General features: G+C 39.6%; 2 protein-coding genes across 7 annotated transcripts; one reads left to right on the top strand and one right to left on the bottom strand.

Moving 5' to 3' along the window:
- Positions 1-56,714: 56,714 nt before the first annotated feature.
- Positions 56,715-69,719, bottom strand: Peg10 (paternally expressed 10). Its single transcript, XM_055612849.1, is given in 3 exon segments — positions 56,715-61,917; positions 61,920-63,115; positions 69,661-69,719. Coding segments are annotated over 3 exon segments (3,084 nt in total). The 5' UTR covers positions 69,666-69,719; the 3' UTR covers positions 56,715-60,034.
- A 371-nt stretch (positions 69,720-70,090) lies between these two features.
- Sgce (sarcoglycan epsilon) lies at positions 70,091-140,453 on the top strand. 6 transcript variants are annotated; one of them, XM_055612987.1, is made up of 12 exons: positions 70,093-70,277; positions 96,392-96,514; positions 97,796-97,953; positions 103,041-103,113; positions 108,519-108,717; positions 121,774-121,936; positions 124,475-124,686; positions 125,619-125,645; positions 126,352-126,540; positions 137,161-137,204; positions 138,071-138,105; positions 140,183-140,453. In XM_055612987.1, the coding sequence occupies exons 1-12, from the start codon at positions 70,169-70,171 to the stop codon at positions 140,231-140,233; spliced, it is 1,383 nt and encodes a 460-aa protein (XP_055468962.1). In that variant the 5' UTR covers positions 70,093-70,168; the 3' UTR covers positions 140,234-140,453. The 6 variants fall into 6 exon arrangements, with proteins under 6 accessions (XP_055468967.1, XP_055468966.1, XP_055468968.1 ...); XM_055612988.1 differs by lacking the exon at positions 125,619-125,645; XM_055612990.1 differs by lacking the exon at positions 138,071-138,105.
- The last annotated feature ends 3,726 nt before the right edge of the window (positions 140,454-144,179 follow it).

Raw genomic sequence — 144,179 nt, 5'->3', positions numbered from 1 at the left:
GGGTTAAAAAAAAATATATGCCATTTGAGAGACTGGTACAATAACTTGAACCTGAGAAATGAGGAAATCTTCCTTTGGGAGCAGATTTAGAGCTAGAGCTAGCTGGTAACAGTCTGTGGATATGAGATCCTTGTGCAAACCATATATCACCTACCTCAAACCTGATCATCTGTACCCTCACCCCAGCCCTGCAGGCGGAAAACCACGCAATGCTCTTTTTGGATCAAGCCAAGCTCTCTCGAGAAATGCCAAGGCACCAGGACCTCCTTGAAGAGGCCCCTACCTGAAGGCTGGCACATATCACCAGGCAGTACAGATGTACTAGGGGTGATAAAATGGGATGTAGAAGACCCCTGAAATAAGAATATTAAAAGGTGACGTCAGGCTAAAAAGATTGCTCGGTGGTTAAGAGCTTTTGATGTTCTTGAAGAAGATCTGTGTTAAACCTCACAACCCACACTTCTGACCTCTGTGGGCACCGTTCACAGACATATAGGTGTGAAAAACAGGCAAATAAATAAATAAGTCTAAAAAAAAAAAAAAGAAAGAAAAAGCCAATGTCTTTGGACGTAGCTCTTCTGAGTGGCCACCATCCCTTACCCAGGCCTGAAATGCCAAGGGTCTCCAGGGAGGGGAAAAGGAGGCAGCGGTGGTTTCATCTGTAAATTGTTGCGTTTGCGTCTGCTTTGATTGCGGGCTGTTGGCAAAGAGAAGCTGAAGCTGAAGTTTGTGGCCATAATTGGCTCTCGCTGGCTGATCCTAAGTTCGAAGTTGGGGTTAAAAACTAAGAGAAACTGTCATTCAGCGGCCAAGTCTTGATTGCTTCGGGTGCAGATTGCTGCCAGTCGCCCACACGATGTATTTTCAGTCTTGCAAAGAGGGCGGCGATGTGTTTCTATTAATCTGAAAATTCTTCGCTGGATTGACAGCTGGATCAAAGCCGGTGGTTACTAAAGAGATATAATTTTGTATAGGTTTCTCTAGTCCCTAGCTTGAAAGGCTCCATTTGACCGTTGGTCACAGGATCGCTTTGGAGGCAATTTCATTTTTATAGCCCGCTTCTCATTTCCTTCCTTCTCCCGCAGCAGAGTGACCTGGTGCCCCGAAGCTGATACAGAGATGACTGCCGAGGTGGGCCTTGGGCGGCGCAGAAGCAGTCCGTATTCCAGCTAGGCAGCTGGAAACTCTCTGAAGTCTAAGCCCCAGCCCTCTGTCCTCCATTCAGACTGTCAATAGTATTAACCCAGCAATCAACGCGCGGAGGCTGATCAATACGTGATTTCTGACTCACTTAGAAATGTGCCTCACGCGCACGAAAGCTCAGAGCACACCCAGAAACGCCGGCTCGTTAAAACGGCATCATACCAGGTCATCCTGATTACCCTCTCCCCAAATTATGAAATGCACGTAGCGCCAAGCAGGGTGCTTTGCAAATGACTTAAAAACGGAAGGAAAAAAAATCTATCTTTGATTGTGGGGGAAAATCTTTAAGAGCCAGAGCCAGAGTCTGTCTCACACTGCTTTTGCACCTGAGCAAAATTATAAGTTACTCTACTTGAGAGAAGAGAGAGAATGAAGCCACTGTGAAACAGGCGCTCCGCAGCCTCAGACACACCCCAAAGCCTAGGGATAAAACTTCCTGAGACGAACATGCCGTGTTTAGGCCCAAGTCCCGTGCAGCACACTGATTTTAGTCCCATTTCTAGTCTGTGACGAGGGGACCTGATTTGCTCACACCATATCAGTGCCTTTGTGAGAGATGGACGCGGCTAGACACTGCTCAAAACGGCAAGGACGGTTTTGATCATTGCAGGGGGCGGGAGAATTCAGCCTCTGTCGCGGAGGCCAGGGGCCCTTTAAAAGCGCAGATGCGGGGAGGCAAGAGAATGTTTCAGGAGTGAGATGGGAGTGGAGGACCTCTGAGTGTAATAACTGGAGGATTCTGGCTCCCATCTCGTACAGGTGCTGGGACAAGGGTGTCCTGGGACAGTTCCTTACGTCTTCAGTAAATTCCTCTGGCAGCCCCGAGTTTTCTTAGGCAAGCACTTTAAGTAAGGCTGGAGTCATCCTAAGGACACAGCCCTGAGCTTTTGGAGACAGCCTGTCTAAGTGGGCCAAGGCCCGGGCCTGGGTGACAGAGAGGCTCACAGGAGCCTGCGTAGGGTTTGGTGAGGGATATTATCCAGCGTTGCACCTTTTACAGTTCGTTCCGCAGCGATGATTGGACCCAGGATGTCCTACGTGCTAGCTGAGAGCACTGGCCCTGAGCAGGCCCTCCGGGCTGCAGACAGCCTGTCACGGTCCTACCTTAAGCTCTCCAGCAGTTGGCGTTGAGGACAAGCGCAGACAGGCCCTCCGCAGTTCCAGCGAAAAGCTCGGTTTCCTTATCTTCCTTTATAGACACAGGAAGATCACTGAGAGGGCCAGCTATGTTTTCTTTCATACTCTTCCCTTGTTCTGTGGCTTTCTTCAGTTTTAAGTCATAATACACTCTGAATTATTTTAAAAGTATACAAAAGTTTCACCATTTTAAAGGATGATTTTAGAACCTTATGATTTCTCCCAAATGACTGGATTCATTAAAATTCCCTGTATGTTTAGCATCTTAAGGTAAAATATTCATTTATCTTCCTAGCAATAAAACCGTCTCACTTAAACACAGTCCTCCAGGCTACTTAACTCTTATTTATCTCATCAATTAAACTTGTAAATACCTCATTATATCAGATTTTTATTTAAAAAAAAAAAAAGAATGTCTACAAATTTAGGAAGAATTCAATTTAACATCGCCAGCTCAAATCAATTCTACAAATACACTTTTGAAAATGGAATTACAAGGCTCATGAGCCAAACAACGATTTTAAGAAAACATAACAGTAGGATTTCTGAGTAAAAAATATCAATATTAAATTTTACTTTCTTTTTTTGTGCATACTGCTAATTCTTTCTAGGTATAATAAAGATTCATAGCACTAAAGACACCAAGGTTCTCAAATGGCATCCCGAACTTTTATTGCGGTTAAAAAAAATTTGTGATATAAAATACCATCTTTTCAATTTCGAAGGGACACAGCTTGGTAGTATTAAGATATTCAATTTTTTTACCCAGATAATTGCCAGAGATTATTTAATGTTTTAAACCGAAACTCCCTATCTGTAAACAACAGCTTCTCTTATTTGTGGCCCCCGGCCTGGCAATCGCTATTGTAATCTTTGCTTCCATCAGTTTAGCTATTACTGATGTATTTATTTGTGTGCACGTGTGTGTGTGTGTGTGTGTGTGTGTGTGTGTGTGTGTGTGTGTGTTTTATAGATGTCCAGCGAGGGGAGGAGTGTTGGTTTCTCCTGAATCTGGATATTTTTTAAGTAACTATGAGCTGCCTAAAGTGGATACCGAGGAGTGAATTCAAGTCCTCTGCAAAGGCTCTCTTAGTCACTGGGCCTTCTCTCCAGTCACAAGTTTTTGCTTTTTTTGTACCTGGGCGTTAATAATCAACTTATTAAAACGATTCTTACTTCTTTAACCAATGTCTAATGTTTATCTTTTCACTTCACATGTAGTCTTCAAGTTCTATCCATGTTTTAGCATATATCAGATTTTCCTTTTTTTTTATTCTGAAGTATATCCATATATTTTTTTAGAATTGCATCGTTTTATTTTTGTTTTTTTTATTTTTTATTAGTTACACTTTATTCATTTTGTATCCCCCATAAGCCCCTTCCTCCTCCCATCCCATTCCCACCCTCCCTCCCGTTTCTGCATGCATGCCCCTCCCCAAGTCCACTGATAGGGGAGGTTCTCCTCTCCTTTCTGATCTTAGTCTAAGGACTATTCATGGAGATAACCTAGAACCCCTGCACAGATGTAGCCCATGGCAGGTCAGTGTCCAAGTGGGTTACCTAGTAATGGGAAGAGGGACTGCCTCTGACATAAGCTGATTGGCCTGCTTTTTGATCACCTCCCCCTGAGGGGGGAGCAGCCCTACCAGGCCACAGAAGAGGACATGCAGCCTTCTTTTTTTTTTTTTTTTTAAGGCTGAATTTTAGGATGAGTGTTAATAGCAACTGTCAGAAGCTAGGGATGAGTTCTATTTAATACTCTGCTGTATCTTTAAGAGGAAGATGGGCAGCATTTGTTATAGTTCAAGCCCATGCATTTAAATCACACATTTCCTAATAAACCACAGAGGGATATATAAAGTGAAAGCTGATGGCTTTCTTTCTCTCATCTGCTAAGATCTTCCCTGAGGGATTCCTCTTGGTTTTTTAATATACCTAACATCACAAAACACATTTGTTTCGCAATACATTGTTTTAGGTGATGTGTAGATGGGAAAAAATGCATATTAATGCCCCCAAATCTCAACGCAATATTTCTTATGAAAATGACGAGTGGGGAAAACTCTGAATTGTAATCCAAATAAAATTGACAGAGTGACAAAGTCAGTGTAGAGGAATATCATGGCGTTAATAAAAGGGATGCGGTGCTTATGAGGCCGGTGGCATAAAGAAGCTACTTACTGCCTCCTGGGGATTGTATACTTATAATAACTTGACATCCTGACGTTAGGGTCTGAGATTCATATGCAAGCGGTTCTTGTATTACACAAAACTGCTTGAGGCTTTGTGCCGATGTTCAGCACCTTATGCATTTTTCTATTAAAAATAGAAAGCTGAGAAAATGGTTCAGTAGTGGAGTGCGTGCTCAGATTGGGCGCGGCTCTGGGTTCCATCCCCAACCCCAGGAGAACGACCGTGAAACAGCCAGAGGTGCCTAAGCACACGGTCACAATTTTGTGCGTGAGTGCATGGCATCAGAGGTGTCCCCTTGTCTCCTACGAACCGGCTGCCGGCACGGAGGGGGTCAGGGGCACGCTTTGTCTTCCCTTTTACTTCTTTGTACCCTGAAATGTTTACGTATCTTCCCATTTAGTATTAAAACCCTCAGGGCTTAACAAAAATCTCAAATTCTCTTCATATCTCTTCTCTATTCTGTGGTCAAAGAGACAACTTTATAACATATAATTTCTAAAACTACCAGAAGATATCTAGCTAGCTGTATTCGAGGCACTATCATAGACTTGTTGGGGGTTTTTAACGTGGGAATGGAAGGTATTTCTACTGACACTTCTGTGCACTCTAGAGTCATGTTCTTTATATAGCTGTATTGTTGTTATGTGTCTGGCTCTTAGTCTGTCTCGTCAAGTTTCTTTGGGATGACTGAGGGAAATAAAAGAAATGCTTTTAATATTTAATGAGTCAAACTTAATATTTAAATTTTCTGTTTTAATTCTTGCCTGCACAATAAAAGATACATTTCAGGTTTCCACTCGAACTCCTTCACTGAATTCTCCTTATCACAAATACTTTGTTAGAGTCTGAAACAATGAACCAGCAAATGCTACAACACAGTCAAAGTAGTTCTGTCATCTGCAGAGTTCTCTTTTCATTACTAACATTTTCCCAGTTACATTTGAAGGAAAAAATCATCAACTTGTTTGCTTTTCCAAGAGATCTTAAGACATAGAATTTCTCTCAGCCTATTTTCTTGAGGAAGTACATGAAAAAAAAAGTCAAAGTCAGAAGAAATTGTTTTGGACCCCAGAGTTTGAGGAATTTTTGCTGGATGTGAAGGCAAACAGATTAAGGAAGTGCTGGCCAGAAAGCTATTTCCTTTGGAAGTCATATGTATCCAGAGATCTAAACCTGGACAAAAATCTTTTAACTCTAATCTAAAGACCAGTACTGCTTTTGCAAAGAAATGGAAAAAGAAAGCATTATCAGATCAGCAAGAGGATAACATCATTCTTAAGAAAGAGTGGTTCTGCAGCAGAAGAAAATTATGTATCTGAAGAGCATTACCTGATTTCGATGTGGTAAATAATGTTAAGGCAATAATACATTCGAGGTATTATGTTGGGTACACTATAGCATAGACCACACACACAAGGTTTTGAGTACTTAGATAGTTTCAAACACTTGTAGAGATCTAACTTAGGACAGCAGGACCAGCAAGCTGTAAACTGTACTGTTCACTTGAATTTCTGCAAACTGGTTTTGTACAGGAAAAACACTTATTTGAATAAATAGTCCTATTAAGGACGATAGATGGCTCCCTTGGACAGATGGCGTCTTTGTCTGACAATAGTTTGCTCATTAAAGTAATTTGCTGTGTCCACCAGTCCTAAATTATGCCAGGACTGTACTGGTCAGAGTCAGTTACCTGCCTCAGGGAAAGACATGTGTAAGTCATCAGAATCAAAATGGACTCGCCTCAGTCAGTCCTCTCCAAAACAAAGTAAATAAAGCCAGAAGACAAAGATGAAGTTCTTATGCATGAATGCCTAATAATAGCCTTGACTAGAAACAGTTCACACCCACAAGCTAATACAGAGGTCCCGCAACCATATATAAAAAGGACGTCGGGAAGCAATGGTTGTGGTTGAGCAAAATGGTTATACCTTGGGCTGGCATGACTCTTGTGAAAATAGGCAGTTCTCATTTAGGCTTATGAGCCTTCTTGCTTAAACTTCCTTGAATGTTCCCATTGAGTGTTTTCCTACAAATATTTCCTCTTTTGTGTTCTGCTGTTCCCAATAAATATTATTGTTTGGAGAAGGTCTCTCTCTCTCTCTCTCTCTCTCTCTTTTATTTAGGTTGAAAGCATGAAATGTTTAAAAAAAATTCATTCTTGTAACTGTTATCCCTTCAAGTGTCCCCGCTAGAAAGATGTTATTCTTGCAGCAGCACAATAGTGTAGACATCAGGGGACTGATCGTTGAAAATCTAGGCGGCTCCGAGAGCTAACTGAGAGTTCCTGGCTGCTGTCGCCCAAAGCCCACTCACCCTTCAGAGACAATATACTACCTTAAAGCTTTTCAATGTCAGGTTTGGGGATCTTTCCCTATATTGGACATGAAGTCCACTATGCCTTTTGAAACCCTTTAATATTGGTTTTGTTTTGTGTCCTTGGATGTGATAATCTGATTGTTACAGTTTGATTGGAAATGCACCCTACAGACTGGTTCCTAAGACGGGTTGACTGTTTTAAAAGGCTGGGAAGCGCACGGGATGTGGAACTTTGTCACTCGGGCAAGACTTCAAAGGTTATAGCCTGGTTCCTGGTTATGACTCCTCTCTCTTTCCAGGCTCATCGAGAAGTAAGGAGTGTCCAAAACACTCTCTGGCCACTGAATCCCCTCCACAATGGATCCAGAGTTCTTAACTCATGAGCCAAAAGAACCCTCCTCTCCTGTAAGTTGTTGGTGCTCATTAAGATGCAACTTCGACATTTTTTTTAAATCAGTTTTGATAAGCATTTGGGGAGACTGCTTTTCTGACTAGCACACATTTTAGGATTCTGTTTTCTGTTATTGTCAAGCTTTGTTGGATGCTCTAAAGAAAAAAATTCCCATGACAGAAGTTCGGTGAATGTGGCTCTCACAAGCCCCACAGAGCTTCTAATACTCACACCTCATCAGTCTGGTTATCCTTATGGGACAAATTTTGTCCTAGGCCACCTTGCAAATCTGATATAAATATTCTTCAGGTTAGCTCCTATTTCTTTCACCCTGGCTGAAAGAATTACTGAAGATCAGGTTCTCACCAAATGATGAGCTGTTCTTCAGTCCTCTTTGGCACTCCTGCGCAAGCACGGTGTCACTCATTTGTATTCTCTAATTTACCTAAGTTCACCAATGAACATTTGAATAGCTGTCATCATTGTGAGGGATTCACGACACAAACAAGATAACCATTTCAGGAAACAAAAATATTTAGTTACCAGAAAAAGAAACACAGGAGGAGAATGTCTGCTTCATCTGTCCAAACTGGAAATCACTTATTCAGAATAAGAGATTTTCTACCATCTCCCCCAACTCCACTTCCTGCTTTGAAGATTATCAAACACTAGCGGGCGTGCTTGTGCGTATATGCATATGTGTGTATATGCATACGTGTGTGTAACAGATGTGTTGTGTGTGTGTGCGTGTGTGTGTGTGTGTGTGTGTGTGTGTGTGTGTGCATGTGGTGGTCAGAGGTCAATGGCCCTGTCTTTGTTGATCACTTCTCTTCAGTAATGAACTTTGGTGGAATGGTGATTGTTTGCATCTGTGTTCATGCCTTTTCTCTTTGTGTATGTGCAAAGGTAGGTCCCCCCCCCCCCCGTAGACCTCTGCTTTTCTGGCTCATTTTTTACACTGCTGATTTCATATGTAGCTTCCACCGGCTTTCTCGCACATCTTCCTCTTTTTTCCGTTGAGAACCTGGAGATTACTTTGTTCCTGAACATTGGAGTTTTCATTATGTGAAAACTCTATTAAAAAAAAAACTGGTACAGATAGGGAGTTGAGAATTTCCCCCCTCAAAAGGAAAGGAAATCCTAAATTGTCTGTGTTTGTTTAGTATACTTTCCATTGTCTGAAGTGTGACTCAGAAGAAAAGTTCACTGTGAGTTTACATCGTGGACACAATACCTAAGTGCAAAGAAAAACTCCATATTTGGAACTTATGGCACAAGTCCAGTTTTGGCTTTTAAAAAATATTTTACTACAGAGATCTATCGCATTTGAAAAAGCAGTAAAAGTTATTCTTCTTAGACAGGCAATTCATTGGAGATTAAAGTAATTTTACTTAAAAATCAATTCTATGCTCATTTGCCATTGTATAAAATTTTCAGAAATATATTTGAGTACCTGGAGCATCTAATTTTTCAGGTTTCCTGATTTAGTTCCGTTAGTTCAGGGTTAAAGAATGTATTTACATGGAAAAGTATAGAAAGATGTCTTTTGAGAGAGAGTTTTATCTTCTGAGTTCATATACTCTGGCGTAAGATGTCCTCAGTGACAGAAAGAGGATCCTTTCTTTAATCTTACATTATATATACAGTTGGATCTCTCTCAGGTTTCACCATGATTGTGTAAATTTGTATTCTTGTATGAAATTGCTTCTGTGTTAAGTTTCTAAAGAAAGGATGATTAGATCTGATATCTCTATAACTTTATCTATAGCATAAATATTATATATAAACATATAATATATGTATATTGGTAAAATATATATAGGCATAAAATATATGTATATATAACATATTACATATGTAAATATATATAATTCAGTTTTTTTTCTTCTAGAAATTCTAGGAATATTAGATTTACGTAATACGTTGCTAGTATGTGTAAACCAATCAAAGCAGTCCTTTCTTTTTTGTAAGACTTATAATCTAATTTATGAATTCCCTCTGGAAGTAGAAACTATTTGAACTTACCCACAGCGGGTGGGAACAGGTTTTCTTTAATCAGAGGAACTGGAAGCAAGTTCTCAGCCTTCTTTCTCTAAGCTCTGATACTGTAGAGAGCAGACAGGAGAAAGGGTTCCACTCCCAAACACAAAGAGCTAGTTGACTTTTCAATCTACACAAAAGCCTTTTCTTAGTGAATGTAAGTGCAGAAATAGATAAGCAGAAGAGCAGCCCATGTTTTGTACTGTTGGTTTGGGGTTTGTTTGTTTTTTGTTTGTTTGCTTTGCTGTTAGTAACAACAGAATCCCTATCACTTTTACGGAGATGACAGAGGGGCGGCATTATGGAGGAGGTTACCAAGCACTGTTATCACTAGAAAAACATGTCCCGACCACACACCAGAGATTCTGTATACAGAATGTACTCATCAGACTGAGAAGTCATGGCGGCACTAGCAGGCCCCTCGTCCTTGCTCCTGGTGTGGAAAGTGACCTAGTCCAAACACTCGCTTAGACACGATGCTGGCCAGGTGATAAGTGCACATTCTCCAAGCTGCATTTTAGGGCAGGAAGTCAGATCCCAGGTTAGCTGTGTCTTCTGTAACTCACCCTCAACATTCCTGATCTCAGGGCTGCAGGGAAGCCCAAGGATATTGTCCACTGGCCCTGAACAGGTCTCTGCTTTGCTCTGAAAGGAAATACTGTACCTTCCAAGGCTGCTTGCTATGTGAACATTCTGAAGAGATAATTCAGAAAACAAGAAGCCAGTACTTCTGGCTTCTGTTCATAAAGCAATATGGAAATATAGAAGGCATCTGAAGAATTATCTCCTGATATCATCACTTCAAAACTAGTTCAAAAACTGACATGGGAGCTGAGGATGTAGCTTCTCTTGTCTAGCATGCCTAAAGTCCTGGCCTCATTTGAGGCACCATCGGTTTACAGGCACCTGAGGAAAGCACTGAGGAAAGTGAGATTAGCATTCCATTGCCAGGTTTGGGGGAAAGCTGGTTGCTGCATGATAAAAACAAACAAAACACAAGGCAATCCTGGAAGTTACCTGTCATAAAAAAAAATCTACAAAATAATATGAATGTCACATATTAGTAAAGAGCAAGGTAAACACAAGATAAAGTTTAATTTTCTTAAGAAAGTAAAATAATTTTAGAAATCTTATCAAATAATGATCAAAAATGACATTGAAAGGATAACTGTAATGCCTTTGGCTTTAACTGTGATCTCCTTAGGCTAATTTTTCATACATTGTGCTTATAATATATTTATCTGGTTTAACTGAATGGACTTGTAAAATGCTTTTACCCATCTTCACTGACACAGTGAGACACACGAATACAGACAACAGACAGACACAAACAGAGACACAGACATACACACACACAGGCATACACACACAGACACAGATATATACAGACACACAGACATAGACACACACACAGCCACACAACCACAGCACCCCCCACCCCAACACACACACACACACACACACACACACACACACTTCTTGGCCATGCTTGGGGTATAAGATAGATTTATCCAGAGCACTGAGCCAAATAGTCTTTGTGAGTTGCCCTTGTTCTAGAATTAAGCAAACCCTGAGTCTCTAGTCAGTGCTTTATCAATTATGTTAACGCTTTCAGATGATATTTTTTAAAAATTTTGTTCATTTTTCCCACTTGTGATTTTTAATTTCAACATTGTCTCCTCTGAATGGGCTATTTTTAAAAACTTCTTCTAGGTTTAACTTTTGCTTTTAGTTTCCAGAAGTAAAACCTCAATGTGCCTTAAAGTTTCTTCCTGTATAATTAAACCTTGTCAACTCTATTCCTTGTTTGAGCTAGGTATGCTTTATACCTGTAATCTCAAAAGTTGAGAATTTGAAGACAGAAGCTTGAAATTTCAAGGCCAACCTGGACTACATGGCGAACACCCTCTGACTCTTCCATAGAACCCTGAATGCATAAACTATTCTCCAATCATTACTGTAGTTGCATTTCACATAATTTTGATGTGAAACATCTTCATTGTTTTTCAACTCAAAATATTTTAGTTTTTCTTATATTTTCTTTGTCCAATGAGTTGTTTTTAAGTATATGTAGGGCTTTTCTGAGATTTTTTCATGTCTCTAAGCAATTTGTTGAGATATAATGTTAATGACTTAATTTCACTGTGTGATTTATAAAGTTGGGTTTCTTCTTTAACTTAAAAAAATCTTTTGAGCTAGTCTCTTACTATCTGGTGCAGGCTGTACTTGAACTCACACTGTTCCTGCCAAAGCCTCCTAAGTGCTGGGATTACAGGTTTCTATTGCCAACCCCTGAAACTTGATGAGTTTGAAGAGACATACAACTTCCATGTGCACACTGCCCATCAGCAGCCTGCATCTGCTCACCATCTCCCACAGTTCCTCACTTTCCTGTGAAGCTCATCACTCTCTCCGCCACTCCTGGGTTATGACAGTTTTTAGAACATATACTATTCAAACGTAATATATTCAGAAGAAACTTGGAACAGGTATGCTAATATCATATGATGTACATTTTTATTTTATTTTTTAAAATTTTTCATTTAGTTTTTTTTATCTTTTTAAATTTTTATTATTAGTTACATTTTATTAATTCTGTATTCCAGCTGTATCCCGCTCCCTCATTCACTCCCAATCCCACCCTCCCTCCCTCATCACCTCCCTCCCTGCCCCTTTCCAAGTCCACTGATAGGGGAGGACCTCCTCCCCTTTCATCTGACCCTGTTTTATCAGGTATCTTCAGGATTGGCTGCAAAGTCCTCCTCTGTGGCCTAGCAGGGCTGCTCCTCCCTTGCGGGGTGGGGAGGCCAAAGAGCCTGCCATTGACTTCATTGTCAGAAATAGACCTTGTTCCCCTTACTAGGGAAAAAAACAATTAGTTACTGAGCTACCACGGGCGACATCCGAGCAAGGTTCTAGGTTATATCCATACATGGTCCTTAGTGGAGTATCAGTCTCAGAAAAGACCCCTGTGCCCAGATATATTTGGTCCTTGCGGAGCTCCTATCCTCTCCACGTCATACTAACTTCCCCTTCTTTCATATGAGTCCCTGCACTCTGCCGAAGGTTTGGTTATGAGTCTTAGTATCTGCTTTGATACACTGCTAGGTAGAGTCTCTCAGGGGCCCTCTGCGGTAGGCTCCTGTCCTGTTATTTGTTTTCTCCTATGTCCAATGCACATCCCATTTGCCTTTCTAAGTGAGGATTGATCATCTTACCCTGGGTCTTCTTTCTTGTTTATCTTCTTTAGGTGTATAAATTTCATTATGTTTATAATCTCTTATAGGTCTATATAAGCGAGTATATACTGTGTGTGTCTTTCTCCTTCTGGGATACCTCACTCAGAATGATCTTTTCTAGATCCCACCATTTGCCTGCAAATTTCATGATTTCCTTGTTTTTGATTGCTGAGTAGTATTCCATTATGTAAAAATACCACGATTTCTGTACCCATTCCTCCGTTGATGGACATCTGGGTTGTCAAATGACAACACATGCTGGAGAGGTTGTGGAGAAAGGGGAACCCTCCTTCGTTGCTGGTGGGAATGTCAACTGGTACAACCACTTTGGAAATCAATCTGGCACTTTCTCAGACAATTAGAAATAGTGCTTCAACATGCTGGAGAGGTTGTGGAGAAAAGGGAACCCTCCTCCATTGCTGGTGGGAATGTAAACTGGTTCAACCACTCTGGAAGTCAATCTGGCGCTTTCTCAGACAACTAGGAGTAGTGCTACCTCAAGACCCAGCTATACCACTCCTAGGTATATACCCAAAATTTGCTCAAGTACACAACAAGGACATTTGTTCAACCATGTTCGTAGCAGCTTTATTTGTAATAGCCAGAACTTGGAAACAACCCAGATGTCCATCAACGGAGGAATGGATACAGAAATTGTGGTATTTTTACACAATGGAATACTACTCAGCAATCAAAAAGGAGGAAATCATGAAATTTGCAGGCAAGTGGTGGGATCTAGAAAAGATCATTCTGAGTGAAGTATCCCAGAAGGAGAAAGACAAACTTGGTATATACTCGCTTATATAGACCTACAAGACATGATAAACACAATGAAATCTACATACCTAAAGAAGATAATCAAGAAAGTGGACACAGGCGAAGGTGATTAATCCTCATTTAGAAAGACAAATGGGATGTGCATTGAACTTATGACAGGAGTCTACCACAAAAGGCATCTGAAAGACTCTACCTAGCAGTGTTTCAAAGCAGACACTAAGACTCATAACCAAACCCTCGGCAGAGTGCAGGGAATCATATGAAAGAAGGGAAGTTAGTATGATATGGAAAGGATAGGAGCTCTACAAGGACCAAATATATCTGGGCACAGGGTCTTTTCTGAGACTGACACTCAACCAAGGACCATCTATGGATATAACCTAGAACTTCTGCTCGGATGTGGCCTGTGGTAGCTCAGTAACCAAGTAGTTTTCCAAAGTAAGGGGAACACGGACTATTTCTAACAGGATCTCAAGGGCAGGCTGTTTGACACCCCCCCCCCAGGGGAGGAGCAGTCTGTTAGGCCACAGAGGAGGACTTTGCAGCCAGCCCTGAAGATACCTGATAAAACAGGGTCAGATGAAAGGGGAGGAGGTCCTCCCCTATCAGGGGACTTGGAAAGGGGCAGGGAGGAGACCAGGGAGGGAGTGGGGGGTTGGGGAGGGAATGAGGGAGCAGGATACAGCTGGGACACAGAGTTAACAAAATGTAACTAAAAAGAAAAATAAAATTAAAAAAATAAAAAAATAAAACAAACAAACAAACAAACAAAAACAAACAAACAAACAAAAACCTAAGTGCATTTGTAATCCTCTAAGGAATGATTTCACAGTCTGGAATACCTTCAGAGTGGTATTCAAATAATGTACTAAGGCTTTGTATCTGTGGGGTTGGGGTTGAAAGGCCAAATAAAAGGACACATACATATACATATAACTGCTTAACTGCTTAGCAAATAAAGAAAAGTTAAGACCAGAAAAAAAAAAAAAAAGAAAGAAATAGTGCTTCAAGACCCAGATATACCACTCCTACGCATACACCCAAAATTTGCTCAAGTATACAAGGACATTTGCTCTACCATGTTTGTAGCAGCTTTATTTGTAATAGCCAGTACCTGGAAACAATGTTCTTTTTTTTTTTTTAATAAGGCAAACTACCTGGAAAAATAGCAGATATAGAAAAATGATTCAAATAAACCCAGAATATTTTCCAAGTAGATCATACAACACACTCAACAAATTTAAAAAAAAAGAAATGGTTAAAAAGAAAGAAAGAAAGGAAGGAAGGAGAGCAAGCCTTGAACAGCAAGGAGGAGACTGAGGATGGTGGCTCCAGAACACAGAAGTTTGATCCAGTAGACTAAGAATGGTGCAGAGCATAAAAACTTGGATATACTGTAGCAGGTGGTAGACTTTTAAGAAAATTGAATTTTGCTTGTAACTTTCTAATATCCAAAAGTGTGGGAAGGATGAAATGTGTCAAATTGTTATTATACTTTTAATTTCAGTTGGCTTTTTTTAAAGGATATTTTAATGTCTTGTTGGTATAATGTTCTTGTGGAATATATAGAATTTACCCTTGTGCATTCAAATGCTGATTTCTCTACCCCACTATCTGGTTTCAATCCGGACATTGTATTGTGATGCCTATTTTAAGCATCACCTGTCTCAAGTTTGTGTAAACATGCCACCATTTGTTCTCTGCAATTTCAATAAAACAATCAGCCAATGCTGAGCAATGGAGAGAACAGGGTTGGACATCTGGTCTGGAGGGGAGGAGAAAGAAGTGGAGGGAGTCGGAGAGGAGAGATCAACAGGACAGCACTTGGAACCATGAGGATAGATGAACTGGACCTCAGATATGACTAAAAGCAAGTATAATGTGGGAAATCTGAAAGGTAGAAAACTATGTGGGCTTAGAGGTTTAGGATGGAGTCACTACTGCCCAGAATTGTGCTCTAGGTTAATTAAATACATCCTAGTCTCTGTGTGGTGATTTGGGTATACAGCTGGTTTAGAAATAACCACTGTTTAATAAGAGGATAAATCAATAAATAAATATTAATAATTGAGAACAATGACGTACCAACGTGTGGCAAAATTTACAGCAATCTAGCAGAATTTACAGTAACTGGCAGAATTTAAGGTAATCTAGAAAGAATTTACATAGGTAAAACTATAGAGCAGTTGTTTAGTTCTATGCTCTATGCCTTAAAAACAAAGCAAAGGCAGATACTACTAAACAAGGAGCTCAAAGATTCCTGATTAGACAGACCCCTGCAGAGCAGCAAGGCCTCCAGCAGGCTGCAGAAAAACAAAAATTGTTACATACTAACTCCAGAAAGGCAGTTTCTTTAGGTAGAAAAAAGGTGCCTCTTTAACAAGGAAGCTTCTCAAAGCCATGGCAGAAAGCAAAATCCCTTTGAGAAGGGATTCTTGCTGGTCTGAGGCGCAAACATTTGTGGACCCAATAACTTCCCAGAGTGAGGAAGGGGTCAGGATCCATTGAGGGAGGCAGAAAAAATACCTCTCCCTGGAAGCCGGAACCAGAGACAGACTGAGAAACCTGAGGTATCTGAACTGGTAAGGAATAGAAGGGAACCTGGGTCTAAGAGTGTAAAGTCCTTAGGGAAAGATTTTGAGATTTAAAAAGATAATTTTCTATGTTGAAAATGGAGGAAGACGCAATGACTCAGTGCTTCTGGATACCATTTGAGTTTGTTTCTCCTTGAATACAAATAAATTTTTCACGGATGATTTCAGTTTTGCATATTCTCTTTGGGAAAGATCAAGATAAGACAGACTTGGAGAAAGAAGAGACTGAGAAAATAGATGCTCAGTTAAAGGCCATAGAACAGAGGTTGGGGGAATCATTGAATCAAAATAGAGAGCCTTCAGAGTAATCCAACCTGATACTTACAATAACACCAAAAGAGGTGGTTCCATATGAGAGAAGTCCACAGAGGTTAAAGATATTGTAAAATGGCAGCCCACTGAGATGCTGGAGAGAAAGTCTTCAGTTATAGGCCAGCTGGGTCAGACTGGATATCATGTATGTATTGTTAAAGTTCAATTACTGGATGAAGTTCTATATGCTCAAGTAGAAATGCAGATCCTGTTTAGTGTTGTCTTGGAAGAAGATCATACAGTGGCTGGTGTGCTCCATTTTACAGAGTTTGGAGAACCGAAATACGTGCACCATGCCATAGATTCATATTCAGAATTCCAGTGGGCTTTTGCCTTAAATTCTGGAGAGCATGATCCTAAGGTTACACATTTGTCAGAGATGGTGAATGTTTTGGAGATGCCCTTACGAATTGGGACTGATGGTGCTTCAGTATGTATATCCATTGGAATTCAACAATACTTTAGACATTATGACATGAAACCTGTTACAGATATATCTTGTAACCCTATAGGTCAAACAATTATTGAAATATCTAACAGTAATTTTAAAAAGATGACCATTAAACAGAAGGAAATTTAATATTTCCCCAAAATAGATTAAATAATGATTTATTAACTTAAAAAATGATTAAATGAGATAAGTAGCACACCTGCTAAGGCACAGTGGAATTTAGAAATGACTGCTGAATTAGAGCAGCATATAAAGGTCCTAATTCGAAAATGGAAAACAGGGAATGTGTTTCGCTGGGGAAGAGGTTTTGCCTATATTCATACAAGACAAGAGAAATTATGGGTTCCATCAAAACTAATAAAAATCAGAGATGACAGAGGAAGACCACCAGAAGTTCTTGGTCACACAAAAGGAGAATTCAAGAAGGCTAAACCGAACAGGTAACATAGAGTGCTGACCCCTTTACATGGGAACAACTCTGAAACTGAATGAGACATAAAAAAAAAAATGTCCCCAGTCAGAATTTCATGTTACATGGCCAATAAATCCTTGGCTACAATATCCTCAAAATGTATTATGTCATTTTTTTAATGGGATAGATAAAATCAGTTTACAGTTCGGTTTCACCCTACACATCTCATACATTTATAATTTTATGTATAATGCTTTTGAGAACTTACATGTTTGAAGAACAAAAGGACCAGACACGGGAGACGCTGGATCAAACCTGACAGAATTTGTCCTTCCAGCATGCTGAGACATTGACACATCTGTTCCAGCATCTTACATTTCCAGCATTCTGCTTGTTCATGCCTCAACTGCTTCAATTGCTGTTTCTCATTAAAGCCTGCTCCAAAGAGAGCTTTGAAGAAAGCTACTAATCTCAATTGGTCCAACATTTTAGACTGTTCCAAACAGGACTTCTATTAAGCCTGAAATTTCTCAACATTCAAAGACTGGACCACAAGGTTAATGGTTGCTTAATTAACCATTTTTCCCAATTTCCTTCGGGCCCCCTCACAGGATTTCTGCGTGTCCAAAAAATCAGCTAGAAAAAATACATGAGAATGACGCCCAATTTCCATTAAGAGGGGTTGGGTAGGTTTTTGGTTGTTTTGTGTGACTATGAATGTTTATTGTCATTGGGAGATGGTTATAAATTATTAATAATCTAATTCAGAGAGAAAACAAGGTCAGACTCAGGGATTTCTCTCTTTTCCTTTTCTTTTTCTCTATCTTTCTTAGACAAGGAGAGATGGGGTTGAAAAGAAAGAAAGGGGAATACAGGGATATCTTGTAGGAAAAATAAGACAAAAGGTAGATTATTGAATCTACTCAACTTAAGGCTTTATTTGTTATTCTCAAATAAGGTTATTTTTAACTCTGATGTAGGATTTTGTATATTTATGCAAAAATAAGTATTTTTAACACATCTGTAAGTTTTAGTATATTGATACAAATTCAAGGTTACTTCTAATACTTTTAAACTGCTATTACTGTTTAGAGTATTAGGTAATGCAAGTTAATTGCTAGTTAATCAACTCATAGTCATGTCAGACACTAGTCTAATTTATCACAGTACATCCTAGGGTTAACAGATAGATATGATTATGTAAAGATAGGTAAGTCTTCAAAAACTTCAGAGACCTACAGAATATAGCATTTTAAAATGTCTTTATTATTTTAAAGATTCTTTGACAATGAGACAGGTCATCTCCTAGCAGCACCCTGCCTACCTCAAAGAACATTATGAGCATCAAGGAACCTCCACATGGAGATGACTTCAAATGTGACAAACGAGCCAACGGAGCAAACAGAAAATGTCCTTGTTTCACGACAGACAGAATTCTACCAAAAATGGGCAAGCTTAAATTAAGGACAAGTCGACTGTTGAACTCTGCCAAGACAGGGTAAGCAAGTCCTAAGTAGTTCCTGCTTCACATATATGTATGTCAAGTATATTGAGCCAGAAGGCTGAAGATGATGCTCCGCTGTTGTAGAGAGTTTTGGGTGACTGTTCAGGCAGCAAATTGTCTCTGTCAATTTATTTTTTATTTTTTATTTTTTTGGAAACTGCTAACATGCATTCTCTATTTACTCCAGTAACTAATTTTATTCCTTCCCAAGTCTTTGGTGGGGTTGAAGACCAAATAGTTATAGTTCCACATTAAGCATAGGTAATACCAATAAGGAGAAAAGTTAATTTAGGTATAGAACTCTAAACTTGTCAAGACAGGATAATCAGATACTTTCTCCTAAGCTGCCAAATACACATGGACTGGTCATTGCACATGTAAGTCTTACCTAATAGTTTTCATAACTGTTTCATAACTGTTTATTGTATTGAAAGAAAATGAGCCTTTTATTGGACTTAAAGGGGGAAATGTTGGCATAATGTTCTTATGGAATGTATACAATTTACCCTTATCCATTCAAATGTGGATTTCTTTACCCCACTATCTGGTTTCAATCCAGACATTGTATTATGATGCTTATTCTAAGCATCACCTGCCTCAAGTTTGTGTAAACATGCCTCCATTTGTTCTCTATATTGTCGATTAAACAACCAGCCCCAATGCTGTGCAATGGAGAGGATAGGGTGGGACATCCTGGTCCGGAGGGGAGGAGGAAGAAGCGAGTGGGAGGAGAGGAAAACAGAGATCAACAGGACAGGACTTGGAACCATGAGGAGAGATGAACCAGACCTCAAATATGACTAAAAACAAGTATAATGTGGGAAATCTGAATGGTAGGAAACTATGCGGACTGGGAGGTTTAGGATGGAGTCACTATTGCCCAGCGTTATGCTCTAGGTTAATTAAATACATCCTAGTCTCTGTGTGGTGGTTTGGGTATATAGCTGGTTTAGAAATAACCACTGTTTAATGAAAGGATAAATCAATAATAAATATTAATAATCAACAACAGTAGCCTTTCCTGTCAAAAACTAGTCCAATTTTATTTTCCTCTGGTTAAGATATAAGTCGACCATGAGCTATTTAGTCTGCTTTTATTGAAGGAAATGAGAGATTATTTTTTAATCTTTTTTTGTAATAATTTAACAGAAATTCTGTACATCACCAGAATGATTTACTTGTGGCTTACTGTTTCTGTAGAAGTTTTCTCACTTCACAGTAGCTAATGTTCTTCAAAGCTACCTTACCTCATTCTGTTTGTTACAAAATGTTTTTTATCTTTTATTCATGTATAATGCAGCCATTATGTACAAGTCATTGCTCACCAACAAATGTGTTCTTTTTTTATTTCATTATTTTATGTGTATTTATACTTTTCTTGCATATATTTCTGTACCATGTGCATGTTCAGTGCCCACAGAAGCCAAACGTGGGCATCAGATTCCCTGGGACAGGAGTTATAGATAGTTGTAAACTTCCATGAGGACCCCAGTCCTCCGAAGGAACAGCCATTGCCTTTAACCTCTAGATCAGTGGTTCTCAACCTTCCTAATGCTGCTGCCCTTAAAGACAGTTCCTAATGTTGTGGTGATGCCCAACCATAAAATAATGTTTGTTGCTACTTAGTAACTGTAATTTTGCTCCTTATCATGAATCATAATGTAAATATCTGCGTTTTCCAATGGTCTTAGGAGACCCCTATGTAAGGGGTCCATTCGACTGCCTAAGGGGTCACAACCCACAAGTTGAGAACCACTGCACTAGCCATCTCTCCAGGCCCAGAAAAAGATTCTTTCCTTAATCAAATGACTAAATCATTTTCTGAAAATTCTGTTTTGTTTCTTAAGAATCAGTCTTAAACTCATAAAAAAAATATAAGAACAAAACTTTCTATGTTTTAAATTGTGGTTTTTTTATATATATACATATATATATATATAATGATGTTTATAATTTTAACCATTTTGAATATATATTCTGTGACAGTAAACACATCCTTATTGTCGTTTAATGATATCAATCTCAGTCTCAATAACTTTTTTTTTAATTTTCTCCATTTGTATTTGCAGATGGGTTCCAGTTTCTAAAAGACCTTCTCAGTGGATGCTATTTTACTATTTTAAATAATGACAGTGTAAATGGCTGCCACATTATAGAACAATATCTTGATGTTAATTCTCTTGTAATTAATAATGCTTAACCTCTTTTTTATGTACTTTTTGGCCATTTGGGTATATTTCTTTGAGAAATGTCTGTTCAAATACTTAAATAATTTTTTAACTCAGGTTTTTTGCTGCTGAGGAGTATAGTTTTGATATTTTCTGTGTATTAATCCCTTTACTAAACATGTGGTTTGTAAATATTTCTTTTCCCTTTATGGTTGCCATGCCATTCTGTTTCTAGTGCCTTTTGATACACTAAAAGTTTTTAAAATTTGATACTAGTCTAATCTATCTGCATATTTCTTTTACTGCTTTCAATATCTTATTCAAGAAATTATGATCCAGTCATATATGGGACAAAATTTCCTCCATGTTTTCTTTTGAGAGATTTATGGTTTTTAACTCACATCTACAGTATTTTTTAATGTGGTGGAAAGAGTCTAGCTTGTCAAAAATGATTTCAGGGGACCATGCTAATTTCTCTATCATTCTAATTTCAATACTCATGCAGTTAGAACGAAGTTAAAGTGTTATTAGAGATGCCAGAAATATGTTACTAGATAGATTTACAATTCTTAATTAGATCATGACTAAATAGGAAAGTCATTGAAATAATAAACCAAATGATATTATTGTATAGATAAAATGTTACTAAAATTTTTCGTGATTATACATTTAAGAGTAGGTTAGAAGCCTCCAGATGAATGTTAGTGACTGTTGGTGCATGCAAAGATCTTACCCAAGTTAAAAAAAAAAAGAAAGAAAACTGAAAATTTTCTATGAAATGATTGTATTTTCTAGCCCAATAGAAAAAGATTGTTTCCCTCCATTTTAACATTGATAATTATCATAATGTTTAATTTCTTCTATTTAGTCATATTATTAAGCAAACCATCCTATGGTCTTTGTGGATATAATGGAAAAACTGTTCTCCTCCAGAAGCAGGGACTTTATCTTTAAACAGTTCTTTTAAAAATCACGATAAAGTAAGAAAAAAAACCCCACACTATATATAGTTCATGTATCAGTAAATAAGTAATATTCTTTGTAGCATTGTTTTAATTTGTGACAAGATCTTCTGACGAGGCTGAAAGAGCCACATTTGTATTATCAAAAACAAGGTCTAAACACCAGAAAACTCAAGCACAGCAACAATTATAAAAACAAACTACAAATACTGTACCTATCACAGTTTCAATGGGTACATTTAATCATATTCCTGTGCTACAACCTTTACAGTAAATAGTGCAGCAGAACAATCAAGGCCTGCAGATTCAATGGCTGGACCTCCAAGCCTGACGACATGAGTTCAGTCCCCTGCCTCTTCTATAGAGGGAAGAGAGAAACTGCTCCTGAAAGTTGTACTTTAACCCCCATAGACTTGCTGTGGCATATATGCACAGCTCCGCTCCCCATGTAAATAAATAAGGTATAATGAAAAATTAAAGCAAAAAAAAAAAAAAGTCAGCTGAGATTTAGGCGCTGATCAAACGTTCAAGGTCATGAAAGGTGCTTTTGCTTTTATTTTGATGGGTAACATTTGGTTATATGTCAATATAGTCATGACTAATGTGTATGTTTTAATGTGTCTACAGTCCTCCCCCCAAGTATTTTAGTTTAAACATTTTTGTTTTAAACATTTTGACTTTGACAAACATTTAAACATTTTGACTCATACAATTCAAAGAAAATTAAATGCTACTGTTTTGCCAAATAAGAAGAAGTCAGAATTTATCTTTATTCAAACATATGTTGTTATTAATGTTTTAATTTCAATACTGAACTGGAAGTGCCATTTTAGATATATGTTGACTGTATTCTTGGTTGAAATGTTGATGTAAAGTTTTCCTCTTAAACTTTTTTATTGTTCTGTTTTGAGACAGTGTATCTTGTAGTTCACTCTGGCCTGAATTCTGATGCTGCTGCTTCCACCTGGGATGGCAGGCATGGGCGGCTGTGCCGGGCAACTCTTTTTATTAGACAGTTACAGAAAAGTGCATAAAATAATTTTTTTAAAAATCTGAAGGGAGCAAAAAATACATTGGGAGATACGGGGTGGTATAGTGGATAGTGGTGTAGCTGCTCATGGATACACTGCTTAATGAAAGCTGATAATCCTTTCAGCTGCTTCTTAATTCGTAAGCTTGATAATAGGATTGAATTTCATTGGCGGCTCACCACTAATTTGGATTTGAGTTGCATAAGCTTTAGGTAATAAACAAACCTTTGAATGAAAGCAACTGAAGAAAAGGATGGAGAGATGTTGTGGGGAATCAGTTCCATATAGTCTGTACGATTGGGGTCAAGAACAATTATGTTATTGATAAAATAAATAGTACAAATATTATATTAAATGTTTTGATAGGAAGAACATTGTGGAAACTTCTTCATTTCTCAAACAGGTTTGTAAGAGGAGTCTTTCTAGAGTTCTGTGTCTTCCTGACATTTCAAATTTAGCTGCCTCCATTATTGACAATAAGTATTGCAATCATGATCCTAAGCCTTGAGTGCTTATGAATGTATTCAGAAGTATTTATACAGCAGTTAAATTGCTGCTACAATACAGAGGAGATAATGAAGGTTCGGATAAGGCAAAAGGAAAAGTAAAGATTAATTTAAAATGCCTCAAAGATGGATGGGAGTATAAGAAGAAAAATAAGTTTGTAGTATAAAGTAGGAAAGAATAATAACTCTCAAAAGAATATTAAATGGATATGTGTTGAAGGTTGGTCTGATGTGTGTTACAGCCCTCCAGATCTGGTTATATCTATCCTTGTTTTGTAAATCTGCCTAAGACATACCTGATTGGTTGATTAAACAGCTTATACCTGGGCAGGGCAGAATGGGGTAGGCATGGCTAAGAATCAAGGGCTTCTGGGACAGGGGAATCATGGGAGACACACAGATGGAAGGAAAGGAGGAAAGAAAAAGATACAATGGGTTAGCTCGGAGAAGAAACCACATGGGCCAAAATAAAGGACTCCAATAATGGCATGGAAAGGCCCAGATGACGAATAAAAGCAAGTACCATGGGATTATGCATGGAAGGTAGACCAGATGAGGAGAATTTAGGTAGATGGCATTGGATGGGGGCTGGGAGATGAATGGTGAGAATATTGAGACAATGTAAGAAAAATATCTGCCTGGCCCAAGGTAAATAAAGCAATTAAAAATCTAACAGGTGTCTGTGTGTTATTATTTGTGATAGCGGGTTAAATAATACTGCTGTGATAATCGCAGGGCAAATAATAATCATTATATAGCCCAACACTCTTTTTTATATTAACATCAACAGACGTGTCAAAGACTGGACCTCGCTCATTGGTGAGGGAGCCATAGATGCTACAGTGATTGAAGTCCGAGTTCAAGAATCACATTGGCGTGAGCAGCAAATACTCATTGTTCACCAGTTTTCTACCAGTTTATTCTGTGAGAAGTCAGACACCAGTTAACTTCCTCCAGGCAAAGTTAATCCATGATATGGAGAGGAGTTGTTGCTGTTAGTTGTTTACAATTTACAAGACTCATGACAGAAAAGGCAGAAAACCCAATGGAGTCCGGTACCAGGATAGAGTTTAGACAACTGTCTTGCCACCCACTGAAGATGTTCAATAATCCCTCCTTTGTTTCATTTAAAGGGGAGAAGATACAAGTTTACTTTTTAAAAGTTTGAGCTTAAGTTTCCTCAGAGATTCTATATACAGATCAATGTCCCTTATATTTCACACCTGGTAAATGCCATTTGTTTCTTTTCTAAAAGAAAACTGTAAACAAGGCTCAGAGAATCTTAAATAGCTTTATCGATATGTTCCTACCAGAGAGGACACAATAATACAGTGTTAAAAACAAGTTCTCAAGTCAGACTATCCAGATTCACCAACTAGCTTTTGAATGTAGGCAAGTTACTTACTTTTTTTCTAACTCAGTTTCTTCATAGCTAAAATGAGGAAAAATAAAAGTACTTAATTTGCAGGAGTGTTGAGAGCATTTCATGAGATAATGAATACCATTTCCTGACATACTATTATGGGTAAACATATCATATTGGCAATTTGAGAAAATGGATACATATTCTTAGTTATCTTATAAAGACTGTATTTTTGATGTAGGCTTACCTAAATCAACTTTTTTTTTTCTGATTGCAGCATTTCCTGGGTCTCTGTAATTTTCATCTATATACTCCCTGCCCCATCACTTGAAGAAACAATTGTATAAGCAGAAGCTAGGAGTGCTATCAGGAAGAATAGAGGTGAGTAGCCTCAGGTAGGTCATCACCCACTCCTTATTTGGACCTGAAGGCAATAAAGAAGAAATAGATAAAAGAAGAGCTCTCTGTTTATTTAAGTAAACACTGTATATAAATTTAGAAAGTGTCACCTTTATTCTTCACTAGAAAAGAAAAATTTCTGGAGACTCTACCTTGGTTAGCCAAGAGACAGTCCCAGAGCAGTGCTTACCATACTAATTTAGCCCTTATCTTTATGCTTTCATAGATAGTCACCTTCCCACAATTTGCCATCCTAGAAACTCAGTCCTGTGTCTTGTCATACTTCTAAAATTTATTGTCTTACAGCCTATTGTTTTGGTGCTGTGCAAACAGGGGTATGAAATACCCCTGTTGTCACTCATCATCAAAAGTTCTTGTGAGCATGTTTTACTCATGTTCAGAGAATATATTCTTTCCATTTCTGTACCTAATTTCTAAAATCTAAGCCAATGATAATGGGAAGTATAAAAAGAAAAGCTGATGATTCCAAAATATCACCTAGAATTTCCCAGCTTCAGCCAAGGAACTCTTAACTCATCTTAACATCTTTCTGGCATACCTTACTCATGATGAAAAACTTTAGTGTTGTGTTGTTTTTATTCTCCTTGTTCTAAGCTTCCGGAATAAAGACACGTGAGACTAAAAATATATTTCCAAATACCTAGGACATATAGCTATGATCTTTTCTCACTAGCTCATAACTTAACCCATTTGTTCTAATCTACATTCTGCCTTGTGGCTGCTTACCTGTGTTCAGGTACCATGTGTCTGTCTTCTTTCATATCTTCTTCAAATCTCCTGCAACTGGCTTTATCCCAGAATTCTCTCTGCCTACCAGATGTCCCACCTTCTATTCTACCTTTTCCTATAAATCATAAATTAAATTTTTTATTGATAGGCAATGTATCCATGCATATAATATTTTTTATATACTTTAATACTGTGGAACAGAAGATATATATATATATTTTTTTTTGGTTTCTTCTTATGTAGCTATTACTGATTGGTTAAGTAAATTCCCAAGTTATAAAAACACAAAGTGCCAGATAAGGAACACAAACATCTTAGAGAAAAAGTAAGATTGTCTCATCAGGTTATGAATGGTAGACAGCTCAGGTAAATTCTATTCCTAAAGAGGAATAATGAAGAAAGCCATTGAATTAAAGAAATGTGGAATTCCTTTTAGAGTTGTTGCTAAAACCTCCAGCAATTTTTGCCAAGTTAAATGCTTAGAAGCAAACACTTAAAGCATGGATCCATCATATTTACTATGTGTTAATTGAACCTTGTTTTTCCTTCCTCATATTTTGAATATATAACTTGCATGGAAGAAATCCAATATATAATTAAAAATAATATACCAAACTCCCACAAAAAAATCATATAAATGGCATTTTAAAGCTTTAAGACATGAGAGTCAGAAAGATGCAGGAGCAGAAGACAATATAATCAGTGCCTTAGTTTAACTTTTTCACTGTTATGCTACTGTATCAGAATAACAAGCACTTTCCTGTGTCATTGATACAGAAAATATTTCTCACATATTGGGAATATATTTCAAGGGTTCTGGAGCCCATGGTAACAAAAACAAACAAACAAACAAATAGGCCAGTTGTACTAGAGAAGGGCTTATATTACCTTGGCAAGTGTCAGATTGTTCTTCCAGCTTTATGCAATAGCACGTGAACACTTCTGCTAAAGCTACTAGATTACTTTCTCTTTGGTTTCCACGGTAATGATATTTTTGGGAGGGAGGGGTCTATGTATACAAAACATAAAATTAAGAATGGAGGCTTTCAGGCTGGGTACAGTGGTTCACACCTGTAATCCTAGCACTCTGGGAGGCTGAGGCAAGGGGATCTTTGTGAGTTCAAGGCCAGCCTGGTTTACAAAGTGAGTACAGGACAACCCAGGCTGTACCAAAAAAACCTGTCTTAAATAAAACAAACAAACGAGAATAAGGGCTTTCACTGAAGAAAACTGTTAAAACGTGTAGTTCTCCACAATTGATGGCTTCTGATGGCAGTGAAAGATGGCAAGACCCAGTTCTATTTCAAGGGCTGGCCGCTCAGTGTTTGACCTTATTCCAGTTGAGTGTATGGAGAACCTAAATTGGATTTATTTTTTAATTCTTATTTTCATTTTTACTTTGTTTTTTTTGGGGGGAGGGGAGGTCACAGGGTCAGGGGTAGACTATTGGGATGTGAATGTGATTGGGATGCAAAATGTGAAATTCCCAGAGAATCAATAAAAATGTTATGTTAAAAAGAAAAAAAGAATTGTGGCTCTCCCCAACCCCCGCCTTTAAGTAAGCTCCACAGGTCAGGGATCGTAGGTGAGGAGTGCTCTGTGAATCAGCCTTGACACCAGAGTGACACTTAGGTCTCTTTCTGATAATTGTCATGTTTCACTGAACCAGAAGAAATGAGAAGAAATGGTCAATGAGGAATTTAAGCTCAAAAAGGCGGCAGTATGGCTTGACACTGAGCATGCTGATGAACTTGAGCTAAAGGGCTGTTTATAAAAGTACCTAACTCACAGGGTTTCTTCTGTCCGCTGCTAGGGAGGAAAGTGTAGGTTAAGCACGGAAAGGATCCCTTTCCTATGGTAACAGCAACTTCCTCCAGGGCAACAGGAAATGGGGCTTAAGGCAGAGTTCAGCTCACCAGGTTTAGGGTTTTACCTGATTCCTGCTCCCTTTTTCACTAGATCTCTTCGTCTCCTTCTCCTCTCTTTCCATGTTCTAACAAGATTTCTCTTCATCTGGATAACATACATACATTAAAATACGTCACTATCGGTTGCTGGGTTAGTATATATCCACAATAGGGAATGTACTCATACCCTCAGGAACATCGTTCCTGAGGTGACATCTAGGACATAAGAACAAGTCTGGGTGTCGTGATGTACATGTGGGTCCCAGTACTTGTGGTGCTTCCGCAGGAAGTCTGAAACCAACCCGAGATGCACAGGAGGACTCATGGTCTGTCCTCCTAAAGCTCTGCTGGGTGGAAATTCCTTCCCTTTGGCTGTCTTTTAAAGCCAGAAGGTATATCTCCTAAGGACGATTTGAAGAAGTTTTCCACTTTGGACTGTGTTACAAACAAACATGTAAACAAAATAAACTATTGTAATCACTTTGAAGAGAATGGTTTCAATGGCATCAAGTAATTTACTCCTCTGCAGTAAAATCCAGTGTTTTCTTCCTCCAGCGCAAGCGCTCTGCCTATTAAAGAGCTTTATATCCTTTCCCTAAAGCCCCTGTCACCTAGGACCCTACTCGGTCTCTGTGAACTTGACTAATGTGTATAGTTTATAGAAGTTTATGGAATCATGCAAACAAAATAAAATAAAAACCACTCAACGAAATTAACCAGACTCAAAGCCTATGGGACGCAAGAATTTCTGTATAGTTAGAATGGACATTCTGGATAGAAGCTGTGAAGCTTCATATTTTACACTTTTTGTGCAAAATGTAAATATTCCATAGATAATTGTAATCCTCTCCCTTCATCAAGGAAACAACTCTTTGCCAAAGACTGAGACTCTAACAGAAAGCCAACCAAAATGCAAGGTTACGGAGGCCAGTCCCAACGGAAACATCTGCCATACAACGCCTGCACCTAAAGCATCATGGCAGAAGGTGGCGGGGGTGGAGGCCAGAAGAGTGTAAGAGCCAGAGAGTTTGCTGTGAGATTGTGTCTCCTAACATATGCATACAAGACTATGCATACACAGAATAAGCAGGGTAAATTTATGTATTTAAAAATATAGTATATAGATATATATGCATAAATATTATATGTACATAGATATATATGTATATCTATATACTATATGTATATAATTATGCAAATATAGTATATTGTATGTATTTTTATATAAAATATATATCCAAATGTAAAATTATGTTACATAAAAATATATACTATATAACATTATGCTTTATTATATGTTGTATAACATTATACAACATATAATATATTTATTATATGTTAATATATATTTATTTATAATGTTTATTTATTATATATTAATAATAAAATGTATACTATATAAAATATATAGTACTATGAATATATTGACAAAAAAGACCATGAATTTGAAAGAGAGGAAGAAAGGTTATATGGGAGGATTTGAATACAGGAAAGGGAAAGGAAAACGATATACTGTAATCTCAAAGAAATAGTAAAACAAAAATATCCCTAGACACAAATGAAAATGAAAATGGATCCTATCAGAACCCCTGGAATATAGCCAATTCATTCCTAAGAAGAAATTTTATAGTAATAAATGCTCATATTAAAAACCTGAGATATATAAAATATATAATAACCTAATGTAACCTCAAGCTTCTTTAAGACAATAAGTAGCTAATCCCCAACCCAGTAGATATGGCATCACTTTGAGACCCTGGCTGGCTTGGACATTACTATGTAGAGTAATAGGTTGGCCTTAAATTCACAGAAATAAACTTACCTCTGCCTTAATCCCAAATGCTGAGATTAAGGGAATGAGCCATCACAGCTAGATCATGTTTAATATTTTTTGAAAAAGAACCTTTGATGGTTAGTCTTCTTTGTCAACCTGACTGGATTTTGAAGCACTAGGGAACTCCATTTCTGAATGTCTGCAGAGACAAGAGGACCAGCTGCCTCATGCTGCTAGCGCCATGACACTCCACCTTGATGGACTGTGCTTTCAGATCTACGATAAGATAAAGCCTTCCTTCTTTGAGTTTAGGTTGTACCTTTTTTTTTGTCGGGTGGTTTTGTAACAGCAGTGAGTCAAGTAATAAAACACAACTGTTTTATTATAACAACTTTTGCCCCTCTTTAGTCTTAATATGTACGTACAAGGCTCCAGTATCTTCGGGGAAAAACTGTGTATGTATGGCATCCTAATTTGTGTGAAATAACACCTCAGCACCATTTAAAAATATAGACATGTATGTACATTTATACATGTTTGAGACAAGGTACAGGGTCTTGTACATAGTCCTGGCTAACTTAGTAGGTAGCTCACTAGGTAGCTGTGGTTTGCCTTACATTCACGGCAATCCTCCTGTCTCAGCCTCCTGAGTGCTGAGGTTACAGGTATGAAGCATCGCATCTGAGAAGATTTATATTTATATTAGTGCTTTGACATTAAATTAACTGATTTATTAATATTGCATACAACTTCACTGAATTACCATAGCAAATCTTTGCAACTATTACAAAACTTGGCAAATAGTGCAAAGGAGTGAGAGAACTCAATGATTTTCCAATACTCACAGAAAATTATTACATGGAGAGCTATGGATCGCTCCTCAGTTTATGATGTCCTGGAAACACAGATAAATCCTGACTGCCTTACTCCATTGTTGTTTTTTATGCTAATGAGTGATAATTAATTCCTAATGTGGATGCCTCCAAATTTTGGGGAAGAATATACAAACTAATGTTGTATATTTCCACACAATGACCTAAGAATTATTTTCTAAAGTCCTTTGATGAAAATAGAAAGAAAAAGGAAATCATTTTAGACTAACAGTAATTATCATATAAGGTACATTCTTGATAAAGTTTCCTAAAAATCAAAAAGCATCCTAAATTGATGCCAGAGAAGGATGTCTGTTGAAATATTCTAGGAATTTACAATTTTAATTTAATGGGATTCACAGACTCTGTACCTTTCTATTTACAATGTGTTATATATATGGTCTGTGTTCAAAATTATATAATAACACCCAGGGCATTGGTTTTTTAACTCAGTGGTAGAACTTGGTATGTACAAGGCCCAGGGATTGATCCCAAGTTCTAGCAAAAAAGTGATGTAATAACAATCAAGAAAAGTACCAATGTATAGCAAAACAATTCAATACAGTACATCACAGCATAATTTTCACAAAGTAAAACAAACATGACTGTTATACAAATGTAATACAAACACAAGTAATAGTGTTATTGAACTTATTTGTTATTGAACTGATTCTTTTGTTGAATGTCACCGGCAAAATTATGGTTCTCTCAGGTCTTCTGGCAGGCCTAATTTCTAGTGGTTTTTATACATTTGCTCTGTCTTTATTTAATACTGCCAAGCAGTGCCATGACGGCTGAGGAGGGAACAATTCCTAGCAGTAACATGTTCTATTTCATGGAGATTCTCTTGAGACACCTCAGTGATATGTTGTTTTGAAGGTCAGCATCTGGCAGGGAAAAACAAGGGGAAAAATGCATGAAGCTTTAAATTTGGGATTTTACTGTAGAGTGTGCGCACACACAGTCTTACACTGCTTGCATATTCAAGTTCGTTCGTATACAACTATATACTTTCAGATTTTCTCTTTTAAATTTGATGTTTTAACTTGTAATTGCTTCCGTGTAAATCTATGAGCTTGTGTGACCTTTCTGAGTGCTAATAAGTTGAAAGAAAATAAAATCAAACACAGTCACTGTCTTAGTTAGAGTTTCTATTGCTGTGGAGAGATACCGGGACCACAGCAGCTCATATAAAGGAAAGTATTTAATTGGGGCTGGCTTACAGTTTCAGAAGTCATTATTGTCATGGTGGAAAACATGGCAGCGGGCAGTCAGACATGGTGCTCGAGAAGGAGGTTAACTCTCTACATCTTGATTCATGGGCCTCAGAGGAGACTGAGTGCCATAATGGGCGTACTACCCAGAGCTTTACCTTTAAACTTCCCTCTCCAGACTTAACGCTTTAACCAGATACGACTCCAGCAGGTACTCTCTGGCCAGGGAAGCAAGGAAGCTAACTATAAGGTTTCCCTTCTCCCTCCTCTCCTCCAAATCCAGCCCTCCAGTCTCATCGCCCTTTGTGTAGCAAATCACCTGCTATGGCCTCCCAGACCACTCTGTTTCCAGATCTGGAAGATGTTCCCCTCAACCATCTTTGCCCTTTATCCTGTTATCCCAGGCCCCGCCTCCAGCAGGCTTTCTCTAGGTACCCTCCAGGTAAGCCTGACAGAGAAGCAAGTAGGCCATCAAAGCATGTTCACTTTTGTCCATGTCTAATGCCCCAGTCTCACTCCCAGCTCTGTAGTAGACTATAAGTGACTTCTCCACACTCTCTGCCCCCATTCCCAAAGGGATTAGCAGATCCTGGTGGAACGCCCTGCTTTCTTTCCTCTGGTGGATCTTCCGGGTCTCCTAGCCCCCTTCTAGCTCATCTCTATACCTAAGTATCAGTTCCTTACTCTTAGAAGCACATTGTACGCAGAGCCCTTTGTGGCCACACCTTTACAGATTCCCAGAACAATTCCATGATGGCAGTACACGGCCATCATGTGCTCCTAAGATTCATAGAGGGCAACATAATCCAAGGAAAACACCCACCCAACAAAAGACACGTACCTAGAACTGGTACCTAAAACTACAATCCTCCCAAACCCAGATGCCTGGACATCAGTGTAAAAAGCCAATCAGTGAGTGGAGAGTCCAAAATGGCAGCGACCAGTGTGCACTGTATCTAAGGGACACAGGATCCGAAACTCTGAAACTGGGGAGCGGAGGGGCAGCTGAAGCCAGAACACAGACATTGAGGCTTCCTAGGTGAGAGGGGGGAACAGGTGAGCTGGGATCCAGGTCATGAGTGGTCATCTCTAGGGACTGAGAGTCGTGAATATTCAACCCCCCTGTACTTCTCGTTACCCCAAGCACGGGCCTCCCTGCTCAGCAGAAGACAGCTGGCAGTGGCCGCTTCCCCAACCACAGGCCTCCCTGCTCTGAAGAGATGGCAGTGGTTGCCCCAAAGAAGAACCTGTGTGCTCTTTGACTGAGACAGCAGAAGCGGTAGCAGTAAGGGCATTCCAGGTCGGCGGCAGTGGCTAACTGAAGCAGGAGCCTCCATGCTCGGTGACTCAGACCTCAGAGGCGGCTGCCCCAAGGACAGGTCTCCCTGTCCTGTGGGCAAACAGTGGACACCACTGAGCTGACTGATCTCCTACACTCTCATTTGCCCCTGCGGGCCCAAATCTGAGAGAGGAGAACAGGGGGTACCCCTGTGCTTTCCACATAGGCCTGTGAACGAGTGAGGCTACCTTCAAGTGGGTGCGTGCAGAGTCCCAGATTCAAGGCCCCTCTACGCTAGCAGCCAGACCTCGGATCCCTCCCACCCACGCCCCTACTGTGAGCAACACAGGGATCCTTGGAACACCTTTCTCAACACTGAAACCCCTGTTCCGTGGGTCTACCAGTGGAGTCCAGGCAAACAATTCCTGGAGCACAGACAGATCCGAATACCTGGAGAACAGTACAACAGGCCTGTAGGTCACTGAGGTATTCAGGGCACCTGCACAGGCACATTTTGCCTGTGAACAGTACCAGCATCCCCTCCTGCACTTAAGCTTCACCCTTCTGGGCATCTAGGGCATCTACACACTCTAGCATCCTGTCCCTCAAGGACAACTTCCACACACGCAACCGCGCTTACCCACATGTGCGTAAAACTTTACTTCCTTAGCTACAGCCTAAAACACCAACATCCACGCTTCAACCAGTGGACCTCTCTCATATTCTTGAAGAATCCTTCAGACAGCAGAGACAGAGGGACCCACTGTAACATACAGACTCCAGGAACAAACAGCAAAGATTACATAGGAGCAGATGGCTAGAGGTCACCGTAAGAACATATCTAACAAAAATCAAGACATCATGGCTTTACCAGCAACGCCCAAAATCAATGGATATTTTAATTCATCAAAAACAGGAAAATAATTTTAGAGCTATGCTTATCCAGTTATTAGAGGCACATAAAGAGGAAATGAACAATTTCTCAAAGAAATAGCTATGCAAGTAGAGGCAAATAAAGAGGAAATGAACAAAGCTCTCGAAGAAATACAGGCAAATATGGCCACACAAATAGAGGTACATAAAAAGGAAAAGAATAAAAAAAATAGAGGCCATCGTGGAAAGATAGGAATACACATTCAAACAGATGAAGGAAATGGTTCAAGACATGAAAACTGAATTAGAATTAATAAAGAAAACACAAACAGAGAAAACCATGTACCTGGAGAACTTAGAGAAAAGGTCAGGAACCACAAGAGATGGAAGAGAGAATCTCAGGCGCTGAAAATACAGTTGCAGAAATTGGTATATCTCTCAAAGAAAAAGTAAAATCAGAAAAGTTCCAAACACAAAAAATCCAAGAAATCAAGAAGGCCATGAAAAGATAAATAGAAGTAGATGAAAAAGAAGATTCTAAGCTCCACGGTCCAGAAAATATTTTCAAGAAAATCATAGAAGAAAATTTTCCCAACTTAAGAAATAGATGTCAATTAACATACAAGAGGCCTGTAGAACACCAAATAGACCTAAACCAGAAAAGAAACTCCTCATGTCAAATAATAGTCAAAACACTAAATCTACAGAACAAAGAAAAATATTAAAAGCAGCAAGGGAAAAAGGCCAAGTAACATATAAAGGTACACCTATCAGAATCCACACCAGACTTGTCAACAGAAACTAGGAAAGCCAGAAGGGCCTGGGCAGATGTCATGCTGACTCTAAGAGACCACAGATGCCAATCAAGACTACTATAGCCAGCAAAGCTTTCTATCAACATAGATGGAGAAAACAAAATATTCCATGACAAAACTAAACTTAAACAGTATCTGCACAGCAACCCAACCCATCAGAAGATACTAGAAGGAAAATGCCAATCCAATAAATGAACTACACCCAAGAAAACACAGCATAGAGATAACTTTACAACAAAAAATTAAAAGAAAACAAGCATAGAAACTCAGTGGCACCACCAACCCCACAATAAAAGAAATGAACATTCATTGGTACTGTTATTTATCAACATCAAAGGACTCAACTCTCCAGTAAAAGGACATAGACTACAGAATGGTTGCAGAAGCAGGATCCAACATTCTGCTGCATCCAATAAACACACCTCTGCAACAAAGATAAACAGTACCTCAGAGTAAAGGGCTGGAAAACTGTTTGTCAAGCAAAGAAACCGAGAAAACAAGCTGGGGTAGCTATCCTAATATCTAATAAAATAGAGTTTCAACCAAAATTAATCAAAAAAGATAAGAGGGACACTTAATTCTCATTAAAGGAAAGATCCACCAGGTGCACATCACAGTCCTGAACATCTATGCCCCAAATACAAGAGCACCTGCATTTGTAAATGAAACATTAAAGCTTAAATCACACATCTTAATAGTGGGAGACCTCAACACTCCACTTTCACCGAGGGACAGATCATCTAGATAGAAGCCAAATAGGGAAATAAAGGCACTTACAAAGGTCCTAAATCAAATGTACCTAAAAGATGTCTACAGAACTTTTCACCCAAACTCAAAAGAATATACCTTCTTTTCAGCACCTCATGGAACCTTCTCAAAAAATGACCATGTAGTCTGGGACAAAGCAAGCCTCAACAGATACAAGAAGATCAAAATAAACCCTTGTATTCTATCAGACCACCATGGTCTAAAACTAGACCTCAACACAAACAGAAATAACAAAAAGCTGACATATACATGAAAACTAAACAACTCTCTACTCAATGATAGCTTGGTCAGGGAAAAAAAAAAAGAAACAAGAGACTTCCTAAAATTCAACGAAATAGAGGTACAACTTACCCAAACTTATGGGACACAATGAGAGCACCGCTAAGAGGAAAGTTCATAGCACTAACTGCCTCCAGAAAGATGTTTGGGACATCTCATACAAGCAACTTAATGGCACACCTAAAGCCATTGAAAAAAAAAAAAGAAGCAGATATACCCAAGAGGAGTTGATGATTGGAAATCATCAAACTCAGAGCTGAAATCAATGAATTAGAAACAAAAAAAAAAAAAATGATTCAGAGAATCAATGAGACCAAGAGCTGGTTCTTTGAGAAAATGAACAAGATAGACAAACCCTTAGCCAAACTAACTGAAGGGCAGAGAAAAACTATCCAAATCAGCAAAACCAGAAACGAAAAGGGAAACATAACAACAGACACTGAGGAAATCCAAAGTATCATAAGATCTTACTGCAAAAGCCTGTGTGACACAAAATTTGAAAACCTAAATGGAATGGACAGTTTTCTTGATAGATTCCATTTACCAAAATTAAATCAAGATCAGGTAAATCAATTAAGTAATCCTATACCCCCAAGGAAAGACAGGCAGTCATCAAAAGTCTCCCTTCCAAAAGAAGCCCAGGGCCAGATGGTTTCAGCACAGAATTCTACCAGACCTTCAAAGAAGAGCTAACTCCAATTCTCTTCAAACTATCCTACAAAATAGAAACAGAAGGAACATTACCAAATTCATCCTATGAAGCCACAATCACCTTGATACCTAAACCACACTAAGACCCAACAAAAAAAGAGAGCTTCAGACCTATTTGTCTTATGAACATTCATGCAAAAATTTTCAATAAAATACTTGCAAATCAAATCCACGAAAACATAAAAGATATCATCCATGATCAAGTAGGTGTCATCATAGGCATACAGGGGTGGTTCAATATACAGAAATCCATCAATGTAATCCACCATATAAACAACTGAAGGAGAAAAACCACATGATCATCTCCTTAGATGTCGAGAAAGCATTTGACAAAAATGAAACACCCATTCATGTTTAAAGTCTTAAAGATATTAGGGATACAAGATACATACCTAAACATCGTCAAGAAAATATACAGCAATCCTACAGCCAACATCAAACTAAACGAAGAGAAACTTAAATCAATCCCACTGAATCAGGGACAAGGCAAGGCTGTCCACTCTCTCCAAATCTCTTCAATGTAGTACTTGAAGTCCTAGCTAGATCAATAAGACAACTAAAGGAGATCAAGGGGATACAAATTGGAAAGGAAGACATCAAATTATCACTATTTGCAGATGATATGATAGTATACATGAGTGACATCAAATATTCAAAACCAGGGAACTCCTTCAGCTGATAAACACCTTCAGGAAATTGGCTGGATAAAATATTAACTAAAAAAGAAAAATCAGTAGCCCTCGTGTATATGAAAGATAAATTAGGGAAACAACATCCTTCACAATAGCCACTAATACCATAAAGTACCTTGGTGTGACTCCAACCAAGCAAGTGAAAGACCTGTTTGAAAACAAAAACAAAAACAAACAAACAAAAAAACTTCAGGCCTCTGAAGAAAGAGATTGAAGAAAATATCAGAATATGGAAACATCTCCCATGATCATGGATCAGTAGGATTAACATAGTGAAAATGGCCATACTGCCAAAAGCAATCTCCAGATTTCAATGCAATTCCCAGCAAAATACCAACACAATTCTTTACAGAACTTGAAAGAACAATTCTCAATTTCATATGAAAAAAAAAAAAAACAAAACACCCAGAATTGTTAAAACAATCCTGTACAACAACAGATCATCTGGAGGTATCGCCATCCCTGATCTCAAGCTGTACTACAGAGCAATAGTAATAAAAACTGCATGGTACTGGCATAGAAACAGGGTGGTGGATCAATGGAATAGAATAGAAGACCCAGAAATAAACCCACACACCTACAGATACTTGATTTTTGACAAAGAAGCCAAAACCATACAATGGAAAAAGACAGCATCTTCAACAAATGGTGCTGATCTAACTGGATGTGTACATGTAGAAAAATGCAAATAGATCCATATTTATCACCCTTCAGAAAACTAAAGTCTAAGTGGATCAAAGACCTCAACATAAAACCAGACACACTAAATAGGTTAGAAGAAAAAGTGGAGAAGAACCTAGATAGAACTCACTTGCATAGGAGACAACTTCCTGAACAGAACACCAACAGTACATGCTCTAAGATTAACAATCAATAAATGAGACCTCATGAAACTGAAAAGCTTCTATAAAGCAAAAGACACTCTTGTCAGAACAAAACAACAGCCTACAGAGTGGGAAAGGATCTTCATCAACTCTATATCTGACAGAGAGCTAATATCCAGAATATATAAAGAACTGAAAAAGTTAAAACAAGAAATCCAATTAAAAAATGGGATACAGAGCTAAACAGAATTCCCAATAGAGGAATGTCGAATGACAGAGAAACACTTAAAGAAATGCTCAATGTCCTTAGTCATCAGGGAAATGTAAATCAAAACGACCTTGATATTTCACCTTACACCCATCAGAATGGCTGAGATTAAAAATGTAAGTGACAACACATGCTTGAGAGGATGTGGAGAGAGAGGAGCCCTCTTCCATTGCTGATGGGAATGCAAACTTGTACAACCACTTTGGAAATCAATCTGGCACTTTCTCAGACAATTAGGAATAGTGCTACCTCAAGATCAAGCTATACCACTCCTAGGCATATATCCAAAATAATGCTCAAGGATACAATAAGGACATTTGCTCAACCATGTTGGTAGCAGCTTTATTTGTAATATCCAGAATCTGGAAAAAGCCCAGATGTCCCTCAACTGAGGAATGGATACAGAAATTGTGGTGCATATACACAATGGAATAATACTCAGCAATTAAAAACAAGGAAATCATGAAATTTGCAGGCAAATGGTGGGATCTAGAAAAGATCATCCTGAGTGAGGTATCCTAGAAGCAGAAAGACACACATGGTATATACTCACTTATAAGTGGATATTAGACATATAATATAGGATAAACATACTAAAATCTGTACATCTAAAGAAGCTAAGCAAGAAGGAGGACCCTGGGTAAGATGTGCAATCCTCATTCAGAAAGGCAAACAGGACAGACATCGGAAGAGTGAGAAAACAGGAAACAGGACAAGAGCCTACCACAGAGGGCCTTTGAAGACTCTACCCAGCAGTGTATCAAAGCAGATGCTAAGTCTCATAGCCAAACTTTGGGCAGAGTGCAGAGAATCTTAAGAAAGAAGGGGTGATGAAAGACCTGGAGGGTATAGGAGCTCCATAAGGAGAGCAACAGAATCACAAAAATCTGACACAGGGGTCTTTTATGAGACTTATACTCCAACCAAGGACCATGCATGGAGATAACCTAGAACCCCTGCCCAGATGTAGCCCATGGCAGCTCAGTTTCCAAGTGGGTTCCCTAGTAATTGGAACAGAAAGTGTCTCTGACATGGACTCAGTGGCTGGCTCTTTGATTACCTCCCCCTGAGGGGGAAGCAGCCTTACCAGGCTACAGAAGAAGACATTGCAGCCAGTCCTGATGAGACTTGATAGGTTAGGGTCAGAGGGAAGGGAAGGAGGACCTCTCCTACCAGTGCAGTTGGGAGAGGGGCATGGGAAGAGATGAGGGAGGGAGAGTAGGATTGGGAGAGGTCGAGGGAGGTGGCTACAGCTGGGATACAAAGTGATCAAACTGTTATCAATAAAAATATAAATAAATTAAAAAAAACCCAATGAGTAATAGCCAGGACAATGTGTCTTAACTAGAGACCAGCAACCCACCACATCAGGCCTTGAGTATTACAACATAGCTGAAGCACACACACACAAAAAAAAACCCTCAAAAAACCTTAAAATGTCCTTTATGGATATAATAGACGCCCTTGAAGAAGAAACAAATAAACAGTGGAATGAAATAAATAAAACCATTCAGGATCTGAAAGTGGAAATCAATAAAGAAAATCCAACCTAAGGGAAATCTGAAATTGAAAAATTCAAGGACTCAGACAGGAACCTCAAATGCAAGCCTCACCAAACAGAACAGAAAAGATGGAGATAATCACAGGCATTAAAGACATGACAGAAGAAATGGATACATCAGTCAAAGAAAATGTTACATCTATAAAAATTCTAGAAGAAAATATCTAGGAAATCTTGGATACATTGAAAAGAACAAATCCAAGAATAATAAGGATAGAGGAAAAAGAAGAAAACCAGTCAAAATCACAGAAAATCTTTTCAACAAAATCATAGAAGAAAATGTGCCTAACCTAAAGAAGGAGGTCTCTATCAAGATACAAGAAGCATACAGAATACCAAACAGACTGGACCAGAAAGAAAATCCACCTAACTCCACTCCGAGCACATAATAATCGAAACCCTAAGCTTACAAATCAAAGAAAGGATATCAAGAGCTGCAAGAGAAAAAGACCAAGTAACATATAAACACAGACCTAGTAGAATCACACCTGACTTTCTCAATGGAGGCTTTAAAAGCTAGAAGAGCCTGGAAAAACATTCTACAGCCTCTTAAGAGACCAAAGATGCCAGCATAGACTACTATACCCATCAAAACTTTCAGTTACTATAGATGAAGGAAACAAGATACCCCATGATAAACTAAATTTTAGCAATATCTATCTACAAATCTAGCTTTACAGAAGGTGCTAGAAGGAAAACTCCAAAGTAAAGAGTTTAACCACCCCCAAAAGGAATAAATAATGCAAGAGCATCAAAAGGAAGAACACACACAAACACACACACCACACAACAACAAATTAACAGGAATCAACATTCATTCAATCTCTCAAGATCAATGGTTTCAATTCCCCAATAAAGGCAGAAACTCCTACAATCGATGCAAAATTAGGATCCATCCTCATGCTGTATCCAAGAAACATACCTTAACATCAAGGATAGACATTACCTCAGTCTATAAAAAAAATGGAAAAATATATTCCTAGGAAATGTCCCAAAGAAACAAGCTGGTATAGCCATTTTTGTATCTGGAAAAAAGAGATTTCAATTCAAAACTAATCAGAAGAGTTGGGAAAGGACACTATTTACTAATCAAAGGAAAAATCTACCAAAAAGACATTAAAATTCATAACATCTATGTCCCAAACAAAGGGGCACCCACATTCATAAATGAAACACTACTATAGCTTCAATTATTAATTGATTCTCACACATTGATAGTGAGAGCCTTCAATATCCCATTCTCACCAATAGACATGTCATCCAGACAAAAACTAAACACAGAAATACTGGAACTATTATAAACCAAACAGACCTAACAGATACTTTTAGAACATTATACCCAAACACAAAAAATATTCTTTCTTTGCAGCATCTCAAACAAATTTCTCCAAAACTGATCATAAACTGAATGCAAAACAAGTCTCAACAGACACAAAAAAATTAAAATAACATCACTCTCCCTATGTGATCACCATGGATCACAACTGTGTACCAATAATAACAAAAACAACAGAAAGCTTACAACCTCATAGAAATTGAAGTCACAACTGAATGAAAACTGCTCCAAGACAGAACTTAAAATATCAGTTGAGTATTTTCAGGAATTTAGAGAAAATGAATGCCCAGCATACCCAAACTTATAGGACACAGTGAAGATGGGTCTAAGCAGCAAGTTCATAGCAATAAATGCTTACATTAAAAATAAAATAGGGGAAATCAACAAAATGGCTCAAGACCTGAAGATAGAATTGGGAAAATTGAAGAAAACACAAATGGAGGAAATTGTGGAGAGAAAGAACTTAGGGAAGAAAATAGGAATTACAGAGGTAAGCATAACCAATAGACTACAAGAGATGGAAGAAAGAATGTCAGGTGTGGAAGATACAATGAAAGAAATCGAGGTATCTGTCAAAGAAAATGTTAAATCTAAAAAATTCCTGACACAGACCGTCCAAGAAATCCAAGACAACATAAGAAGACAAAACCTAAGAATACTAGGAATAGAGGAAAAAGAAGAGTCCCTCCTCCAAGGCCCAGAAAATATTTTCAACAAAATCATTGAAGAAAATTTCCCCAACTTAAAGGAGAGGCCAATAAGAATACAAGAGCCCTATAGAACACCCAATAAATTAGACCAGAAAAGAAAATCCTCCCGCCACATAATAATCAAAACCGTAACTATACAGAACAAAGAAAAAATATTAAAAGCTGCAAGGGAAAAAGACCAAGTAACATATAATGGCAAACCCATCAGAATCACACCTGACTTTTCAACAGAGACTATGAAAGCTAGAAGGGCCTGGACAGATGCAGACCCTAAGAGAACACAGATGTCAGCCCAGGCTACTATACCCAGCAAAACTCTCAATCATCATAGATGGAGAAAACAAAATATTCAATGACAAAAACAAATTTCAACAATACCTACACACAAATCCAGCATTACAGAAGACACTAGAAGGTAAAATACAACCCAAGAAAACTAGCTACTTTCAAGGAAACACAGGAAATAATTAACCTCACTACAGTAAAACAATAAGCAGCCAAGCACACAACCTTATGACCACAGCCAACATCAAAATCAAAGGATCTAAAAGCCACTGGTCATTAATCTCTCTCAACATCAGTGGACTCAATTCTCCAATAAAAAGACACAGACACTAACAGAATGGATGTGCAAACAAGACCCAGCAATCTGTTGCATACAAGAAACACACATAAGTCACAAAGATAGATATTACCTGAGGATAGAGGGTTGGAGAGAAACTTAAAGAAATCCCACTGAAATCAGGGACAAGGCAAGCCTGCCCACTCTCTCCATATCTCTTCAACATAGTTCTAGAAGTCCTTGCTAGAGCAATAAGACAGTTGAAGGAGATCAAAGGGATACAAAGTGGAAAGGAAGAAGTCAAATTATCACTATGTGCAGATGATATAATAGTATACCTGAGTGACCCAAAAAATCTACCAGGGAACTCCTATAGTTTATAAACACCTTCAGCAAAGTGGCCAGATACAAAATTAACTCAAAAAAATCAGTAGCGCTCCTGTATACAAAAGACAAAAGGATTTTGAAAGAAATTAGGGAAACAACACCCTTCACTATAGCCACAGATGACATAAAGTACCTTGGTGTAATCCTAACCAAGCAAGTCAAAGACTTGTATGAAAAAAATTTCAAGTCTCTGAAGAAAGAATTAGAAGAAGATATCAGAAGATGGAAAGATCTCCCATGCTCATGGCTTGGCAGGATTAATATAGTAAAAATGGCCATCTTACCAAAAGCAATCCACAGATTCAATGCAATTCCCATCAAATTACCAATACAATTCTTTACAGACCTGGAAAGAAAAATTCTCAACTTCATATTGAATAACAAGAAACCCAGAATTGCTAAAACAATTCTCTACAATAAAAGATCTTAAGCTGTACTATAGAGCAACAGTAATAAAAACTGCATGGTACTGGCATAGAAACAGAAGGGGGGGGGTCAATGAAACCGAAAAGAAGACCCAGAAATAAACCCACAAACTTATGGATACCTGATTTTTGACAAAGATGCCAAAACCATACAATGGAAAACAGATAGCATCTTCAACAAATGGTGCTTGTCTAACTGGATGTCTACATGAAGAAAAATGAAAATAGATCCATACATATCACCCTTCACAAAACTAAAGTCCAAGTGGATCAAAGACCTCAACATAAAACCAGACACATTAAATCGGTTAGAAGAAAAAGTGAGGAAGACCCTAGAACTCATTGGTACAGAAGACAACTTCTTAAACAGAACACCAACAGCACAGGCTCTAAGAGCAACAATCAATAAATAGGACCTCATGAAACTGAAAAGCCTCTGTAAAGCAAAGGACATCGTCATCAAAACAAAACAACTGCCTACAGATTGGGAAAGAATCTTCACCAACCCTTTATCTGACAGAGGACTCACATCCAGTCTATATAAAGAACTAAAGAAGCTGAAAAGTAGCAAACCAAGTAATCCAATTAAAAAATGAGGAACAGAGCTAAACATAGAATTCTCTGTAGACGAATATAGAATGGTAGAGAAACACTTAAAGAAATGTTCAATGTCATTATCTATCAGAGAAATGCAAATCAAAACAACCTTGAGATTTCACCTTACACCCATCAGAATGGTCAAGATTAAAAACTCGAGTGACAACACATACTGGAGAGGCTGTAGAGAAAGGGGAACCCTCCTCCACTGCTGGTGGGAATGTAAACTTGTACAAACACTCTGGAAATCAATCTGGCGCTTTCTGAGACAACAGGAATAGTGCTTTCTCAGGATCCAGTCATACCACTCCTAGGCATATATCCAAAATAATGCTCAAGTATACAATAAGGATATTTGCTCAACCATGTTTGTAGCAGCTTTATTTGTAATAGCCAGAAGCTGGAAACAACCCAGATGTCCATCAATGGAGGAATGGATACAGATATTGTGGTACATCTACACTATGGAAAATTACTCAGCAACAAAAAATAAGGAAATCATGAAATTTGCAGGTAAATGGTGGGAACTGGAAAGGATCATCCTGAGTGAGCTGACCCAGAAGCAGAAAGACACACATAGTATATACTCACTCATATAGACATGTAATATAGGATAAACCTACTAAAATCTGTACATCTAAAGAAACTAATCAAGAGAGAAGACCCTGACTAAAATGCTGAATCCCCATCCCTAAAGGCAAAGAGAAAGGACATCAGAAGAAGAAGAAAACAGGAAACAAGCTAGAAACCTGCCACAGAGAGCCTCTGAAAGTCTCTGCCCTGCAGACTATCAAAGCAGATGCTGAGACTTATGGCCAACTGTTGGGAAGAGTGCATGGAATCTCATGTAAGAAGTGGGAAATAGTAAGATCTGGAGAGGACAGGAACTCCACAAGGAGAGCAACAGAACCAGAAATTTGAACACTTGCAAACTTGATTCAAGAAACATAAAAAAGAGCACCTACCATGATCAAGTAGGCTTCACCCCAGAAATGCAGGGATGATTCAGTACAGATAAATCAATTAATATAATTGACCATATAAACAAAATAAAGCACAAAAACTACACAATTATCTCATTAGATGAAAAAAAAAGAAGGCCTTTGACAAAATCTAACTTCATGGTAAAAGACCTGGAGAGATTAGAGATGCAAGGAACATATCTAAACATAATAAAGGAAGTATAGAACAAGCATATAGCCAACATCAACTTAAATAATGAGAAACTCAAAGCAATTCCACTAAAACTAGAAACAAGACAAGGTTTTCTTCTCTTCCCATACCTACTCAATATAGTTCCCGAATTCTTAACTAGAACAATGAGACTACTGGATGAGATCATGGGAATACAAATTAGAAAGGAAGAAGTCAAAGTATGTTTGCATATACACTGTTTGACTTGTTTGATAAAACCTTGAAGACACTGAAAAAAACCTGAAGAAGATGGAAAGGTCTCACATTCACATGGTTCGGTGGGATTGTTACAGTAAAATTAGCCATTCTACATGTGGTGGTTTGAGTAAGAATAACTGCCTTAGACTCACAGATTTGAATACTTGGTAACTTAGCATCATTTGAAAATATTAGGAGGCATGGCCTTGTTGGTGAAAGCATGTCACTGGGAGTGGGCTTTTAGTTGCAAAAGACCCACGCCAAACCCAGAATGTCTTTTCTTTCTGATGCCTGCAGATTTAGATGTAGAACTCTCAGCATTCCAGCACCAAAGCTGCCTGCATGCCACCATGCCCCTCGCATTGATGTGAGCTGACTAAACTTGGAAGCCGTAAGCAAACCCCAGTTAAAATGCTTTATTTTAAAGAGTTGGCATGGTTACGTTGTCTCTTCACAGCAACAGATCATTGACTAAGACACTACCAAAAGCAATCTATAGATTCAATGCAATCCCCATCAAAATTCCTACATAATTCTTCACAGATCTTTAAAGTACCATTTTTCAGCTGCATATGGAAATACACACACACACACACACACACACACACACACACACACAGGATAGCTAAAACTATCCTCAAAGAACTGCTGGAGATGAAATCATCATCAATAATTTCAAATTGTGCTATCAGCTATAGTAATGAAAACAACATGATATTTGCACACACACACACAAAAAAAGAGCCAGATGCATTGATCAATGGAGTCGAAGTTCTAGACATAAACCTACATACTAATGGTCACATGATTTTAGACAAAGAAGTCAGAAATACATACTGGAAAATAGACATCTTCAATAAATTGTGCTGGTCAAACTGAATTTCTGCCTGTAGAAGAATACGAATAGATCCATATTCATCACCGTGCACAAAACTCAACTCCAAATGGATTAGTGACTCAATGTAAAACAAGATACAATGAATCTGATAGAAGAGAAAGTAGGGTATAGCCTCAAACTTATTGGCACATTGAAAGACTTCCTCAACAGAACACTGTTAGTACAGATACTATGATCAACAGTTAATAAACGGGACGTCATGAAACTCTAAAGCTTCTGCACAGCAAAGAAAAATCAAAATGACTTTGAGAGTCCAGCTTAGACTGTCAGAATTGGCAAGATCAATACACAAGTGACAGCTCATGCTGGTGAGGGTGTGGAATAAGGGGAGCACTCCTCAACTCCTGATGGAGGGGAAACTTGTACAGTGACTTATGGAGATCAATATGGTGGTTCCTCAGAAAGACTGAAATCCATCTACCTCAAGACCCAGCTATACCACTCTTGGCATAGACCCAAAGTTTCTTTATCCTACCACAGAGACCCTTGCCCAACCTATGTTCATTGCTGCTCTATTCAAAATAGCCAGAAATTGAAAACAATCTAGATGTTTCTCAACAGAAGAATGGATAAAGAAAATGTGATACGTTTGCACAATGGAGTATTACTCAGATGTTTAAAAAATCAAATCATGATAATTGTAGGTAAATGGATGTAACTAGAAAAAAAATTATTCTGAGTGTGGTAACCCAGATTTTTAATGACAAATATGGGGTGTATTTACTTATATGTGGATATTAGCTGTTAATGATAACCAAGCTACCATCCATAGAACCACAGAGGTTAGTATAGCATAAGGGAGTTGGGGTGGGAATACAGACATCCCTAGAAAATGCTAATAGGATAGAGAGTTATGGATGAACAAAGGGTAGGCATGAACCAAAAGGGACAATTAAAGAGGAGAAGGCAAGAGGGAGACAAGGGCAGGAATACGAGGAGATACAGTTAAAACACAGTGCCAGCTGAATGTAGCCTAATACAGTAGAAGGTTCCTGAAATATTTACATATATGAAATGCAATCTATGTGAAATTGCCAATTCACGGGGGGATGGCATTCCAACTGGACATCTTTTGTCAACAAATGAAGCTTCCAGTATCAGGATTGGGTTACATCTAATTGAGTTGTTGGTCAAGAGAGTCTCATGAAAACCCCCAAACAACCCAGGCTATTGCTATGTCTATAGGTTGTTCCTCACAAACTGAGAGCAAGGACCTATTGCTAAAGACAAATCTACCTACATCATTGAACATGGAGGAATCTAGCTGGTGCTTATAGAGAGCCTTCACATCTACATTCTAGCATGTTTGGTAGGGGAAAGCATGTTACCAAAGGGAAAGCATAAACATCAACCCAGCTACAAACCCTTTGATCTACAATGGTGTCCTGCCTGCAAGATATGCTAGGCCAATGGTAGCACAAAGCTTGTTGTAGTAACCAGTAAATACTTAATTTGACATAAGGCCCACCCCACAAGACAGAAACCATACCAATAGTGCTTAGGTGACCAAGAACCTGAGATTAGATAGTCCAGGGACCTAGAGCTAAACCAAATACTACTGTACTTAAAAAACAAACAACCAAAACAAAACCAAAAAGAACATAGCAATAAAACAAGTCCTATTGTGATAATCAGTGCCTTGCTCAACCATCATCAGAGAAGCTTCCTATTGCAGCCGATGAGAACAAATACAATGACCCATAGACAAACATTATGCAGAGAATGATTGACCTCGGAACTCTCAGCCCTCAGCAGGTGGTCTCCATCAAAACTCCCCCCTATCAGAGCTCTGGAAACCCTTTGGAAAAGGAGCTGGAAATAGTGTAAGAGCCAGAGGAGATAAGGACACCAAGAAAACAAGACCCTCTAAAATTAAGAAGACTGGTATACATCCAAATGTTCAGTCACCTGGCTTGTTTCATTTCTTTCAGCATGAATATTTATGTTGATTAGCTATTTGTATGATTGGGAATAATTTGTGCATAATATTCCTTATGGAGTACGTTTATTTCAAAAGAGAGATAGCTGAAGTGTGATGGCTTAAGTATTGGGTAATCACAGTGCGTGTTTATATGTGTTGGTGCATGGCATGCATATGCATTATGTCTCCTGAAGATTCTAGCTGAAAAAGAGGAAGATAGAACTTATCTTCTCTCTAAAGTGACCTTACTAACCAGGTTGCTGGTTTGCGTATGTGTGTGTATGAAATGGGTCAATACATATAAAGAGGTCAGCAATGCCTATTCTGTGGCAAGTAAAAAAAAAACAAAACCCAAAACATAAACTGTTGTTATTAATGGAAACTACATTAAAAAAGAAAAATATAAGTGTTTTGCTGATACATATAACATATATATGTAAGAGTGCCGAGAGCCTCTGAGGCACTTGGCAACTAGAGCAGGCACTCAGCCAAGTGTTGAAGTAACCCACTGGGGAACTGTGGAGAAGTTGGGACAGTCCCAGCCTGAACATTCTTTAGCACACTGGCTAGACACCATGAAGAGAAATAGACAAATGGAAGTTCAGATGCATGGAGAACGGAGTTTCGACGTGAGCTCTTACGCAGCAGTCTGGCCTTTGCAATGGGCATCAAGAACAAGAACATTGGCTGACATGTTGCATCACAGAGATCTTTCATGTCACTGTTTTAGAAGAGTTGTCCACACACCCTTCAGGAAAGCTGTCCTCTATCCCCAGGTAGGAAGCATTTCCATAGACTCCCCACTCCAATGGCGAAAGCCTTGTGCAATTTCTCCCTTTTAAGGAGTCATTTTCGCTAAGAAAGGTTTGAAACTAGCTGCTGAGCCCCAAACCCTTATAATCATAAATCAGGTCTTATATTTATAAATATGATTAAAAACACAGAAGTAGCAGATATTTTGAGAAAAAGAAAGGACTGGACTAGTGAGATAGCTCAGAAGGTAAGTCACTTGTCAAGCAGGTGCCCTGAGTTCCATCCCTGGAACCCACATAAAGTTGAAAAAAGAGAACTGATTCCCACAAAGTTGCCCTTTGACCTCCACATTTGCACCTTGGAACACATGCCCATGCAAATATAATGCACCAAACACACATATGCATTCACAATTAATCAATATGAATAAGAAAAAAAAATGAAAGCCACTAAAATGATTGCACAAATATGGAAGAAAAAAAAACTTTAAATCTTTTAAATAGATTCCATATGTTATTGTACACAAAATGAAACTGTCAAACAGTGGATCCTTAGCAGTCAAATCCTAGCATAATTACATTTTTAAAATAAACTGAATTGTGGGATGAATGAGAAATGTCAATTTTGTAGACAGACATACTAACTACAAGTTAGATAGAATTAAATTCCTTGCGTTTGGGGTCAATCAAAGAGATTGAAAAACTAGTCAAGCAGACTCTAGGGTTGAAGACTACTACCATGGTCTCTGATGCTTGGAGAAAATCTCAGATTTGGATTCTGGACAAAGTACGTTGGATTTTAAATTGTTGGAGCATTGATTCCCTCCATGGCTGAATGAAGAAAAAAATATACTTGACACAAGTAGATTTTTACAGATATTATGATTCTAGAAAAGGTTTTAAGGAGTGCATGAAGGCTACAATCTTTCAGAATATAAAATGAATTGGAATTTCTTTGTGGGTGTTGGTTTTTTGTTTTGTTTGGTTTTTGTTTTTGTTTTTGTTTTTGCAGCAGAGCCCTGGCTATCCTGGATTTCCTTTGTAGGCCAACTCCAGTGATCTACCTATCTCTGCCTCCCAAGAGATTAAAGGCATGGGATTAAAGGCATGCACCACCATGCCTGGCTGATTTGGGATTTCTTTTTTTTTTCTTTTCATTATTATTATTAATTACAGTTTATTCACTTTGTATCCACCCTGTATCTTCCTACTTCCTCCCTTCCCAATCCCACCCTCCTTCCCCCTTCTCCACCCATGTCCCTCCCCAAGTCCACTGAAAGGGGAGGTTCTCCTCGCCTTCTGATCCTAGTCTATCAGGTCTCATCAGAACTGGATGCATTGTCTTCCTCTGTGGCCTGGTAAGGCTGCTCCCCCTCTCAGGGGGAGGTGGGATTTCTTTAAACAAAGATTCATGGAAATTTTGCCAGTGACCTGTGTTCTTGAACTTTAAAAGATGACTATGAGGACTAAGGAATATTTTTCTTAATAAGAAATTGTCAAATTTTAAAATGGAAAAGAATAATATGTAGTAATTTTTATGTGTGTGTGTAAGTTTATGTGTGTGTGAGTTCATATGTATACATGCGTGGGGGAGAAAGAAAGAGAGAGAGGCAGAGAGAGAGACGGAGAGAGACAGATGTGGTTTGAATAGGAATGGTCTAGTGTGTGTGAATTCTTGGCCTATAGGGAGTGGCACTATTAGAAGGTATGGAGTAGGTGTGGTCTTGTTGGAGAAAGTGTGTCACTGTGTTCTGGGCTTTGAGGTCTTACACGCTCAAACTATGCCCAGTGAGGCACACAGTCTCCTTCTGCTGTTTGTGGATCAAGATGTAAAAATCTCAGCTCCTTCTACAGTACCATGTCTACCTGCATGCCATCATGGTGATAATGGACTAAATCTCTGAAACTGTAAGACCCAATTAAATGTTTTGTTTTTGTTTTTGTTTATTTTTTTTATAAGACTTGCCATGGTCATGGTGTAGTACTGTTTTGTTTTATTGGAAATAGATTCTTCTCTCATATAATGCATCCTGATCACATTTTTCCTTCCCTCTGAAGAGAGAATGTAGCCATCAAGAGGGGACAGAGGACACCAGGACACACATAGGCTCACAGAGTCTGAAGCTGCAAAGGTCCTCTGTGTGTATGTTATAGCTGTTATTTTGGTGTTTTTCTGGGATTCCTAATAGTGGAAGCAGGTGTGTCCCTGACTCTTTTGCCTTCTCTTGGGACCTTTCCTCCTATTGTGTTGCCTCCAGCCTTGATAGGAGGGCTTTTGCCTTGTCTTATTATATTTTGTTTTGTCTTCTCTGGCAGTCATCTCTCAGAGGCTTGCTCTTTCATGAAGAGGAAATGGGGAGTGGATCTTGTAAAGAGGGAGGTAGGCGGAACCTAAGAGGAGTGGAAGGAGGGGAAGATATAGTAGGCTGCATTGTATGAGAGAAGAAACTATGCCCAAAAATACAAAACTATCCCATATGATAGAAAATCATACTGTAAATATCTGATATTCGACGCCCAAAAGGGGTCACGACCCACAGGTTGAGAACCACTGCTCTAAAGCCAGACCCACATGGACAGGACCAAAACTCACCAGGGAAAACTCTGAATTCTGTAGTTCGGTGTCTGATGACAAAGGGCTTAGATGGCTCAGCCTTCACACCTTTGATAACTCTTGGGTTGGTTCCATTTCCCAGCCGCATATCTGTTTGGCAGATAGCCCATGGCTCTGGCACTTCTAATATCTTGGGGTCTCCAACACAATACAGGCTTCCCTTTCAAAAATTCAGGCAATATCCTCAGCAGCTCCATGTAGTAACTCCCATGCCACTTGTCTGGCATCAACAGCTTTCCTTAACAGTGGAGAAAGACTCCACAACCCTTTATACATGTATCATTCTTGACTCTAAAGCAGTGGTTCTCAACCTTCCTAATTCTGCGACCCTTTAGCACAGTTTCTCATGTTGTGGTGACGACCCCCCGACCATAAAGTTATTTTGTTGCTATTTCATAACCGTAATTTTGCTACTGGTTTGAATTGTAATATAAGTATCTGATATGCAGAATTTCTGAGGGTGAAGTTGGGTTTGGTTGTTTTGAATGAGGATGACCCTGTATATAAATGCTTGCCAATGGTGGTTGGTGGAACTGTTTGGGAAGGATTAGGAGGTGTGGCCTAATCCTAAAGTTGAAGGCAGTATGTCGCTGAAGATGGTTTGACGTTTCAAAAGTCCACACCAGGCCCAGCCTTGTTCTCTGGCTGCTGCTTGTGGGTCAGATGTAAGCTCTCAGCTACCACTCCTGTGCCATGCCTGCCTACCTGATGCCTGCCTACTGTTTGGGGAGTGATGGGTGTTGTGGTGGTTTGAGTGAAAACGGCCCCCATGGCTTCATAGAAAGTGGCAGTATTAGGAGGTATGGTCTTTTTGGAGTAGAGCTGGCCATGTTGGAGGAAGTGTGGCACTGTGAGAAGGCTTTGCAATTTTAGAAGCTCAAGTCAGGCCTAGTGTCTCTCTGCCTCTTTGTGGAGGATCCAGATGTATAACTCTCAGCTACCACTCCAGCACCATGCTTTCTGCCATGATGATAATGGATTCAACCTCTGAAGCTGTAAGCCAGTCCCAATTAAATGTTTGCCGTGGTCATGGTGTCTCTCCACAGCAATAGAAACTCTGACAAAGATAGGTGTCTTCTTTAAAATACCTCATCCTCCCCATCTCACCCACTGATTCATCCTCCGTGGGGTTCTATCTCTCCGTCTTCAACTTTCTCTTCATTGCCTCACTCTGTTAATTGTTGTTCACAAATCTGAAGTAGTCTAAGAAAAATTCATATAGAAAATAAAGCTTATTATATGGCTAACGTCACTATTAACTGATGCCTTACTTTATATGTTAAAACTTTGAAGCTTGGATAAATCAGTCAATTTCTTGCAGGGCAGTCTGGGATTAAAATTTATACGAGGTTATAATTGATTTCATCACTGTTAGGGTTCTAACTCGCCTCAAGTCCTGACCTTCCTTGCTCTGCCCATTTCTGTGTACTCCCCACTCTCTTATGCTTTCTACCTTCCAGATCCTTGTATTTACTGTCTCATCTCCTAAAACTCTATTGATAAGATCTTAAAATTTTCATGCAAAATTGGCACTATGCAATGGATTTTGTTTAATTATGGTACGATAGTCACATGTGGCATTGGCTTTAATGTCAGAATTTTGGCAGCTAGAATATATAGGCTGTATGGTGAGTGTGTTTATAAGTCAACCCCTATCCAAATTCTTCCCACTCACTCACTCTCTTGTCCCCATCCTCTCTTCTCCCAGTTTTTACCCCTCACCTCCTGCACCCCCATCACCTTTCCTTCTCAGCTTGTTACTTAATCTCCAAGAAATATTTATATTAAGTACAAAACTTTTATGGTCACTTACTGGAGTCAGTGTTCATATGTTACCATCATAAAAAAAATTTTGAGGCGTGTATGTGGGAGATGTGTTTGTGTGTAAGCTTAAGCACATCCATTCTTGGCATTTGAACTTATGCCTTCATGCTTGTAGAGCAAGGTCTTTAACCTCCACACTACCTGCCCAGTCCCTTTGTTTATTTTTTTGCCACTGGAATATATTAGCTATCTTGTGGTATCTTGAGTGTTTTACTGTGTATGGTTAATGTACTCTTTGTATATTACCCCATCCCAAATTTGCCCCACTCTCACTCTTCCCTCGTTCCCCTTATCTTCTTGTGATGAGAGACCTTTCTTTTCTCTCCAACGAAAAGAATTTCAATAATTCTAAGTAATACTTATATTAATCGCCACCTTTCTTTACACCACTGAAGTTTGCTGCTAGATTTATTATTGTATATGTTAATATTTTGTGGTCAGAATGTGTTAATTGGGTTTCTGGGGCATTTTGGGTACATAATTGATACTGCCCTGTGTGACTGATATGTTCTTTATACACCATCCGCTATCTCAGACTCGTCCCTGGCTATACTTTTCATGCGTGCTTCTGTGTGTCTCTCTACCCTCCCCATCATATTCTCCACTCTCCTACATTCCTTAATCCTATTGATAAACACGAAGTAGTCAAATAAAATGGGCATTAAAACCAATTCAATATTTCATTAAAGTTATATTATTGATAGATAGATTTATTATTGGAAGCTGTTTTTCAGATATAGTAGATGGATTACAGTTTTTTTCTTGTTATGTCACTGCTCCTTGGTTATGTGATTGACATTCTCTATATATCTCCATCCCTTCACATCACCCACCTTTCCAATTCTCTTACTTTCCTATCCCTACTCTCTCTCCTTTTACTCTTGACTTATTACATTTAATTAATATTATATGTAGTAATGAAGTCATTATTGGCGGCTTTAATATTAAATATGTTAATATTTTACAAGTACAATACGCGTACTTTCTTGGAGGCTGTGAGTGTATAGTTGACCCTGGACTATCACTGGTGTGTTCTTTATAGACCCTCACATCTCCCACCTTTCCCATCAGCCCCATCTCTCACTTTCTCTGTTCTCTCCTTTCTTTCCTTTCCCCATCTCTCTTCCCTCTTCCCCACTATACTAACCTCCTCACTCCAATCAATAAGCCTCAACTATTCCAAGAAATACTGATAGTAAAGATAAAACTTCATTATGTCACAGGAAATACTGATCTCTTAGCCGTTCATGGTACTAATTAATGTTTGATAATATATAATTCCAATCAGTTAATATCTGGGTATATTCAGATACTGGGTTGTGTGAATGATAATTTATATTTTTTTCTTTTAGTATAAAAAACCCTCTCATCAAACTCACCCCATTCTTAATATTCTCTCCCCCTTGTCCTTATTTCATTACTCTCTCCCACTCTCTTCAGTGTCCTTCCATCTCCACTCTAATTAATTTCAGGTATTCCATGTAATAGTGTGTTATGATCACTGAATCACTATTAATTGTTGGCCTTATTATATTGGCTAATATTTTGCAACTGGAATATCCTGATCCCTTGGGTGTCCTAGGCATATAATTGATGGTGAGTTATGGAATTGCTCTTCTTTATGCACCATCCCATCCCAAAGGCACACCCAACACCCAACCCCAACTTCACTTCTCGCCCTTTAGTCTCCCTATTCACTATGATTCCTACCCCACAAATGTTCCCCAAGTCCCCCTCCCTCTCCACTTATTTTGTGTGGGGGAAAGGGAACACCACTGTCTCACTGTAAGCTTATGGAGGTCAAAGGTCAACCTGTAGGCACTGGACTTCTTCTTCTATGAGGTATAGTCTAGAGACCAACTGGCATTATCAGGCTTGGCAGCAAGCATCCTATCCGCTGAGCCATCTTGCTGCAAATCCACTTAAATAAATCCTAATTATTTAGTGTTGGTATTGAGGTTTATGATGTCAATGGCGTCACTATTTGGTGACTTTATTACTATAGATAGTAATGTCCAGTATCTGGAACAAATTAGTTGACTTCCTGGCATATTCTGGGCAGATTCTTGCTACAAAGCTGTGTGAATGATGTGTTCCATATACATCACTCCTCCATTTATCCTTCCCAATGGATTTCTAACCCTATACGTTTACTCTCCCTTCTGTTCTTCCCTCCCCATCTCAATTCATAGATCTTAGGAATTCCAATCACATTGAATTATAGCAGTGTTACGTCACTGCTATAATTGGTGGGTTTCTATGTTAGCCTTTTGCAGCTAGAATATGCTTATTTCTTAGGGTATCCTTTATGTCATTCATTTCTGTGATTAGTGTATTCTTGTTATTAATCTATTCACTTTACATCTTGATCATAGCCCCCTCTCTCCTCTCCTTTCTGTCTCCCCCTCCCACTCTCTTCCCATCCCCCTCTTCTATTCCTCAAAAAGGGGGAGCTCCCATACCTACCCACCCCAGCATATCAAGTCTTATCAAGACTGAGCACATCCTCTTTCCCTATGGCCTGGTGAGGCAACCTCACGAGGGGGGGGGGTTGAACAAAAAGCAGGCAACAGAGTCCACATCGGTGACAGCCCCTGCTCCCCTTACTATGGGACGCACATGAAGCCTGGGCTTCCCATTGCCTACATTTGTGTAGGAAGACTGGGTCCTTGGTTGGTGCTTCAATCTCTGCCCTTCTGGGCCCTTGTTAGTTGGCTCTGTTGGTCTTCTTGTGGAGTTCCTGTCCCTTCCCCATCCTTCTACCCTTCCCTCTACCCCCACTTTTCCACAAGACTCCCTGTACTCTGTCCAGTGTTTGGCTGTGAGTCTCAGTATCTACTTTGATCCCCTGCTGGATTGATGTAATCCTCATATAAAGCCCCAACCCAAGTTTACTCAATTTGTGCCCTTGCAATCACTTCCTATCTCCTACTCTGCTTTGTGATTCTATTGCCCTCTTTGCCAACCTTTCCCACCCTCCATTCATAAATCTCAGCTTTTCCAAGAAATACTGATATTAAGATTGCTGTGTCACTGCAATCACTATTAATTGGTTGCTTTCTCTCATGTGTATTTTTTATATTAATTACATTTTATTCCCTTTGCATCCCAGCTGTAGCCCCCTCCCTCATTCCCTCCCATTCTCACCCTCCCTCCCTTATTTCCTCCCATCATGTGTATTTCCTAAATGGAATAAAGTGGTTTCCTGGGGCCATCTAGTCTGGGTACACCATTGCTAGGAGTCTGTGTGATTGGTATGTTGCGTGCCACCATCTTGATCTCACTCCTGCCCCATCTCCCACTCTTTCACCCTTGCTTTTCCCTTTCATTCTCCCAGTCCCTCCCTATCCACTATATTAACACATCTCAAGTATTCCACGTCATACTGAGATTGAGTCATTGTGTCACTAGATTTGCTGTGAAGTGATGACTTTTTGGTGTTAACTTCACAGCTTGCATGAATTACTTGATTTTCTGGAGGATAATATGGGCATTATCATTGATAATGAACGGTGTGTCTGATGTGTTGTTTATATATCACCTCCATGCCAAACTTGTTCCCATACCCACCCTTACCCCATCTTTTTTTCCCATTTGGCCCCTCCCCAGCCCCTTCTCTTTCTAGCTCCCACCCTTTATCATTCCAGACCCATCCCACTGTTCCTCCCTCCATTCTTGATGCAGATGGGCGCTGAAATGATCAGGACACAATTTGCCTTAACCACTAAGTCTTTTTATTGAATTTTTATTGTAACATCAATACAGCATTAGTAATACATTGAAATATAGTAAAGAGAATACAGTAATATTGTTTGAAGGGCGGGTTTGGAGGGGGGGAGGAAAGAAAGGATGGGGTAGGGAGGGGCGGGGGAGGAGGATTACTGACAGGGAAAGAGCAAGGATTCTTATTCATCATTTTCTTATAATTTCCATTAACATTTATCATTTGGCATTATAAGCTTTATTCCAGCAACAGTTTCTCAAATGATGCCTATCATCTGCTAATTCTCTCAATGATTTACTCACAATCTATCCCTGGAGTTAATTACTAGGGCCTTTATTAGATTAAACTAATCATCTTTGAACTTTCACATAAATTTTATCCATGTCCAATTCACTCATAAAATGTTGATTTCCCTGCAGTTTCCTCTGAGTTGAATGTTAAAGGTACAGTTTGTAGGGTTAAGAGGGACAAATAAGTACACGTGTCCACTTATTGAGATGTCTTATCTAACTTATCCTAACTTATCCTAACTTAACCTAACTTATCCTAACTTATCCTAACTTATCTTAACTTCCTAAATTACCCACCCACCTAAGATTACTTAATAGTCCCTCCCAGCCTAAAATATCTATCCCCTATTACTTAATTGACTATAGAATAAAGAAAAAGAAAAAGAAAAACAATGCAATGTTTAAAACAACTCAACAATGTACTACAATCTGAAACAATCAACAAATTCCATTCCCATCAGATGCGTGTTCCCTCTCCAGCTGAATATGTAGTATGGTTCCTGCAGACTCTTCTCTTCCGCAGGTGGTCCTTCATGACTGCTCAGGCCTCTCCAACACGGTGCTCTCTGTTGCCAATCTTGAAACGATGTGGGATGCGGATGTCAGTGATGTGTGACAGCGAGATCAATTCAGGAGTCCAAGAGGTACCTGTGAACTTAAACACAATCCTGGAGTGCACCACACAGATGCCCATCTCAAATTACTATCTCAGCCAAACACCTCCTGGTTTAAACTAAACTGACTCTTCATGGTGACCTTCATGACCAGCAATAGGAACTCTCACATCCCCTTCATCTTTAATTAATAAGCAATGAAAATTTGGGCCTACAGCCAATTAGTTAATTTTGCTAGTTTGTCTTCTCTCCTCCCTTTCTGACTTATTTTTCCTTCCTAATAAATGAATAAAGACATTTTTGTTGGAAATGCCAAAATAAAAGAAAAGTAGAAACAATTACTGTAAATTTGATCAACAGAAGCAAAATAAATTGATAAAAAGGAAACTTAACAAAATTTCAGTACTATAAAGTAAATGTAAGAGTACTTATCCTTAACCTAACTTAACCTAACCTATCCTTAGCCTAAGATTTAAGTATATATAGGAATAGAGCATAGTACACAGTGCCGAAAAGTCAATGGCAAGCTTCAAAATACAATCCAATGTGGGTCAGGGATGTTGTCTGTGAGCTGTAAACTCACACCAGCTTGTTCTCCCTGACTGAGGTGGTCAACTTCTCCAGATCTTTGCTTGCAGTGGCGGCAAAGGTCCCTGTGTCTATGCCAGGGCTGCAGATGATGACCCATTTCTAGGCACTCTGCAGCTTGAAGATCAAATGAATTTAAAATGTATGAAGGATGGAATTGAGATTTGAGGTAAACTGAAGTGACGCTTCACAAAAATCAGAAGCACAAATGCACCATTTAAAAGTAATTACTGTAAAACACAGGATGACTGACAAGCTTTCTCATTCCATTGAGCGAGAATCAATAACTGATTGGGTGTCTTCTTTTAATTTGTATCTCCTTTTTGGTGACTTTTAAAGGCCTGATTGATAGAATTTAAAATTGATGATTCGAAATCACAGTACTGAGTCAGAAGAATTGGGTATTACTTTGTAATTCAATGAAAATTCTGAAAGCATAGCCAACACTTTAAAAATCCTTAAAAAAACAACAACCCACTAAACTATTCAAACATGCAAGGGTAAGGGAGAGATGATGTTGATGGAAAAGGAAACTTCACCATTAAGACTCCTTTTCACGACAAGCAAACTGAAATAAAAACCATGTTGTATCCTACTGCTCAACCTGTGTTTGGCAATTGGAGACTGTATTGAAATACATTCTCCGTTAGGCCTGCCTCTTTCATCTCCTTGCGTGGCAGCAAAATGGAGTCTCAGCAATCAGGCAGGAAGGTGGCAAACTCTGCAGCAGGGTTAATGGCAGTAGTAGAGAATCAAACAGAAAAAGAGAGGTTAGATGAATGATTCAAGGTAGTAGCAAGAGACCTCATTCGTAGAAGCTCATATCTTCAAGACGATGCCCAGTGCTCTAATTCCTCTTCTCCAAAGAGATCTTCCATGACTGGAGTGTGGATCTGGGTGCAAAATCATTTCCCCTCTCTAAACATCCTCATGGTACAGGCCAATGAGGGGGTGGCTGATGGGATGCCCAGATGCATATGGAGGCAGACACAGGGGTAGATGATTGCAAAACTTTGCTGGTGTTTCTCCAGCCAATTAGCAACAATGAACTAACTCACAGCCCCTTGTAACAGTTTGGGTACCACATTTAGAAGTCCTCTTGACATACTACTCTTTAGTCCTCTTGCGTGATTGAGGGGTGGTTACAACGTTCTAAAAATAAACCTACCATACCTACAGCCACCAGAAGCCTCTGGTCGCCAGGTTCAACACTGTAAGGAAACCTTACTGGCATGATGATGATTAAGATGTCGCGTCAAAGCCAGAGTTCTTGGGTACATGGGATTTGCACCAGAATGTGAAGGCACACTCACAAGTCTATCTGAGAGAGCACTTCCTTTTCAAGCTGAGGTGTTTCGTGTTGCAAAGAACCAGTCCAATTGCTGCTCCTTGAAAAATTAACGGAACCATGACAATGGAGTTTGAAGATGGTGAAGTTTCATAGGGTGCAGCAAGAGGATCACGGAAGCCTTTCCATACTGCACCAAAAAGCGTGGCTTCCTTCATAAGGCGCCCGTCCTCCAGTGATGTAACTAGGATACGGGCAGGTGGGTGTGTCCTCCTCCTCTTCTCCCCCTCTGTAAGAAATCAGCATGGCCTGTGCTTGTATCAGCTTCTCTGTAAAGAAATGTGGCAGCCTGTGACTGAGATGGTGAGAGGTTTTAACAGGTAAAACCTAGGCCTTGTCCACTTACTTCCCTGTGTGCTTTGGGGCCTTAGGTGGCCTGAAGTTCAGTAGCAAGCACACAGAAATTGATTGAGAAGCTGCACAGGCTAAAGGTGAGGGCGGAGATTCTGAAGGACACAGCAGATTATTTACAAGGTACTGTAGGATGGAGGTGGTGGAGGTGGTGGTGGTGGAGGCGGCGGCGGCGGTGGCGGTGGCGGTGGCTGCGGGGGAGGATACTGGGGTACCGGAGGCTGGCGGTACCAATTTGGACACCAGGTGACCACAACAGGTACGACGATCAGTCTTCCGTGTATATCTTGTGCCACTGGGTACCATGCGAACATCACTGGATGGCCCGCATAGGTGGCATAGACAGGGAACGGGTGGAATGCAGGAACTTGAGGGACTAATTCAGCATAGGTGGCCAGGTGTGCTTGGTCGCCCATGTTTGGAAGAGACAGGCGAAGATACTGATTTTGGATGGTGCGGCTCTGTGGAGCTCGGGTGTTGCACGTGACCTGGAGTTTCCACCCTCTTTTCACTTGCAGAACTTGGGCTCCGTTGGGGGCGACGGTGGGAGTCATGAGCCCATCTTTCACGCTCCTCTCCACGAAATTTCGCAGGGCAGCCATCTCAGTCTCCGACAGTGAGTACAGATGTCCGCTGGGAATGCTGTGCGCTCCGGGGATCGTCTCTATGTGAGGGTCGACCAGCCGGTGACCTGGGTAGACGTGCTCATCCACGGGCGTGTACACATTCTGGACATAGCAGTACCTCACAGGGTAGAAAACTCGGTATCCATCCATGTGGTAGAAGAATGGTGGATGCGGATGCTGATGAGGATGCTGGTGCAGATGTGGATCCAGATGCTGGTGCAGGTGTGGATCCAGATGGTGATGCAGATAGTGATGCAGGTGTGGATCCAGATGCTGATGCAGGTGTGGATCCAGATGCGGATGCACGTGGGGGTGCAGGTGGACATGAGGATCCTGATGAGGATCCTGGTGAGGGTCCTGGTTTGGATCCTGATGTGGATCCCGATGCGGACCGTGATGGGGATGCATATGCGGAGGGTGCATATGCGGGTGCATGTGTGGGTGCATGTGCGGGTACATGTGCGGGTGCAGATGTGGATCCACATGCTCCTGCTCTTGCTCTTCCTCTTGCTCCTGCTCTTGCTCCTCCTCTTGCTCCTGCTCCTCTTCTTGCTCTTGCTCTTGCTCCTGCTCGTGCTCGTGCACGTGCTCATGCATATGCTGGTGCATATGCTGATGCAGATGCTCATGTAGATGCTCATACAGATGATGCAGCTGCTCCTGCAGATGAGGATGCAGATGCGGATGCAGATGCGGATGCAGATGAGGATGCAGATGAGGATGCAGATGAGGGTGCAGATGAGGGTGCATATGCGGGTGCATATGCGGGTGCAGATGCGGGGGATGCAGATGCGCGGGATGCAGATGCGGATGCAGATGTGGGTGCAGGTGAGGGTGCAGATGTGGATGCAGCTGTGGTAGTGCTGGTAACAGGAGGGGAGGAGGTATCTGGGAAAACACCCGGCAGCGAAAGCGGCAGTAATCAGAGTTGAAGACAATAGAGCGGGTGCTCCAGGTGATGTGGGGATCATGGGTACTCAGCCAGCGCACTCCCAGGACGATAGGGAAGAACGGAGACTGAGTTACATCAAAAGACAACACTTCACGATGATCTCCAAGGTCGACAATCAGGTGGTGAGTCTCTAGAACGATTGGGCCCGAGGCTATGGGATGCCCATCTATAGCTTCCACCATGATTGGCCATTCTTTAACCCTTAGAGGAATTCTATTCTGGATGACATACTCTTGATCAATGAAATTGCCGGATGCTCCAGAATCAATCATCGCCCGGACAAACAGGGTGTGTCTGCCCGGGATATGAATCTGGAGCATCACTTGCAGGTGCGGAGTCGTAGCCTCGGTGGGGGGGGACCTTATTCTTTCCGGCCCGGTCGCTGAAGGTCCCTCTACAGCGGGGCCGGGGAGTTTCCCGGCGGCGAATTTTTGGAGGCCTTCGCTGGACAGTTGTCGGCGTAATGACCTCCGTTGCCGCAGTAAAGACACAAGTTCAGTTTGCGGCGTCTTTCTTTCTCTTCCTGGGTCAGGCGCATGCGAGCACCGCCCACAGGCTCGGTGGGATCAGCCTGGTTGTTCTGAGGCGTCTCCTGGGCCCTCGGTGGGGATTCAGTGGGAGGCTTGTTTGCAGCAGCAGCAGCAGCACGTGCCAGCCTTCTCTCGATGTGAATGCACAGGCTGATCAGAGCATCCAGGGTCTTGGGAGTCTCCTGGCGAGCCAGCTCCTCCTGAATTTGGTCGCTGAGGCCTTCATGGAACTGATCAATCAGAGCAGGCTCGTTCCAATCCAGGTCCTGGGCGATCATCTGGAATGCGTTGGAGTAATCCACGACAGATCCCATGCCCTGGCGCAGACGTCTGATCTTGCGTTTGGCAGCTTCGCGTCTCTGAGGGTCTTCAAAGACGTGCTTCATCTCCATCATAAAAGCAGGGTAGTTGTGCATCAGGTAACTGGATCGTTCCAGCTTGGCAGAAGCCCAGCGGGCGGCACGGCCGGTCAGCATGCTTGTCACGAAGCACACGCGGATTCTATCAGCTGAGAAATCTCTGGTGCTCCTATCCATGAAGATCTGGCACTGGGATATGAAAGGACCCAGCATGTCGGGGTTGCCGTCAAACTTCTCCGGGAGGTCTTCAGAGCCGTCATCCTCGAAATTGATTGGAGCAGCGGCCGCTGCAGCACCTTGGAGTTCAAGGTCGTCTTCGTCACTGTCCTGAGGGACAGGGATATGGATGTGTTCAGGTATTGGTTCTTGTTCAACTTCATCTTCGACTGGGAACCGGAGAAAGCTGTTCTCCTCTGAGAATAACTGCATCTGCTCCTGTAGGTTGTTGTTCATCTCTGGCTGCTGGCCCAGCAGAGCCAGGTAGTTGTCAGCAAAATCCTCATATCTGCGCTGATCTTCGTCATCGTTGGAGCTCTGGGGCTTGTTGTTGTTGTTGTTGTTGTTGGGAGGAGGTGGTGGAGGAGGGGGCGGGCAGTCACCACCGGCAGCCGCCATGGTGGTGGTGGGAGGGGACCTCCCAGGGGTCGCCTCACTCCTCTGGGGAGGAAGCCTGGGATCCTGGGCCCCTCGTGGTCGGCGTCTTTTTTTGGTTCTCAAAACCCGCCTGTTCCTGTAAATGACAGCAAAAGCACACATTCAACATATGCATTCAACATATACAGTTGCTATAAGCAGGGATTTGGGTTTTCAAGTATCCACTCATAATTATCAGTTGATAATTAGTCAACAGAACAGACAGCCTTAAAAGAAGATGAAGTACTCATTCACAAAATAATGAAAAGCATGCTACTTCTTGATTTCCAGATATCCAAATGAGTCTTCTATTGGCAAAGGAGTAGTTTTTCATGGAGGTCACACAGCATAAAACTTACAAGGCAAAGATAAATAGGAAACAAATTATGCAAAACAACTTCTAAATTATACAAAACAATTCCAGCATTATACATTTTACTAAGTAGCACGCTGGGAGATAATAACTAATTTTCTAATCAATAAGAACCCCTCCCCCCCAACACACAGGCACAAGAGGTAGGTATCAAAACCACAACTATACTCATCATCTCTGAAAACAAAGTATACTGGGCCAAAGGTCACATCTCACCCTTAACACTGAAGGTCTAATTATTAAGTCAAACAACAAACACTATCACAGAAAACACAAGATGCTCTAATCGCTTTTGTGACCACAAGATAACTTCCCCAGGGGAATTCTTTATGGGACAGAAAGGCATTGAACAGCTCAAGGAGATGTCAGTTTACTTTATTAGGCAATCATTAAACAAACATTAATTGATGGAACTTAGGGAGAAATGGGCTATTTTTAAAAGATGCCTGATAATAGTATAATTCAATTTTATTATGCTTTAATTAAATAATGTAGGTAAAAGTCAATGAATTATTCCTGGTAACTGATTATGAATAAGGTTATTAATTAATTAAATAACAAAAGGTAACTTTTGTTAAAGTTAAGGGGAGGGGCTATAGCTATTGCCACTTGGGCATCCTGAATCTTAGAGGTACTTAAATATATATATATATATATTAGTCAACGAAATATAGAACTTTTTGTACTGGTCACCAGCAAGTAGCCTTTAGTTTTTAATTGAGATTTTTCAGTAAAGCCCCACCCAAAGGCTTGTGAAATTAAGGTGGGGTAACCCTGAACTCTCAGGAGGTGAGCAGATGTGGGAAGAGTAGTTTTTAAATGTTTTCACTGAGTGCGGTGATAATCACAGCACAGGGTTTACCTATGTACTTTCTGAAAAAGAGGGTTAAATGTTTTTAGAGTGGTTAATAATTATGCATTTGTTAGGTTCTCAAATCTCAAATACAGTATATTTAAATAATTATAGTAAAGAATAAGATCTTAAAGTGTTAAAAGCTTTAAAACTTTGTAATTGGACCATCCAGCAAACTTTTTTAGAAGTTTGAAAGTTTATTGAAGTTAAAAAAAAAAAAAACTTTTAAATAGTTTGAGCTTATAAACAACTTTTAAGTTTAAAGTTTAAAACTTTAAAGTTTTAAAAACTTTGTAGTTGGACAGTCTAGCAAACTTTTTGAAAGTTTAAAAAAATTTACTTAACTTTTAAGACAACTTTAAAAAGTTTGAACTTAAACAATTTATAAGTTTCAAGCTGAAAACTTTAGAAACTTTTAAAAACTTTGTAATTGGATAGTCTGGAAAACTTTTTAAAAAGTTTAACAAAGTTTATTGAAGTTAAATAACAAAATTTACTGAAGTTAAAAAAACTTTTTAAAAGTTTAAAACTTTAGAAAGTTTTAAAAGTTCTGTTTTTGAAAGTTAAAAAAACTTAAAAAGTTTGAACTTACAAATATCATTTAAGTTTCAAGCTTAAAAAACTTTAGAAAAGTTTTAAAAGTTCTGTTTTTTGAAAGTTCTAAAACTTTCAAAAGTTTAAAACTTTTTAATAGTTTAAACTTTTAATTTAAAATGTTCAATAAGAGTTTTAAACAGCTACAAACTTTTAATTAAAAAATTTAATAAAAGTTTAAGGATACAAAGTTAAGTTTAAAACTTTTGAACAAACATAAGTTTAAAGACAAGTTTTCTCTGACCAGTCAAGGCAAAAATGGACACCAATTAAAGTCCATGAATAAAAAAGATAAAAATTTGTTAATTAGAAAAGTTAGCTAATATTTTAATCAGCAAAATAATTTTAAAAAGAGAGGAAAACTGTCATCCCACGTGACACCTGTTCATCCTCTTTGTCCCGTCCTCTTTGTCCCATGCCCCTGCTTTCTTACCCCCCCACCACATCTTTTAGCCCCCTCCCCTGCCATAACCCCCTGTAGCCATTTTCCCTTTGTCCCAAGCTGTTCCTGTGGCCTCCCTAATAGGTAGAGCACACAGGTGACTAACGTGTGACTTTTGTCATCTAGAAAAATAATAATCTCAAAATAGAAATTAAAAAAGTTTATTAAGATGGTCTCAGCGTGGCCTGGTACAGCCTGACCTAGGTCAGAAAGGTCCAGAGCTACTGGAGTGGGCTTAATTAAAGCCAGGTCTGGTGGGTATTAACACCTATAAAAGACAACAATGAATACACTGTTTGGGGAACAAAACATCAGTAGGATAATTTAAAGGTAATTAATTAATTTAGGAAATAGGGGAGGAGCTGCACTCATGTAACTTAGAGAAGTGTGCCCTTCCCACCAAGACATTCAGGGGCATAACTTCTGTTTTTCAACTATGCAGCACTGGTTAGACAATTTAAGCCCCTTATTTGGCTTGTGGGGGTCACCAGTTAAGATCTGTGACCTTTACCACTCCTACGCCTCAGGCCCTCCCCATTGGGGGCCTTGCAATTTTGGGGTGGGACTCTGCTCCAAAGCAGAGTAGTTTAATCAGTTAAAAGAGGGTCTTGGGCAAACTGCTTAGGGGTAACACTAAGGAACTAATCAAATGTCTAAAGAGCAACTGAGGCAGCACAAATTGAGAGGCAAGGAGCATTGTGACTTAATTTTAGTTTGACTTAAAAATTGTGGCTCCTCAACTTCCCTCTTAAAAGGATGGACTAGGAATGGGGGTTGCTGAGCTTTCCCATTCCTGAAAACCTTAAGGTCACACTGCATAAGCCAAGCTGCCTGAGACAGGAGCCATCTTCAAGTATGATAATTAAGTTTTAGTCAGTTTAGGAATAAATAAATACATCTGATTAATTATTAACTCTTTATAAAATGACTTCTTCAAAGTGGTTTTTTATTCCCCCAAACACATCAAAGAGCAATAATAGTAAATAAAATCATGTATAAATGTCTCATTAGGAAATGAAACATCATTAAGCAAGTCTTAGTTGCTTTAACATTTCAAGTGTCCTTTTCTTAGTATTACGTAGATTGTTTGTGCAATTTGCATATATTTTTCCAATGTTCTGAATCTCTTTAATATGTAGATAAAATTCTTAAAGCAAAGCATAAATTTCAAGCTTTAATTATAAGCATGTATTTCCCATAGATAATTATAAATTAGGGAGGGGCATTAGGAAGGCAGGAGCCTGAGGGAGCAAAGCCCCCATTTGTCCCCTTAAAAAAAATCTTGGCTCATAGTCTGTAATATATGGAGCCATTTTTTTTTAATTTCTTCATTAATTTAGAAATATTTCTATTTGGCTTCTCTGTAAATTACACAGATGTTTAATTAAGCCAATTGAAACAATCACTGCCTTGCAATGTAACCAGTCTGTTACATCACACAAATTTTAAATCTCAATATGTAACATTAATAACCCACTTGCCCCAAATTTAAATTAGCTTTTTATGAAAAAAGCTAATTACTTGGGACAGCAAATAATTAGCTTTTTATGAAAAAAGCTAATTACTTGGAATAACAAATAATTAGCTTTTTATGAAAAAAGCTAATTACTTGGAATAACAAATAATTAGCTTTTTATGAAAAAAACTAATTATTTGGAATATAGTTTTTTAACATTATAATTACAGCTTATATTACTGGAGTTCAAAAACACACTTTAAAACAGAAACTTTTAAAGGGGGTGGGGCCAGCAACTCAGCTCAGGACAGCAAAGCACCATAGGAAAAAGTACCAAAAGCTCAAAAGAATCTTGAAGGCCAGCAACAGGACAATGAACAATTAATTTACTCTGGCCACTTAACACATTTAATGAATGTCCACTATATGCCAAGCCCAACTGGCAGGTTAGCCAGGGCTAATCACCTAGAAATTTTAAGGAAAAAAAACAAAAAAGGAAAAACACTTTCTATGCTCACAAACACCTCCCTCAGAGGCCACGCCACAACAACAGGACCACGAAAAACTCCTAAGAAACACAATTCAGGCTGCGCCTGTCCTTGTATTCACCAAAGCATCCAATTCCAGGAAGTCCAATGGTGTCTTTAGAAAATAATTAGATATAAAAATATTTTAAAATTATTTTTTAATTTAAATTAAATAATTGGCTTAATTGCTTCAAGGCATCTGTTGGGACTTTTTACAAGTTCCCATATCCCAGCATCAGAAGTTTTAATTGTGGGATCATCTTATTTAATAATGCAAGGCACTTATTAAAAGTGCTTATGTATGCCAGGCATACTTCTTATTATTGTTGTTAATTATTCTTATTATTCTTATATTTTCCAGACACCTGTGGACAAAAAGTAAAACCGCGCAACAGAGAAACCGCAGGGAGGCGGGGCTGTACAGCCAGGCTCAGACAGGGTAGAGGCGCACTTGCGCACTAGAGGCAAGCCTGAAGGGGGGGAGTGGGGGCCCACACTGCGCAGGCGCAGGCTGGCTGAAGGGAGGCGGGGCTCTGGGCCTCCTCCTTGGAAGGACTATGGGAGGAGCCGAACATTGAGAGGCGGGGCTTGGGGGTGGGCCACCTCAGAGGAGGCGGGGCTTGGGGGCGGGCCACCTCAGAGGAGGCGGGCCTTGGGGGCGGAGCTGGGCGGGCCTCCGCAGAGGAGGCGGGCTCAGGAAAGGCGGGGGCTTGGGGGCGGGCCACCTCCGAGGAGGCGGGCCTTGGGGGCGGGGCCTGGGTGGGCCACCTCTGAGGAGGCGGGCCTGGGGGGCGGGGCCTGGGGGGGCTTAGGTAGGCTGGGCTCCGAGGCGTCAGCACTTGGGAGGTTGGGCCCGTGGAAGCATGTTCTGGAAAGGCGCGCGACAGACGAGGCGCGCAGACGAGGCGCTAGGTCGCTCCGTGTAGACACTGCGGAGAAGGCGGGCGAGGATGGGCGGGGCAGGTCTGAGACTGGCTGCTCCAGGGCTGCAGAGTGTCTGCACGCCTCCCCCCGCCCCCCCTCCCACCTCCCCGCGCCCTCCCACCAGCTCCCCAGATTCCTTCTGCGCAGCAAGAGCGACCAGCCGTCCCCCCCCCCACCCCGCCTCGGCCCGTTCCTCCCCCCTCCCGCAAACCAGACTCTCTCTCCACAAACTGTTGCTGGACGCCAGTTCGCGCCACCGAGTGGACTGGACCGTCACCTCCATCCATCACCCTTAGACAAGGCAGCCCATTCTGCCATCTCCAAAATCCGGGCCCCCTCCTCCACTCGACTGCCAGAGCAGGAGCGGTGCGGGCAGAATGCTAAACACTCAGTTTTGCCGCCCGGGGCTCCATCTTGTCTGCCACCACCATCACGCAGATCGCCGTCTCGAGGGAAGACGGATTTGCCCCCCCCACTCCCCGCCCCGAGGGTCGGGAAAAGGCGCTTTCTGCCCCCTCCAAGGCCGCGAGCTGTACTTTCCCTCGCGTCTTTCCAACGCCACTTTCTCCGTGGCTGCGCAGCTCTTAGGCCGCTGCAGCAGTTTTTAGCGCATTTATAAATCCTCCAACCTCCCCCTCCCCTCCCCACCACCCCAAACCCCTTGCGCTTTTTGCATCCAGGTTCGTCTCGGGAGGATCTGGGGCGCGCGCGCGCGAGGCGCGGACCACTTCGTGTGTCCGTCCGTCCGTCCGTCTGTCTGCCGCGGCCGCGATCCGGCCCGCTTTAGCTGCGCACGAAGCGCCCGTTAGCTCGCCGAGGCGCCTGGAGCGCCCATTAGTACAGCGGAGGCGCATGAAGCGCCCATTAGCACAGCGGAGGCGCATGGGGCGCCCATTAGCACATGGCGGCGCGTGAAGCGCCCATTGGCACATGGAGGCGCGTGAAGCGCCCATCAGGGTTTCGCGTGACGCGCCCCAAGGGAGGCTCTTCCTTGCCGCGCGAGGCGCCCCGCGGTGGGCGCCTGGGAGGACGCGGGGCGCGTAAAGCGCCCCCCCGGCCCGTCTGCGGCGCCGGGAGCGCCCGGGAGTTGCAGGGCCACTTTGCAGCTCGCCACCCCGGGTGGCGTCCGTCTGCAGCTCATCGCTGTCCGCAGCTCATGCGTCCACCGACCCCGTCGCGGACGCGTCCGCGGAGACCCGAGGCGTGCGGCCGCAGCCGTGAAGGCTCGCCGAGCGGCACTCGGGTCTCGGGGAGCACGGGGGGATCCGGCCACTGAAGGCGTGACGCGATTTCTTTTTTTTTTTTTTTTTTTGCGATGTGCGCGGAGATGTTCCGGGGCGCTACTTCATCTCCCGCAGCTCCCGAAAAAAATGTTAAGGTGACCATCAGGTCGGATCGGGGGAGATCTGCGTGTTGATCGGGATTTTTTTTTTGGAGGGGTTTTGGTAAAAAAAAAAAAAAAAAATTCCTCACCGCATACTCACCACGCGAGGACTCCTCTGCGAAGACGGGCACGGCGACGGGGGTCTCGGACCCGGCCAGGGGACGGGTCCACTGGGTGACCGCGGTCCGGAGAGAGCTCCGGACCGCAGCCCGCGCAGTGGACCTCGGCGAGGCTCGGTGGACCGTCTCCGTCGGCTGCTCTCCTCGGGTCGCGGTTGGTCAGGGTTCTTCGACACACACCAACAGAAGTTGGAAACGCGTGTACCGGGAGCCCGGACCGCCTGCCTTATATAGAGCGGCCCTGGGCGGGGGGGCGCCGAGTCCCAGCGTGCTTCGCGGGCGGCGGGGGCGGACGGGGGCGCGTGGGCGGGCGCCTGGGGGATGGGGCGGGGGCGCGGCCCGCACCGCTCCGGCCCGCCGCTAGGGGCGCCATGCGCTCAGGAAGGGGGGGCGCCGGAGACCGAGGCTGAAGCCGGGAGGAAAAGAAGAAAGGGAGGGGAGGGGAGGACCGAGGGCTGACGGCCTAGCCAGGCCAAGAATGCTATTATCCTGGTGGTGGGAGCTGGGAGACCCCTGTGCGTGGACGGGAAAGGGTCGGGGGACACTCAGGATGAGCCCCGCGACCGCTGGCACCATCTTACTGACAGGTTAGTGGCCCGCGCGCGCGTCGTGGAGGTTCGGGGGCCCCCGCAGCCCGCCGCCTCCCCCTCCCCCACTCGGGTTCCTGGGTGCCAGGGCGCGCCCAAAGGGTGCTAGCCCGGCTCTCTGCCCAACGACCCCCCACTGCACCCCTCCTTCAGGACGCCCTGAGGCCCACTTTCTGGGCCCAGTGGGTCCCCCCCCCCAGCCTTGACCCCTGGCCTTCTCTTTCTTTCTTTCTTTCTGCACCCCCACGGCCCCTCCCTGTCCATCAGGGCAGGAATTTATCTCCAGTTTCCACTAAGGAGCGTGCCCCCCTCTCCCCCAGAGTGGTGGTGGACATCTTCTGAACCCTGAAACAGAGACCTGGGGGGTCAAGGCCCCTCGGGGTGGGGTGGGGGGGCTTCACCCCACAATTGAGACTCCCTGGCCTAGATGCTAGCCAAAGGACATGGCTGGCCAGCTGCTTTCTCTCGCACACAAAAGATGTACATCTCTTCCCTTTCTCTGGAGTCTGATTGAGAGAGCGAGAGGGACAGAGGGACCACCAAAACATGACATTTAAAAGGCTGAATATTTCCCCCTCTTTTTTTAAAGCCTGTTTCCTGGTGGCGCAAACCTGGTTTTTCCTAGGTTTTACCGAACAAGGAAGCAGGATCCTGAAATGCTGGGAGACGGGTCAGGGTCAACCATGGCTGGCGGCCAGAGATGCTGCAAACAGCACCCATTGCCCTACTAAATTCATTATGAGGGGAGAGCGGAGAACAATTGAAAACAGCTGTGGGGGCCTCGAACGTATTTGGCGGGCTCTGGAGGCTCTCAGCTACGGAGCTTGGGTGGTGATTGCAAGGGTTACCCGGAGACCTCGGCTTTCTCCCCGCGCCGTTATGTTTTTCGAAATCTTGGGGGGTGGATGATTGTTTTGGGGCGCGGTAGCGGCACGCTTAAACCTTTGAAACAGGTCCCCGAGGCTCAGCTCCAAGCATTTGCTTGATTTGATACATTTAAACTGGTAATAAAAAAAAAAATTAATGTTAGGGAAATTTGCAAAGGGACAAGACGTTCAAATACTGAAGGGAAAGGATGCGAAAGAAAACCTTTTTGTGGATTCCTACCTAAGCTGCTCACGGTGGCGCTGAGAAAATTAACAATCTGTTGCTAATCTTTGTCAGAAAAGTTAAGGTTAAAAGGAAAATCAAATTGTCTACAACTGAGTTGGATCTATGAACCACAGATGAAAAGTATTTGTCTTTCAAGACTAAAACTGAGCGTATTTCACAACCATTCTACAGCTTTTTTTTTCCTTAAAGGAAAAACAAGACTTGGACCCATTGTGCCCGACAAGGTAGAAGGGACCTTGTTCTGTACAGAGCGCTACGCTTTTTAGCATTAAGCAAAAACTCATTCATTTATCGGGAATCTACTTCTTAAAAATTAAGTATTGACCCCCAGAAACAGAAATAAATAAGGGCAGATTTCCAAGAGCAAAAGACATTTGTCTTTTGGGTGAGCATAGTCATGTTTTTGGGATTTAAAAATGTTTATTGCCTTCTGCAAGGCACACTAATTCCTGAATCTTAAAACAATGTTTATTTAACAGTCCCTGTTCTGGTGACTGCGGGACTGCCATCTGCTTGGCAGTTGTTTCTCCTGCAAAGTTAATTCACCTAGCTGTTCACTGATAACATCGGATTTTAAAAGGTGAGATTTATAGCAAAGACAGATAAAAAAAAAAAAAAAGCAAGGAAAATGCAAGTTAAAAAAACAAAAAACACCCATCTTTCAAGGTTTGAACTGATTTGATTTTTCATTTCAAAATTTCAACCAGGATTTTTTTTTTTTTTTTTTTTTGGCCTAAAAAGTTAAAAAAGGCTTTGTTGGTATTTTTGTAATAATAGTAATTCTACTCATTGTCCAAATTTCAGAGGCTACCTTAGTACAGGGAATGGAGACGAGATCACCTGTGACATCCTTGGCTTGCCGTGGGGCCGGCAAACTATGGTTTGCTTTTTCAGACTACCCTCTATGCTTATAGAAGGATCTACAAAAAATGTTTTTTCATGGGGTTGCATATATATATTTTTCCCAAAATTGAATATTGAATTAAATTAACTTTTCCCATGTTTTCTTTCCAAGTGGTAGATTTTGAGCATCAAATAACATTAATTTTACAATTTTCTTTCAAATAAATAATAAAAAATCAGTGTTTTTCTGACTGATGCATACGAACAGCCATAACACCTAAGTAATTCAAGCCCACATGCTGAGCCGTGGCTCCCAATCTCAGTTTTATAACACAGAGCTATACGTCTGATCAAGATCCTTGAGGTTTTATCTTATGCTCTACATATTAAAGAAATTACTTTGCTTCAAATCATAATTTTCTCGGGGAAAAAGGCAATAACAGCTGTTTAGGTAAAACTTCCTTGCTATCTGAAAGGACAAAACAATTATTTATGTGAACAGACAAAATTAATAGATACTTGAGATTTTTGTTGCTGTTGTTACCCAAACCAAGTTTAAAAACCAGTATGTCTTTCTATTGATAGATAAGACTCCTAAACACTCTTGATATTTACTATCCAGGCGAAATTTAGATTTTTCTAAGGGGCTCTTCCTCGTCTGGATTATTTTGCGCCAGCTTTTCACAAGGGTCAGTGTGAAGCATATGCAGAGTTACTGTGCGCTGTTTATTTCAGTAGTTACTAGCTGTTCTTTGTATTTGAACGTGTTATCCATTTTTGTAAGAGTTGGCTCTGGAGCTATCAGCCTCTTTCTTTGCCACCATGGTTAGTTTTCAGTGGGGTAGGGAAACTGCTTTAGCACTGAGTGGGATGTTGACACTGCACATTGTATTTCTTCTGTTTGTACATTTTGTCTATTTTATGGCAATTTGCCATGTATCTATGAAGCTGTTGATTTATCTCTTATATTTAGGGTATGTCCTAGAGGAGTGGGAGAATTTTATTTCAAAGCAAAGGTAGAATTTTTACAGGTCTGATAATAGACTACCTATGTGGACATTTTATCCTTTTTAATGAGAATGTGATATGGATGGGAACTTGATGATTTGCTGCCTGTAGTTGACTTAGCTTCCAGGATAATAGGAGAAAATTATTTTTAAGCAATTTTCACTTGTCAAAGTGTAACTAGAATTTGAATTGCTCATTTTATCTATTTTTTAAGTTTACCATAAATCTAGCAGCTCTTGGTTTACCTTGCATGTATACCATAACGTCTAGCCTGGGGAGTAAATTATATTTCTAAGCCAAGTGGAATTTTCACTTGTCTCACAGACTTTGCAGACAGCAATGAACACGCCGTAAAAACAGGCTAGAGATAACCTGAGAGAGAAAGAAAGATAGCACGCGTCCAGCTTTTAACACTAGTTTTCCATTGATGAAAATTACCCCTAAAGAAAAGTCTGATGCAGTGAAGAAATTCTGGCTGATTGAAAAATTTTCAAGTCAAATATTCACATTCTTTGTGGATCTGATAAGTTCAGTATTTACACATGATGTTTTTCTCCACAATTAGTTCACACTTTGCTTTTTTTTTTCTTTGCTTTTTTCCTAACTAGTTGTCCACACACTCGTATCCTACCTGAATTTTTTTTTCTTCAAGCATACCTTTTCATAGACCTATTCTAAAGATCTAAGTCCATTCTATTTATTTCTCTTATCTCCTAGTCTCAGTGTGAAAAAGGACCCTAGTTAACCAGACCCGGGCTGGATTTCTCTGTTCCATTCTTGGGTTGGAAGGGAACCTTTGCATTTTGCTCTGTTTTAGTCTCTATACTGTTTTCTCCATATTTTACTAACCTATCAAACGGAGGCAGACAGACAGACAGAGGGATGGACAGGACACACACACGCTCATGCATACAAATTTGTGCACATCGTCCAGGCTTTTTCTAAACCTCAGTATTCCGTTTTCTAATCTGCCCTTTCCATTATTATCAGATTATTAAGTCTAAATAGCAATGCAATGTTGAAAAAGAAAAGGAAGAGAAAGGGAGAGAGATCGCAAGGCTGAAGTTTCTAGGGATCAACAAGTCCTATCAGAGACTATTTTTTCTGCTTAGAGTTTTCCGGCTGGAAAGAGATTCTCCATGGTCTAAAGCCATTTTGCGTGGACCGGCTCCAAGATAAATTCTCTGTACCTGATTTTCATTGTTAATTTTTTTTTTAAATATCATGTAACTGTAGTAGAGACAGCAATGAATTAAACAATAATAACAGTAAACCCCAAACGCTCTCATAGCCTGCCACAGACATTTTCACCAGTGTTCTTTCCTTTCTGTTTTTTTTTTCCCCCTCTCTGTGCATGTATATTTTCATAGACTTGTACCTTTTAAGCCGTGTGGGTCCTTTACACTTTATTTTGAAAGCTAAGTGAATCTTGCTTTCAGGGAAGCAGTTTGCAGGCTGTAGGCTGATGTGAGGAAGGTCTGCAGACTAATTAGTGGGATTGTTGAATGAGCCAGCCGGAGCCTGGCCGGGAGCAGTGCCGGCCAGGTGTGTTAAGTATAGGTTACTTGGTCTGAAGAAGGGAGGAACCCAGTAGGGCCACAAACCTTTGCCCTGGATCTCCTCTTGGTTAACGTTGGCACAAATGATTCTGACAAAGATCTAGAAGGCTTATTTTACAGTTCCTGGGTGACTGGAAAAGGGATAGCTGCTACAAGTAGATAACAGAATTTAGAGTTAAATGCCATTTGAGTCCGGGGCTTGGTTGCAAGCGTAAAACCGGCAATCAGTGCCACATAGTTCACTGAGAAGAAGAGAAGGGGGTGACTTTTCTGTGGATCCTGTTCTTTAGGAAGATCAGTAAGAAGCAAGCACATGATGTGGCTTATAAAAATAAGAATGCAAGTTAGACTGTGGTACTAATTGTAATGTCCTTACATCATAAAAACGAATAGGACTTTGCTCTAATCAACCGCATCTGCAGATTTGTGTTCATTTCTGGCTGTCAGTTTGAAGAGAGATGTTGACAAATTAGACAACTTGCAGAACAGTCTGTGGGGTTGGTGAGGACCTGGCGACTCTATCACAGGGGCTATCCTGAGAGGGTCTGGGAAATGTTTAATTTGAGTAGAGTAAAAGTAGAAATAAACTCCTTTTTGTTTGCTTCAGAGAGCAGAACCAGCCTTGAGTGGGTGAAAGTGCAGATAGATTCAACTCAAGACCTTTCTAATAGTGCAGCCCAACAGGAAAATCAACTTCACTATTCTTTTACAATATCAGAAACATTCACCTCTTTTGCAGTGGATCGTCTGAAGACCATTGGAGCATTTTAGTGTAACTGGTATACAAACTTATCACAGAAATCTTTTTTCTCCTTTGGTAAACTTTCTAAAAAGGATGGTCCTATAAATTGCAAGTTTATATTTCTCTCCTCTGCGTTGTAAACTTGAAATCTGAGGAAACATAGGATCATTTCTTCCCTGGGTCACTTTCTTGTCTTTGTCCTCCTCCTGGTGTGCCTTGCTCAGCCCAGAGCAGTTGTCTCCTGCAGAGTAGTGGTTACCTGGTTGGCAAGATGCTAGCCACTGGTCCAAGATAGCTTGATGTTTGCCTCCCTCTTCCTCAGAGGAATGTGAGACAGATCTCCCTTCAGTAACTTTTCTTTCCACCTGTGGTATCTATCACTTTATATGAAGTTGTGTTTGTTTGTTTGTTTGTTTGTTTGTTTGCTTTTACAAAACCACAACCATCAAAAGTGGCTTCCACCCTATGCTTTTTAAACTGCTCATTAGGTTGAGCTTGCCTTCTGCCTGCCTCGGGAGTGCATTCAAACATGTCTTGGGGCAGATTTTTCTTCTGTATCCGAGCATCTGTCCATTGATTGTTTATTTTGATAACCATATCTAACTTGGAAGGCATGTTTGTTCAAAATGAATTCATGGAGGTTACAGGACTTCCATCCAGAACCTCTTTTTTTGGAGGGGGGGGGGGCGCATTTCAGACTTCATAGATTTTGCATCAAATAAGTGGGGACATTGCAAACTATGAAGGGTCTCTGTGGGGGATGTGAAGAAAAGGGAGGCAATTCTGTTGTCTTTGCTAACCAACTCTCCCCTACCGCTTTCGCTCCTGCCTCAGAGCTGGAACTTTCTTCTCCACTCCAACGATTAGAAGTCAGCAATGCTAGTCATTCTCATTTTGATTGCATAGAGTAGATTTTTACTGTTAACTAACTTCTCTCTCTCTCTCTCTCTCACTTATTCATTTTGTAGCGGTGCCGTGCACTTCTGTGAGGCTGTAGTACACGCACAGCCGCTTGCGGTGGCTGACTTCCCAGTTGCTGGGGATGCCACGGGCATTCTTTGGCTGAGCTCATATTTCCGAGAGAGAAACGCTCAAAAGTGAGGTTCTGGCTTGTCCAAGCTCACCTGATCCGCAGGCAGCTATTTGCAGTTCCTTGAATGCAGTACTTGCCCATGCCCCTGAACTACAAAGTAGTAACCCCAGTGTTTAAGCTTTAAAGCTTAGTTATCTTAGGAAATGAGTAGGTTGCTTCTGAATGAACATTTGTTGCTGGTGTGACTATTGTGTTCTCAGAAACATTAATGTGTTATTAAGTCATTCTGGCGGGATTTGTTTTTGCTTTTTAAATCTTCACCTAGGACTTTTAAAGCAACATTTATGCCAGCGGCTTAAATGCATTTTATTATTTAAAAATCATCTTTAACATGGCTCACTTTGTACCCAATTACCTTGGGCTAATCAGATATTTAGACTGGATTGTTGGCAGCCTGTATCACGGGAATCACCCAGCATCTGTTGTGATATGGAAGGACAGACTTTCTTTTCAGATAAATGAGAGGGCTGGTTTCAAAACTGTTTGGGAGATAGGCAGCTTTGGTGTAAATTCCTTCCCATTCTTTTCCTTTTCACTCATTCATCTGGTCACCACTTTGATTATTATGGAGATTGGGGTTCACTCTGAATTTGAAAGAGATCACAGTTAATTTTCCTAGAGCAGTTAGACTGGGATGTTTCACTTCCCTATTTTTTTTCCACCAGTATGCAAAGAAATAGAGCTTCTGTTTTACCTCCGAATGCAAAAGCAAAGGAAACGTGAGCTCTAAGGATTTTTGGTTTTCCTCTTTAACAAATCGGTGTTTCTCACTAGGCGGTAAAATGATACCGGCTTTTCTCTCCCATGCAACGGTTAATCAATGTAGCGCCTCTGACATCTTTTCTTTTCAGTAGTTACTGAGTTGATTCTAATCAATGACCAGTGCTGCAGTGGGCTGCTAGATAGCTTATCAGAATGTGAATTTTACATTTTTTTGATCTAGCCTTATGGATGTTTAGCCTACATGTAAATTGGTGAAAGTGGTCAGAGATGTAGACACAGTTGTGCATTGTGTTCTTGATAATAATAATAATAATAATAAGTAACTAGAAACACCATTGATAATCTTAAGAATGAAGAATTATTTTATACTTTCTTGGGGGGGTATTGGGTGTTTTTGAGACACTATAGCAGATGCTGGGTAATATGTAATTTCAGCTATAGAACTTCTTACAGTAGTGAATTGACAAAGATGAATCAAGCTTTTTTCTCTTCAGGACTAAGCGTTGTGAAGATAAATCAAATCATTGCACCTAAAATTGTGCTCTTTGGAACTAAGCTAAGTGCTGCAAACACTGATGGAGAATTTGACTAGACGAAAAGGGTAAAAGTTTTTTTTGTTTTTTTTTTTCCTTTTCTTTTTCTTTTCCAAGGAAGCACTCAGATGGGAAGGGACAGAAATATTCGGGCGGTGAATCAGGAAAGGTGCCTGCGAACCAGGCTCTGGTGAGGTCCTGGGGCAGCCAGAGCACGCTAAATTAAAAGTGCTGGGGGAAGAAAGAGACGGGCAAGGACAATGCCAGCGGGGTCAAGGAGCCAATCTTTCCCGACCTAGTAGACCACCTTAAAGGGGTTCATCTTTGTACTAACACCAATGGGAAGTCTCAGAGGGGGGTTAGGCAGGACAAGACCAGATTTGCATTTCAAAGAGTACTCTAACTGCTGTGTGAAGAAAAGGTTAGAGGAGTCTGCATGGATTGCTACTGGAGGCTGTTTAAATCCAGGTTGGAGACACTGACCTTGTAGGCTAACGTAGGAACGCTGGAAAAGAGAGAAGAACATTTTGAGGAGTGAAATTAGACATACTGGGTTGAATTCGGGGCTGTTTGCCACATTGCTGTCATCTGCTGAATGGTCTTTGTAATGCTGGCAGGGGATCAGATTGGAAAGGCAAGATCTCCCGTCTAAATTTGGTCTCGTTGAGTTCACGGTGATAGTAAATAAATTATGACTGAGCCACAGAACAGGGAGCGATGCAGTTTTAACATGTAAACAGGTGCAAGTATGTTCTGTGAAAACCAGAGCGAATCACTTGTATGGTAGAACATGGTATACTTATGTCTGTGAACAATTATGTGGTCCATCTGACTAAAACAGAGATGCAAAGACAGTTAGGAGTACATGTTGTAGCCAGTGAGTGGCCTTGGTAGGGTGACAATAGGGGTGTGGGAAGACCTGTGTAAGCTATGGCTTCCTGGTGACCGTGTCGGTTAGAAAGCATGGCTCCTCTAACATAGACAATTAATGGGAGTTTAAAGCAAACATGTGATCTGAGACTATTTCTCTTTTAGACGCTTCCTAATTGGAAAGAGGGGTTAGCGTTGCTGTATTTCTGCTTCTGAATAGAAGTCTCTCCTGCTGCTTCCCTCCCCTACCCCAGTGGCTCCTGCGGACCCTCTGCTCTTTAATCCCTTTCCACTAGATCGCACTAGTACTCTGGATTTCGAATAGTGCACGATGTTTTGTGTTCGGCTTTTCACCAACTGTCTTCATCTAACAACAGTACCACCTCTTTCAGATGAGGACATTATACAGTGATAATGCACACAGCTCCTGCATGGATTGTAGATGCCTTTTGTTAAAGGTCCCAGTGTATCCCCCTTCCACCCACTGTTTCCCCCACAACAGATAGTACTGTGTGGAAGAGGAAGAACAAATCTTATTTGAGCAAAGAATTTTCAGCTGGAGAAAAGAGTAACCTCTTGTCTCTCCTACTCTTTCAAATATGGCAATTTAATTTTCACCCAGTCTTGGAATTATGTTTAGTGCAAAATTGAATCGTGCGCACACAGCAGTTTTTCCCCTTTGGTTGCATTCTTTCCTCAGAACAAATACCTAAGAGTTCATGAGATCTCAGGGAAGATGAGTCTAACTGGAATTCACATCACATCTGCTTTCTTCAAAGAGACAAACCGAGACTTTCAGTCGCCAGCAGTCCCTGACTAAGGGTCAGGCAGCAGGACTTGCCCTGATATCTTCTTAGCCCTGGGAGGCAATCGGGTGGAGTTTGACAAGCCTGGAGGCAGTAGGCTATGGTGTGTTTTCCAGGGGCTTCCCGAATGTTCTGTAGCCCGCCATAGAAATACGATTAGATTTATGCCTCATGGGTGTGGAAAAAACAAAAAGAGAGTACCGCATAATGCCAGCTGTAGTGATAATATTTTTTACACAAAGGTCAAAAAAAAGAAAAAATTAAAGAAGCCCGAATAGTTCTTCAGATTAGTTTAAAATGAACGATAGATCTATCACTTGGTGGATTATCATTTTGTGCTAACTTTCATTGTATAGGTGTTAAGTGTACCCTCCTATTCAGTACTCGCAGTACCTCTGGGATGTGAATCTTGCTGTTCCTCCCCTACCAGAGGAAGAAACTGAGGCACAGAAACAGTGAATCATCCGTGGAAACAACTAGAATTTGAGTCCAGCTAGCCTCCCTCAGAGATTCTCATACTAAGCACTGCCTTTCTCCAGTCCAGTTTTATTTCACTTCCTTGTCTCATTATTCGCCTTGCCCAAAAATGATAATTCTAATAAACGTATTCAGTTGTACATAATTAAATTCTATGAAAAACTGTTCTTATTCTGCCGGGATTTTTTTTTTTTTTTTTTTAAGTTCTTGCTCTAAAGTCCTACCACATGAAGCATTACACCCTTCCTGGCACCTGTTGGAGGCTTAGGAGACATTCTCAGCAAAGCCTTTTCCTCTCCTAGAGTCTCACCAACATGTTGGTTTTCTTCTGTCAATGAGGTATTTTGTGTTTTTTGTGTTTATTTTGATGGAAAAGGACATGGCTTCATTTCTACCCCACAGCTGAAGTACTACTTGTTGCTATTTCTAATGCAGGGATCTAGCAATGTATTTTTTTTCCCCCAGAAGAAAAAAAATATTGTAGTTGATATGCTAGAAACAGTAAAGGTATCTGAGATGAGAGCATTCTCTTTACATATTGCGTTCCTTTTAAAACTATTTTGAGGTAGCGGTGATGAACAGATAATAGTGATTTTGCAGTCAGCCACAAAGTGGGTTCAAAATCCAATTCTGCCACTTACAAAGCATATGACCAGTGGCAAGTGACGTTATTTCCTAAGACTTTTTGTCCCTGTTGTGAAATGGAACTAATACTACCTATTTCCCATTGTTGATGTAAGGATTAAGTTAGTTAATACGTTTAAACACCCTTAGGTCAGTATCTAGCTAGCATTGCACTAAAAACATGGGTGCAAATAAGTTAATCTTTTTTACAAAGGGGGGAAAAACAACAAATACAGCTTAAGAAGCACTTTCATAAGGAGTAAAGAAAATGGCATAAGGAAGGGGAAGAGGGCCTTACAAGATGGCTCCGTGGGTGAATGTGCTTGCTGCCAGACAAGAAAGCCGGAAGTCTGAGTTCAGCCCCTGGAGCCATTTACTGGAGAAAAGAGACAACTGACTGCACAGGATTTTCTGCCGATGTCCAAACACACACTGGGGCAGGTGCACCCTACCCACATCCATCAAATGTACGCGAGTGAGCACACACGCACATGCGCGCCGGTGAGGATGCTAATAAATTAAAGTTTTGAAAAGAGAAAATGAAAGGGTCTTGAAGGGAGTTGGAGAAGGGGTAAGCCATGAGAGCCACAGAGCTGTACAGTCAACATCTGCCAAGTCTTTGAGTCCTCTTGCAGTAGAATAATGTGTAAAGAGATGACCGAAACAGGCAGCAGAGAGAAGAAGGTTGATAAGATTTGATAGATCACTTGTAAGGTAGGTGTGCTAATCAGATTAAATTTCATTTGGCATATCCTGCTGTTTACTTGGACAGTGATGTCTGAGCAAATTATTATTTATTATTTCTGTCCCTTGTCATTCTGATTAGCTCATCAGCAATCAGTCACTATTCATAGCTCTTCAATTGCTTGTATTAAACAGCAACCCCTCCACCCCCGCCCTAGTCTGCAAATTACCCAGGTTGAGGAAAAAGCAAGACTCTCTCTTCAGATGAAAACTTGTTATGCTGCTACAAGCCTCCAAATGAACCCAGAAGTCTTAAGACAAACTTGAAGTCTTTTATGGTTTCTAGGGAAGCCGAGGGCGTGCCAGCCACCTTCAGATTCATTCAGCTCTGACTGTTGTGGAGGGGAAGCAGGGAAGAGCTGGCTGGGCTGTGCATAGTGCTAGCCCAGGAAATTGTGTGAACGGTCTCTGGCTGTTCTGACTCGGCACTGCGGACTTCACGGCGCTCTTTGCCTTTGTAGTCTTTCTTTCGAGCGCAGCCTTGTAAGGTGTAATTGTGACAAATGATCAGGAACCGCTTCCTTTAATGATTTCTGAAGACGGTGTGTCACCTTTGGAGTTTGTCCAATAACCAGTCTATACAGCTTGACATTATTTTACACATTAGATTTAATCTTGAAAAGTTGTATACAGGAAAGATATTTTTTAAAACTGAGCCATAGTTTTTTAAAGTAATTTTTTTTTCTCACAGGAAAAAAAAAAAAACATGTATTGGTCTTCTTCTAATAAAAATAAAGCTACCAAACATTACCTTTTTTTTTTTTTCAGTGAGTAATCCTCATTTGTCACCATACAGATTACAGTGTTTTGTTTTGTTTTGTTTTGTTTTTTGTTACACAAGTAGTTAGTTAAGTGCTTCCATGATGGTTAGCATAAAATTAAAAACAAATAATTACTTCCTTATTATTGAGATTTCTCTTTAAGGTATGTGTGAGGCTTGAATGTCTAAGCAACCACGTTCTCTCTGGCGTTCTGTCTCACCTTTAAGAACATTGCCTGGTGAGCAGAGCTATAATACTTATTCTTTTATTTTGCTTTATCAGGCTTCAGTTTTCTGAGGTTAATTCGATATTATATGAATTAATATGAACTTCAGAAAATGGATCTGCATGGATCAATGAAATAGCTCCACGGAAAAGGTGCTTTCCCATGAAGTCTAATGACTTGAGCAATACCCCTGGAACCCATATAAAGGTGGAAGGAGAGGACTAACTGTATAAAGCTGTTCTGTAATCTCTGTGTGGGTAACATGGCATGCCTATTCCCCTGCACATATCAAACACACACACAATATATGTATACAGACACACAATAAAAAAAATCCTATGAAGGACAACTAGGCTATTGCTGTAGAAGACCTGGAAAGTGTCGAAATGTTATATTTGTTTACCACTCAAGGACACAAAGTAACTGCAAAGCTTATGGTAGGTTAGTCAAATTCTGAAAACAAGAGTGCAAGAAGAAAATCTCACTGACTTAAAGTTAGTTATGCAGATAAATCCTTTGAATTGCTCATAAAGTACATGCATGTTGTTTTGCATTTCAACTCTGAGCAGGGATTCTCATGTACAGCATGGTCTCAGGGCTGCTGCGCAAGAGTAGAGAAAGGAGTCAAGCTAGAGCTATCTGGTCTCTCAACCCATGCTTACCCTGCATTGACTCACCACCCAGTCAACAGAGCAGCAAGGAGCTCCAGGGCGTCTGCCTGCTGGGTTTACTACCTTGTGCCTTAAGATTAAGCCTCGTAATCTTCAAACACACTGATAGATTCACGTGGGTTTGTAAGGATTGAGTGAGACAATACAGTAAAAACTCTTCACTCAGGGTCTGCTGATGTGAAACTGTAACATCCAAAAGCTGCTGGGAAGTAGAGCAGAGTTTTGTCATCTGCTTCCAGAAACGTCCTGACTGTTACAATAGATCAGTTGGATGTTAGAAGGCAGGGGTTTGCAGCCCTGGGTCACTCTTGCTTGGGTGCATACAAATCGGACGGAGTACTGCATTAGACTCTTTCCAGACCTCATAATTGTTTATGAGAATCACACAATGAAGCTGTGTAGCGCATCTCCCTAGTTCTTGTATACGGTCATGGATATGTTTGTTTGATATGTGTTCTGTTTGCTATAAACCTTTTGGGGCTCACGGGACATTGATTCTGAAGGTGCTGCCTAGGTGTGTAAATAGCCATGTTGTCTGTAGATCCAGTGATGAGGTGTCTCTGGCAGGGACTGCTGGGCCATAAGACACTATCAGCGGTTTTGATTTTGTTTAAAATTAAAGTTCTCAGGAATGCCTATCATGTGTTTCATCTAGTTTTAGTAATCTGTAATTTCAGTCCTAGAACAAGTCAACTAGTTATCAGGGAAGTCACTCATAAGATTGGCCATTCAGTAGATAAAGCTGATTCACTTCAGGTTATGGAGTTTAAAATTGAATGCCAATCAAGTAGAGTGTTAAGGGACTTCCACTTTTTTTCACATAAGACATTGTTTGATTGTTTTAATGATCTAGGTTTCTGTGGATTTTGGTCTTTGTTTGTTATTTGTTTGTTTTGATACAGGGAGGCTGTCCTTGATCTCCTTATCTGGCCGCCTTCACCTACAGGAGTCAAAGGCATGTACCACCACAGCCAGCTAGAACCTAGATTTTGAATTGCATTTTTCCCCCTTTAAATGGGGAACTTGATAAATCTCATCATTTAGTTTATTAAATAATTTACTGAAAAGTCAATATGAAACGGAGATACATACATAATCTCTGACTTCATGGTGACCAGGCTTTTAAGATTAATTTTGTTAGACTCTGCAGAATGTTTCTGTTCTCAGTGTCCTTACTTTTCCATCCTGGAAGCATTTCCTTTATTTGTGTTATTTATTTCTGGCCCCACATGCTCTAGTTTTCTTGGATTTATGTCTCACTGAGTACCCTCCTTTTCTTTGTCTCTGCTCTTTCTCTCTCCTTACTTCTTTTCTAGAGCTTGTGTGTAGACAGACCCGCAGCTGACCACTGCAAGCATGACCCACTCTCTCTCTACCCTGCCCTCCATCATGTGCTACCTTGCTTTCTCACACCGGCTACCCATCTTCAAAGAGTGGCTGTGCTTGCAGCTTCTATTTCTTGATTGTGCGGTTTGGCTTCTTCCTTCACCACCCTACTGGAACCTCATTTTCAAGGAGTCACAAGTAAATTTCCTACTTTTGAAAGCGAGTCATGTTTTATAAAGCTCTCCTCCTCTGGCCATTTTGGAGCAGGTGTGCGTAGGGCTCTCACCCTCTTCCTTGACTTCTCCCTTCACTGGAGTAGGTGGCATTTCAGACTCTGTTGTCCAACCTGTGACTATCCCTGTCTTTTCTTTGTAGACTCTTTCTCTGATTTTGCTGGTATGTATGTATATTGACACGTTCTACCTTTGCTATCCCTGCTGTTTTTGAAATCCTTCCTTACTCCTCCCCCCCTTTTTTTTCAGTTTTTTAAATTTAAGTGAATGCATGAACTCTTAGGCTTATGTATATGCACCACCTATTCCTATGAGACCAGAAGGTATCAGATCTACAAGAGTTGGGTGCTAGGAACCAAACTACTTTTTAAGAGCAACAAGTGCTCTTAACCATTAAGCCGCCTCTCCAGGCCCCTGTGTGTTTTTGCTTGTTTGTTTACTGTATATCAGGCTTAGGAGAAAGGACAGAAGCATGGGGTAAGCCATAGGGGATTTTTGCAGCTGTACTTACCCCGGAAGGGGCACTTCTCCGAGATGGTGAAAAAGAAGGGAGAGCAGAATAGAGAACGGGTGCTGTCAGAAGAATGAAGGCTAAAGCCATGAAATCTGAAAGGCAAGGGTGGGAACTGGAAACTCAGCGGGCAGATGAGCAGTGTGGATGAAAAGAAACAGGACGAATGGGTGGACATGCTGTGCTCCCCGTCGCCTTAGGTTGTAGGGGCTCAAAAATGTTCCCTGAGGGCGCGGTGTCTTTAAAGAGTTCCTCTGGGTCTTTGGCTTTTGCTTTCAGTTCTCTAAGAGATTACTTCAAATCTGCACCCAAAGCCTCTTTGTGTTTGCTTATGAACCAGCTCTGTAACTCCGTCTTCTTAGATGGGTTCACCTGGATATCCATTCGGTACCCTAGATTTTAGCCATCCCAAACGTGATTCTCACCTTCCTCCTGGAGTTAACCATTCTTCTGGGCTTACTAATGTGTTTCTGGCCAATATCATTCTAGATCAAACCTTCAAAGCCATCTTTGTTTCTCCTTTATCTGTGTCCTGATATTTGAAAAGTCTTCAGCATTGTCTCCTCTGGGTCTTGCAGCTGGTGCCTCTCTGTCTTTCCCTTAGCTTTGAGCTAGCTATTGCGATAGACTGCGGGTATCTCTGAACCCCCCTGCACCTGTTCATCGGTGCCACTTTAAAGTTTCCAAACCCAACCCTCCGTTGATGAAACGCAAAACTCCTAACCAGAGATAATTGTCTCTCCTCTAGTGTTCCTGTGTATCTCTGAGCCTGATCTAATCCTTTTCATCGCTGCCACTTTAATATTTCCAAACTCAGCCCTGAGCTGACATATGCATAATTCTAGCCAGACATAATTGTCTCCCCTCCAGTGTGGTCCTCATGCTTTTGGCCATTCTGTGGGCATCATTTATATCATAATAGTCAACGTTTCTGTATAGAAGTTACCATTCAATCCTTACAGACTGTAAGCTCCTTGTGGGGCAGGACCTATGTCTTGATTACTTGTTCCTCCAATAGATTCCCCATATTGGCATGTCATAAACATTTGCTGGTTGGAATTCAGCTGCTGTTGTGAGCAGATGTAGCCTGAGCCAAGTTAACAGTATTTGTGATAGTAATTTTTAATTTGACATTAATTTCATTTCTTTGTGTGCATTTGTTTTATTCTGAAAAGCTTTTTTATTAAGCTGTGCTGATGGCATAAATGGAACAGTTAACTGGAAGACCAAACAAGCCAACAGTTTTATTATCAGCAGAAAAATGGCTGCTGGGAAGAAAGATGGTGAGTTTAGGCTATAAATGTAAATCTCCATTGGGGAGTCAGTGTTTGCTTCCAGTGTTCCTTCTGCTGTGTTTTAGTCCTGTGTCAATGAGTGTTTAATAAGTCAATCTGAAAAAATAAAAAATTTGTTTTCCTAATCTGCTAAAAAAAAAAAAAAACAAAAAAAACCCTTCCTGATCCTCTTGTGTTCTTAATCTGTTTTTTTTTTGTTTTAAATAAAAACAACTAAAAATCACTCTAGTTTTTAACCTGTGCCCCTTATCTAGTCTCTATCGTGCCACTTATAGAAATTGTCTAAGTGTGCTCATTATAACAATTTATTTAAAACATTGAAAAACGCTAAGAAGTACAATTAACAATCTCATTTTAAAACAGCCTTTATGTAAACTTAGAAAAATGGCCATAAATATTTCATCTAATTTTGGGTGCTTGGACTGTAAATGAAATTGATGTTTGCTATTAAATAATTACTTGGTACTTGTTTTCTATTAGAGAGATGGCTTCACCTTAAATGATGGATTCATCCTTTTATATTTTTCTTTCTATAAATGTGTCCATTAGCAACATTACATGACCTCTGAAACAGTATATTTATTTAGCGGGAAAAGCCTGACTTAATATTAGATTTGTTCAAAATATTAGTTACCATTGTAAACTTTCACTTAATATTTTTTGTTTATTCAGCTTTAAGATGTTTCTCCTTTCCAAAATATTGGCTGTATGTGGTTATGAAGGTTAACCAAACAGTAGCCTGGTTTCTATAACTTTGGGGCCACTGAAATGTTTATATAATAATGCTGGTGTTAAAATATTTTGAAAAGCACAATTTCATATCATAAAATACCCTTTCTGTGAGATTAAAAACTTCAGACCAAAGAGTTTCTTTCCTTCATGTATCTTTAAAGTTGAGGTCACTAACTTTTCTTTTTAGCTGGTACCAAACTATTCAGCGCCTGGAATCTTCATCCTCCACATCTGTGTCACAGTAGGGCAAAGTTTCCTAGCATCGCTTCTGTCTTTGAAACGGACATCTGTGTATTTAAAGAAATTTCATTGCTCATATCTATGTGGAGATAACAGTTTTATAACAGTAACTTCCCCTGAAAAGATGCCAGGAGTTTATTTTAAAAACACTGGAGTGCTTACTCTAGAGCCACTCCTGCTTCCTAGCCTGATGTCATCTTGAATTATGGCCAGTGGATTCTTCCACAGATCCTTCAAAAGACTCACCCTGATAACCCTTACGATTAGTTTGTTTGGCACAGCCACTCTTCCTGTTTCTTTCTAGGTATGGGTATGATGTGCGTGTTCTTCGTCGCTCTGGTCAGCATTGTAGCCTCTGCTTGGCCTAGCCAAATGAATGGAGCCCTCTTTGGCTCCTCAGGCATCCACAGAGTCTCCAAAGATTCTTTGTCTGGACTTCCCAGCATTCTGCACTAAACTATAATCATCGTTTTCTTCTTTATTCCCCCTCTCATTAAAGCTAGGATTCCTAGCACTGCTGTCTTTTTTAGAATATTCCTCTCTTCCCTGTTCAGTGTGCCAAAAGAGTGTTGCCTAGATAGCCCTTAGATCCAATTGAGTCACTAAGCTGGAGCTGTTGTTAATCAAGTGCATTCTCAGACAGACAGACAGCATCTACCAAAATCTCCATGTTTTTTTTTTCCATCTCTTGCTTCCAGTCAGACCTCAAACTAATGCTCAGTGTGTAACTTGACATATACTATCTTCTGAAATAGAAACGAAAATTCCTCTCAAATTTATCTACAAAATCAGTTTCCCAGTCCTTTAGAATCTTCCTTCTTCCTGGTTTCCTCTTCCCATTCAAGTTCTAGAATTCTTCTGAGGGATTGGAATAACTTTCAGAGAGATTTGTTAAATTTCATTAACCATATGAAGAAAATTGGTCATCACTTTAAAACTAACAAATACTAGTAGCTTATGTAACAAGGATGTTTTAACTACTATCTCAGATTTCGCATCTCTGCATTTTCTTGACCATGAATCTCAGTCAGTCACTGCAATTTCAAGGGAACACAAGACTGTAAGAATATTTGTATAGTAAAATTAATTGAATGGTTATTTTCAATGCAGCTTTTAAAATATTTTAATTCTTAGCTAAAACAGTAGAATAGCACTTCTCTAAATAAAACTCAGAGGAATTTGATTGCATCATGCCAATGTATTTTGCATTATTCTTTGATATACTGAGTATAAAAGTCATAAAAAGCACTGTAGTTACGGATTTTTTCTTTTACCTCAGAGTGAAAGGAGAGAAAAACTGTAATGTGTATCCTTAGGTGATTTACATGAAAATTTATATATTCATATACTTAAAATTACTTTTTATTTTATCACATGTTAATTGTAGAAAGTACATTTTTTATTCGACACATTGTATTTTCATCTAAACTCCTTCTTGCTCTCCTTTTTTACACAACCCCTACCCCCTTAGAAAAACTATGTTCTAAAATGTATTAGTCTTAGGTTTACTGATTGACAGACATTGTGGGTCTTTTTTTTTCTTCTAAGAAATTAATATTAAAAAGTTGAGATGATTGTGGGTAGATTCCCTAACTATTTTCAACTGAAAGTTTAAACCGTAACTGAATATTCATGGGAATAAGATGTACATTAGACAGCTTGATCTTCAACTTAAAGGAGGCTTCTTCATTGACAATCAAATCAATGGGAATGGAAGGATGGTGCTGCAGTGGTTAAGAGTTGCTTTTGCAGAGGACCTTGGTTTCCTTCCCAGGAACCACAGTGGCTCACAACCAGCTGTACTTTGAGTTACAGAGCTTATGCATACACTAAGGCACTCACATATACACACAAAATAAAAATAAACCTTGAGAGAAAGAGAGGACAGCACGACTAGAAAGAGAAGTGTGGTTGAAGAACCATGTAGGAGAGATGTGAAGCTTTCCTCCTAAGTTCCGGCTGTGAGCCTGAGCTGCCTCCTCTCCTAAACCCTAAGGAGGCTTTTTACTCCCTAAGTTCGTTGATTGTGCTTGTAAACTCATGTTTTCTAGTGTAATTAAAATAACTCTTTGAAAAAAAAATAACTCTCTGAAATCAGAAGCTTTGATTATCTGATCAGGTTCTGATCTTTATAAATCACAGAGAAATCATTAAGAAAGTTAAGGTGTTATGTAACTCCTTACAGCAATCTTATTGTAGCAGAATGATTAACTACCAAATGTGTTAAAGTGTTATTTTGTGTAGTCATATTGATAAGCTCCGTGGCTGTTCTGTTAGTCCTGGATCTATGCTCGTGAAACACTCATTTAGTCCTGCCGGGTTCAGTTGTATCATATATACAGTGAAATGGAAGACTTAGTCTTTCAGGAAAGCAGTGCCAGTCCTGGCTTGAGAAGGAGGCTAAGTGCATATCGCAGCCAGAACTAGTGCTTTGATCTGCCTTTTAATAAAGATATTTGCATGCCTAGACAGCATGACTTCTAAAACCCTTTTCAGTTTTTTTGCGTTCTGAGTCCTATGTTTTATGGTCAATAATTTGCACCCCTTTTCTATTGACATTTAAGACATATAGACACACAAACATACAAAGGGAAAAACATATTTAATTAGATAATAACCAAGATGATTCTAATTTATAAAAATTAAAATAAGTGACTTAAGTTAGAAGGAAAAATTTTCATGAAGAAATTACTCTGCCTTTTTGTAGAAAAAGATCCAGGCCTTGGTTTCTGCCTCCCATGAGCAGAAGTGTCTGTATTTCTTATCAAATGAGGAAATCTAATGCTGTCTTTAGGATGAATCCCACAGCTTAGGCATGGGCTATCTGTGAGTGCTAGAAAAACAATAGCTGCCTAGTTCCAAATGAATGGCCCACCGGCCTTTGATATCCTAAGGTGAAGGGCTGACAGCGGAGAAACAGAGAAACGGTTTCAATTGAAAGCCAACCTTTAGAAGGCTGGATTGATCAAACCTAGCATAAATCTGAAAGATAGGGGGGAAAAAACTGAAAACAGGTTGTGTACCTGGTTGGAGATTACAATGTCTTAAAATATTTTTCTACAACATTTATCTGGTTTAATAATTAAATTTCAATTTGAATGTTGTAAAATCACTTGTTAAAAAATGAATTAGGAAGAGATTCATACGTTGATTCAGCTCTGGAAACCCCGAGATGAGGTATCTTGATTCAGAGAGCCAGAGATTCATCTTGCAGTCTGTTCCGATACACTGGATAGCTGCTGCTTGCAGTGCTGTGCACACAGGGGCTCTGGGTCTCGGAGACATGCTTAAGCCCGTTAAAGCTGTAATATGGGGGAGAAAGGGGAAATGCAGTCTCATGTCCCCCATTTGTATTTAAAATGTTGGATTTTTCAGGATGCTCAATACTTGGTTGCTTAGGTCAAATTTTGCTTTTTAAAGTTGTATTAAGATAGGTGGGCAGCTGGTATTCTCTTTATAGCTTGAACATCTTGAAAAGTTGTCTTCATAATTGTTTTTTATCTAATTTCTTCCGGATAGTACTTTCTAGTAAGATATTACTGTGAATAGCTGGAAATATATATACTGGCTTATTTAAATGATTTATCTCCAAAGTATTAGCCAATGAATGAATAACCTGGTATCTTAAAACTGAACATGAATAGTGCATTGACAAAATTGAGAGGCTTTTAAAAATAAACTTTTAATTTCTCCTATGAAAGCTATTCATTATAGTATCTTGGTATTTTTTAGGTTGGTTAGGTTACTCCTGCTAAGAGTCATATCTAATCCATAAATCTCTGCTTAAATTGTGCTGTCCGTTCCCCACATAGCAAACCTGAAGTTTCTTCACATCACACCTTATATTCATTTTGATTTGATGGCTTGTGTTTACTTAACATCTGGATTGAATTAAGACTTTCAATTGTACACATATTTGTTTCTGAATGTATTAGAATGTATTAGCAAAGAGTTTATACTGCTTTTGCCTCAAAAAAAAAAAAATGACATCCTCCCAAGGATAGCCTGTTCATGGCATACTGTGTCAACTAAGAACCAGGAAATACACCACAAAAGGGTCCTCGGGCTAGCTAGTGCTTCATATGCGGGCTTCTGGTTTTTCCTGTCCGGCAGAGCACTGCAGACACTGAAACCGCACGTATCTTCTCTTCATTTAGCACGCAGTGCTATCTCATTTGCTAGTCTGGTTTTTAAACCTGCAGTGGGTTAGTAATGGCAAACTTAAAAGGCTGGAGAAGCTGCTATAGAAACCGTACTGATAGCAATGAGAAATGACAGCTGACAACTTGTCTACAGGGGGGAAGAAAGCAAAATCTATAAAACACACAACCTTAAAATGTATTAGCCTACTGGGACCCACTCGTGTGATTTGTAAATGACAGGCAGCCAAACAGTCCATACGGCCCCCTGTATAATAGAGCCGTGTGTGGTAACTGATGTGAGAAATGATGATCTTACGACGTTAGCAAAGAGGGTCAGCCGCTGCTACCTTAGGAACAGCCGCCTTCTCCACACTCATTCTGTGGGTTACCCCATCCTCGTAAACCTTAAAAATGAGAAAATGACCATAAAAGAGGATCTTTTAAAGTCATCAATTTGTTGATAAAGCACCTATAAAACAGACATACACATAATTGGTATCTTGCAAAGGCTACTTGGACATGCTTATTGATGATAATTCACGACTTTCTTTTCAAAGATTGCAAACACAGACAGCTTTAAGATTAAACGTAGCTGGAACTTTCCGGCCTCACACTTAATGTCTGTTTTATCTTTATGGCCATGTCCTTGTTCTTAGTGACGCAGAAAAGGGTCCAGTGATTGTTCTTTGGACTCTTTGTAAAGATGGGATGGCATGTGTGTCTGTTTACATTTCAGCAATATCCGGAGCCATTGTGAAGATCTGCTATAGGTTCCTCAGCAGCGCAATGCTTTCAAATATCAGTGTTTGTGAAGTATATCCATGTTTGCTTTTGTTTTTAAGGTAATTGTAAATAAGCACTCTGATGCACACGCTTATCTTTTTCTTCACACACAGAGAAAATTTCTAACAGATTCTTAGCAAAGGAAGACGGGCACGATTTAGCTCCCGCAAGCCCCCACTTTATTGCTATTGCTGTCAAGATCTATTATTTGATTCTTGGCTCTCCACTGTCACATAATATAGAGTTGTTGAAATGCCCTGACCTTTCTGTATACTCTGTGACTAAAACATGCAATGAATACTTCTGTGAATAAGATTTTGGCCGTATAGTAATGAGAGACACAGGAGCTTAGGGAGGGTAAAATATTGAAATCATTATTTTCCAACACGATTTCCCTTTTGGCTCTTCTTTATTCAGACATGAGTTTTGTTTTGTTGTTTCTCAAATAAATTCTATTGCTTATGGCAATGTATTTTCAGAAATTTTAATCTTTACAAGTGTAGCTGTCTTTCCTCTCTGAGGTTTTGATTCACCATGGGCTGGACTTTGGCTTTAATTGTTTGGCCCACTAATGTTGCTAGATTTGCGGGGATTTAGCCACACAGTGGTTCTCAGTTTCATTTGCATCCAGTGGCAATGTTTGCAGAGGTAATGGATTTGCAGCTGTACAAGATTACAGAAACATGCGAGACGCAGGGAGGCCAGCCCCTGTGACCCTGCTTGATTAGCACAGTCCTGTACACATGTATGCTATGGAGATGATCAGCTCATAGCTCTGTGGCGTCTTAGGGTGTTTACTTTTCATTGTTTTAGACTCGTTACTAAGGAAGATCATGAGTATCAAGTTTGCGGTTTGTTATCTACCACCCAGGCACCCGTGAATGTAGCACGTGTTAATCCAGGTAGCAGTCTTTATGGGTAGTTGGTTTAGACCCTGTGAGCATTATTGACATAGCTCATGTTTAGAAGAACAACAACCCAGACTTCAACTTCTCTATGCCATTTTGTTTTTGAAAAGAAGCATAGGTGTAAATACTGCCCAAATAGCCGCTCTTGAAGAGCTATTTGTTTTGCAAATAACAAAGGGACAAGGAAAGGGCTCTTCTGTAAAAATGTTGTGTGGGTGCCCATAATTTAAACCCATCATACAGAAAGGAAGTGTTATTTTCACAAACAAAACATCCGTGGCTTAGTCACTTTCCATTTCTGGATGAGGAGTATGTCATACATCTGTATCATGTTTTTCTCGAGTGAACGGCATACTATACTTAAAGCGAAGCAGGCTTTATTGTGGAGTTGCCAAGGTAACTGACCAGCAAGGATGCAGTTCAGCAGACTGCAGAATGGCAATTGAGTACACATGGATAAAAAAAAAAATGTGCATGTCATCTTAAAGCCCAAGAGGGTCACGGTGGATTGTGGATTAACTCTGCACATTGAAGAAATTTGTGTGAGTGAGTGAGTGTGTATGTGTTTGTATGAAAGCAGAAAGAGGTGTTCTATACTAGTCATGGTGGGGTGATATGGAATGATAGGTACCCTTTAATGGGTTCATGTTAGGCTCCATGAAGGCTATATAGAAAATAGAATTATTTCGGTGTTATTTAGCGTGAGAAACATTTCTTTTTTGCTTCTCAAGCTGACATACATCACTTTGCCATAGCAAACACTAAAAGAGGCTATTACTTTATGATGAAAATGGAGGATAGTAATCTACAGCATACTATACCTTAAATTAAGTGTCATATATATTTAGCTCCCTAGCATGAGACCTGTGTCTGTCTCTGCATTGCTTTGTATTAGAATGCATTCATTCATTCCACAGGCATCAATAAACCTATTTAAATATGCTCAACACTCCTCAAGGTATTAAAAAATGACAAGGAAAATAAAACTCAGTATTGCACCATACAGTGTTTTTCATCTCTAGAAAGGTTAATAAATCAGGTAATTCAAAAGAGATTCATTTAGATTATTCTAAGTGTCCTATACTTTGGATAGAAGGCTGTGATCTGAAATTTTAATATCTTTAATATAGAGAAAAATAGCTTTTTAGCGGGATCTTGAAACTTTCCACAATTTGATTCTTTTCCTCTCAACTTTGTTTTCCTCTGACACAAACTGGAGGACTGGCTTACTTTATTCCTTTAAAGGGTCCCTGCAGCCCCCAGTATTGCATGTTTTCATGGCTTAATGCCTCGTCTCTGTATTATAAATACTTAGCATTGAGAAAAACATTAAACCTATTAATTTTTTTCAGATCTCTCCAAAGTCAGCCCATCCATCCAGGCATTGGCAGAATGGCTAAAACTCTGGGGAAATACCAATTGAGATGTTGGTCTCCCAGACTGGATGGTGACACCTTGTGGGAAGCAGGGATGGGGAGTGTTTGGTCCTCACCTTTCCAATATCATCTGCTAGTTTGGACACATAGTGATATTAAACTGGAGAAAAAAAAATCAGAATATCGTCCTTACAATTTTTCTCTGATTTGGGGATTATTATTTGGAATGCAACTCTCATTCCCACAGGTGAGCAAATAGTCCTTGAGTAGAAGAGGGCAATAAGAACGCCAAGTGACAAACATGTCAGTGTCTCTCCGTGAACCCTGTTAAACTATCTTGCAGCTTCTATTTATCTACCTACCTACCTACCTATTTGTTTATTTATTTGGTTGCACAGCCTTGTGTGTGGTTCCTCTGTTTTGAGACAGGATCTTTCTCTGTAATCCAGGCTACCCTGAACTTCATCCGTAACCCAGGCTTGTCTTCAACTCAGCCATCTTCCAACCAGTTTCTTGAGTGATAGAATTACAGGTCTGAGCCACCACAGCTGGCTGGTCCAGAGACTTTGAAGTTGTGGTTTTCGTAGTCAAGTATAGTTACATGAAACTACAAGCCAAATGTTTTAGTTCATTCTTCTTGGGAGGGGGGGGGGGCTGCTATTCACAGAACATGGGGACAGGTTTTCTCAGAGGAAGAGACTTTTTTGAGGGAGTTCTCTCTCTCTCTCTCTTTTTAATACTAAAACCTTTACTGCCAGTAACCTAACTACTTAGAGCTTTTAGCAAGTTTGTGAGCTTGGTCTGAGCAGTCTTGGGGACTGAGGTTAATTTCCACATTTGCAAATCCATCAGTGACTAAGGGAAAGAACTTGGATGATAGAGTTTATCGGTCTAAAAATTACAGCGATTGGCCAATCACGAAGCTAGAATCCCAAAAGACACTGCAGAGGTGACAAGGATGATGACAGTAATGTGTTGGTGGAGATGATGATGTCAGAGGAAAAACAAGAGATAGAAACTAATCAAGCCAATTTAGGCATTTTCTTACACTCACATATTATGTCCTAAGTCATAGTGAATCATGAAATTGGTTCTATTTCGCCTAAAGAAATGATTTGTCCAGAATTGCATCATGTAATTGTTGCTGTTCATTTAGGAGGTAGCATAATGGGATAGATTATACTATTTTAATTATTGGATGCCAAAATCAGGAGACATGAAATAAAGCTATAGTTTTTGGTTTTAATAAAGCATGGAGAAAGTAGCAGAATGCATATATTCTAATGAGAGTTATGTAGGCTGACTTGCCTCTGTTTGGAAAGCAATTATTATTTTATTATTATTATTTGGAACTTGCTTATTATTTTAAAAGTACTGTATGTGTTTGCTTTTTTAAAAGGGAAAAGGGAAAAACTGTAGTACTTAAGAAATTTGTCAGTTCTTATTAAATGATTTTGTTGATAATATTTTTGAACAACAGTAAATCATAAAAATGATATTTATGTCTTTATGCTTAATGGCAATTAAAAATACTAAATATAACATATGTCATTTTATTTGTGTAGTATTTTAATGGTTTCTAAACACAAGTCGGAAGAGTTTTCTGAATCTTTGTCCTAAAATTGTTTCCCTTTCAAACAAATATGCACTAACAGTTCTCTTGTGTGTTGTTCTGTTTTTCTCAGCAATTTCTGCCCAGTGAGATTCATCTGTGCTCAGTTATCGAGGGCCATGCTCATTATCATCCATCTCTTTTCTCTCTCCTTTGCTTTCAGTGTATACTCTTTTCTCAAAGGTGCACTCCGATCGGAATGTATACCCGTCTGCAGGTGTACTCTTTGTCCATGTCTTGGAGAGAGAATATTTTAAGGGTGAATTTCCACCTTACCCAAAGCCTGGTAGGTTCTCTGCAGCAGGGGAGACGGGATAAATAACTTCTTTTTGTTCATCGTGCAGACCCGGGTATAATCAAAGATGATTAACACTTTAAAATGATCTGAATACATGAAAAATTGGTTGTTGTAAGATCTTTCGCAGTTTAAGATTACAAATTTAATTATAAAAGGAAATAATTTTTTGAATTTTATAGTGTATATTTCTGGAGTTTTAGTGCTGACTGTTACATCCATGCCTGGCAAATGACCTACCTCTAGTCACACAAAAATAGTTATAGCTTTACCCAATTATGATTTTTTTTATACTATGACTTATTTTCTTATATAGTGCACTGATTTTTAAAGAAAACTATACATTTATTGTGTAAGAAAATGAAATAAAGCATTAAATAACAGTGTTTTTAAAAGCTTTAACTGTAAGAGATGATTTGATAAAACTTCATAAAAGTATAATGATGATTAATTTTCCTTCAGAGTAATAACAGTTCTTAAAACATTTAATTCACTTTTTGGGTAAATGTGTTATTTTGAATTATCACAACTTCTGTCATATTAATGAAGATATAGAAAGAATAGCAAGAGAAAACATTAAGTTATAACTCCTAAGTAACAAAAATGACTTCTGAAAATTAAATTTTGAAAGAGTACATGTTTAATATTAGAATTAATATAAATTTTTTATAGATTACATGAGGAGTAACAGCTTATCTGACAACATTAATAAAATGAAATTAGAACTGTTTTTAATAGTAAAAAGAGGCTTCATCAATTACTTTTAAAGTGTTTTCTTTAGAGACATTCCATTTTTATAAAACCTAATGACTAAGCCTTTGGACAGCCGTTGTTACATTTAAGAAAGGCATGTAGTAATGACAAATGGTATCTTTATGATTACTTGACTACTCCTTAATATTAAAGTGATAACCTTTGGAGACTCATGAACAGAATGCCTCTCATTAACAGGTGAATGAGTTTTGGGAGCTATTTATAAATGGTAGTTGTCATTGGTGAAACTGTCCTGATATATTCTCCTCAAAATATTTTCAAGATTTTGTTTGAATCTACTATATTTATTAGATCGCTAGACAATTTCAACAACCAAGAGTTTTTTTCATTATATGGATACCTAAGTCAGGAATTTCAGATGATTTTTTTTTTTTATTTGTGTATTTAGTTTGCTGCAAATGTCAAAATTTTTTTCAGGAGGAATGTTTTGACTGAAACCACCAAAGATATGTGATGAAAATAACTGTTTTATGTCTTAATTCTGTGTTCCTTATCTAGGTGAGGTTAGTAATGATCCCATAACATTTAACACAAATTTAATGGGTTACCCAGACAGACCTGGATGGCTTCGATACATTCAAAGGACACCGTACAGCGATGGCGTCCTGTATGGGTCTCCAACAGCTGAAAATGTGGGGAAACCAACTATCATTGAGGTAATTCCTTTTGAACAAGTAATACTATGGGGTTTTTTAATCACTTCTTTTAAGTGTCAAAATTAAAGTTACATGGCAGCATTTTTTAGTTTTTTTCATTTTTAAGTTTTTTTAACATACAAATGTACTTATTAATGCTTAGACATATAAAGTTTGCTATTTCAACATTTATATTAAATGTTAAAATACATTAGAAAAAAGGAAATGATACTTAAAAGAAATAGGTTAATATAAATTCTATTTTAAAAGATAAATGGAAACTTAAAACATTTCCTTGTTCTATATAGTAAACAGTCAGTTACTCATGTGTGCTTATACGTGTGTGGACACACATGTGCCACAATTCATTTGTGGAGATCAGAGGGCCACTCTCAGGAGTCTCTCCTTCCACTGTGTGTGTCCTGAGGATCACTCCCAGGTTTCCAGGCTTGGCAGTAACTGCAGTTTACCCACTGAGCCAGACTGCCAAGGCAACACTGAATTTCTTATTCAAATTTCGTGCTTATTGAAATGAAGTCATTAATTAGAAATCTTAATTCCCGAACATTGTGAAAGGTGACTAGGGTGAGAAGGATGAATGGCAAGGGCATCAGCCATGTTTTATGGTCTCTGGGTGAAAGATCTGGGAAAGAAAGGCATACCTACCGAGTGCTGGAATAACTGCTGTAACCAGAAACTGCTGAGGAGTCCAGTTCACACAGTTCACACAGTCCAGTTCTTCCTGGGTGGAGGAAGCAGCCCTTCCAGATTTTGGAAATAAGATTTCGGGCTCCACGTTAGTGATAGAGAAGGTGACAGACACAAGCAAGTTCATCTCTAGCACTGAAAAACCAGCCAACCCAACCAACCAACCAAACAAACAAACAAATAAAAAAGCGACAGAAGTGCGTATGTGCAAAGACACACACACAAATCAAAAAGGTGTGGAAAAGTGTATGATCTCAGAGGGCTATACATGTGGTTAGAAGTTAGGGTGCATTTTAGGGGATAAATGATAGGAGCACGAGTTATCCGTGGTGCTATGGTAAATCCCCAAGAGCTGTGTAAGCCATGATGATAGAGTTAGCTTATATTCTAAAGCCTTCAGCATTTTTCCTCTAATATCTCATAATATACCTAGAAGACATTAGAAATTAAAACTGTGACAACAATGATAAATGGTAATTTAAATTAAATTAATACTTCCTTTAAAAGTTACAATTAAAAGACAAAAGTGTCTCACTGTCGATATGGTAGCTGGGAACCAAGTTCAATTCCTTTGCAAGAGTAGGAAGTCCTCTTAACTGCTGAGCCATCTCTCTAAGCAAGGAACTGAAGAGATCTACCTTAACTTCATAGGCTTTCCCCAAAAGAAGAGCAAAAAACATCATTCTCAGTAGAGAAACATTAGAGAAATTTCACTTACGTTCAGGAACAAAACGAGAATGGTGACCCCTATGTTTTATTATACAATATATTGGAAGTCATAACTGGTGAAGGGAAGGACATGAAATAAATTCCCTGATGATTTGAAAGAAAAAAAAATTAAATACTCAATAGTATAAAGTCTGTGGACTATTAAAAATAGTATGAAAGACTAGCAGTCAGCTGTGAGATAAGTATAAACGTGGTTACATTTCTGTACATGAATAAAAAGTACTGAGAAAATAGATGTTTCAGAGAAGTGTGTATTTTCAATAGAGACAAAAATTATAAGGTACCAAAAGTAAATATAACACAGAGTACATAAATTTGCATAAATAGATGGCAATTTCAGTAATAGGAAGATAGTATCATAATGGCATTATTTCCCCCTAATCTGTGATTCTGTGTAATGCCAATATAATTTCCACTGGATTTTTAAAATAGAACTTGACCATTTCTAACTTGTATGGGGAGGGCTATATGCTTGAAATAACGAAGCACTAGTGAAGAACAAAGGAGAAGGTTTATTTTCTCTCCTGGGCATCCAGATTTCAGTAAAGTCATGGTCATTATCACAGTTTCAGTGACACAGGCCAAGAATGGACAAATGGGCTGAAGGAGTGAGTAGCAAGGCCAGAAACACAGACTGTGCAAGGAAAAGGGATGGAAACATGAAGAGTTGGTGCCACAGGTCACTGGGAAAGCAATGTTCAGAAAAATTGTTAGCTATTTGAACTCAATCCCTTAGACCAACCATAGAATTAGATCCTTCATACCAAACTCCAGGCACAAATCAAGGTAGATTAGGGATTAAGTGTAGAAAACAAAATGTTAAGTTATTATATTAAAATATAGAAAGCTCTCTTGTTGACTGAGGGCCAAGAATAGCTTTCTTAAATACCACCTGCTTATTTTTTGAGAGAAAATATATAATTTGAACTATAATACTTATGAACTGATCATCAAGAGATTCTTTAAAAGACGGGCTATAAAACAGAAGATATTTTTGTTGCATGTGCCTGACTACAGGGAATCTAAAATACAAAGAAAACCCTCAGTTCAATAAGAAAAGGATATTTCATTGAGAAGGACACACAAATACCCTTGAACATAAGTCAGATGTCTATTCTTACCAGCGATATTGAGACCAGAATGAGACTTTTTTCATTGGTGAATATGGGGATTGACAAAACCACTGTGGGGATCAGAACGAAATTATGTCGCATCGGTAGGAATTAGTGAACTCTTTTACTAAGCAGGCCCACTTCTGGGTGTCTACCCAAACAAGCACATTGCAAAAACTCCCCGGAAGGCATATACAGACACACCCTGTGAACGATGTTCCTAAAGCAGAGCACAGGAACCCCACAAAACAACAGAGATCCAAAAGGCTGTCAGTAAGAACTAGGTGAATACATTGTGTTTGTGGTGAACATTAAGAGCAAAAATGAAATGAGGCTTGCCCAGAGACATGGATAAGTATTTTTAAACAAAATGTTGAACTGGGAGGTGCAAGCAAACTGAGGAATAGGTTTTAAATCTACAAGTTTTTGTAATAAAACTACTTTAAGTAAATGATATTTTAAACACCAAGCTCACAATTTCAACTACGCCTTGGAAGCAGCCTTGGGCTAAAACAGGCGAGCAGTAATGCATGTCCAGGTGAGTTCAAGAAAGATCAAAGTGTTCTTGTAAGTCACTACAGAATGTTAGAAACTGTATCAAATAATATGCTAAAAAAGTACTGATGAAAATTTGACACGACCTTTCATGGAATACAAATATATCTGCATAGTGTAACAAGCATAGTATGTTAACATACTCTTATGTTAATTTAGTCAAGTTTTATATGTCTCAAACCATTATTTAATTATATAAATTTATGAATTAATCTACTCAGTAACTATATATCTGAAATATTTAGATTTTAAACATCTGCAATTGGGTAGGCATTATTTTAGAAACAGATGAAAAAGAAAGCATCCTTTCTCAAGCTTTGAAGTTCTTCACATCTTTGCAATAAGTAAAATTTGATTGCCGTCATTCCAGTACTTAAATATCTTATTAGAAGTAAGAAAAAGCATGCTACTTTCTGCTACAACTGTTAAAATTAAACATTAGATATACATTCATATAATAAAATTCTTCCTTTTAATATGAAATATCTTTTACTCCCCAGGTGTCCTGTGATTTTAAAAAAAGTGAAGAAACCTACTAGAGTATACAAAATTTACAATAATGAAATTTGTGACAAATAGGGAGGGTTAACCAGAAGTATTATTAATTTAAAATACCTATTATCTTTTCTGAGCCAAAACCTCACTTAATAACACATTGGAGAAGATCAGTCATCTTTTGTTGCACTGAAAATATGATTATGATTATTTGGGGGAGTAATGCAAATTAATTAATTAGTATATATTAATTGTATAAATTAATGGAAACAGGCTATATTTTTTTAATCACAAAAGCTCCCAAGTACAATTTATTTTTTATATTTCCATTTGCTTTCTTGGAAATGTAACTCAAACTTATTTTGTTAGCTAGTCTTATGGTTACTATTTGATAGCCTCACCAGTCATGTGTCTGTGAGGAAGGAGGTGGGAAATCCAATGGCATTTTGACAAGTTGGAGAGAGAGAGAAACTCCCTTAACTCTATGGGTCAGTGTGCTGCTCAGAATAAATATTGCCAAAGGTTTGAAATTATTCATCCCCCAGCTCCGCATTTTATGTTTTACCTCTCAGTGTTCCTAAGGACTGTGCACTGCTTCCCTAACGGCTCCTGTTGACATGTAAACGTCTCTGGTGCTTGTTCAGTGCACACGGGTCTCCTGGTAGTTGGAGCCAGTTTTCTCTCCTGTTTTGTTGTCACCTCCTGCTGCAGTCACCGCCAGAAACCTAGTGCTGGGACTCTTAAGACGTTGACACAGTCGTTTGATTTTGTTGAGGTACCACAGATGTCTCCCCATTGAATACCTGTCACAAAGCTTGACCCTTGAGTTCGGAAGCCATGGTCTTTGCTTTGCCTGTCTCTGGTAGCCCTTTCTGAGTCGACTTGGATATAAGCTCACTGACCCTGAAATGTTTACTAACATTTGACTGTAATGGAAATGCTGATTTTGTGGGTTTTGAGCATGTACCCTAAGTTTTATAAACTATGATCCTGTTGCTTTCCTCCTCGTGAGATGTATTTACTAAGCATGAAAGGGTTGTTCATGAAATCTTTTGACTGATTGCTGTGCCATTTAGCACTAAATGCACCATAGGTGTACTTGGCTTAAAGTATGCTTTCTGTGATAATTCTTAAACTTGCAAGCATGAGCATACATCTTTAGGGACTTTTGTTGTTGGTTTAATCTTAGCACATTGACAGTAAGTTACTTCTAAGTTCATCATCTTCTATTGGCACCTCTACATCCCTCTCATGCCCAGTGGCTTTCTACGAAAGAGTCTTGATTTATTTCACTTTTCGTTCTAGTATGTTAAATGGACCCAGTTAATTAATTATTTTTTTTCTATAATATTGATAAAAGTCTTGGGTCCTTATTGCCCAGGAAAGGAAATTTTCTAGCTATATCAACAAATAATTTTAAAAAATGGGAATAATAGTGATTTGTTTTCATTTTGCCATTCATTTTATAAAACATTTCTTTTTCTAAATATGCATTTCCTTTCTTAATAGATAACTGCCTACAATAGACGTACCTTTGAAACTGCAAGGCATAATTTGATAATTAATATAATGTCAGCAGAAGGTAAGTATGGAAAATATATCGATGATCATTTCTTATTTATAAGAAAGGATTCATTGTGTTTATAAACATATAGTATAATCATAGATTGTAAAGTACCACAAACAATATAATTGATGGTATAATAAAATGTAGAATTTTTTATTTTTTTTATTTTATTATTTTTTTTAGTTTTTCGAGACAGGGTTTTTCTGTGTAGCTTTGGCTGTGCTAGACTTGCTTTGTAGGCCAGGCTTGAACTCACAGAGATCCACCTGCCTCTGCCTCCCTGAGTGCTGGGAGCTGTTGGAACTTTGGTGAAAAACAGGACAATTCTTCACCAGAGGCCCTGCTGACTTCTTCAGGCCTTGTTTCCTTAGTAGTGAAGTGGCACTGAGATGAACCAAGTCCAGTCTAAAGACTGAGAGTTAAGTCTAAGAAAACAGGGTAGCTATTAGCTAGTTTTTTTTTTTTTTTTTTTTTTTTTTTTTTTTTTTTTTTTTTTTTTTTGTATTCAACTGTAGAGCAGTAGGAAGTAGTTTAGCCAAAATGTGAAGATAAACTGTGATCTGGGTACTTGAGGTACACAATTTGCTAATTAGCTACATTTGCTCATTATGTCAGTAAATGTCAGAGCCCATCAAGAATATAGAGGAACATGCTCACACTAAATGATTCCCTGAGGACCTTGAAGGTCAGGGACACAGGAAATATTCTAAAATTTATGCTCTCAAATGTATGCCAAAGAATAGAAAACATGTCTAACACTGAAATGTTTTAGTGAGGCTACTAACATTAGAGGGAGGAGCCAGGGGAGGGGTTCATGGGAGGATAGCTGGGAGGAGCTAGAAGGAGGAAAGGGGGAAAATATTACTATCCCATTCTGAAACTTGAGGCTTAAATGTTTGTTTGTTCTTGTGGATTTCTCTGGCTGTCCAAGATCTTACTCTGTAGACCAGGCGGGCCTCGAACTCACAGAGATCCACCTGTTGAGATTTTAACAATAAATATTAAAAAGAAAGAGAAAATATTTTTATCTACCCTTAGAAAACTATGGGATAATAATCCTCTCTATACTTCTGTCGGTGAAGGCACCGACAGGAAGGGAGCTGCTACAGATCTTTTCCTCTGAAAAAGAGCAAGTAAGAGTATATTCTTCAGGCTAGAAGACTGATGGGACCTGATAGGCTAGGGTCAGACAGTACGGGAGGAGGACTTCTCCTATCAGTGGACTGGGGAAGAGGGATGGGGAGGAAGACGGAGGGAGGGTGGGACTGGGAAGAGATGAGGAAGGGGGCTATAACTAGGCTACAAAGTGACTAAATTATAAATAATAATAAAGAATATATTCCTGACGGGGAAATTACTGCTTCTGTTTACTGGTAGAAAACAAACTGGCAAACAAAAACATTTTGCCAAAACTTAGCATTGTGAAATTCAGGATAACTCAATCTGGATTAAAAATTGCCCTTAGACTGTACGAAAGAAAGCGATATCTAATAATCTGATAGGTACCCAGGAAGACTGCTGGAAGTCCTGAACCTCCTTCACGGGACCTTTCCCTGTGTGTCTGAACAGTAACAACTATGCCAGGTTAAAATGTAAAGAGCCCTTTATATATGAAAACAACTACAAGGTGTGATTTTTATGGGCCCAGGCCTAGCAACCCCTGTGTGCACTCCCAGCCTGTTCCTTGCCTGCTTTCTTAGGCATCCATAGATTAGAGAAGCTGATTCTTGCCTTTACCAGGTTGGATGGTTATATTTAGCTTAAGCTATTTCTGTGGAACTGGGAACTCTAAGCGGGCATTCATTGTCTTTTGCTTTCCGTTTGTAGATTCATGGTTGGTGTCACATAGTTACAAGGTGGTGTCTTTGGGCTCCTGGACCTTACAGTTACAGGCTCAAGAGACCAAGTCTTTGTCAGATATGACAGACTGGAAGAGATCCTGGTCTACAGTTGGCGCCCTTTCCCTAGACCGGTCTCTCCTGTAGAAAGTGAATGCCCAGAACCTATTATAGGTGTTATTCCTACAGGGGGATTTCTATTCATGTGGCTCCTGTTGTTAAGAATGCTGCCCAACTGGAGGGTCAAAAGTAAGCACAAGGGATGGCTTACCTGCATCGAGTAGTTCAAAGTTGCAGTAGTGAGGGTTCACGGACCCCAAATAGTTTGAAAACCATGACACTAAAAAGGTCATGCCTTTGTCCTTGCCAGCCTAGACAAGATTCATATGCACTTGAGAATGAACATCTTTGAACATGGCCTTCACTTAGGCTATCTGTCCCAGATAAGGTTTAGAAAAAGGAATAACAAAGTTGTAAATCAGGGTGATCATGCTCAGCCCAGCTCATTGGCCAGCTGTGTTCTTCTCTGGGTGACCTAATGGGAAATTAGTCATGTAGCCTCATACAGCATGGTGCTCCAGGAGAGGACATAAAATGAATCCCTACATTGGGTTTAGCACCTCAGAGGCCTGCCACCAATCTGTTGGCCTACTGTTCTCTTGGCCTCTTTGATTTCCAAATATAGCAAGCATGGGATTTCCCCAGAGTTAGAAAGCTCCTGTGACTCATCCCAGAGAGACCTGGCAATAGTTCTTGGCCCAATAGACAGCAGGCAAACTGCACAGCCCAGAGCCTTGAAGGGATACTGTAGCAACCGCAGGCCTTGTAGCAGAACCACAGAGTGGTTCTCCAAAAAAGTAGCACTGAGTATAAGACCGCTGGGGTGGGGTGCAGTGAGCTGGAGGCTTTCTATGTTTTTATGGAAACGTGAATGTAAGAACATTTAGTGAAAAGAATAATTGCATACATGTGGCATATCCAAAACTATATTTTCTATTACCTATAAATGTTGTATCACTTACCAATTACACACTTTTCTTCATGATTCATTTGTATGACTCTTTCTAGGTATGGGGGGTATTGTCACATGATTAGGCTATGATAGTATGTCAAAAGGAAATGCATTTGTATAAACTTAAAACTTTCTTGCAAGGAAGAGAATGAAGAGACCATGTTTTAGAAGACTACAAATGGGCTACGCATTGAATAAGCCTAGCAAAATCATAAGCCAAATCAGTGCCTGCAGGAAAGGAGGAAAGGATTTTCTATGTGGAGGGCTTTACAAAGCTGTATCTTTAGAAGTGTTCGCTACCTGCTAGCCGGCTCTGGAGAAAACTGGGCAACCAGAGCTGGCTCCACCACCGAGTCTCCAGTATCTAGTGTCCATTAATACCAAACCAAAGAGGCTGCCAAGAAATGAGGTCATCAAGGTGCTTACTGTGTATTTTTATCTCCCAGTTACTAAACAAGAGTGGGTTAATTTACAAATTCATAAATTTTGCTGAAATAAATTAGAGGAGGTATATTGTATAGTTAATATTAGAGATATTAAGTCTGTTTAGAACTCAAATATATAACCAACCTTTTCGTGTTCAAATTAGGACTAATGTTTTAATATTTTATAAGATTTTACCATATGTCTGTAATCTACTGAGCATATTTAGACACAGTCTCTAACTTACAGAAAAATTGGATGGGATAAATTCAAATTACTTTTATTTCTGACCATATCTAAAGCTGATTTTCTACTAAAAGTATAGGGGGAAAATAGAAGATCTTGCTCACCTTCCCACCTTTATAGTCCACATGAATTTCTTCGTTCTGCTTTATAAACAGTTATAAACTAACTAGTTATTGCAGAAATAGTATTGTATAAAAAGAAATATTTTTAATTTTAAAAGAACAATCATAATATAGGAAAATTGTAATTCAAGAGTAACACTTGAGAAACTGAAGTTTATATGAGGTTTGTTTAAAATATACATTTAAAAAATTTTAATGGAGAATTTTAGTTCATTTTTTGGAAGGAAAAAAAATTAAAAAGCTCACTAAGATGCTAACTGTGAAAGTGCATGAGAATTTTTTTTTCCAAAATATTTACTACACAGTAATCCAAATAGAAGTGGGGTAAATTTTAGAATTATCACTAGCTGTATAATTAATATTACAGAAAAAAGCAATGATTCTTAGCTGTTCTAAACAATATCAAAAAATATTGTAAATTTAAAACATAGGCTTAGTTGGTCTTTCTTTCTGTGGCTAATTCTAAAGTCATAAATTACCTTCATGAACCATTGATTTTATTATATTGTAGATATAGTTCAGTGTCGAATGTATATTATATTTTTAGACATATCATCAGTTACAGAGAAAGTCTTTGAAGTCCCAGTAATCTGTCAGTATCCACCAAGAACTGGCTCCTAGAGCCCTTTGGCTACTCAAACCTGAATACTCACAAATCCCCTAGATAAAATGGCATAGTTTTTACATATGACCTGCACATATTCTCCTATATATGAATCATCTCTTTATTATGTATTATACTTATGCAATATAGTTTCTATATAAATAGTTGACATATTGTTTAGGGAATAATGATGAGAAAGTTTATATCTATTGAGTACACACACACACACACACACACACACACACACACACACACACACACGTCTCAGCCAGGATAGCCCTGGATATTCTGTGTTGTAATAATTTTAAAAATGGCTGTTGGGCTATAAAATGTTTATTTGCCCTAATATTATCACGGCAGTATTATATAACCTGCTATCACAAATAATAAGACAGAAGCACCTGTTAGGTTTTATAATTGCCTTATTTCCCTTGGGCTGGGCAGATCTATCTACCTACACTGTCTGAATCACTTCACCATCCATGTTTCAGCCCCATCCAATGCCATCCTCCTTCACCATCCTATCATCCATCCATAATCTTATAAATACTTGCTTTTATCTTCATCTTTTCATGCCATTATTGGAGTCCTTTCTCTTTGCCCACATGGTTTTTTCTCCCACACTAACTTGTCGTGGTGTCCTCCTTCCTCCTCTCTTCCCGTCCATCTCTGCTGTGATTCTCATGATTCTCCAGTCCTCAAAAGCCCAGGAACCTAGCCACGCCTACTCTATTCTGCCCTGCCCAGGTATAGGCCGTTTAATGAACCAATCAGGTATAATGTTTTAGACAGTTTTACATAAACAAGGATGGATGTACCCAGTGGACAGTAACCAGATCTTGAGGGCCAGTAATTAGCATTAGACCAACGTCTACCAGTCCTGGAACTCACTATGTTGACCAGGCTGTCCTCACAGAGATCCGCCTGCCTCTGCCTCCTGAGTGCTAGGATTAGAGGTGTGTACTACTGTGCTCCGCTCAGATGTAATTTTTTTAAGAATGATTTTGGGTCATGGTTTGTTGAATCCAAGTATCTGAACCCATACAGATGGAGATCTGATTGTTTTGTATTGCTCTCTACTGCCAGGACTATGACGGCACTCAACAAAACTTAAATTGTTCTCTTTAAGAGACTGTTTCATTAAAGATATGCGTATCCCTTTTCTTCAACACTAGAATTCCCGCTGCCGTATCAAGCAGAATTCTTCATCAGAAATATGAATGTGGAAGAGATGCTGGCCAGTGAGGTTCTTGGAGACTTTCTCGGGGCTGTAAAAAATGTGTGGCAGCCAGAGCGCCTCAATGCCATAAACATCACGTCAGCCCTAGACAGGGGTGGCAGGGTGCCGCTTCCTATTAACGACATGAAGGAGGGGTAAGACAACTTTTATCTCTTTGCCTTAAATGTGGATTTTTAAAGTATGGTGACTTTATCAAACTTATTATAGATGGAAGATAGCCTATTGCATTTTTCTTTTTAATAAGAAATAGATATTATGAAGATATGGACATATAAGCAATTTTCTATATTGACAAAGAGATAGTATCAACGGTTCCTTCAATCACAGTACCCCGGTCCTGTGAATCTAATTGTAGATTGGGATCGACATCATAAATTATAGCACTAAGCCTTTTGTACCTTCGGAGACAAGCTGATTATTTAGGGCCATGCATTTCAAAGGAAATTGACGCCCAGTTATCAGCTGGAGGACTCACCGCCTGCCGGAGCTTTATTCTAGGAAACTATTTCTTCGCCTTTCACATTCTTTCCACCATGTGTTGGTGGCTGATGGCTAAAGTGGATTTGAAACCCATTCCTGTGACACTAGAGCCAAAAGTTTGGCCTTGTCACTCACGAGCTGGGTGACATTGCACAAATGCAGAACCCCTCTGTGCCTCAACTTCCTTTTCTGTTCCAGTGGGGATGGCATCCTCTCTCAAGCTTCTTAAAGTGATTAAATGAGACAGTGCAATTTGAGATGGATGTGCCAACTCTCAAGCAGTACAGAGTGTGACCTGTGTAAGTAAAAACACTCCTGTTGGGTAAATCGAAAGCATTGCTGTCAGTATCACACCAAAACTTCCATCTTTAATTTCTTATCTGTAGGTCGATAGAGAATTGCTTCTCACTCAATCCTGTGAAAGTGCAGTACGTGGAATAAATCACAGTTTACACAACATATATCTGTCCCCAACTGTCCCTTCTCCCATAATCCTGGGAACACTTCTCTGCAGGTGATATCTAGAATTAACCAGGATAACTGGATTCATAAGAATCAGATTTCAGGGCAGCTTAATGGAGAACTTGTTTGGAAATAACAGAAAAGATCACAAATACACATAAATGAGGTCTGAGAGGGTAGGCAGGAGATGGCTGGAGGAAGCAGCGGTCTGTGAAGTTCAACTTAAAATTTCAGAATTAAGTTTTATCTTGAATGTTATAGCAATGGGTTTCGAAGTCAGTCAAGCACACACAGAAGTGCTTTGAGGAAAATGGCGGGCTTATCTCTTGTCTAAGTGCTGCTTGGCTTTTTATATGAAACATAACTCTAGAGGTTAAATTTTCACTGTGGAGTTGCAATGTGGATCTCCTCCCCACCTAGTAAATGAAAAAGCATAACTGTGGAACACGGTGATCAGGAGAGTTCCCTGAAAACATTCTCCTAGCGTACGCCACTTTTTCAGCAGCCCCCTTAATGTTTTCCAAGATGATTGTTAAAAAAACAGCCAGAAAGAATTTGCAAGCAACAGAGGGAGCCCCAGGCATTGGTAGCCCTACTTCTCTGTGCTCACCCCTTCTGTAGTCAGTAGTGCAGACCCTACTTTTAAGATGGAAACTAAACTCAGTTGAATTAAGCACCTCTCCAAACCGAACGCCAACCTGAAGCAGAGCTTTTCCACTGTGTCCAGCCTGGGAATGACTGGTAAAGTATTATTTAAAATGTAAATGATAGATAGGTTACTGGCCTCTGATACCCTCTAGAGTTTTTGAGCTGGGCCTGAGCATGTGACTCTAAATTAAGAACAGAATTTTGGCCCTCCAAGTCCTTGTTGAGAGTTCAGTCATTAGCTAACTGACCCGCAACACCTGCTTGAGGGCAATATACACTGTCAGCTATTTGAGAGAGCCTGCCCTGTGGCATTTATTTAGAATCTTGTCTCAGATCCCTGCCCAACTTGAAATGCTTTCCATGAGTTTTAATTTAATGTTAAGCCTTAACCTTTGCAAAGTATGCATAGGAGAAGTCTTTCAAAATAGTGTTTCTATAAATTGTACCTAATGCCAGCTCTGTCCCTCTAGCATCTTCAAGCAAGCCCTAGTGAAATAAGATCCTACTTGAGTTATAATACAGGAGGAAAGTGTGTCCCTAGGAATGATTTTGTATATTTTCTTAAGTTGTTATATAAAGTTGTGATAACCAAAACCTCTTTACACACATTGCCTTATGATTACAAGTAAATCCCATACTTTTTGCAGCTCTATGCCTTTCTTTCTTTTTAATGATGTATAGTGTATATGTGTAATTCACTTAATACACTTTTAAATGATGTATACTGTGCGTATGTAGTTCACTTAATACATTTTTAAATGATATATAGCATGTATATGTAATCCACTTACTATACTTTTCACTTTTGCATTAAAAAATAATGAACTATAAATATACTTAAAATGAAATATTGTAAACATAAACAGGGAAGGACAGATTTAGCCAAGGAATTTCAAATATTGCTTTTCTATAATCTTTTTTTAAAATAATGTGTATGCTTCAGCAATAGTAATTAAGAAAACTAATAAATGTGTTCTCCCTAAATCGTGCTCCAAGATTTAAAGGAAAAAGATAAAGATCTTTATGAAAAAAAAATTTTAACTCACGGCAGCCAGCCACAATCTACTAGTGACATATATTTTTCTGTAGAGACATAACCAACAGGTGTCTTAGAGTAGCTCAGAGGGGTAGGCCCTTTTATGCCCTTCTACAGCCCAAACAGCCATTAATTGCCCAGTATTTGGCATCCCAGCTCATCCTTTGTAATGAGCATTTTCACATCTCTACAGAACTTGCTGACAGCTTTCAGACTTCTTTTAAATAAAATAGAAAACAATTATAAAGATTGACTTCAAAGTGAGTAAGCTTCTGCAAAGGAAGGCTGAGCCCTCTGAAAAGATTAATTTCACTTGCCAGACTCATAACCCCAAGGCAACTGTGCATGGACTCGGTGTCGCTTTTGCTTCTGACATGGAGCCAAGGGCTGAGGACTCTTCGATGTATTTAGCCTGGGATAAAGCTGGTGGAAAGAGGAGCAGGGTCATATTTCATGCTAGGCATATTGTAGCTGCCAAGCACGGCTGAGTGATGTGGTGTAAACGGTGACTATGAAGGGAATGATGGGGTGTGAGGATTAAAGAATATACTCACTTTTCATAAGAGATTGTCAAACCTATTTCCTCTGGTGACCAAAGCGTGCAGATCTAGCCTCAACCAGTAGCAGAAAACTATCCTCATTTATTCTCTGGACCATGTCACAAAATTCTCTGTCGAAGTAACTCTATCAAAAGCCTCAGTGAGCAGTTGAGGAGGAGAATTCAAGTCAGAGCTGCTAGATACTGTTGTGATGGAAAGTTATAATGTTGGGCCAAGGTGCTCAGCTCTGAAGTTGCCCTCATCTTTTCTCTTGTCAATGATTGTGTATGTGTGACCATTCTTCAGGATCTGTTCGCCTTGCTCCTTTGAGACAGGGTCACACTGGCATGAAGCTCAGTGATTAGGCTAGATTGGGTAGCTGAGCCCCAGGGTTTTCGATGTTTCTGCTTCCCCAATACTGTGATGGTTATGATAGAAACTGCTGAAGACTGAACCACGTAAGGCATTATATTTGTGGAAAGTTGGGTGGATGTTGTCCTGAAGCAAAGGGATCTTTGCATAAATGGTTGATAGGAAAGTTTCTGTGTCAGGCTCATCGTATGCAGTGTAGAGGCAAATGAGAGAGTGAGGGGGCAGAGATAGCTGTGCAGATGTTAGGCAGCTCAAGATCATCATATGTGGAACTTGGGCCATCCAAAATCCATAGAGCATCCATCCTCCTTCCCTCAGAATTCCTTTATACCAGTTCTCACAGAATTTACAGCAATCCTGTTTTCAGGACTCTGAGAACTAACCTCTCTCCTCCTTTCAGTAATAAGAAGGTAATATTTTTACCTTTTTTATGGTAAATTTTTTTCTATTTTTAATTGATATGAGAATATTCACTACAAACTCATAGCTCTAGATTAAAACGGAATTGTTAATTCCATTATAATTTTAATGCCTGGGCTTTACTTAGTCATTTGGTTATATATCTTATAAAAAGTTTTATAAGTCTTTAATTTTCATTTTATTTTTAAATTAATTACAGCTATATACAGAAAGAAGAAGTGGGGTAAGGGGCAAGCAAGGAGATGCTGCCGCTTCTCCCGGAAGCTCCCCTTCCGGCTGACAGGTGGCATACATGGGTGTACACTCAAGTTGGTTTGTCTCTTCTGGACACAAGATCAAGAGGCAAATGTATTCCATGAGAGAGACAATTATGGAAAGCATATATTCATTTGTAATCACTGTCTTGCTCTTGCATACACTTACTTTCCTGTTGGTTGATTCCTCACATTAAGTGTTTAAATGCCTCGACAAACACATTCTACCTCAAGGGAAACTGAGTTGTTCAAATTGTACTAAAAGCTGTTAATAAGGAGTTTTATCAAGTGTACAGAAACCCCTAGCATTTTGAAGCACCATTTATTCACCTAGAGCAGTAGTTCTCAACCTGCGGGTCATGACCCCTTGGGGGTCTCGTATCAGATACCCTGCATATCGGATATTTACATTATGATTCAGTACCCTAGCAAAATTGGAGCTATGAAGTGACAATGAATAATTTTATGGGGAGGGTTCCCACAAAATGAGGAACTGTATGAAAGGGTTGCAGCATTAGAAAGGTTGAGATGATATGTGCCCATCTCAACTTTTTAGATATATGGTTGGGTTTAAGATAACAACTATCTTCATTAATTTTTTTCAATTGTATATTCAAAAGATAGCTAAAAAGAAAACACCATGAAAGACATGGCATTTTCATGTATAGCATCAATTGCTATTATTAAGTATGGTCTCATACAAATTTATAATAGAAAAGCCAATGTGTCCAAAGTTGCTTATTCTACAAAAGAAGCAACAACAACAAAAAAGGCTTTTTGTCCCATGAGACAAGTCTACTGTCGACTACTGTTCTTCATCCTGACCTTTGTGCTCTGTGTTTTTAACTGGTAAATGCTAGCTCATTTATTCACTTAGCAATGGCAAGGACTGGGTTTAAGAACAGTTCCAGGGATGTTGCTTTGCCCCCGTGTAGGGTGTTGGTGACTCAAACTAAAGTGGTGGCAGTGAGGTGGGAGCGAGTGACACTTGTGTTTGCAAGTTATTTCAGGGCAACTGTCAGCAACCGATGATGGATTGAGCTGTGAGAGAAGGAGAGGAGTCAAGGATGATGGTGCTGGAGATCAGGACTTGAGCATCTGGGGTTGCCAATCACTAGGAAAAGGAGATAGAAGGAGGAACAGGTGGAGGTGGGGTAGGGTGAAGATGAGCTCAGCTCGGAACATAGCAAGTTTGAGGAGTTTATGGATCGTACTCACAGAGATGAAAGTAACTTGGCACAGTAGCAACTGCCATAAAAATGTTTCCACTCCTGGGCATCTCTTTTAAGACAGCAACAGCAAGGAATATACACAGAGGTGGGCTTTACGGTCTTATTTATAACATCAAAAATTAGAAGCAACTGCATGTCCAACTAAGAAATAATTGCTGAATAAATCATGTGCACTTAAAAAATTATATTGCCATAAAACCATAATTACAAAGACTACAATATGGAAAATGCTTATGACGCATTAAGTGGAGAAGCAGGATACAAAATTAAATTTTAGAGATGATTGCAATTAGGTTAAAATATATGCATTTGAGAAATATTCTACAAGGTACATTGGAAAATGAAAATAGTTACCTTGGTAATATAAATGAGTTCTGTTTTTATATTCCAAGTTTTCTATAATGTTTTTATCTTACTTTTATAATTTAAATGAAAAACACATTCCAAAGTAGCAAAACTTCTTCTGCTTATTTATATTAACTTTAGCTGAATTAATCTAAAATCTTATTAATTATAAATGCAAATCAATGTTGTGTTTGAGCAAGAGGGCTCTTAACAGTTGTGAAAAACATTCGTTTATCTCTATTCATGGAAATATTTTGCAGTTATCAAGAGAAAAATGTATGGTGTTAATAAGGAGATGGAAACTGAGTTTTGTGAAGCTGTAAAGCAGTGAGTTTTGTAAACAAAATATGTATGTGATCGTGCAGCACTTAACTCTCCTGGTGATTTCTTAACATCTGCTTCCATTCTGAATTTTTAGTTTGATTTTAACTTTGTGCATTATTTACTCCTATTTCTCCAGGGCTATGTAGTTGTGGTTGTTGTTTTTAATTGTCCCTTACATGACACTTAAGACCTAATGTGTATTGATGTAAAGAACAGATAGATTTGTACAGCTGTGTTCTGGAACCATTGTGTCTGTGACATCATACTTACATTGACACAGTTTTGCATTTTTATTTTACATTTTGGTTTATTTTACTTTAAAGTGCAGTAGCATTGAGCCAGGAGTGGTGGCTCATATCTATAATCTTGCTACTTGGGTTATTGAGGCTAGGGAATTACTGAGTTCTCACCACATAGTGAGTTTCTAGCATGTTCGGATTATAAGAATGAGGTCTTGTCTCAAAAAATTAAGGACATAACGTCTTTCTTAAGGTAGAGTTCACATATTGCACCTTTCACCCATCAGAACAGATGATCATTATAATAAAGTTTAGGCGATTTATAGCAGCTCAGCTATCCACTCCCAACCCTGTACATCTCAGTGGTCACTCTCCACCAACCACCTTAGTTCTTGGCAAACTCTAGCTGATGTGGCTGTGTCGTTACATTTACCTTTCCTTGGGCATTCCACAAAAATGGAATGGTGTGGTGTATGGTTGTTATGACTGGCTTCTTCATCACTTACCATATTGGTTTCAGGTTGCATTCATAGTCTATAAAAAAAAAATACTTCATTTTGTCTTTTTAGTGAATAATACAATATTATGTGGCTGTAGTCTTTTGTTTGTTCATAAGTTGACAAGCCTTTGAATTATTTTCACATTTTTCCTCTGAGAAATGCTACTGCTGTGAACACCAGCCATACATTTTGCGTAGATATCTGTTTTCATTCCTCCTAGGCATATCCATGGGAATAGAATTTCTGAGTCATCTGGTGAGCCTGTGTGTAACCTCTTGAGGAACTGTTAAGCTGTCTTCCCAAAGCCTTGAGCCATTTCACATTCCATCAGCAGACTAGGAGGGATTTGATTCCTCTACATTCCCCCTCGCACCAGCTTTCATCCTGCTCTCTGATTATCGTCATTCTAGCAGGAATTAGGTGTATCTCCTTGTGGATTTGACATCTCCTTCCTTAGTGACCAATTGAGTATCTATCATTCCATACACTTTTTATATGCAGTGCAAGAGAAAATTTCTTTTTCGGATCTTCTTTGGTGATAGGTCTATTCAACTCCTTGATAGTTTTTTTTTTTTTTTTTTTTTTTTTTTTTTTTTTAACTGGGCTGTTTGTGTTTTTACAACGTGAGAGTCCTTTACATATTCTGGATGCAAGTCACTTATCAGACATGAGATTTGTAAATAACCCCTTTGTAACTTATCTTTGCTTTCTTGCTGTTTGCTCTTTGAAGCATGAAATGTTTTAATTTTGATAAAGCTCGGCTTATCTATTTTTTCCTGTCACTGCTGGAGCTTTTGATGTCAAAGCTAAAAACACCATTGGTGAACCGAAGGCCACAAGGATTTATGCCTATTTTCTTCTTAGAGTTAACAGCTTTAACTCTTGAGTTTAAGTCACTGTGTGTATTTTTAAGTAAACTGATTTTAGAGAGGTTTTAACTTCATCGTGACATTAAAGAGAAAGTTCAAAGATGCTGTGTATGCCACTGTTCCCACACGCTTGTAGCTCCCTGATTATCATTGTTTTTTTTTCCCAGAGTGGACAGGAGTGACACATCCATCGTCAGTCCATAGCTGACATGAGGGTTCTGGGTTTGGATAAGTGCGCATGACGTATGTATGCTATGGTATATCACACAGGTCACTTCACTGCCCTGAAAATCATCTATATTTCATCTCTTCATCTTTATTTTTCCTCTGCCCCCTAGCAACCATCGTTTTTATTCTCTCTGGAGTTTGCTTTCTCTGGAATGTCATTACAGAGCAAATAGTTGGTATAAGAATGCATGTATTCTTTCATTTAGTAAAGCTATCAAGCTAAGTTTCCTTAGCCTGATAGCTCATTCTTTTTTGTATATGTCCTGAATGATATTTCACTTTTTGGACATACCAGAGTTAACTATTCACCCAGTGAAAGACGTACAGATCACTTTTTTGCTTTCCAATTGTAAAGATCCTGTATTCCTTATTCACACATCTACAAGTTTTTATGTGGATGCAAGTGTTGGCTCCTTTTGTTAACAGCTGGACCATAAGGTAAAATATGCTTAATGTTGTAAGAAAACTTCAAGCTGTCTTCACATTGGCTGTGGCACATTTTGTTACTCCAGCTAGAAAGTTCTGGCTGTTTCAGAGTTTTTGTTTTGTTTTGTTTTATGGTGTTTCAATGCTGATTTGGTAAGTTTTTCTCTAATAAATATATGATATGGAAGACCTTTTTACCTTTATTTGCCCTCTGTATGCTTTTCTTGCTAAGTTCTTTATTAAGGTTTTTCTTTTGTTAAAAAAATATTTACTTATTTATCTATCATCTATCTATCATCTATCTATCATCTATCTATCTATCTATCTATCTATCTATCTATCTATCTATCTATCTATCTATCTATCTATCAACAGTCTCAAACTGGTCTTGAACTCACTAGCTGGGAATGGCTTTAGATCCCTGATCCTCTTGCCTCCACTTCCTGAATGCTGGGATAACAGATGTCTGCTGTCATGCCCAGTTTATGAGGTGCTAGAGATGGAACCCAGCACTTCACAAACACTCCTCCAAGTGTCCCGCCTCCTTCAGCCCTGGGACACTTTTCAGTCAGCTTCATTTTATTATTGGTTTATGTTTGACAACAGCTCTTTATGAGATAGGAGAGATAGGAGATAGGAGATTTACAAATGTTTTTTACCCAGGCTCTGGAAAGTTTTCATGAGAATTTGTTTGGTATGAGAGAGAATTTAAATTTGTCTATTTTACCAATTTCTTTATTTCATGACTAAAATAGTGTTTTGTCTTAGAAAATCATCTAGTATTTCTCTGTTACTTTCTCATAATTGTACTTATGTTTGTGACTCATTTTAAGGCCACACTTGTGAAGAATACAAGATACATATGAAGACTTAGTTATAGATTTTTTAAAAATGTGTACCTTCAATTGTTCCAGCAGCATTTGTTGAAAAGACTAGTTCACGTTAGTGCGTTAGTACATTTGTCACCGAGTACATCAGGTAGCTGTGCTCACCTAAGTTGTTAGATAAAACTGTTGCTAGGCTCTCCATTTGGTTCCACCCTCTGGTCTATTCTTTCACTGCTCCCATATTGTTTTGGTCACTGTAAGTTTGTTGTAAGGCTCAAGGTGGGGCAGTTTCAGTCCTCCCGCCTCGCTCTTCTGTTTCACTATTGGGTTTGATATTCGGAATCTTCTGTCCCTCTCTGTAAGGTTTAGAACCAGTTTGTCAAGATCCTCAGAGCAACCAGCAGGCTTTTGATTAGCATTTCACTGAGATTATGGATTAATTTGGAAAGAACTGTCATTTTGACAATACTGAGTCTTCCTCTTAATAATTTTTCCCATTAATTTTGTTTTTTATTCCTTTCATAGAGTTTTGTTTTTCTCATATATATAGTTTGAATGTACTATTAAAGATTTCTATTTAGTTTATTTTTGGTAGGTTCTAATGTCAGTGGATAGTGGTTTTGTTTCAAGAATCATCTGTGCTAGTATGCAGAAAAATGATTTTTAGTGCTTTAGTCTTTGTATTCTGTAAACTTAATATAATGAATCATTACTTCTGAGAGGCATTTTGTCCATTATTTTGGATCTTACTGTTCATGAACAAAGATATTTTTTATTTCTTTCGAATCATCATGCCTTGAATTTCTTCCTCAGCCAGAACTCTTTCTTTCTTTTTTCATTTTTAAAATATAACATTAGCTATTTTGATTCTAAAAGATGGCCCATGTTGAGATTAGAAAGTCTCTTTCATTCATATAAGTGATTTTATAATTTGTGAGTGTTTGATTTTATCAAATGATATTTCTTAACCTATTAATAAGATCATTCTCTGTAATTCACTGATATGATAATTTATTTTAAATTTTAATTTTTATAACTGGGTTAATTCTACATGGCTACCTCTTATAATTTTATTTATACATTTTTTGATTCAACTTGCTGGGGGTTTTTTTTTTTGTTGTTGTTGTTCTTTTTATTTTGTTTTGTTTGGATTTCAGATAACTCTGAAACTCACCATGTAGTAAGTGAGGCTAGCCTAAAATTTCTGGTTCCCCTGCTTATACCTTGCAAGGGCTAGACGATAGGCACCATCTAGAAAATTCTCTATTGGCTTCTGTATTCTGAGGACATTCCAGGAAACCAGCTCTGTTTTACTCAATGAGTAAGGAAGTCCAGAGTGCGAGTCTGCAGTTTTCCACACCGAGGGTTGATTACTGATCAGTTCCTTTTCTAGATTGTGGGTCTACACAGATTGTTTCTTTTTTTACTGCTGTGGAAGATGGGTCTCCTCTGTAATTGTTAAATTTCATCTACACAATCAAATTTTGGGTATGAAGATGATTGTGGTATTTCTTGGTTATCTGTTTCTGTCCATGAAATCTCTTATAATGTGTATTATTTATTTCTTGCATTACCAACTTGTAAACAACCTCCCCATTTGCCTGTTTTATCAGTTTTTGAAAGAATCATCTTTTCATTTCTTTGATTTTCCTTATCAGTCTTGTTTCTAACTCATTCATTTCTTATTTTTTTGTTATTGCTTTTTATTAATATACCTAGGATTTAGTTTGCTGACTCTTTTTTTTGTCCTAATGTGGATGTTTGTGTGACTGAGTCTAAATCTTTCTCTATTTTAATATATTCATTCAGCACTATAAATTTTTCTCTAAGAACTGCCTTGGCTGTTGTCCCAATTTTGACAACCCATGGCATTCTTTCTGTTTATTTCAAAGTAGTTTTAAATTATTCTTTAATTTTTTTTTTTTTTTAACTCACGTTATGTGTTGCTGGGTTGGGTTCAGATACTGTTCTGTTTTTTTCATGCTGTGATGTTTGCCTCCAACTTTTTTTTTTTTCTTGGCAATTGGACTGATACTGAGTAAAAGGAACTGCTATAAGTTAAGTAACCATGTAGTTAAAATGCCGGGCTGGGCCTTTGTGAGGAGCTACCAGGTGAGCCTGTGCCTGGAAGCTCATCCTCTGTAGTTTTCTTTTTAACAGACGTTGGCTGAAGCAGAGGAGTGAGCGTTTCCCTCTTGGGCTCTTACATTATTCCCAGCAGTTGCAGTTCTGCCTAGTTTCTCCTGAAGGCAGGCCTTTTGAACAACAGAATTGTTTATTTCTCTTTTTTCCTGCCAACAACACGAACATCTAGGTTTCCCAGAGAAGCTGAGCCAGGTCTACCAGTGAGAAAGCATGTGCCGGGGCCCTCCATGACCAGACTGCAGTAGAGCTGTGACTCAGGCTTGTCTGACCCTCCAGCAATGTCCTAATGCTGCTCCTGTTACCTGTTCACCTTCTCGCAGGACCCCTGACGGGCTCTGGCTTGTAAACTTCTTTTCCAGGTGGCTGTGATTATCTGTATGCATCTGTGAGTCTGTTCAAGGCCTGGAACATCAGTTTGCTCTAAGGCCTTTTTGTCTTACAGCTCTCTTTTCAGTTTTTTTTTTTTTCAGTTTGTTCAGTTTCTTTTTTCTTATTCTGTTCATCTTTTGTTTTATGTGGTGGTGATTGCCAATCTTCTGCTGTGTTAACTAGATACAAACCCAGAAGTCTTCAATCAGTTTTGTGGTTAATTTTGTATTTATGGCATGAGATGGTAGTAATGGAATTTAATTTTTTTTCATCTTCATGTGGATACCTAATTGTTCTAAGACCATAAATTGTAAATAACTATTCATCTGCCGTCATACTTTTTGTGACAGTAATCCACTTACTAAATCTTAGAGTTGATTTCTAGATTTTTGGTTCTATTTCATTGATTTGTATATCTAACTCCATGCAATACACTCTGTCTTTATGTTGTAGCTTTGAGTACGTTTGCAAACCTTCATTGTGCATCTTTCAAATTTGTTTACTCGGGTTTTTCTTTTTTTGGCTTTTCAGTTTTCTTGAACTTTTTTGAGTCTCAGGATCAGTGTTTAAAATATTTTAAAGGACAGCTGCATCCCTGGTAGACTGGTCACTTTTTGCAGATACCTAATTCTTATCTCTTGAGAAAAGAAATTATAGTTATTTAGATAATTGCTTTGTTTTTCTCTTTTCCTTTGGAAAGTCGATAGGACTCCTGTCTTCGGCAGAGTCTCTGGGATTGCCCCTGTCGCAGTAGTTTCTGTCCTCTTCATTGTGAAACCCTGTTTCTCACTTCAGTGCCATTCTTTCCTCATAACGATAAGGGCACCCTTCAAGAAAACATGTTTTGCTTCATTTGTGCTGAACAAACAATGATTTTCTCTTCTGGTAACTTCTTTAGCTGAAGAGTGAGAGATCTGAAATGAAACCGAGCACAGAGGGGCCTGTGTGCATGAAACACTGACAGAAATGTCCAGTTGAATAATGAAGTCGACAGAGAGCTCGGCTCCTCAAGGGTGTAATGTCATAATTGCAGAATGAGAAAATCAAATGAAGAACCACCACTTGCAACTATTATTTTAGTGATAGGGTTATTTTCTTAACAAATTTATCTGAAGGAGAATCTTAATGGAAGTAGTCTACCAAATACAATAATCAGGCTATATAAGCACGTAGCTGGTTTGAATTCGATTAAAAAAAAGGGGGGGGGGAATGAAATACAACTTCCCGGCCTTCTCATGGAATGGAAGGGGTGCCCCATACACCTAAGCACTTAGTAAATATTGGTTGAATAAAGGAATGGACAATGGGAGGCCCCTCCATGAATCAGTGCTTTGAGAGCCTAGGCTCCTCTCTCAGAGATGATTCTAGTTAATCCCTCAATTCAAAGGGATAAATCCTGCTTTCAGGGGTAAATTGTTTTTTTCAGTGTTTTCAATTTTCCTAAAGAATAACTTGAGAGTTTCACATTTTTGCAGCGTTTATGTCATGGTTGGTGCCGATGTTGCATTTTCTTCTTGTTTACGAGAAGTCGAAAATCCACAGAATCAGTTAAGATGCAGTCAAGAAATGGAGCCTATGATAACGTGTGATAAAAAATTTCGAACTCAGTTTTACATTGACTGGTGCAAAATTTCACTGGTGAGTTTTGTTTTTTTTTTTTTAACTTTGCTTTTGCAAATTTAATTAGTAGTGATGTGTTTGGACATAACGTTTGACTAGAACCTGAATTGCTGTTGGAAATAAGTCCTAGGTTTTCTTTGTCGACCCTGTGGGCTTCCTTGATGTTAAGGATTGAGGGCACATCCATTTGAGAATGAGTCTCGCCACCTTTGTGCTCCGCACTTGATGAGATGCTGAGGCTGGATTAGCTTGGCGGGTGGTCCAAATGAAGCCCTTGGGCATCCGGGAGGCTCAGCAGACACCAGGGAGCCGGTGTGGTGGGTGCAGAAGGCTCCCCACATATCCTGCCACCATCTTACTTTGGCAGGAAGGAGCAGAGCACAATTAGAAGTGCAGATAAAGCTGTGTTCTGCTGTGAGCCAGCGCTCCACGAGCTCAAGTGAGAAACGGGGAACAGCTCTAAGGGAGAGTTGTTTTACCCACAGCCTTAAAAATAAATGTACAAGTTTCTCTTAAACCACCTCAAAACTGTGTTATTGATTACATTCATTCCTTGACAATTGCAAGCATGTTTTAAAATGGAATGCTTAACAATTGTAAGTGGTTTCACACACATACATATAAAAGATGTATGTTATCTGTTTATCTATAGTGCATGCCCTCTGTGTCTTTCTAGACAATATTTCGGTCTTATTTAGATTAATTATTTTATGGCCTTCAATTCTTTAGTGACCTTTAGAGTTGACTTCTGTCAACTTTTTATGACTGATAGTGAGTGATTTAGATCTAAGTTTAAAACTGACGTTTGAACAGAGTTACTTACACACAAACACAACTGTCATGTCATGTCTTAGAGAGGCAACTACAGGTGGCTTCCAGGCCTGGTGCTGGCATGAGAACACATTTCTCACGTTGCAATGCCTAGCACTCCCATGGCTCCTTGCCCTGAATGCTTTTTTTCCCCTTTCTTTTGTATCTTAGAAAAATTAGACCCTTTCTTTGCCTTCTTAAATCTCATAAAATTATTATTAATTATTACTTGTTTTATTACTTTACTATGGCTTATGTACAATCCTGAGTATATATTAACACCGTAGAGCTCAATATTTCTGTCATGGTGCTAGGCATCCAAGGTTGACAGGGAGCAGCTGGGATCAGGACTTCGTTCCTCTCACCAAGCAGGAGACCACGGGCCCTGCCAGCAGCATTCTGCTCATGGCTATGCGCTGACGTGAACTTATGTTTAGCAACTGTGTCTAACTTCTAAAGGTTAAAAAAGTGTTCCAGTTTTGAAAGTTCTGATGGCAAGGCTTTTATAACTGAAAATTTTGGAAATTTTCATTTATTTTACATATATACATATATATATACATATATATATATACATATATATGTATTTATTTATGTGCCACATCATTCTGAAATGTATTTTTGATATTTAAGGAGGTTTAAATAGAAGAGTCACTGGGCTGGGTGTGGTGGTACATGCCTGTAATTTCAGCACTCTGTGAGTTTGAGGCCTGCCTGTTCTATATAGGGAGTTCCAGGCCAGCGAAGGCTACATTCTCCCTAAAAATAAAGATAAGATAGTCACATAACAAATGCAATAAATAAGTTGTGTTAAATGGAAAAATCAGGACTTAAATTTTTAAAATAGTATACAGTTATGTTGAACAACCAGGTTTTTTTTTTTTTAAATTCTACAAATCCAAACCCCAGGAAATTATTATAAATAATAATAATAATAAACGTATTATTTGGAAGGAAGCAGAGCACTGACTCCTGTATAGGTGCTGAAGGGGTTTGTTAGCAGGGCATAACATCCAAGTGGAGTTTTCCAGCAGGCAATGTTGAATAAAGCCAAAAATAATCCTCCCAACATTTAAATCATGAAATGAAGCCAATTTCACGTGGCTACGTTCTTAGTGCCCTTCAATAAAAGCCTAGGAGAATTACACGTAGCACCGTGAAGGCGGGCGGACGAGGAGTTAGCGGAGGAGGTGCAGTGTGTGACACTGTGACCCTGGAACAAAACGTAGTGGTGCCACAGCATGGGCGGGGGGGGGGGGGGGGTCTGCCTTCTGCGTTTCTTTCCAAAACTGGTGTCAGCTAAACAGAAGAAAGATAGAGTAGTCCACTGGAAATTCTCTTTGCTTTCTATGTTCCGTTTTTGATTCCACTAACCTTACAAACCATCCCTGTGTACTGGTTTACCAGCCAGTTGGTTAACATTTGCACTTCAGTATTGTCTGCTTTGCAAGCAACCAACAAACTCATGCACACTCACATACATCATGCATACACGCGGATATGTGTGTGTGTGTTTATGTAGCAAGAAGGCTAGAGAAAACAGGCCAAGATAGAGTCTTCACTGCTTTCATTCTTACCTTCCCTAACTCTAATAAAGAAAAACAAATCAGGGTGATAAAGCGATTGGAAAACTACTCAGCTTTGGAAGATAATTTTTTCACAGACTGCTCTGGCGTGTCTAGATCTTAACACCTCATGATGTTTGTAGCTGTTAATCTGATGTGCAATTGTCTTCTTTTATGTCAGGTGGATAAAACAAAGCAAGTGTCCACCTATCGGGAAGTGGCTCGTGGTGAGGGGATTTTGCCCGATGGTGGGGAATACACGCCCCCCTCTGATTCTTTGAAAAGCAGAGACTATTACACGGATTTCCTCGTCACACTGGCTGTGCCCTCGGCAGTAGCGCTAGCGCTTTTCCTAATACTCGCTTATATCATGTGCTGCCGACGGGAAGGAGTGTGAGTACTTTCAAACACTAATAAAGAATTGGCAAAAGCCTGTTAAGACAACGACATAGATGATTCCATTAGAAGCAAAGTCGCATCTAGTCCATAAAACACACTAGAAATGAATTGAGATTTTGTTCAAATCAAACAGTAGTGCTTTATTCCTTTAAAATGAATTAAAGTAGCCGTGAGTCTAGCAAACCAAATTAGGGGCCAAAATTACTTTATTCAGAAATGATTAAGGCTAGATATAAATTCAGGATGGAAAAACAGTCCCAAGAATAATGGAGGCTAGACACCGTGGATAGGCAAGCCATCTTGTGTGAGCAGAGACAGGCGTCTATTGACATGGTAATTGCATTTAAATAAATAAATTGTCTTAGTCAGTGTGATGAAAAGTGATGGTCAGAATTCTTCTTGAAGTCATTCTGCTGTCAAACAGGGTGACACAATCTAAATGTTTAAAATATATTAAAAAAAATAACCCAGGAGTAAATTAATGAAAATAAGGTATCATTTGAGTAATGAGTCTTGCTTCATGAATAGTTAGCACTTTCAGGACATCTATGTCAATTAAGATAATCTCCTGAGATTACTTGGAAGTCAGGGTAACAAAGCAGAGGCTCAAAAACTCATAAAGCAGCAAGTCACAAATTCTCCATTCTTCATGTAGCCTGATTTCATTATGTCATAGAGTTTATTTCAATCAAGAGCTTGATTCTTAATCTCCATTTTTTCCATTTTCTGTGTGTTTCTCATCAGTATTCCATCGCTGTATGTCTACTCATCCAAGTAATATATAAACCTGGTGGCAAACACTGCCTGGTTGCTTCTGAGTCACGACATCAGCATTTCCACATCACACAAGGTCCCATGAGCATATAGTCTTAATGTTCCAAATATCAATGCTATTATTTAATTCATAAATTTTGTTTTGTTTCTAGGGAAAAGAGAAACATGCAAACCCCAGAGTAAGTGTCTTCTTTCCTGTTATTTTCTTTATCATTGTTTTCGTCACTTCTCAGTTACCCATCATGCTGCGCCCATGTGTCTCATGCCTTCTTTTCATTCACCGTTGTTCATTCTTGACTTCACAAACTTGAAAGCTGCTTTCTAACTAGAGATGTTTAGGATGGGTAGACAATAAAAAAAAAAAAAAAAAGGGCTCAAAACCTAAAGTAACCTAGATAAAAATTAAACCTAAACTATTTCAGATTCAGAATATTAACATGCCATTTATATTATGTGATTTCCCAATCTGCATTTCTATAAACCAGATGACAGATGACAAGGCCTTTCATACACGTTTTCCTGAATCTGCAGTAATAACCCTCCATAAAATGAAAGTCCCGTGAGTATTTATAAATGCCCCTACCAGAAACAATCATATAAAAGCTATCATAGTTTTTTATCTTAATCATAGAAATTAAATAGGTAACTAGTTTGTGACTTGGGCTGTAATATTAACATAGTGCTTCCTAGCAGAGTTTAACTTGAGACTTACATAAAGGTGCGTGAGATGCATGTTATTCTGAGCTAGTTTATAGAACACCCCCAAAGCAATAATGTCTTATTTTTAAAGAAAAAAAAAGTGACTTTTTCAAATTGGTGACACATTAGGGCTAGTATATGATTTTAAATACATGTTGTTTTATTTTTTTTTTTTCTTTTATGTAGTATCCAACTTGTCCATCACAGCTCTATTCAGAAATCTACTAAGGAGCTTCGAGACATGTCCAAAAACAGAGAGATTGCCTGGCCTCTGTCGACTCTGCCCGTGTTCCATCCTGTGACTGGGGAGATCATACCCCCCCTGCACACAGACACCTACGACAGCACCAACATGCCGCTGATGCAGACACAGCAGTAAGTGTCCACCTGGAGGCAGAGCTGCCCACACGCATGGGTGGCACACTAACATCTGCGCGAGCCACAGCATGAGGCCGTTACTGGTCTCGTTCATTTCTGACTGAAGAACATCGTACCCACATATCATGACTTGGTTTAACGTAAATGTGCTTAAAGTCATTTCAAGGTTTTTTTCATTAGTAATAAAAACACACCAATATGTGAGAAGGTAACACTGATTCAAAGGTATATCCCACGATGAACTCACTCTGGCAAAGATAGGCCTAGATGAAAAAAAAAAAAAAAAAAGACAGTTTCCTTGTTTGTAAGACATGATGGATTTGGTTAGTTAATTTTTATTTTTAAGTGCCACAACCTTTATAATCTAGACTTTTTCCTGTATAAAAGATTTTAGGTTTTTTTTTTTCTCTCTCTCTCTCTCTGACCTGTTTGTATATAAAACAAGTAACTCTGGGCTCTGAACACGATTATTTTTGTTTGGTTTTATTCTTTTAAGGCAGGCTTTCATGTAGCCCAGGTTGTTCCAGCTTCCTACCTTGGAAACACAGGCATGTGCCACCGAGTGCCGATGAACATACATGTAATTACAGCCGGTCTTTCACGCTTCAGGGACAGCGTTCAGGAAGCCAGAAGGGGGGCCTGTGGGGGAAAGGAGAAGGAGATTGCATACGCTTAGGAACTAGATTTTGATATATGAAGTGGTAGGTAAAACCGCCATTTATTCCTTTAGAATGTAGGGTTTTTTGTGTTTTTTTTTCCTTTTTTTCAAACCTTATATTGGAATGGGTTAAATTGTGTTGCCCCAAGAACTAGAAGCCACAATTGTATTTTTGTGTTCCTTCCTATTTTAAATGTTCATGCAATGGATATGCAGAAAAAATCTCTCTCTTCTTTCCCTTACACCTTCACACACACACACATACACATGAGAGAGAGAATTTTATATGAGAATTGTGTTGGGCACAAGTAGTGTTCCATTGAGAGTGCTTATTAATAGAATCAGCTAATAATCATGTAGAACAGTCTAAATAGTCAACCTCCCAAATACTTTGAAAAGCTAACATAATTGGAAATGGTCTCTTAAATTTCTAACAGCGTCTACTTAGGTTTGTGTAGGCCAAGGCTGTGTGTGTCCTTCAGTGATCGTGGAACGTGGTACATGTGTTTGAATTCAGGATTTTGGAAAAAATTTATACTCACGATGAGCACATGTAAGTTTCACAATATATAATTTTAATATAGAGAAAAGGTATACATTTATACTCTGTTTATAAAGGCTAGTGGCCTATTGGTATAGGCTAATCTAAGACCCCATTTACTAGAATTAGGGACTGACAAGAAAAATCAGTAGTTTAAAGAATGTTGTAATAATACACAGCTTATCCATCTATCCACATTTTTAGATGAGAATTGAAAATAATCCTGTTCCTCCTCAGAATCATACTGTTTCTCACATTGAATCATACTGTTTCTTACATTGTAGAGGGTGCCAAAGACATGCTCATAGTCTTCAAAACATGAAGTTAGTAAGCATTCTCAGAAACCAGGGTTTTGTTCGTTTAATTTTTTTTTTTTATGTTTATTATTTTCGGGAGGGTTCCATGCAGTAATGCTCAAGCAGTAGTCAGGGAAACCCTACAGGAGTTGCTTCTCTCTTTCTGTAGAGCACATAGGTCCTAGGCATCTAACTCAGGTCACTAGCCTCTGGGGCAAGTACCTTTATCCTCTGATATTGTAGAACCTGGAGAGAGGGTGAGAATGGCTAATTCTCCAGAGAACACAGCTCTGGGAATGTTTCTAGTCATGATGCTCTAAAACTTTTGAATACAGCCGTAGTTACTTGTTATGGTGAGCTGAGGGACTTGGATGTGTGTAAATGCAGTTAGGCTAGCGTTTGTGAAGTCTAAATGAGCAGGAAAAGACTGCTGCTGCTTTTAGACACCCTTTCTAGTCCTGTATGCTGACAAGAAATATATCTCCTTAAAAAGTACTGATTCTCCTGAGTGTCCAGGATTTTAGCCCATTGTTACTGATATCTAAACAAAACAAAATTGTCTGTCTAGTTTGTGTCTGCATTTCTCAGACCTTTCAGAACCCGACAAGACCACTGTTAAGGCTGATCAGCTCTTTGCAAATACAATAGGTTATTACATTGAGCTTGCAACAATTTCAACATGTATGTGTTTTGAAGTCCAGAAAAACCTTTGTATTATTTCCATTTCTGCTAATGGCAAAGCTCCATTAACTAGCACTTCTATATAAATAGGGTCCGCGGATAATTGATGATGTTCACAGTGATTGTTCTGAGGCACCGTGGGATCATCAAGTGCGCCTGACTCATCAGAGGGAAATTAAATTACATTCGGTGGCGTTTCGGTGTTGAGTGTATATTATCTTTCTTTTATTCTTGGAAATGGATAATATGCGCATGGTCTCTATGGAAACTCTCTATAAGCCAGAATGTGTGATTAACCCCATTTTCTAACTATGCCCGATAATAGGGAATTTATTGTGTCAGAGTCATCAACACTTTTTTATTATAAAAATTCAACTTTTAGACTTTAGCTGAAAAAATCATTGTTTTTTTTAAGTTTTATTTTAGCATCAAGTGGACAAATAAATATTTTGGTCATTTGGATGGAGCAGAATTTTCAAGGTGAAAATGAGCTATTTCTTTGAGCAGGCATATGGTCTTTGTCGCCAGGTGTATACTCGGATAATGCGGCTTTGTGTTTGCTCATTAGCCCGTTGTGAAAGGGCTAGCGTTTCAGTCTCACACATAGAAGGGTGCTAAGCCCATCATTCGTAAAGAGGTTGATCAGCTACAGGATTTCGTGTTTATTCCTCAGATTTGACAGCAGAGATATTCAGGCCAAGGCGATATGGCAAAACTCTTACGTGAGCCTAGAAGTAAGACCAGAGGCCATTCAAAGCTTTCCTTCAAGGCTGTATAAAAATTAATTTGGTCTTTTAAGCTAGTCAATCCACTTGAGACGTACAGAAAGCTCACAATAGCTGTGTCACTAAGGGCTGCCCCTGTTATCTCTTACTTAGAAATATTTTCTCTTTTTGGCACAATACTTCACAGGGCTCCAGACTAACACCATAAATTATCCAGAAAAAAAAAAAAAAAGCAAAGAAAAAGAAAAGAATGAGCATGATCTTTAGTGTGTGATAAATTTAAGACACCAACAATAGACAAAAGTAAATAAGGTCAGTGTGAAGATTAGGGTATTTACCAATTTGGATAGATAGTATGTGGCCATTGACCTCAAATGTATCTCTGAACCAGCTTATAGAACAGAGACATTAAAAGAAGAAGGAACACAGGGGCTGGATAGGACTGGGAGACACGTCACCTGCTCAGAAAATGGGGATGTTTAGAACATGGTTTCTTTTACGTTTCAAATCGTAGAGATAATATGAACATGGGATGGCATTTCCGGTGGTGTTGAGATGGAAGATCAGTTTAATTTGATCTTTGCTGATGTATTTACTCCTTCTCTCTATATGTTTGGATCGACCTTGCAGGTTTAAGGAAGTTGCAAAGATAATGGAGAGTATGCAGCTACTTTCAGTCAGTTTTTCTCGTTACCACCTTGTGGTACCCTGAACGCATGTGGCCAGGGTGAGGTTATTAACAGTGGTGCTTTGCTATTACCTACGCTGCAGACAGGTTTTAGATTTCACTGCTTTCCCAGTCATCTCCTTTTTCTCTTCTAACATTTCATTAAGGGCATGTTTCCTTGGTGTCCTCTGCCATGGGCAGTTTCTTAGACCTGCCAGTGTTTGATTGCCTTGACCATGTGGAAAAGTAGGAGCCAGCTACTCTGAGGCAAGTGGTCCCTCTCCTATTACCTACTCAGGCTCATTGCGTCCTTTCTTTGTCATCTGTGTCTCTCAGTGAATATGTTTCTATTGATGCTCCTTCCCTCCCCACCCAGATTTTTTGGTTCTGTTGCTCTCTTTGTGGAGCTCCTGTCTCGGTCTAGAAGATATACTCTTTATAGTTACAAGGTTAAGTTGTGAGTCATAGAATTTTATGTTCTGAAGTTGAAAGATAGTCTAATGCCATCTCCAAACCCTGGTGCTCAGAATCTCTGTGGAGCCTTGACAGTAGTAGGAGGCAGGCGCAAGTGCAGGCCATGAGAGCAGGACCATGGCTGTGAATCCCCACTTAGAAGCTTAGAGAATTTAGGTTTCAGACTGAGAATTGCAAAGCCTCCCAGGCCTTTCTAATGAGATGCAGTAAGAGTACAGACTGTGTACACACTTCTCCGCCTAGAGTTTTAAAAGACAGTTGTTGTCTTTTCTTGGTCCCCCATGGGGCATATGTGCAGGTGTGAAGTAGGAGTCCCGGTAGATTTTGTCTATAACGTTTGGGCTGTTTGTAAGTATATGTAGCAAAACATTTGGACTTTTCATCAAATTCTTCAACTGCTTGAAGGAAATGCTGTGAGGAAGTGAGTGATTGTTACTGACTTGAAAACAGTGGCCAAGTAAGAACGAGAGGATGTTGAACCTTGAAAAACTAAAATAAATAAAGGGATAAAAATACCTTAAGACATGTAGTCAATATATATTTTTACTCCTTGAGAAGCAGGCATTGACTGGAGGATCCCAAATATTGAATTTTCTAGAAAAACATTGATGTATTTTGTGGTGTTTATGAGCTACATTACCTTCCAGGGCCATGATCTACCACCTCCTTATTCTTTTTATAACAAGTTCCTTAGCCAATGACTTTTAGGTGGAAGCATCTTCCTGGAGGACCGTTATGTAATGAAAAACATGTTTGGGGAAATGCCCCAAACATTTTCTCCTATCACATCTTAAACTGGATATGCAAAAATTGTCCTTATTCATCCTACTAAACCTAACATCTAATCCAGGATAATTGAGTGCCCTTCAAACAGGAGGTAGGCTACACTTAAATCTTTTTGCAAATCAACAACTGTAAGAGTGCAATTAAGTCTTATAATTAAAGCCAGTAAGCTAATTTTAGCTTTTATTTGAGTATTTTCCATTTCTCTTCTGTTCAGTAATTACAAAAATCAAATGTGAGGTAAAATTCCACATATAAAAAAAATTAAGTTTTAAAGAAAGTAACTGTCAGTTGAAACCGACCATTTCAGAAGACCAAGACGATGGCTCTCCTATTGACAAGAACTGCCAGCTGCCAAGAGTACTACAGAGTCATTCATTTTATCTTATTTTTGTAAGCATAGACTAAGAATGATGGGCTCATTGTTACCTGGTGGATTTTGGTTCTGTAGGTCTCTACTGAATCAGGTTAAAGATGTGATGGGTTTGCTTCTGGCCTTACACAACAAAGAGAGAAAAGTAGAAAAGAGAGAGAGAGAAAAGAAAAACAAATTGGATAGAGGGTTCTTCTTCCTCCTCTATATATTATATAAAATATAGTGTTGATTTTAATTACAAGTAAGATTTTTACATTTAAAACCATAGCATTGTTTTCAGGCTCCGTGTGACTCTCCCTTACCATCCTCTTCCAATTTTCCTATTTCTCATCAAAAAGAGTAGTGAGTCCAAGCCATCATTTTAAAAGGGGAAAATGCAGGTTTTGGCAATATCAACTTTGCTGAAATAATTGGCAGCTTTCCTAACTAATGCAACTACTGCTTGTTGCTAAAGGCATGCTCCTATCCCGAAATGCTTTCTCTTCATCGCAGCTCCAGCATTGTGAGTGGTAGGCATGCCATTCAGTGTGCCCGCAGCGGTGCTTCTCTAAGCACCTCCCTACTTGTAGGTACACATATGACCTCATGTAGACCAGGTGGATTGAAATTTGCTGTCTCTTCCAGTCTTGTTACTAAAGTCTCTATGTTATTTAAAAAGACCCTCCGCACACTGAAGCCCTGCCCCCTCTTCTCAACTCTGGTGTAGAATCTGTGCTTTTAGCAAATCATTTTGGCTTTTGAGTCTAATTGGATGATAATCATTCACTTTACCCGTAGAATTACTCTACAAGGTAGCCAACAGTGTAAATTACCTTGAAACAGTTGTAGAAATAATAGAATAATTGTGTACTCCTCCAAATCACTTACTTACTAATTTGCAGATTATTGCCTTTGCTTTCTTAGAGTATGAAGCTTGTGCAATGACTAATTCACACAATTTTCTATTTAGATGCAGGTAATTATTGGCAGTAAAATTGGGAAATAATTAATGCTAATAATTCGGAAAGTCTCAGTTTTTCTTAGCTTTCTATATAATGCTACAGTTTACATGTTATAACCTTTCCATGTGATCATTGATAACGTAATTGTTCTAAATCGTCTTACGACTTTATAAAGGCCCTTTCTTTGAAGGACTACAGGTACTCTGTTGTCAGAAGTCAGCCCTACTCGCCTGTCTAATTGCTTTAGTGGCCTGTGTCCTTGGAAGATGGGCATGCTCCTATCCCGCGATGCTTTCTCTTCATCGCAGCCCCAGCATTGTGAGTGGTAGGCATGCCATTCAGTGTGCCCGCAGCGGTGCTTCTCTAAGCACCTCCCTACTTGTAGGTACACATATGACCTCATGTAGACCAGGTGGATTGAAATTTGCTGTCTATTCCAGTCTGGTCTCTAAACCACGATCCCCCCCCCCGCCTCCACGCCCCCCGCCCCACATACCTTAGCTTCCCACATGTTCACACGGAAATGTTCCCCACAAGTAGATCAACATTTTCATTGTCATTTAACCTGTTTGCATATGTGAGCCCTTTGTAAAACTCATCTGAAATTTCATTTGTAGGCTCGGGACCATGAACATCACTGGGACTTAGCTAGATGCAGTATTGGTTGTTTTAAATCCCCAAAGTAACTCAAGTGTCCAAATAGCTTTCTCATGTACCTCTTTACAAATTTCTTGTAAATCTATATGTTCTTTAAACACTCACTCACTCAAGACCATTGTGATTGTATAAGTTCAGCACTTCAGCTGAAGAAAAGTTTCAGGAAATGACAGGCATGGATTGACTTTGATGGCCATATTTTTAAACAATATTTCATCAAAGAACATTTTCTAGGGCCCAGCAAGGAAGTGGGGTTCCAGAGGCGTTATTCAAAGACTGATTTTGAGTTTGGGGTATCCTTCATTTAAGGCTTTTGAAAAATTGGTGTATTTGACTTAGCCTGCCTGTGTCAGAACACGGACATTCTGGCTTTTCCCCCTCTTTCCTTGTTGAATTTTGTCAAAGTGTATTGGTTTAATTTGCTATTAGGCCAGGTGTAGATGTGCCTGGAGCTAATGGAGAATGAGGAAGTGCAATGCAGAATGTAGGGAAAGTGTTAGAGCAGTTTCAGATGGAGAACAGAACCATGTCAGTTATGCCTCAGGAACTGAAATGAAGTTCATCCCCACCCTTATCCCAAGGGTGCACGTAATTGCATTTAGACTTCTGTAATAAAGGTCTTGACTTTTCCATTGTTAAATGCACAGCTCATCTCTTTATGGTTTTTAAATCAATCCTTCTACCGTTGTGACCAAAACCAATATAAATTCATTGTGTGAAGTTCTGAAAGAACAAACCAACCAAAGGAAAGAATATTCCCTAAATAGCCTAAGTATAGCTAAAACCTGATAGCCAAAAGAGGGTGTAAGCATTGGGGTAAATTATCAAACAATTTCCTTAACTTGAATGAGAATGGATTTTGTTATTTCCTCAGTGATGTATTTTAAGTGGGACTTGATTCTTTCAAATCACTCAAAGGCATTTAGTATAGAGCATGAGTTTAGGCTAGGCATGCTTCTTTAATCGTGGCACTCAGCTGGCAGATCTCTATGAGCTGAAGGCCAGCCTGATTTACATAGCAAGTAAGAGCCTGTTCAAACCAACCAACCAACAAACAAACAGTAGAGACTTAAACTGTATTTAGCTAGCAGGTGCTGTTTTCTGCTTCGATCATTATGTGTATTTTTTTTGTTTTTTCATTTTTGTCTGTGGCGTGTGCATGTCCTGTATGAGGAGGTGTGTGGGGGTGCATGTGCACATATGTGTTCAGGTCCAAGGCTGACATGGGACATCTTTTTAAATTGCTCTCTACCTTAGGTTGAGGCGTGGTGTTCCTTGGAACCTGGTGCTTAGCGTAGGGTAGGCTGTGGACCAGGGCTGGCCGATTTGCGTCACACTTTCCTGGTTTCCATCCCGGCGTCCAGGCCCTGAATTATAGGAAGACTGAGACTGACATTCCCAGCCAGCACATTACGTAGGTTCTGAGGATCTGAACTCCGGGGGTCATGCTCTTGTGGCAAGCGCTTGACCCTCGTAGCCATCTCCCCAGCCCCTGTATTTGGAACATACGTTTCTTGCTGGAATGATTCAGATCATTGACTGTCAACCTCTGTGGCCTGGAGGGTTGCTAGCCATATTTTAGGGCTTTGTCTGAGGCAAAGAAAACAAAGGATACAAGAGGACTGGCTCCTTTGTTCGTTTTTATTTCCTTGGAGTTTTATGTGTAGTTTCGGCTGAAAAGGATTACGCTGCTAAAGAGAAACAAAAAACTTGGACACTCCATAGTACATAGACCAGCTTGGTTCTGGGCTTTATTCCACCTACATTCTAAACTGTATATTTTCAAAAGCTAATAACACATTTAAAATCTGCTATAGAATTTGTACACCTACATGTTAATGAATATGTGCATATGACCTGAGTTGTCATAAGTATCTCACTTTCTGCATGTGTTCATTCAAAACTTACTGTATATTTCTTCCCTCAGAGTTACTAACAAAATAGGATGGTTCTTACTAAGAAGGCAGTTTGGGGCAACAAAATAGCCTTAATAAGAATAGAGAAATATAATAATGGCAGTCAGCACATGTCTGATCCAGTTTCAGACATGCATACTAAATGGCCTCCTTATCACCTAATGTGGGGGTGCTTAGAAAGGGAACGCATGTAGAAGAGGCTGCGTTCCTTCTTATTTTCTGCACGCATCTGTGTGCGGTGCTCACATTTGTGGGTGCATGGAGAATTCAAGTGTGTACGTGAAGGCTCAGGGATGGTGCAACAGATCTTCCTGGAAGACTCTCTGCCATGTTTGTTGAGGCAAAGTCTCTCAGTCAAAACCAGAACCAGCTGGTCCCTAGACTAATTACCTGCCCCTCTCCGAGGGGAGCCCCTTGTCTCCATCTCCCTAGAACTGGAATTATGAGCAGGCCAATACCCACTAGCATTTATGTGAATATGGGGAACTGGAATTCTGATACTCAGGCTTGCCCAGCAAGTGGTTAATCTACTGAGCCATCTCCCCAGACCCCAAAGAGGAGGTTCCTAAGGTGTTAATTTTTAATTAAAATAATATTTCAGCATTTAGTACATTCATATGGAGTCTTCTACTCCTAAGAGTAGTATGTATCTGCTCTATGCAGTTTTATTTAAGGGCCGGTGAGATGATTCAGCAGGGAACCGTACCTGTTGCCAAGGGTCATTGACCTGAGTCCTTGTGACCCATATGGTGGAAGGAGAAATCGGAACCTGCAGGTTGACTTCTGACCACACACATGCCACCGTACGCACGCACGCAGGGACATAAACACACAGACACACATTTTGCAAGTAGTGGACACCTGCTGTGATAAGCTTAGGATTGAATTCTCAAAGGCAACTGAAAGCTCACCCGGCTCCCCACTCCCCCAACACGTTGTGTTGCAAACAGATGAGGTTCTCATGTAGGGGGCAGATTTGTGTATATATACATTAATTAATTAATTAATTAATTAATCAATTTAGAGCAAGGGGTAAGAGAGTTTTCTGACTGCCTAAGACATACTGAAGAAACTAGACCTGTAACTGGCTGATCGATAGGAAGAATGTTGAGGTGTGTGTTAGAGATTTGTGTCCTAGGACGTCATCTGACAGCTGTAAACATAGTGGATTTTAAGGGAGGGAGAAGGTGAAGAAAGAAATCCATCAGGGCCTGTCAGAGGCTCCAGGGGGGAAAAGGAAGGGGTAGAAGGGGACAGACTTAACTAAGACCAAGAAATGTCTGGAGAGCCCAGTGAATGACTCTGGGAAGGGAACGGGAAGAAAGGCCAAGGGTGACTCCCAAATTCTGGCTAGTCCAGTAGGGGACATGGCCCTCCTTGGCATGAAGATAATAAATGTTTGCAATACTGAATAAAGGCGCAGATGTGCCTTAAAAGCTGTTAGAGCATGCTACTGATGATGGCATGTCTACATACGTATGAACATATATGTATGCATAGAGACACACTATGATCTAGACCTGTTTTGAAAATGTCCAGGTCAGGAATTTGATTGCTGGAATCATTGTGTTTATATCTTTTCCCACTGTTACTAGTTGTCTCATCTTCAAAGTCTAAGGGCTGTTTCCTCCTTTAAGAAAATGAAAAAAAAAATAGTAATGTGTATGTGTTAGACCTGCAAGAGCGTTTATTGAGGCATGAGGTGAGACATGGACACTGTCAGGAGGTTGCTGTTGATCTTCCTTGGACTTGAGTTTCCTCATGTATGCCCTCCAGAGAGGGGAGCAGGAGCTGAGACCATCATCTCAGTGCTATCTCTCCGAGCAGATATCCATCGTAATGTGACTTGTTCTCTGTGCAATAATGTTAATCATTTTACTCAATAATGTTCATCATTTCTAGGAACTTGCCACACCAGACCCAGATTCCTCAACAGCAGACTACAGGTGAGTCCTAAAATGCTAATTTGATGTTTATGGGGGAAGCTAATATGTTAAAAGATAATCATAGCCCTCCATAATTGACGACACTGTTATCTTCATCAAGGGACGCAAAACAGTTGTATCATTCCTTAATTAGACTTAGAACCTCAGAATAATGGCTTCGACTATTGCATAAATTGGCATCCGAATGACAAACAAAGAGTAAATGATCTTAAAGCCTAGCATCCACGGAGGTCCTGTCTAATTAAGGAGGACTGAATTCAACTCCCTTTCTACAGGGCACTCCCTATTCTTCCCCTCGGTATAAAAGATTTTTGAGCTTGGATGGGTCCGGGATTTGTCTCAGTAAGTGAGCAGGTTGAAACTGATTCTCACAAAGGGAAACCATTGTGACTGATCACTCACTGAGCCTTAGGGCGATCAATGAGAAATAGCTGGCCTGGTTAGAAAGCCGCTTTAAAAGGCCCTTAGTATATGACCAGCGACGACAAGATGGTGGCCAATTCTCCCTGGGTTGTTCTGTTTTCCCCAAGACTTGCTTTCTTTACGTTTATTTCTTTCAAGTGTCCCTAAAATTTTTCCACAGCCAATTATTTCATTCATTCCTAACTTATTCATGATTGTCTACTAATTAGTGGTTGATCCCTGGTTCTAATTGCCAGGCAACCAGTAATGCCTTTGTTCCTCTTTTGGAAAAGCAAGAGAGGTTCTAAAAATGTAAGTTGAGTGTGGAATTCTAAGTATGAATAGTGGCTTTGTGGTAGGAAAGCCATTAAGTGAGCCTCTAGAAAATGTCGGCCACAGGTAGGAATGTGTTGGATGTTTTCATTCAGACTTATCTTCTCTATTACTGCTTTCTGGAATTTAAGGAGATTTTCGTTTGACAACTTTTCAAAGATTTGAGGCAAGTATAATAAAGTTTTTCATCTGATTTTAATTATAAGATGATGTTTATCAGAATTGTTCCTAGGGTTTTGATTGCTTGTTTTAATTAAATGCTAATGGGATTCAAGCAGCCCGTTCAATATATTGATGGGTGGTGCTGTTCTGTAAACACTCAGGAGATTGATGAGGAAACAAACTTACTTAGAAATATTCGTCGCTGAAAGAGGAAAAATTTCAAATTCTTATTCCTAATTACGTGCCTGGCTTTTTTAAAGAGGAAAAAGAAATTAAAGGAACATGACTGTAACAAAAATGATACAGCACCTTCCTCCTAACTCCGGGTCTGTCTGTCCTGAGATGTCTGTTCTCTGATTCCTGCTTATTTGAAGCATGCAATGAGTCGAAGTCACATAATTTCTAGGAAAATCATAACTATTTTTTGAGACTTGTAAAAGTCTAGATATTTTAATGATCACCTGCTAGGAGAGTAGACATCCTGAATAGATGCTGTTCTGGAGGGTATCAATAGAGAATGGTTCTTGCTTGCCGGGTTGGGGTGCTGTGCTCAGTACTGGGGAACTTTCCCTGCTAGCAAAAGCACGTAGAGCTGAGTACACATGATAAAGAAGGTTTTCCTTTGGAAGTCTTTTGGCTGCTCATCACCATTTTTTAAATTATTTTTCTAGAAAAGTTTTGAGGAGCAGGCATTTTGGTTAAGAAAGATTTCACCTTATGGCCTGGACCATCCTACTACCTGCTACCCTCCTGGACTTGGACTCACATTATTGGCTAGAGAGCATGGTCTCCTCTTGGGTGTTTTGTTGCTGTTGTTTCCTCAGTGAACCTACAAAGAGTCCAAATGCTAAAGGGAAAGGGACCACCATTTTGTATAACTATGTGAGATTGTTGTTTCTGCCTCTCACACACCTAAAACTAGGTGGAGCTAGGCTCTTGGGTAGGGAGCTAAAGGACAGTTATGTGCCTTATTCTCATTCTAGTCATTTGCATTAAAATGTTGTTTTTCTTGGCTTCCAATTCATTCTGTTCTATCTGTAAATGCATGGATTTGTGTATTTTCATGAGTACAGTTGAGCTGTTCTGTTCCTTCACCCTGCTCATCCTAGCTCGGTGCAAAGGGGCTGATCTGTGCATGATTATTGTGAAACAGTGATGGGCTTTTTCTCCATGAGAGTGATTGAGGCACTCAGGTGGCCTCTTGGAGAGCAAGTCATTTTCTTTGTAGCTGCCTATATGGACTTTATCAGCCAAAAGGAGATTTGCAGCTTGTTTCATGCAGTTAGTTGTTTTCTTTTAAATTCCCATCACAAGTTTAGCAAGCGAAGTAGCTGGAGCTGCTGTATTGCTGGGCTGGAGCCCTGGCTGGGATAATAGAGCAGTTACTGGCAGACAATAGCACTACCTTCTGGACAAGGTCCAAGGCAGTGGGCCTGATGCTCTTTCAGGTTGTCTCATTTTTGCTGCCCTTCCAACACATGTGGTATTTTTTTAAGCCACCATTAAAAGGTACAGTCACATATCCCGCAGTCAACCTCATTCTGCTTGTTTATTGTGGGAGAAATTTTCAGCTATACCTTTTGAGAAAATAAAACATTTTAGCCTGGTTCAGGAAAAGGGGTGCTAATTTAGAATTATTCTCTTCCTTTTAAAACCAAACAGAAAAAATAAAGCAATACAAACATTTTAAATTAAGGCGATAGAAAAATTCTTCTTGCAGTCTAGATTTTTATGTATGTGTGCACGATAACATGTATACATATATGTGAATGCCCTATCCACAAGCAGAAGTAGGTCTGTTTGGGTCAAGGAAGGGGATGGCTGGTATGAAGAGGACCAGAAAGAAGAAAGGAGAGTACAAAAGAAGGTAATAAAGAGCCACAAATGAGCCATCTACATGTGTGGAGATGTCACAAAAGCCACCATTTTGTACATTAACTAAAAAAATTTAGCAACGACGTAATATAAGCATCATGCACATTTTAAAAAGAGGATTTCTTCTTGTAATAATTTCTTATGCTCAAAATCCAGCGGTGCCATATCCTGCATAACTCACGTGCATACTGTCGTCTCTGTTACAGGTAAATGGTATCCCTGAAGAGAGAAAACTGACCGAAGCAATGAGTTTGTAATCAGCAACTCAGCACCTATGTCCCGCTCCCCTTCTCTCCCAATAATGCATGAGCTTTTCTGATATCAGTTGTGCATGTTGACTCTACTCAGTATATACCAAATGCTACAACATATCTTTCATTTACTAATGTATTTTTTTTGTACTTAAAGCATTTTTGAAAATTTATAAGACATCAATGACTTTATATTTGTTACAATAAAAGTGATCTTTAAAATAAATATTAATGAAGCCTAATGTGTGGTAAAATTTTTCTTAAAAAAATATATGTGATCGCCTCCTGTGTAATAGAAATCTAGTTAGTTGCTAGGAGCAGGGTCATTCAACAGGATTTTTATTAAGTGCTTCTTACGAATTTATAAATTGTGTTCCAAGTGAGCAACCCATTTAAATAATGCTTTAACTCCCGCAGGCTGTAGATCTGAGGTTTCATTGTATTTTATAGAGTGCTTCAGAGTGAGCATAGTGGATTTTGATGGAGAATAGAACACACCCAGTTTGTGTAGGGCAGCCTGGGGTGTATACTTGGCTTTATAATTGGGTGTTTGCAAGCCAGGGCCTGTTCCATACAGAGAAAACAGTTACTAATAGGGCTGCAAATTAGCCCTGCAGTGTCCACCATGGGAAATTTCATGTTCCAGGCTTGGCATTTTCCTCATCCAATGTTGTCCTCTTTCATGACTCCAACACTGTTGGGCCATCATGGATGTCAGTTGTTGGCCTTTTCAAAAACTGTGTTCTTACAGAAGACCTTTAGAAATTTAACATTAGTAACTGAGCTAAGTCAGATAAAGATGAGACAAGCCATGTAATATTTTCCAAATAATTCTTGGTTACTCTGGACTATTAATTTCCAGATCCTGCCTCATTAGCTATTAAGTCAGTTTTATGGTTTTTAGGGTTAGCCCTTAAGTGGACATGGATTGTTTTGGCTAGCAACCAGATTTAATTTTCTTAAAAAAAGAAAACCTACTCATTTGGGGAAAGACTTCTACGCAATACGTATTCTTCATTGACTCTTCCTTGTTTTGGGGGATTAGCTAGGAATGAACATTTGATCCAACTGAGTTCTCCGGGCACCCTGTGTCATATGACACACGTCAGTCTGAGATTTGGGGAAGCTCTGTCTTCTTAAGGTGACTAAGCTGAGAGGCTAGGAGCTCAGGGACAACATGGCGGTAGGCACAGGCGCTTGCAGCTTTCACTAGGGACAGACCGGGTGTAAAACATTTGGTTCCTCTCTTCTGGGTCAGTTTCTGGGTTACCTGGCAGTCAGTCAGATGTCTCAGAAATGATATATAACATTTTAAATCAGCATTCCCTCCCTTTATCGTGTACAACAATTTATCTTCCACGTAGAGGGAATACTCCATCATGTCAGTGGGTGACCTCTTGGCTCTTCTCAGTATTTCTAGGACTTAGTATATGGAGACGTGTTGGCTCCCCTCCCTTCCTCCCTCCCTCCCTCCCTCCCTCCCTCTCTTCCTTCCTTCCTTCCTTCCTTCCTTCCTTCCTTCCTTCCTTCCTTCCTTCCTTCCTTCTTCCTTTTTAATTGGATACACTGTCTTCCTGTGTAGCTGGCCCAGATCTCACAGTCCTCCTGCCTCAGCCTCTTGAGGACCCTGATTATAGGCATGCAGCAATATGTCAAGCTTTTTTATTTCTTAAAGATGAATCTCTTTTTTTTTCTAAGACTACCAGGACACCACCACTCTCAATTTTTCCGTAGTGGCCAACTGGCTATTGTAAGCATATTGTGTTAGGCTCACACCCCTGGGAAGAATGACTGGACAGACTTCGGAGGGTGGGTCTGTGCCACAGAGACAGGCTTAAACTGCTAACCCTGTTGGTGAAGTCAAAGTCTTCTGCTGACTAAGTATGTAAGACCGGAATAAGGTATAGTCAACAAAGAATTGTTGGTCAGAAATCAGTAAAATTACTCATTTGTAAAGAATTACAGGGAGATTTGGAAAACACAGCCAGAGATAACACTGATCTTTGCACTGACCATTGTCCAAAGTCTTACATATTGTTGACAACAGTAACCCCTAAAAATACAACTGAAAAAGCAGTCTTCCCTCTGATGTAAACTTGGAGAGCCAGAGTCCAAAAGTTTCCCTTTGGTTGATAATGCCCTAATGATCCTTGCTTTGAGTGTTTTTGTTTTGTTTTGTTTTGTTTTGTTTTGTTTTGTTTTGTTTTCTGCTACATGCTGAAAGTCTATATCCATCCTTGCAGTGAAGAAATGACTGCATGGTGGGTTTGGAGTTTCAAAAAATAAACTTAAAACACCTTTCAATTGCCTACAATAAGGCTTTATCCTGAAACTGTAGTGTTCTGTATTTGTGGAGATTTAATTAAACTTGGATTTAGAGTCCAGATTTCCCCAGACAGTATGTGTCTTCTGCTCTCCAAGTGTAGTCATCAATATAAAAGATCAATTCTTCTGAGGACAGCTCTTGGTTCAGCGATGCATATATAGTTGTGAGATTTTCCATCATTTCATGGGTAGACATAGCAGCAGCCATGTCTACAGCTCTCTAAAACTGACTAAAGGAGCATGACTCATGAAAACACTGACCCTCCTAACACTGTTTCCCACTGAACTTGTAAGTTTGTTTCTGAGGCTATCACTTCTTTATGGACACTGGACACTGCATAGTGGGATTGGCAGGGGACAATGAGGATTGTTAACAGTGATTAGAGGTACCACATGATAAAGAATACTAGGCAAATGTGTTAGGGCTGAGTTTGGGTTAAGAGAATAATTAGAAAATGCAAAAGTATCTAAGCCAATACCTTCGAGTACAGCTATAGCTATAGAAGCCATATGACCTTGAGGACCCACAGCCCATGATTTAAACTATCACTTGTCATGTTTGACTATCCCAATGGAAAGGATGGCTAACACACACACACACATCGTAAGATGAATGTGCATGCGAAAACTTCTATGGAACAATGCTTATCATTGCTTATTTTGTTAATGACTAATAAGTTAGAGTGAGGAGTTCAATGTTCTAAAGATACAATGGTGGCCTTGACTGGACACCGACACTTCTCATGCTGCTTACACTCTAGTAGGAAAGACAAGTGCTAATGGGGGAGTCTCGGGGCACAGAAAGGCCACAGTGCAATCCTAAAGCCTCCTCTATGGGAAAGTGACTGGTTCTATAGAACACCCTTATCTCAGGGATACCTCCTGTGCTCTGCCAGGGAAGACCTGCTTCCATGAAGAAGTTCCTGGTGACATCAAAAGGCCTCTGGAACTTCATGATGAAGAGAGGCAAAAAGTAGGTGAAGCACACAGTTGTCTGTGTCTAATCTATGCCCTTTTATCAGAAGACGTACCAGTGAGCATTGGGTCCTGCCGGAGACTGTAGGGCTGCTAGGGTGAGGAACAAGGAATGGATGTTGGTGAGGTGTGGGACAGACCCAAAAAGTCTCTCTAAGATTGAGTTTTGTGTGACTCTAAAGGTAGAAAAAGAAAGCCTGAAGGATTTTAAGACTAAAAGGGGATAATGCCAATTTTTGCATTCCTATACAAGTCATCAAACAATGGTGTGGTGAACAGTGGGCAGAGTGGGCGTGGATAGAACAGTTATGTCTATTAGACATGCAATTGAGAAATAATAGCTTCCACTGTGACCGTGAGAGAGCTGCTTAGGAAGTAAAGAGCAGGAAGAGCAGCAGCTGCCTTTTGGAAATTGTGTTATGGAACAGGAAGGGGCCAGTTCTGACATGATACAGGACAGTAAGCAGCGCCGAGGAAAGAAATGTGAGTTCTGTCTTGGGCAGTGTGAATATAAGGTTCTTTCAAAGAACAGCAGGCAAGTGGGGATTTGAATTTTAAGTTCAGAAAAGAGGTGAGGACCTGTGCTGCGGGTGGGAGAGGGAGAGCTGAGGTGGTCGTTGGAGGCAGTACGAAGTGTATTCTCTATGTGAAC

The sequence above is a fragment of the Psammomys obesus genome, unplaced genomic scaffold (assembly GCF_907164565.1).
Source record: "Psammomys obesus unplaced genomic scaffold, mPsaObe1.curated_primary_1811, whole genome shotgun sequence".
Taxonomy (NCBI): Eukaryota; Metazoa; Chordata; class Mammalia; order Rodentia; family Muridae; genus Psammomys; species Psammomys obesus.
This window is presented reverse-complemented; position numbering and strand designations above follow the sequence as displayed.

What these genes read in the sequence shown, in the direction of transcription:
- Sgce (XM_055612987.1), top strand. Translation starts at nt 70,169, where the DNA reads ATGCTATTATCCTGGTGGTGGGAGCTGGGAGACCCCTGTGCGTGGACG. An exon ending in CCGCTGATGCAGACACAGCA is followed by an intron (nt 126,541 to 137,160) that starts GTAAGTGTCCAC and finishes CATCATTTCTAG; the next exon opens with GAACTTGCCACACCAGACCC. An exon ending in TCCTCAACAGCAGACTACAG is followed by an intron (nt 137,205 to 138,070) that starts GTGAGTCCTAAA and finishes CTGGAATTTAAG; the next exon opens with GAGATTTTCGTTTGACAACT.